Here is a 144,179-nt window from a genome sequence, read left to right on the forward strand (position 1 = left end):
TGGGGTGTGGAGGAACGGAATCCCAACCTCTTGTATTGAAGTAGTAGTCTATATATACACAAATAATATGAGGTTTGGGTTTTATGTTTTCAAAAGTGGTTCTGAAATCGATTTTCCAAGAGGTAGGTATACATTCTTCAATTGCATCGATGAATTTAGCCTTAAAGTCCTTCATATACCGGTATTGTAATTTAAATTTGTTCCATTAAAATTTCGAATGTTTTCTGTTGAGTACATGACTGTAAGTGAGAATTCTTTCCACTATGCAGAAACTAGATAAATGTACAATTAGTAAATCAGTGTAAAAACAAACACCTTATAAATGTAAATTCTTAGCAAATCACATACTACTAAGTTGGTCCTAAGGAAGAGTAATTGACAGTAATTGAAAATGGAGCATGCCAAAACCCCGTAATTGTCTATACGTATATATCTAATATAATAGTGTCAACGCAAAACATTGCGGTCGTATATTGGTAACAGCGTCGTCCGTGTCGTCGTCCATATTCACTTGGTTTTCGTGCGATGACTTTATAGTTATGGTTGATCAATTGTTATGAAATTTTGATATGATTTTACTAACTACTAGAGGAATGCTCCTATTTAACTTTGAGTTTATGGCCCCTTCTATTTTAAAATAAGGGCCATCCATGTAACTGACAGAAACCACAATGTAGGTTTCTGTTAATCTATAAAAAACTGAGAGTCCAGAATTTTACCAAGCTAACCTATATAAAGTTAAATGGTCAATCCTTAACATAACATAACAAGTTCAACACATCCATGCAAGTACACCTTCAAGAAAGAATAAGCATTGTAATATGTACATGTATATGACTTGTTCTATGGTTTTGGCAAGTCATTGTGGAATTAGTTCCCCATTTAGATGTTTAGTGACATCTGTTAATGGATATTTATCAACATGTGCATAATTCAATTATTGATATCAATAAATGGAAGAGTTTTCTAGACAATGCAAACACGTTCAAGACCACGTATGTATGTTCAAATTTGCTCTTCAGGCAATACCAGTCTGCGTCCATACTTGCCCCTCAGGCAATATCAGTCTGTGTCCACACTTGTAGTGTGCAATTAAACCGGTTAATCGGATAGACCGGTGATATAAATAGCGACAGGACTACGTTCAGGTTCATCGAAGGCATTGATCTTTGTTTTTTTGTAGATTGTGTGTTGTTGATATTGCTATTAAATGATTGACATTTGGCGCTGAGGTATTTAGTTTACTTGTATGTTAAGCGGTCATCGCGCTTGACTAATCCTATATATAATGTTAGGGTTGTAGCGAACATGAAAAAAATGGTCGCAATAGGACATAAATAATTTACATATAGTTGAACGAAATAAATTAAAGTTAAAAGAAATAATGAAATGAGTCGAACGTGTATTTGACAACAAGCCTTCAGCGATACATTTAAGTTATTTATAACTTTTTAATGACAGACTAAAATACAATAATGATCTCATTATACCGTCGTGGTATTATATTAATGTGTAGCAGACGACATTTCATCGATTGTATCTGCGTCTACCAAGTCATTAAATTAATGTAACGCCGTTATTAAGTGGTTCACCATAGCAACCAGCCTATACGATCATTAAGATCTATTTAGAGGGACACAAGATAAGGTCATTAAACATTACTTGGGCTACCGATTGTGAACTTTACGTGAAACATGCAGTCGGATGGACAAGGGCAAAATTCATTGAATATGGAGCAAAGTACTAGGTTTAATCAGTTTTCACCTTTCATGTTTACTAAATCAAAAAGAATTCGGAACAAGAATTGGGAACTGTTGGAAATTCAAGTGTTAAAAAAGATGATAGACAATCAATACGAACTACTCAATTCTAGGCATACAAATGCTATGATAAATGCAAGAAAAAATCTCGTATGGAGAAGGATAGCGGACAGTATCAATGCCTTAGGACTACACCGACGAAGTGTTAGAGAGATAAAAATAAAATGGTCAAATATGAGACTCACTGAAAAAAGAAAGTCAGGAAATCAGCCTAGTTCGACAGGTGCAGCCCCAAACATCGATGACGTCGTTGATATGTCCCAATCGTCTGTGGAATCGGAATTAGAGAAGCATGATGAATCGGGTAGGTACTTTCAGTTATCTAACTAATAATCTTAAGATAATCTTGCTTTTTATAATTGTATTTGGTCATTTGGACACAGTCGAACAAAGTGACAGCGTGTAATTAAATGTTCCCTTTCCAACCATTAATTCATAAACTTAAGTCATATATAAGCCAGTGAAATATGGATATGGTAAACATTTAAGGTTTTCATGATATCTGATCATAATACTGAGTATTTTGTTTCCATTCATACTATCTGACGTCTTATAACATTCATTTTCTTATTTTCTAGACCAGCAAACTTTAACTTCGCATGAGAATGAAACTAGACGACAAAACCCCACAAGTGGCGTGTTCTCCAAAGGCACTCCAGATTTACATAATGAAATGCAGCGCGTTCCAACGACATGCTCAATAACAAATGACATTGATGCAAATTCCACGGAAACAGAAGCAATCAGTGCACAAGACTCGGAGAGAAACGAGTTCAGGCATACACTATCTGGCCCTGAAGCGACAAACATGTCATTAGGGATCACCAGTGTGCACCAATATATAAACCGGGCAATACCACCACATATTGAAAATTCTATGCAGTTCCATCCTCGAAGTAGCCATGAACAAGAATATGAAAGAGTTGAACAAAATTCAAGTCAAAATGCCACTAATTTTAATGAAGAAAGAATTTATATGCCCGGTGTAATCATCAAACCAGAACCAACGGAACAATATACAAGACACGAAAGGAGCTCTGAAACTGATTCTTCAGTAAATTGCAATAACACTGGACAAAGATGGAGTAATATTCCATACAGACAATCTGCAACAGTACAAACCGACTGGTCGTTATCGACTGGGCAAGAGTATCAATGTCCCTCAGCGAATGTTACCGAAACTGAAATAATGACAAGGAAATATGAAATACTTAAACTTGAAAAAGAACACTTACGGCTGAAAAATGAAAATATGGAATTACAAAATGCAAAGCTGCGAATAGAACTAACGAGATTACAGAATAATATGTAAGGACAATACAAGTGAATATGACAAAATATGATTGTAAGATCTTTAAAAGAAATGTTAAACGGACTTGCTAATGAAGAATATTCCAATCACATCGTCGTATTGCCATCGTGTACAAGACATTGGGAAAACGTCTGTTTTTTTTTAAATGTTCAATATCCAAAATTATTTTGGTAGATATACATACTTCATTAAATTGTCATATACTGTACAAGTTGTAGAACTTAGCAATTTTTAGACGACTGCATTTTTTGTTGGCGTTATAGTAATTGGTGTGGCGCTGAGCTCGTCCTTACGTAGACCCTTGGTTGGTTTTCGTGTGATTTAAATACCATTCTGTGTAAGAATCAGGCAATGGGTGACACATCATACTTCTCAATTTGGTCTGTTTTGTCACAAATATATTCAATTCATCTAGAAAACAACTGAAAAGCTATTTAAATTTATCCTGGCGTAGATATTTTTTGACTGCTTAAAAAAAGTACGGGAGAATTTTCCCGCCATTTTTCCATAGTGCATTTCAACTAAATTTGACCTATCAATAGCTTAAATAGGCAAATTTTACAAATATTTCGATGGTTATTTCTGGAGGTTATTGAGAATGAATACTTTGTTAATGTATTTTCCTTCATGTACCACACCTTAATCACATTTTGCCTGACTCTTAGACGGAGAAGTACTTAAATATAAGGTACATGTACTGGACCTTGATAATATTTTTACAAGGTTTTATACCAAAAAAAAGAAGGTTGGTTGGTATTTTGTGGATTATTCTCATACTGTCTGGGAATTAGGGACAAAAAGTTTAAAAGCAAGCATCTGAATTTAGCTTTAACCACTGAACTTAGGTATAAGGGCATGGATATCTATAAATTGTGCCACAAGAATCCATACCACTAATGACTTCTTCTATCAGTCTGTGTTGCCTTGTTGTTTGTATATATAGTTATGTCAGTACCAAGAAGCAAAATACCTCTTTAATAAATAAAGGAAAAGATACACGGAGTTAACGGAAGGAATTTCACTTTGATTTATAAACCTTATACATTGTACATCAACCTCAGTCACAGATGCAATTAAATAAATTTCTTACTGAATTTGTTTTCATTTTGACTTTGAATTGGTGATTACAAAGATGACATACATGCCTGTCTACTTAATTTACACAAATAAACAACTGATTTAAACATGACATTGTGTTGTGTGTAGCACATCTTCTGAATGCAGGATAATCCCTGATATTGTGTTGTGAGCAGCACGTTTCCTGAATGCAGGATAATCCCTGGTTTTTGGTGTGAGCAGCACGTCTTCTGATGCAGGATAATCACTTTTGTCACGTGCATTGCAAAATCTTTAAAAATAATCTTTATATGAACAATTATTTTCCAATACAAAAATCTCGAAAAATGATGTCAAGAATATCTTCAGATGTTATCCTACCGGTTATTCGACCTATATCTTTAGTAGCTTTCCGTAAACACTCTGCTGCCAGAACCACATCATTCATGTCAATATAACTCATGTATTCTTGAAGGTGTCCTACACACTCAGATAAATGTTGTCTATGTCTTGTCTGTGTTAGACTAGGATTTCCTACCAGTGGATTTCCACATCTGAAAAGGAACGTTTTTTTGTCGCATTATTCAATCCTGATACATCAATTACAGCTTGGAGACGAAACAGTGTCCTGTTCCTATATAAACATTTGTGCTTGAAAAGACACTTTAAACTTGTATATTCATCCAAGCAAACTAAAATCTTTATAAAACTACAATTTAATTCTACAACATATACAAATGCGTATGAACATAGGGTATCATACAATATACTTACAGGGATTTCAATCTTTCTTTTAACATTTCCAGAAAATTGGAAATTCCGGATTCATCTGTACACGATGTCATGCATATCTGAAGTCCTGAGTCCTCCATCAAATATTTAATGTTTTCTTCCTGTTTCGTTAAATCACATTTATTTATGACCACAAGGACGTCTTTGGTAAAATTATGCTTATCTCTATGTTCTACACTGTCCTTTTTACAAGAACCAGTGGAATGATCTGACATCGACTCAAGCAGTCCCAAACGCTGTAATGTACGGATAAGGTAAGAGCTGATATCAAAGTAACCGTTGTCTATATATTTATCCAGATCTGGTGCTGATAACATTATCACTTTTAGATCCGAGTTCTTGGCTCTGAAATGAGAGGAAATGCAATAATGATACGATGCAAGAAACACAAACAGGAAAATAGACGCAAGTCAAATCGCCCAAAAAAACTTAATAAGTACAAACAGCCCGAAATCCATTAAGACCCGGGGTGAAACCAGATTTCCAGGAAGGTTGATTATTTTCTTATTCTAGCAAGACGATCACTATGCCCCTCGTTGAATACCATGTCCTGTGAAATATGAATACTATCTAGATGGTTTCTTATATTTGAAACAGACAATCCATATTTGTCAATCAGGTCATTGTGACAACCGTAGAATTTTTAAAGTCTATAGACAATATATTATTGTTACAAGTCGCTGTGTCTAGTCTAGAAAATTGACGTAATGATCACAATTCCTAGTTCAATAATACTATTGTATGTATGTTCATATATTCCCCAAGGCACCAATCGTTTTATTAGCGAAGGGGGATTTGGGGGGAAAATAAAATTATTCCAAATTTGAAAAAAAATTATCTGTGTTTAACTACAAACACAACAACGATTACTCATGGGAGCCTTTAAAGAGGTCACAAAGTTCAAACATATATATGGAAAATGTATACTTCACCTTTCAATGGCTCTCCTTACGCCTTCTCTCTCTATAACATCAACTGATTCCCTCAGACCTGCTGTATCACTGAACAGTACTGGATACCCTGATATATTCACTGCTGACTCTACTATGTCACGCGTTGTTCCAGCAACATCCGAAACTATAGCTGCTGGTCGTTGGGCTTCAAAACATAAATATCACAGATATTACTGCCGCTTACCATTTTGAATTTAAGTTTTAGTATAATATTAAGGTCGGTGTAATACTTAACAATTCAATATTTTAAAAAGTATTCCAAATTTATTTTTTTCGATTTTTGATCAAAGTTACAAAATTTCAAAAATTTACCGAACTTTTTTTTTTATTTCATCAAACAATTAATTTTTTTTTAAATTCTAAAACTAGTCATTATTTAAGAGTTTCTTTTTTTATATTTATAACTTTGAAAATACTAAATTGAATATACAGTTTTAATTTCGCTTTTTGAAAGTTTCATAATTTAAACTTTTGATTAAAAATCGAGAAAGATCATAAAAAGTGAAAAACTTTATCACGATTGTGCTTGCTAGATTTTCAGCGGCCTTTTTATGCGACACATCAAATGGCTTCATTGGAAAATCAAGAAGATGCCTTCCGTTTATGGTCCAGCAGCAATAATATACTTGTGCTGGAGTGTCCAGCAAACTAAAGGAGCATTTCAAAATCACTAAAGGTTTCCACTCAGTAGACGTTTAATGTGTAGGAGAGCTGTACATGCAAAAAGAAATGACATGTTTTGAATTACAATAAACAATAACATTTAAGTACTATTATATGTAAGAATCAGGCAGTGGGTAAAGCATGGTAAAAAAACAAGTCTTTCCACGAAATCTTTTAAAATGTTATCTGAACTGTACACGTGTCATTCATTTCTCCTGTAAGTGCCGGTAATTCGAGTAACAAAGTATTTGAAATACATTGCAATATCCTCATCAAAGGGAGATAACCCACTTTACCCCCTATCATTCTATTGCAACTTTGAACTCGCTTGACACTTCTAAGACAAACGAAAAGTCAATTCATCTTTTATGGTCATAAAATATATACATTTTGTTTTTTAAATAATTTTGCCTGATTCTTACAGTTTCCAGTACTTAGTAATTCTACAATCAACAGATTGTAGACCTAAGTCTGTGTAGTGTGCACATATATATATATATATATATATATTTAAAAGGTATGCTTGATCTTGCTCACCGTGCTTAACCCCTAACGAAGCTTTTACGGTTCAAACGCCGGATTCACGGTTTTTCTAACGCCGGTATTTTGTTAATTTACGGCCATTTCCTGAGAAAATAAGTGGGTAGCCTAATTAATTTGCTCTTTTATAATGACAATTTAGTTAATCTATATAGCAATATGAACATTCGGTGCTACAATGATCAAGCTAAAAGCAGGTGCTTGTTTACAATCATTCGTGAACAAGCATCAGCGTTATATCCAATTTCCGTGGTTTTTTTTGCCAAAATGACAGCATTTATGGGAAGTATGAAAACTCTGTAGACTAAATGATGATATAAGAAGTGCCCGGTTTTCCTTTGAAAGCAATGGAATGCCGTTTTGAGGTGAAAAAGTTAAAAATGAGACAACATTTGCTTTGTTTACATTAGCAATTCACGAAAGATAGAGAAAACGGTACACTTTTACCTCTGTTGACAAGCAATTGCTTTTAGCTTGATCATTGTAGCACCGAATGCTCATACTGCTATACAAATCAACTAAATCGTCGTTCATATCAATCAGATCAATAAACTAAGAATTTATTTTCTCAGGAAATGGCCGTAAATTAACGGGCGTTAGAAAAACCGTGAATCTGGAGATTTAACTGTAAAACTGCGTAAGGGTTAGACGCAATGTTGCTTCTGAAAAAAAGACTATGTTTCAATACTCTTACCACTGAGTTCACCTTAACAATGCATAACAATTTTGTAATAAAAATAATTCCTTGGAAATAATGTTCCTTCCATCGTGTATGGCGTTATCACTCAGAGAATACCCACCGAGTATGTTTAGAAGACTACTTTTACCAACGTTTGGTTCACCAAGTATTGTCACACGGACACCAGACCTCAAACGTTCTCCTTTCCTGTTGTCATTTAGATGGTCTGTTATCTCTGTAAGGGTACTGGTTATTCTGGCATTTACTACAATGGAAGATGGGGTGTGCTAAGCAATAAATGATAACTTGTTAGCTTTGAACAAACCATCAATCCTATCGAAAAAAGTATCACGTATCGAGGATATGGACACGGAGAGGAATGTTTGGTAAGATTTTAGTTCCAAATTTCGAAAATTTTAAAATCATTTATAAATTTTGAGATATATCAGTAAAATTCGACAAAGTTAAGGACATCTAGTTATTTTTGCCTAAATTAGAAAAAAAAGGCCTATTAACTGAAAGGCATAAAAGTGTAACGACTTGGTATTTTTAAGTCGCTTATATTGTTACTGACTTCTTGCAGTCGTAATTTCAGTACTTTATATTCGCATATGATTTGCATACTTAAATATTTATACTACATGTAATGTGCAGATCTGTGCCGCGTTTACCGTCATTTCTGACTAGCTTCATACGAGACAAAAATGTAGCTCTTAAATATCATACACGTGTGTTCTACGCGTGTTTCTTGCTTGTATGAGAACAGGAAGTTTATATGAAATGATCGGTTAGCATTGAACATTACCCAGTTTCTGATTCAGGCACAGGTGCTTGTTACAAGACTATATTGATCATATACATTAGCAGGGCCTCGATATCTATGAATATCCATTGCCATTTGTTTAATTTGCTTCCTAATCTGGTTCCCTGGTCAATATATTTGCGACCCAAAGATCGTTACAACGTACCTCTTTAAAAAAATATCATACACGCCTTTGTGTGTTTTGCGTGTACCAGAACGGAAAGTTTACATAAAAAGATGAAATGATCGGTTAGCATTGAATTTATATAATATTACCCAGTTTTCGATTTAAACACAGGGGCTCGTTACAACTGACTATTTTTAGGTCATATATATTATCTGGACTCCAATATCTATATATAGCCATTGCCAGTTGATTAATCTGGTTCCAGGTAATTGAAAACATTCAGGTCATCACGGTTATGAAAGAGTACATAATCATATCAATGGAACCAATACTTCAGCGGAATTCACCCGATTTTAGATCATACCGCATTCATGCCATTTCCGATGTTGAAAGTAAGCCAAATCAGTGACAGAGAATTTTTGACGATTACCGACTTTGAAGGCTTTGACACAGTCTTTGTATTTGTAAAGGAAGGTTGCATTCTAGATGCTAATACAGCCATTGTATTTAAACAGTAATATATTGTTTTCTGATAAGAAACAGTCATAATGAATGACACTGTTAAAATTACCATCTGATATTATGTTTTCTTCTATATTTTCATCTTCACTAAAATCAATAAATGCTTCAACGTCCGCCATCATCTGTTAAAAGAAACCAGATGAAATAACAAATTAATTGTTTTAACTTCTTTTTTTAATAATTCATATTATGAGAAAACATTTACCCATTCAACTTATCATTTAAATCCGTATTTGAACAATGATGACTTATTTGAATTTTCAGTAAAATACCCTTTTTCATACATGTTACGATTACATTCTCAGCTGTATTTGGAAACATCAATGGCTATTCAATGTCTAAATAATGCAATCAATACATTATGAAAGCGAGAAAGGGTTTGATATGTTGAAGCATCATCACGGGAAGCAAGTGATAAGTCACATACAACTGAGCAAAAATGGTCTGTTTACAAAGTATTTCAAATCATGGTGCATATCATGTATCATTTTCAATCTTACAATTCAAACTTTTTAATTATAGTTTTGATGAAAATTTGACCCCAGAAACTATGCAGATTTTATATCGAAGGCGCGACGGGCGAACATATAAATAAAAAATCTAAATTTTCATAAATCTCTTTATGTCTAATTTGATTGAATTTAAACTCACTTTTATAATTTGGGACCTCCACTTGTTATAGAGTTTTCCTAACGTCCCCTCCATTTGCCTTAGCGCTTGGCGCCGTTGCGCTTCAGTCTCTGCGTGAATTAAGTCTCCTAAACCTTCAGTTTCAGTCAGATCAAGTTTATTGTTGAAAAAGGCTCTGTAATAATCACTGTTTTAATGCGCTATTTGAAATAAAAATAAATAGTTTATGTGTAATAATTAAAATGTTTTACATTTTCCCTGATTTTCCTTTTTCATCAATTTTTGTCGTAATCATTGTGCCATATATATATCTTCATTCTCATAAAGCCAATATACATTGGTACAGAGATTACAGCATGCAACATACAATACAATAAGCACGATAGCTATATACAACATTTACAATAAGGTATACAGGAAACTACAGTACGGCGTAAGAAAGCCAGGAGTCCCTATATAGATAAATTATTAAGTCTGACAAATTTACAGTTTTAAAGCAGTACTAGTTTTCTTGTGGACATCAGCGTGTTTTGGTTACAAAGATAATATTTTGGGATAAGTCGTTTATGTTCCTCATACAATAAGGATATCGTAATTAAAACAGTTTCAGTTTAATGCTTCATCAATCTAAAAAAAAAATATTTCACTGCTTTTTTATTGTCGGATATAATAATTAATAGCAGGTAGCAAATATGAAGTTCACCATGATATCCAAAAAAAAATATTTTACCGTTTAGTGAATTCTCCGGCTTCTGCTTGGCGGCATCCGGGAATCCGAGAGAGTGCCGTCGCTACAGCAGCTACTACGGCTGGACCACCATGAACTTGAAATTCTACACAATCTTCCCCAGTAAAACTGAAGGGACCTATTTAAAATACGAGCGTTCAGTTGAGAGACTGATTTTGGTTGCTAATAAGTTTTAATTGTATTTTTTTTTAAAGTAGCTATTCAACTTAACTTGTGCAAGGTATTTTATGGTGATTTAAACGCTTTTTCTGGTATTGAAATTCAAAGATTGTCTGGTATAATCTTTTAATTCTTCCGGTGGCGTGAAAAGGCTCCATGGAAAAACGCTATCTCTTTCCCTTGAAAGAAAGATATGACTGATTTAACCAACCGTAACTTTCAATTATTAGAAAAACGCTGATAGTTTTTTCGAATGAATCCATTCAATGAGTGCTTATTTTGCATGAATGTACTAAGTACACGGACAACTATTTTTGAAGAGACCAAAGTCATATAATCAAAAAAGGCCATATTTATAATATCTAATCCAGAAAATGTTCTAAATATGTCTATTTGATCATATATCAAAAAAAAAAATGAATAACGAAAATCTTTTAATATGTACTTTCAGTTATTGTGATTTTGATGTACAGCCCAATTGATTAGTAAGTTTTTTTTTCCAGCAGAAGTTCATTACCCAATTTTTGCTTGATTTAATTAAGTAATTGCATGTTGATAGGATGATAACTGTTCATAGTAAGAACAGCTTACCTGGAAACCATAAAATCAAACCATGATCGATTGGAATATCTTCATCATTATCGAACAGCGTCCTTAGTGTTGCAACTCTGGGTTTCGGGAGTTTTGTGTATCGACACAGTGTTTTTAGGGCTTCAGAAGCTCTAGTACCGGATACCCTAATCACAGCAACTCCACATTTCCCGTGTCCAGAGGAAAGAGAAAATATTGTCTCTTTCGATGTGTATATAGAATATGTTCTGGAAATATCTTTAGTCAAATCACGTAAGCTGAATCTTGAAAATATCGTTCTCCATGACTGATGTCTGGAATAACTAGCCGAAATACCAAACAGTCTCCAAAACTTCATCTGAAATTATTCAAAGAGATAATGATTTAAAAATTATGTCATTTTCAAATTCCTAACCTAAGCTTTGAAAATTTACTTTTATCGAACGATCTAGCGGTAATTCTTTTCTAAAGCGATATAATGGCAATCATTTCAAGTAAGACATAAATATCTTTAAACATAACCATCAGTATTTGAGCTTAATATAATAGTGTATCAAAAAGCCGTGCATTTAATAACCACAACTGATTTAAAGCCGCTTACGAACTTAACAACATGAATTTAGATAGTCCGATCTGGTTCTAGACAACTACGTCCTATGAAAGGAATATTTATTTATCGTGTTACTAATAATGTCACATATCTACGAAAATAGTTTGCTTATTTTTTTCGCATATAAGATAAATACCAATAAATGATTTTAACCATACCATATGTAACATTAAGAAATTGCACTGTCAAATGATCACGCACCTGAAACCGCAAACCAGTCAATGTATAAGCTAAATTAAGTATCACTTTCCTTACACATACCATAAATATACGTGCCTCCGGAAGGCATGGCGTTTAATATATTCGATTATCTGTAGCCTATACTTTTAATGATTTTTATGCAAAGTATACATATGTTTGGTAAATGTGACACATTTGAAAGTGCTTCAGTGTAACTCTTCTATGTTCAATTAGAAAATGAATGAATAGTTACTGTACTATTATTTATTTTGTCGTTTGTGAGCATAATTATTGACATGATGAACAAAAATGGGTGAAAAACTCTAAAATACCTGAAATTTCTTTGTGTAGATTGGTGTGAACAAGTATACGCTTTTAAATATAAGAGTTATATTAAGATATGACACAACTTAACTTTGACGATTTTGGAAACATTCATATATCTTCAAGATACCCGATGTATTTTTTAAGTAGCAAAAAGGTTATACTTTAGCTAATTTGGTTATGCGACTTGTATAAACGGACTTTCTTTGTAGGGCGAGGATTCCGATAAATAAGCTATAAAGAAGGATATGTTCAGCCTTTGTGTATATCATGCCATCACAATTGTGTTGACGTATGTTCTTTCTATCTCACAAATGAGACCGGTTATCATCAGTTAGATTTCACATCTTACCGAATAGACAACCTATCAAACACTTAACGGATTTTACTCATTTGCAATGTGTGGTGGGTGCCGCTGACAGATCATGAATGATTATGCACCTCTTGAGCAGCTGATGTAACTCACGGTTTTTTTTTTCTTTTTTTTTTTTTTTTCTATACACATCTTGTCTTCTTTATCTTCCGTTTCATTTAATTGTATTTTATTCTGTTGTCTACATATCGTATGTAGTTCGTTTCTGCTTCTGTTTTGGCTATGTTCTTAGATTTTTTTATATTTGTTTCCGTTTTCTTTCTATTTTTCTTCCTTACTACATGTTTAAAGCAATTTAACTGTTTTGTTATGTAATTTCTGGTTGAACATGCATGTACGCGTCAGTTGGAATTTTTGATCGACGACATATTTGTCCAGTGTGGTGCATGCCATTTTCAACACACGGATGGCATCCTAATGGGAACAATTTGTGCTCCACTTTTTGCTTACCTATTCCTTCACTGTTATGAGGCCGACTTTATAGCTGATCCAAAGGAAAGAACATCGTTTAGCTAGATCCTTTAATCTCAGTTTCTGCTATATAGATGATATATTATTGTTAAACAATAGTTTTGGAGATTTGATACATTGCATCTACACCAAAAAACTTGAGATAAAGATACTACAGACACTGTGAAGTGAGCCTCATATCTTGACCTGCACATAGAGATCGACGGTAAAGGAAAACTATTGACCATACTATAATACAAACGCGATGACCTTTCATTCCATGTTGCAACTTTCCTTTCATTTGTGGCAACATCCCTTCAGTACCTGCGTATGAAGTTTTCATAATTATCACAACTTGGACGTCATGCCAGCGCTTGCTGCAACTACGCAGACTTTTTGTATCGCGCTATTTACAATTGTATCTTACAATTAAGCTTCTGTAACAGGGTTATGTTGCTACAAGTTTGAAGTCATCATTATATACAGAATTTTAATGGCCGTCATCATGAACTCGTGGATCGTTACGATGTATCCATCTGCATCATGAACACCGATTTGTTCACCGTGTCATAGTTTTCCTTTCCTCTTTCGTCTACCCATGACTTGAATTTTTATGAGAAACTCGGTTGGGTATTTCTAGAAAAGCAGAGGACGCGTACCCTACCGGTGCATCTAGTCCATGCTCCCAGTTTTTAGTGACGTCAGAGTTGTTCCTTTACTTTTGTTACTTAGTGTGTATTATTCTGTTTATTTTATGTTCTTTGTAGTGTACTTTTTTTTTTTGAGGGGACATGCGTTTTTATCTTTATTGTTGTATTTTTTTCTGGATAGGCGAACTGATAATTTTTTTATTGGTGTGTGAACTTAATTTTCGGTTTCGTAGCGGTTGATATTAAATGTGCAAAACGAAAATTACAGTTTGTAAGTCCATAGACCTATTGGCAATTATTTATTGTAGTCATTACTTATAATTTCTATACAACACGTAACATATTTTTTTCAGCTTAAGAAATATGAGTAAAATATATGTTTCATATTTCCTAACAAGGATGCTTAAATGAAAGATAAAGCCATTGCGGTTAAGACAATTTATTCAACAAATCTCCTGTAATAAAACGTGAGATCGGACAACACAGTATATATGAAAGGCAGAAAAAACTGAAAAAATGTTGAATAAAAACAAATTAAGTGAAAAGTAAATGTACATATATAACGCAAAACACATTAAGTAGATATAATGAAAAAAAAAATGACAATCAAAAATGAAAATAACAAATTATAGGTGGATGTGAGTGTTTTTTTTTTTTAATAAAACAATATGGAATCAAAAAGCGGCAAGAAACCTAGACACCAGATTACAGAATATCGGCGCTATCAATATATACACTATCAAAAAGCAGCAACTATACAGGTAAGTGAGTAATCTAAACTAGAGGCTTCCAGGCGCTCGAAAGCCATAGTTTCATTGGCTAGCTGATTGAACAATGAAAGTTTATTTTCTGAAATGTTCCAGTTTTGTGGTATAAATATTGTGAAACAATATCAAAGACATCCATATGCTTTTATTGAAATTTTATGATAAAATGTGTTATGAAATGACTGCTTTAGATTCCCTTTTAGTCCTTAATTCCAAAACCATTTAGGACATAACCCCCAAAATCAATACAAACCTTCCTTTGTGGTTTGGAAACTTATGAAATTTTACATATATGATTATCAACCAACCAATATTCATGTCATCATACAAAATCCAGACGACAACTCTAAACCATTACAAGAAGCTCTTTTCTTTTTTCTTTTTTTTTTTGTGGTCGTATAAAACTGTTTGATCTATATGGACTATTTAGTAACTAAAGTCATGTTTGTGAATAAATGAAAGTAAAGTGATGGCAATAACTCACTTCGAGGTGGTCGTGTCCTTAATAAAAGGATTCGAAAAAAAAAACAGATGTGAAAACTCAGGAGACAAATCAAAACAACACATTTTTCTTAAAATTCATTTAATTAGAAATCAATGATCTTTTTTACAAATTTTAATATCAATACGAGAATTAAGTGAATGTGGTGTTAAATATGCGTTTGGGTTAGATATGGTTATAAATATAAAGGATGAATTACTTTTTTCAACGTTTAGTGGTTCGACATTGTTCGGCAAAGACTGTCTGATTAATGATGACACAAATATTGACATGCATATTGCATACACTGTAATTTGTATTTTTTTAACTAGAAAAAAAACATTATCTGTATCATGAATTTGTCTCGTATATTTACATTTTATAGCGCGGTGATTTCTCTAGTTTGAATATTGAATATCCTCCCGTGCTACTAATGTTTTGTTGCCGTTTTGGGACACGTCCTAAGATTGTTTTGATGGGAAAACAAAGCTTTCCTCCTGATCCAGATGACTTTATTGTTAAATAAAAGAACAAAAATTCTAGTGAATGTAACTGACAGCGTAATCATGTGCTTGTACCAATCTTATGCAAAATGTTCAATGGTATCTTAGTTTCAGGACTCTTCCCTAAAGACTGGTCCTGGGTCAATCTTGTACCTGTTCACAAAAGGAGTGACCCTAGTGATTGAAATAACTTTCGAGGCATCAGTCTTCTGAGTTGCTTCGCTAAACTTTTTACTAATGTTATTAGTAATAGACTAATCGATTGGTCATGTAATTACGACACTATAACTGATGCGTAGTTTGGGTTTCGAAATGGACAATCAATTGCTGATGCTATTTTTGCCTTACAAAATCCCTTTCTAAGAAAAAAAGACTTTCTTGTTTTGTGGATTATACTAAAGCCTTAGACAAGGTGGACAGAATGAATTTGTGGTTGTTTACATTGTCAAAAATAGGAATCCAAGATAAATTATTAAATGTCATTAAGTCAATGTATGCAGATGTTAAAACAAGTATTTTAGTTAATGGTTTTTATACAGATTTTTTTCGACAATAATGTTGGTTTAATGCAAGGGTTCTGATGAAGTTCTGTTTGGTATATCTGTAAACGACTGTGAATCATATTTTTTTTTGCAAAAATGTGACCATGTTGAAATGAAAGATTTGAAAGAGTAATTAAGGGAACCAAGGTTATAGCGGTAATCAAAAGAATGTAATCCAGGGACAAAGACCAGACATGGAAAACAGGCATACACAACAAAGAACATAAAGTAACTAAAATCATACATACAAAATAACAAAAGCAAATGAGCAACTCGGACTCCACTAAAACTTGGAGCATGGACCAGGTGCACCGGTAGAGTAAGCGTCCTCTGTTTTTTTAGAAACACCCGCCGAGTTGCTCATAAAAAGTTAAGTTGAGTCTGTTTTTACTTATGTATGCTGACGATATGGTCATTTGTTTTTTAATTTAGAAGGTTTGCGAAATATGTTGAATGTTTTGTAAGAGTATACCAAAAAATGGAAACTGTCTGTAAATGTTAGCAAAACGAAAATTGTATTTTTTAGAAATGGTGGTAAAACCAAAGATCATGAAAAATGGTGTTATAACGACGCGGAATTTGAAATTGTCAATCAATTTACTTATTTAGGTGTTATACTTAATTACAATTTAAAGTATTATCTAACACAAAAATACGCCGCTGAGCAAGGTAGGAAAAGTATGTTTGCTCTTTTAAGAAATGTTGATAAATTTCCTTTCAATCATAAAACTTTGTTATCATTGTTTGACACATATGAGAATAGTGTATTGTGCTATGTATCTGAGATATGGGGTTTTCACAAAGCATAGGATGCCGAAAAAAATCATTTGGAGTTGTGTAAAAGAATTTTGAATGTGAGGTCAACGACATCTAATGTCATGGTTTATTATGAACTGGGTAGATATCCATTATCATTGTTTAGAAAACTGCGTATTTTTTAATTAATGGTTGAAGTTATTAAACTTAAACAATTGTATTCTGTCTAATTGCTATAAATATTTTTGTGAACAGGCGCTTGAGTGTCCTAATAATAAGAACAATTGGGTGTGTTCAATACGAAATGAGCTATGCAAACTGGGTCTTAATGATATGTGGTGTTAATTGTATACATATTATAAAGCAAAGATTATAAGATGTTTGTTTACAAGAATTTAAGGCAGACTTAAATACTGCGAGCAAGTGTTCATTGTATAAATATATGGTTTCTACTTTTTGTCTGTAAACCTATACCGTATATGTATAAGAAGCTCTTAACCAAGATGAGATTATCATAGTTTTGCAATTGGCAGATATACTAATGTCAATAAAAGCCTGCGTATTTGTCAATGTTGTTTTAATGATATTGAAGACGAATTCCATTTAATACTTGTATGTCCTTTGTAAATTTCTTTATAGAGCTTTTAAAATTTGGAGTGACTTTCTTTAAAAAGAGTTTACTTGTTACTGTGTACTACTGTTACTAGACTACAATACTTGGTAGTTTATTATATTGCATTTATATGTGCATGATTAACTTACTTTTATGTGTTAAAAATTCATGTCTGCTATATTACTTCTGTCTGGTCAATTGACCTATATGCTGTATAGCATTTGGTAGAATAAAAGAATAGAATGTTTCAATGGTTAGCATCCGATGTAAGTTCTAAAATACTCCAGTTTTTATTAACGATGCCCTCGAACTATTTTGTACACCTTTATGAGAAAGGACAGTATACCATTAGCCGAAATTTCAAACATTTCAACAGAAGAGTTCTATTCTTACCTGCCACATGTATTCAATGTTTATGATGTTACAACCGACAGGGCAAGACTCTGGTACAGGACGAATAATTATCGCCTCCTTACGCCATTGTTCTGTTTTACCTTTATTTAGATGTCGCTTTGTGGAACGTGTAATTACTTTTGGAACAAGTTTAGTAATTGTGGAAGATTTATAACCAACGACTTGTAATTAAAATTAAAATATGCAAAATATACACATGGTCTTCATCGTACTTTTTTAAATGCATTTTCTAGAGTACTGCTACATATACATACAATCTGGCTTAATCGTACATTTTAAGTAATTTTTTGAAAATCAGAGCTGCTTTCCATTAGAATTCCATATACAAGAGAAATATGGATATATAAACCTCTGAAGAAATGTATCACAAAAAGCAGGAGATACTTTTTATTTGAGAGTAGTATCATGAGTACAAAGATCGAGTAAATGTTCTGTAAATAAAAACTACGACTCTTGGAATTTAGTTTGAAAATGTCATAAGAATAACTAATATCGTTTGATTTTTTTTCTCGTTCATTGTACAGTCATACGACAGATAAATTAGAGATGAATGGTTAAACTTCATGCATATTTATGACCATTTCATCCCGATTTTGTAGTTGGTAGGGGACTTTGTATTGCTAAGTACAAAAATCTCAAAATATTTTTTTTTAGTTTCACTGCAGTTTTTATAAATGTCTATTATTACGTTAGATATCAGACTTTTACCCAGGGAATTAAAATAATAGATATAATTTACAACTATATATCTGAGAATTATGTTGTAGTTAGCCTAACATATACCTGAATAAGTTCCATGAAAAAGTCGACATTGCTATCGCTGAGGTTGACACATTCTGCCTTGATTGGTAATGCGTCTCCAGGAACGTATCCTGTCATAGGCAAACTATGCTAAATGATGATTTGTCCTGAGGTACAACAAAGGCAACCTAAAGTTTTCGAATCTTCGGCACTGGCTGGATTCTGTGATCAGAAACGTTCTTTTTAAATTGTTTTGACGGATACTGCACTACCTATCAATAAATTTATTCATATTATTTGTTTTTACTAAAAAGATGTCACGGTTTCCGAGTAAAGCGACTTTAACGTTGACATGCGAAAACATATGCAGTCATGTATTATTGTGTAGACTTTTTTACTAACATTACAATGACGTGCACGGTCTACATTTGCTAACGAGGTTAATTATTTTTATAGCCAAGTTGGCCAAGTGGTCTAGAGTGTTGCCATATATGTCAGTGCAGAGAAGAGGTTCAAATCCTTCCCAGGCAGCGGCCGAATTTGCATCACAAGTCTGCAGCCTCACATCGGTTCCGGAGTCTATCCGAATTTAACCACACTAATGGCTACATTGCTCCATCGAATCATGTTATTTATAATACAAGGGAATTTATAAATTTATGCAGGCATAAAAATTTCCCAACGATGTTAGAACTGCTTGTATTTTGTTGATTTGCTTGATGGGGTTCAAATTCGTACCGTTGTGACACCATCGCCTTCATTTTTGGGCAGCGCTGTAGACCCACGGGTTTTGACCACTCGGCCAGCTAGGTTATATAAACATGTTTTCGTAGGTTCAATCTTTGTTGACGTAGCATACGATGCGAGGTATAATATGATCCGATGGAGCAGTGTAGCTATTAGAGTGCTCAATTATTAGGAGGTAATACCTGGTCGTGAAAAATATATATTTTAAAAGTAATAATCACTTTGAACCTTCTATAAATCTAGAAGTTAGAATTTTATGAATGTTGAAACATAAAACTAGTTTCTCATAGAAAGGTATGGCATTACCATAACCCTTTAAAATTTAATATCATATAATATAAAAGTAAGTTATAAACTATATTTTACCAAGAACTTACGAACGCTGTAGGTATGTCTTTCAAATCTAGTGAATTATGTACATTAAAAAAATGTTTCTCTTCTATGTTCTTATGCGGCCATGTTCTGTGCATTTTAGCTTTGACGAAGTACTGGACTCTACCAATAACTCCGTCGAATGACGGAGGACAAGTTGTAGGAATTTGGAAGTCAAATGGGTATTGATACGTCCTGGCTGGAAGTTTCATGGTTTCGCCGGTAGCTTTAAAGAAAACGAAATTGCTGACATTTTCAAAGATTTTTTAACAAAAATAAAAATCTTTAAAGTATGTTGCAGATGTTGAATATTGTTTTTTTTCCATTATTTTGTCCCTTAAATTGTGTTAAAAATAGTCCTCCTTTGAGCTGTACATTTCTGTTCGTTTACCGTCACCTAATCCTGTAGTCTCTGACCAGGCTGCCAGTGCAAATCCATGAATCTGTATCTCAATTTCTTAGAAAAAGGACGTAGCACGTTGATGTAAATGTGGCCATATATTGAAAGTCCCGTATAAATGATACCCATTCAATTAGTCAAGATCTTTTGTTTCCTTACCTAAGTCTTCATTTAAGTTTTTCTAACTTTTTGTTGTAAATTTGTGATGATATGTGATTGTGATTGATTAATTTTTTTTTTTTCGAGCATTCCTCAATTAAATTTGTCGATTTTTATCCAGGGAATAATCAAGCTGAATGGAGTTTCCTTCATACTCACAGCTATCTTCATCTTACCACGGCACTTGTTACTTGGTGTCAATTCAATGTGGATCATGAAAAATTCGAAAGAACTACTGAAAAACCTCAATGCTAGATTATTATCAGAATACAACAGCATCAAAACCTATGATTGTTCAACAACCCTTAATACTACTATTTCCAATACTTAGTTTAAATTCTGTCTCGAAAACATTATACATCGTTGTTACTCTACAAAAGACGCTACATCTGTTAGAGATTCTTCATAATTTGTAAAAAAAAAACATCTTCCAAATATACTGAACATGTCATCAAATTGATGGAATTTTTTATCGACAACATATTTGTCCGCTGTGATGGACGCGTTTTTCAACAAACGGTTGGCATTCCAGTAGGCACAAATTGTGCTCCGCTACTCGCAGACATAATCAGTCCTTCTTATGAGGCTGACTGTAAAGTAAATCAGTTCCAAAAGATGGGACATCATTTAGCCAGTTCTTTGATCTTAGTTTTCGCTATATAGATGGCATATTATCTTTAAACAATCCTAGTTTCGGGGATTTTATACATCGCATCTACCTAAATAACTTAAGATAATAAAGGACAATATAGATACTATGAAGTAAGCCTAATATCCTGACCTGCACTTAGAGGTCGATAGTGAAGGAAAACTCATGACAAAACTATACTACAAACGCGATGACTTTCCATTCCGTAAATCAACTTTCTTTACATCTGTGGCAACATCCATTAGCACGTGTGTATGGAGTTCTCATATATATATCATACGTTATGCCAGAGCTTGCAGTAACTACGCGGACATTTTGTATCGGATCCGACTTCTTAAAAAGTAGGCTTCTTGAACAGGGTTATGTTGCTACAAGATTAAAGACATCACTACGTTAGTTTTATGGTTGTTATGATGAACTTGTGATTCGTTACGTTTTTCCAACGTGTCAGAGTTTAATTTCCTCATTCGTCTACACCGGACTTGACATTTTATGAAAAATACTCGGCGGGTATTTTTAAAAATGCAGAGGACGCTTCCCATACCGGTGCACATGGTATATGCTCCCAATTTTTCGTTGAATCCGTTCTCTGTACGTTTTATTTTGGTTATTTCATGTTCTTTGTTGTGTTTGTTTGTTTGTTTGTTGGGGTTTAACGTCCGAGCAGCAATATTTCAGCTATATTCAGACAATGAACATGAAATGGATGATAAAATGAACATGAAATGAAAAAAAGGATGGGACAAAAAGGACAACAGGGTCGACAAACTTTGACTGCCACTGGAAAAAGGGGGGATGGGCAAGGTCGGGCAATTTAGCCTCCTGTGGCGGAGCGCAAAGGTTCCTACTCCTATCGAATACCACAGCAGGGTTCTTTAACGTGCGAGGAACGTGGCATCTTTCCCAACACGGTGCACCACTATGGTTTGCGGTCAGGTTTTCCGTATTATAGCCTGACAACCCCAGCATGTAACACGCCAGGGGTACCCCATTCCACCACCTGGGGCACACATCCCAGTTGCTCTGTGGACAGAACGCCTAGCCCCCGGCTAGGTTTCTGAGCACTATTTAGTCGCCTTTTACGACAAGCTTAGCGCTGCTGCAGGCCTATTCTTTTGACACCCGGACCTGCACGGAGCTCTTTGTTGTGTGTGTCTGTTTTTTAAACTGCATGGTCTTTATCCTTGAATTTTATTCTTTTGATTTCTGCTCGAGTCTGTGTTTAATTGATTGCTCTATTCTTTTGATTTAAAAAATTGTGACGAGTGTACAGTAAACAAGTAGGCTTGGCAGACAAAGGGTAGAAGTGCTGTTGTATCCAATAAACAACCGTTAATACAAGGAAAGTGATTTTAACTCAAACTCACGAATCAAACATTTAAGGTTATTTTTGGCACTATAATGAATTCAAAATTGTAGGTTGTAGGCACACATGAAATTAATAGTAATGTTTTAACATATACAGTTTTTGAAATATTCTTAAGTTCTGTTATTTGTATTACACAAACAAAACAATGCCTAAATTTCCTTAAAAAATTAACTTAATTTAAAAAAAAGTAATTTAACTACGCAATTTAATAAGTACAATGACGCTTATTTCATTTGATTTCGTTAAAATATGGCAGAGAAACTCACCCCTGAACGTTACATCATCTGCAAGAAGAAGGTTGACGACCCCAGTCACACGTTGACAACTCCAATCACAAGTTGACAAGATGTAAAGATCCGTTCTTCATTCTCAAATTGTATCGTAAAATATTTCTCCTGTCCCATAATAGTAAATTGATCAGTGAATGTTGTATTTCAAAAGCATCGGTGCATATCGATTTTTTTTTTTTTTTGCAAATTTATTTCATTTTATTATACGCTGATGATATAAATACAACTATGGAAGATAATCGTGATCATGAATCCATTCATGTAGGCTTGTCAACGTAGAAATGTACTAGTCTGCACTTTGTATTTGTGTATTACAATCTGTTCTTTACGTTACTTGGGCATGTAAACGTGTGAGTAAAACTTATTACTTTTAATTTCATTTTTTACTTGCATTTTTTAGAGTGGCAACTGCATCCACGCTGTTTCAATCTGCATCGTTCACATTGTGTTTCATGTCAATTTTCGATATGTCTGACGGAAACTCACGATTATTGGAGTTGACCTACGACAGGACGGTCATTTTCCGATACATTTTTTAAAGGGGCCCCATTATAAGATCAGTTTTACTATTCTATTTTTAAAAAAATATTTCAAATGCTTTAACGTAGTATAAAGGCTTTTGAAAAATAAAGCGAAATCCTTGACAGGACACACTTTTTCACAAGAATTTGGCGATAAGAAGAATAACATGTATATTGACGACCGAATATCGATAAAATGTGTTATGTTCGCCTAATAATGTTCACACATTCTTAAAGCTTGTACTGAAAAGTACATTTTATGCAAGTTAAAGTAGAAAACATTTAGTAGCTAAGCTGAAACCAAATTGTATATAGTGCGATTATCGCAAAAAGGTTATGACAAATCAAAATAAAATTTTCCTTTGATTGTTGGATCTAGTAATTTTTGACTGTGCAATTTTCTCAGGAGTGATGTCAGTCTTAGATATAGTGTTATTGCTATTTGTAATAATTACTCTATTTGGCTGTTTTCGCCGTAAGGTTATATGTATATTTTAAATATATTAAATTTACAATATAATTCAGATCTTATCAAGAAAATGACAACCTGGATGAAACATTCACTGTATAGATAGCAGCCAAAAATTATCACATGTTTTTCATAAAAAAACACACAACCATTACAGAAAGTGAACTTAACCTAATGATAAAAAAGATTAGAATCGAGTTTAGCGGACATTTTATCACAAAACATATCATGGGTAGAAACGTTGAGACAAACAAACATAGAAGTCACGTTCAATTAAAAGTGTCCTACGTTATACATTGGTACATTTTCCACATATATTGGATTTCCAAAACTCTTGTCTGGCACATAGTGTTTGACATTAAAAAAATCGAAGTGACCGTCTCACAGAATTTTTTTTTAAAAATGTAAGGCATATTAACACAATGCACCATGAGGCAAACAGCATTACATCAGTACAAACAACGACAAAAACAAAAAAAAATACCATATTTTATATTTTATATGGTGAATTTGATATATATATATATATTCTGTCCCTAGTCAGTAAGTCCTGGTCTTCGTATGTATTGTTTTGTTTTCACTTTCAGTTTACTTTTATATTGCTGGAGTTCATGGTGGCAACTATCTCGATGTACCTGTATATATGTGTATAATGGTTTTTGGGACCAGCTGCAGCCTTCCCTGTGACGTCGGGGTGGCATTGATCTGACATGTTTTAACCCGGTGAGGTTGTTGTTTCTTTAACATATTCATTGTATCCATTCTCGTTATATGATTGGTTTTTATGCACGGAAATTTTGCAGAAAATCCAGTTAACGCAGTTCTACTCACGAAATAAACAAATTAAAAAATCATCAAATATCCAAAAACACATTAAAAGTCTTATTCAGTAGATGTTTTGGATTCATAAATCTATACATCATTCTTTTGATATATTCAAAAGCCTTTATATAATGTAAAAGCATTTTTATTCTTTCAAAAAATATGAAATCCGTTTAGAAGAGTTAAATTGAAGTTTCAACCAAACACTTTATCTTTATCAATATACTTTCAACAAAAGAAAAATCAAATTAAAATCATTTCATCGCGTAACATAAAAATATTAAACATTTAGAGAGTTGACCTCAAAATGTTCTTGAAAAAAAATACTGACAATAACAATAATGTAATAAATTTGACTGGTATTTACAGTTTACAGAATCTTATTTTTCATGAAGAATTTTACCTCATGTTGGTTCTGAAGTTGGCAGTCAATTTTCAATGTTAATTACACCCAGGCTTTACTCAGGTTTATTGAATTGCGTTAAAAATATAGAATCCTAGTAAAAATTACGTACGAAGTGATAAAATTAAGAGATGCTTTTGAAATATGTGATTTGTAATAATATGTTTGCATGTTGTCTGTACTATTCTCTGACCAAAATACGTGCGAATGACCACGAATTTTTGTCTCTATTTCTGTAAGATAAAATGTGAAAGGAATTAAATGAAAGTTGATAAATATTGCTAAAGTGATACATAAATTTACAGGGGTATTGTATATGGGTCCTCTTTTACTTTCTGTATAATGTTCGTTAATGTGTAAATCTTCTACGCGTTGTCTTTCTGCCGTCGTAATTTGTTTTACCGGTCAGACAACAACATTATAAGAGTATGGTGGCACACAGCTGAAATCGTGTTGTCTAGATGATTATGACAAGTAAATATAATCGGCTCGACATCATAGTCATAAAAAATATGTCAGAAAATAATAGTTCTTCAAAACAAAAATGGTCTTAAATCTCAATGCTCACATTAGTCCTTTACAGCGCCTTACAGACAAAAATACAGTAACTGACGGAAAACCTGACCGCAAACCATAGTGGTGCACCGTGTTGGGAAAGATGCCACGTTTCTCGCACGTTAAAGAACCCTACTGTGGTATTCTCCCGGAGTAGGAACCGTAGCGCACCGTCACAGGAGGCTAAATTGCCCGACCCTACCCACCACTCCCTATTTCCAGTGGCAATCAAAATTTGTCGACCCCATTGTCCTTTTGCCCCATCCCTTTTTCATTTCATCATCATTCATGTTCATTTTGTCATCAGTTTCATGTTCATCGTCTGAATATAGCTGAAATATTGCTGCTCGGACGTTAAACCCCAACAAACAAACAAACAAAAACTTTTTAGACAGATAAAATAAATACAAGAATAGGTATGGTGTATATGTCGTGCAGAGACAACAACCCAACAAGGATTTAAATGTCAGCCAAGGCCACCCATTGGTCTCCGATGAACGACGAGGAAATCCTCATACCACAGGGCAGCCTGTAGCTGGCCCAAAAAACATCATTAAATACATGTACAGCGAAAGAGTTGCCCCTAGGTAACATAATAATAATAAACTAAACATGAAAACAAAATAAGACATACAGAGACCAGAACTTCCTGGCTTGGGACACACGCAGGGGTTAAAGTATAATGACTTTTACAACCTTGTGAAGTTTGTATCTGTTGGTATTTCACTGGCATAATTCACTTCCAAATGCTTTTCTCTGTTAAAATACTTTTTTTTTTAAATTATAAGGGATAATTGTGATAGTGGTCATATCCGTTGATTTACATATGCAGTTGTTTAATATGTTCCCGTTAAAAGTCAAGGTGAATTACGTTTAGAATTTGTTTTGAATAATGTCTTAAATTATGCACACTTTAAGTAAATATTGATTGTGATTAAATATGTCGGGGAAATTTTAATAAAATAAATTTACCTTTAATATTCACATATCCTTCAAGTAGAAGGTTAACATCCCTATCCACTCGCTGACCAGGAATAAACAGTCCCTCCTCGTTGACAAATGATATAGTAAAACTTTCCACTTGCCCCATAGTCAGTAATCAGCCAATGTCATCTTGTAAAACAGGAGTCATTTGCACATGCATATCTCTGTTTCTAGGTTAATTTGCATTTTGCGCAGTTTTATTCTCTATAAGTATATCAAACGCAGAATATGAGACACGACATGCAAACTTCCGAATGTGATAAAACACATTAACAGGTTACTGAAAAGACTTTTTAAATAGGGGACGCTGCACATGCCCCCGATCTATTGATCTTTAACTGTCCATATTTATTATAGCAAATTTAATATTTATTCGACATAACAGTAGAAGGATGTAAGCAGGAGAAAACACCAACGAACAACACCCACTAGCCACATTAATAGGAAATTGATTGCATGTAGTTAAATTACACGTTTACTCTATAAACCCGCACTCGGACTTATCTCCGCCGCAGACCAAAACGTCTACTATGATTAATTATTTACTACAATATTAGATCTGCTATTATGGACGTCAATAACCATTTCTCATTGAATATACACGATGCTCACATATTCTTTGCTTACTTACAGAAAAAAAACTAAGAATGGTACATATGTGAAATGTTTGGTCAGCGAAAATACGGTACCGTGCCAACAGTGAGTCTCATTTTTGATTTTCCCAATTTTTTTATTGAGTTCGACTAGTTATCCTGTTAAATTTTGAACCCAAATATATTTATTTAATAACCTTTGTTTTATATATATATATATATATATATATATATATATATACAACGTCTCAGAATGTGACGACTCTATTCCCTGCACTGCTCCATCGGATCAATTGATACAGTAAAGATAACGTAAACTTATAGAAGGGCCTGAAAAATTCCCAACGATGTTAGAACTTGTATAGAAATTTTACATGTAGATTGTGATATAACAATCTCAAGATGATGAATACTTAAAATCATAATCTAAGTAAATCTCATCACACCAAGGACTTTGAAAATGGTAGGTTCTGCATCTCCACTAAGCATGCAGCTTTGTGAGGTGAAGTGATGACTGATTGAAGTAAAAAATTGTTTCTGAGTGTGGTAACTTGCCTTTCTTTGGGTTATTGCTTCTTTGAGCTAGTCCAGCACAGTTTGTCTAGTAAAAAGCTGAGTCTTGATTTGTACGAATGTTTCCGTACTAAAAATAACTAAAAATCTGACTACTACTTACATGTGAACCTGAAGAAGTAGAAGGTATGTAATCTGTAATACTGTGACAAAAATGTATTATCTATCTAAAGATGTGTGATTTATATTTCAGTGGATGAGGGATTTTTTCAACTTGAAGTAGACCCAAAAAGAACAGATGAACTTGCTATAAATGCTTTTGAGGATCTTGTGAAGTGTCTTACAAATCAAGATGAGAACTATAAAACTTCTAATTTTTTTTTATTACCAAATTTATCTTCAAAAGGTATTTCAGCAATTGTTTGGAGTGATTTTGGTATCACATTTTTGTCATATGACATTAATATAATATTGCATAAAACATTGCGGTAGACATGTTATTGAAAAGCATAAGTGAAGAAAGATATGGGTTAAGAGTATCAATATTTTATAGGATATCTTGGATTCTTGACGCCTTAAATGTGTGAAATGGGTTATGTTTTCATCTGTTCAGTGGCTGTTTATGTTTTAACTCAACACTGAAAAGTAATTTTGATCATTTGTTGCAATTTTTTATTAGAATGTCACTGTCCTGTTCATATACTGCAAAATGATATATGTATGATGAATAAGTAACCGGTTACATGATATTGATAATGATTTATTTCCTTTCTAGACATCAATGATACACACCAGGAATGTAATATTGAAGATGTAGAATGTAAGATATGTGTAATTTTGTGACAACTGTTTATTATCTAGATCTAAAAGGGGTGATGTATGTCATTTATAAACTCTTATACTTTGTTGTTTTATTTGCATTAAGATTTGTTTCAGAAAAATTAACAAATAATCTTCAATGTAAATTTGAACCATTAATTTCACTTATATCCTTCATTTATAGTTATTCTGATTTGTTTTTAGGGGATTTCATAAAAGACTTGAAATGTGATGGACTCCTAAAAACCTCCCCATACATGTTGTACAAAAACAGATCAGTTAGGTATGATGTTGGTGGTGAAACTTTAGAGGGGAAAGATCTGAGCACATTACAAGGCTCCAGTTGGCTTAATGATAAGGTAAATGTATATTCCCTTGCAGAGTAGTGTTACATTCGTAATATATATTCAGCAGAGGAAATCTTTCTGAAAGGAGTGCAGTGATATATAGAAGTAGGACTTAGTCTCTGCAGCTTTGATATAAATCTTTATACTTGTGACTGAAAAGGTTATGTGTTTATGCGGATTCATTTCTTTCTGACGCAGTCGTTATATTTTCAATTTGTACCCTCTGACCTTAAAGACGCTCTTCCATGGAAACGCAAGTTATCTGATCGCAATTCTGTTTCCCCATTGGCCAAATACTGATAACTTAGTGGCTTTCGAAAAAAACTGTAGCGAAATTGTGTGTCATGTGTTATTTTCTGAATGAAATGTAAAAAATTAATAATAAGGAGAAAGATCAAAATTTTACCGCGTCGGCTATCTTTTAAAGATAGTACTTGTTTAATGGTTTTCAATTCTTTTTGGCTGCAGGAAAATTAAACATTTCAAATGTGTGCTTGAATGCATGGTTCCAGGGTGCAAAGTAGATAAAACGAATACTGAATTAAAAATTTAGAAATTGGGTTATGTCCACAAGTAATTTATATAGAAACTTTACGACATATTGGTATGTATTCCTTGGCCAAGTCAAAGCTATATTATTACAAATTTCCTCCAGTAAATGTAGTTTCAGAATTTACGTTACAATAATTCATTTCAGGTGATAAACGCATATATGGGAATCTTAAAAAGTGACAACAATTTAGAACAAGAGGGTCATATTTTCGCTCTGCCATCATATATGGCAGTCTTTTGGGAGCAAAAACGGTTCGATACTTGGTTTTACAGTAAGGTAAGTATTTTATTTGTACAACATGTATTATTTTAAAATTTTAAGATAATGACTACGAGTTATGCAGATATATTAACTGCCAGTTAATAAATGAAACAAAGAAAAATATTTTGTATGTAACAGTTACTGGTTAAGTGCAACGGAAGTCACGGAAGGCAAGACTTAGGTTTTCTATTCCAGCGATGGCAGCGATGACAGCACCTACAAACTTCACATTAAGTTAATTTCGGTCAATGATATTTGGTGTGCAGATGCATTACCATCATTTCATCACAAATTCATGCCAATTTTAGGAATAAACCCCGCAGTCATGATCTGTTGAAAATTCAATGTTAAAGTTTCATGTCGTTTTGCATTTATAACACACATGCTGAAATATATTTGGTTCTTGTAGGTTAAATTCTCAAGATACACTTGGATTTTCATGCCAATCAACAAGTGTCAAAACCACTGGATATTACTGGCAGCAAATATTCCATGTAAATCAATATCAATACTGGATTCCATGAATGGGAACAATGACAAATATGTACAAAATTGGAGGTAATTCAATTAATTATCAGTGAAAATGAATGAAAACCAAACAAATCTTTATTATGCATTTCCTTTAACACAACACCCTCATATAAGTGCATTTTACCAATGTTTTCCATGAATTATGAACCAAAAAAATTAAGGGAAATAATGAATTGTACATTGAAAAAAATGAAAAACATGTGAAAATTTAAATAATCTTTAATGCAACTGATACATGTTCTGAATTAAAACATAATTAATTTTCATTATGTAAAGTGTTTTATTTAGATATAGAAGGTATACTATTATATTTGTTTATTTTATGTTCTACCAACTGTTTGAGGGATACTTACTTTTTAAACAGGCATGCATCTGATACAGGACTGATTATGCTATACTGTTGCCCATTAGGCCCTTGTAAAAAATGACACCAATTTTCTTGAAACTATGGTGAATTGAATATCACATTAAAGATATACAAATTTTCATGAATTTTGGTCTCTATACGTTTTGTAAAAATATGTCCATGTGATCAGGCATATCACATCTACTGTAGCACGGATATGTACCATATGAATGCCAGTCTTAGTTGGTTCTCACTTAACACTTTTGGGTCAACAGCCACATCCCTCCTCCCCCTTCAATGTAGTATCAAGAACACACGAGACTAGTTCTATGCATTGTATAATGTAAGTGCATATGATGTTTGTATGTTGATCACATTAATCATAATAAAGCTGAGAATGTGTATTTGTAATTTAGTACAAAAGTGTATGAATATTGTGTGATTAATTTGTCTCCGTGCTTCAGATAGCAGGCAATGTACAAATGTGGATTTTCAGTATTATTTATTCAAGCTAAATATCTGGAAAAAAATTTAATGATCATCCTACCTTTAGTATACTGATTTTGAAAGCCCTTTTCCCAAGCTTTGCAGTGGTATGCAACTTAACCCTTGTCATGCTACGCCTGGATCTGTTCGGGATTGGACCTGGTTCCGCTTTATCGGTATTGGCAATGAAAATCTTAGTTTAGGAAAGTGCATTTTGTGTCCATCTGCAAGCAGTGTGACTGTGCTTTTAAATGAGGCTATCTGTTATATAGTTTGTTAATAAATAAAGACTTGAAAGCTAAAAGAGGAGGTCACGAGTTTCCACTGTCGAAAAAAAATTAGATTTTGTTGGTGGTAGGGTTCATTTCTTGGACCCTTGTCAGAGCATAATTGATCTGTAGTACTGTATTTTGCCTGGAAACTAAATAAGAGTGATTTTTGTCGCAACCATTTGGATGTCAACCCCTTGTATTGACTACTACCGGGTTTAGGACGGAGGCAAAAAATTGGAAAAATCCAACTCGTGACCGTAACACACTTTATTTGGCTTCAGTAGCCTTCACGATCTACAGGCTGTATGATGAATGTGCTTTGGTTCCTGATTTGTTCCAGTTGAACCACACAAGTTCCAGTTGAACCACACAGGTAGCAAATAATGACCAGAGATGGACAAAAATGACCATTTTCGAGTGACAGACCAATTTTCAGCACGACAAGCGTTAAAGGTGTCATTTGTACTGAGATATTAATTTCATTTTTTTTCATTTTCGTGTACTTGCATTTGTATTATAACTAAAAAGAACATTTTGCAGGAACTACATGAAAATAAGAAGTGAGAAAATAAAAGATGATATTGATGCTAATTGGAAGAGTGGAAATTTAAAATCTAGTCAATAAAAAGATGGCCATAGCTGTGGACTGTTTATACTTATGGTAAATATAACCATGATATGATTTACACATGCAGATAAATTCTTGTTGGGTGCCAGTTTATTAGTTTTTTGTGTAGAGTATGGAACAATGAAACAAAGAATGCCCCAACAAAAATCTGTGTACAATAGGTTTGATATATTGACAGATGTTTAGTCCTGTTAAATTTTAGGTTAAGGACAGAGGACATAATAATGTACATAACTATTAACATTCTTCATCATATTGATTTTTTAATTGTGCCCTTCTCATTAAGAATTGGCTCAGTGTGTTGGTTAGTATTCATTTATTATGTTTATGATCTTGTCCTTAATATGCATCTGATCCGTCACTGAACATTAAGCAACCAATCATCCATCTGACCATCAATCAATTCAGAAGAAGACTGAGTCAAATGTATAAGTATGGAATATAACAAATTAAGCATAGAACAATTAACAATGAACACAGGACTAAACGCAACCACTGACAGCTTCAGACCTGAATTAATCCGAAGAGAATGTCTTGCTATATTAATTGTACAATTTATGTTTCAGAATGCACTAGCTTTAACCAAGGGTATTCAACCAATGCAATTGACCCAAAAGGCTGCTCTGGTAATCAGAGAATATGTCACAAAGAAAATCATAAAAACATCTAGAAAACCAAAGGCACAGACGACAATTTGTGACATGCTTGATTATCAAAAGCCAATTAAAGATGCGTGGGTGCAGTGCGAAGTGTGTGGCCGATGGCTGCACTTCAAATGCATTGGACTGAACAAAGTGCCAAGAAATGATTATGTGTACATTGTTTGTGAATCACAATATAGATAGTTATACCCCATGCATAGAAGTTGCAGGGATCATTAGTTTTGAGCCTGTCCATCCTTAAGTGTGTAATAGTGTGTTGTTGCCTGGAGAGTGCCTTCATTTGTTGAATGTTTTTTCTTCAAACTTTGTTGAATAATTAGTTAACTGTAACAGCTGGATATAATTTACTTTCCATTTATCTTGTCACATTTTGAGAGGGTCAGGCTTGCGTTTTCAAAAAAGTGCAAGTGTTGTGATGTGGGGTATTGAGAGGGAGGTATCTAAGGTTCTGATTGGGTTGTTGCCTTTTAGACACATTCCCCATTCCCATTATTTATGAATTGTACTTATTTAAAGCTGTTATCAAAAACACGCATTTACAGATTTTCAATATGAGTCCATGAGACTATGAGTTTCTACATGAATAGTGATTGTTAACAAACAGGTCAACAGACTGTTTGTGTTAAAAGTATTTCAACATGGATTTGAACTGAAAGTTAATAGCTCCTAAACTATAGAGTTTCGTTTGTCTCTATGCATTAGTAGCAACAATTTTTTAATGTCAGTTTCTTTCACATATAGAATGTATAAAATGTATTTTTTATTTGTCAATTTATAAAAATTTCTATGCTTAATACTTTATTTTGACATAATTTTACTTCTAAATACACTTCAGTGTATATGCATCTTGAAATATGTTTTACTCATTTTCATAATTGTGATTGCTTGGTGTGTTAAATTGACGTTTTGTTGAAAACCATTTTAAATTATTTTTATTGGTGTTATCTTTTTTATTCAACCTTTGTCCTGTATATGAAAGCACTGAAAATTTATCGCACGTTTTGTTATTTTTAATGTTTTCAGCATACTAGCATAATATAAACCAATACATTTTGTTATTTTGATAAAAAAAAAATGGCATATTGATGAGATTTTCGCGCTAATTTGTTTTGAACATTATTTACAATTAGCTATAGTCAAGCTTTATAATTAATAAAAAAGGGTTTCAGTATGAAAGTTATAATAGTTTTTTGGTTGCCCCATGGTTTTAAATTTTATGAAATACTAATTTCACAAATTTACAAATTTAATCCCTGTGTTCATTGATCAAACTTTACTCTTTTAAAGAGATGTTATCATATTTAGTATCTTTCTTCTGTAAGAATCACATTTATGTTTATTGAATTGTATTATTTGGTTCCTTAATGTCATCAGTTATCGTACCATTTGTTAGAATTAGTCTTTTCTACAATTGAACAATGTTAGGAAATTTTAGAAATTGATTGTACAATATTCAAAGATATGCATTCAAAAGATAATAACACAAAGTTTCATTCAGGCCAATTGTTATCTTATTCATATTTTCCTGTTCGTTACTCATTTGTACCAAAATAAAAACCAATGAAGAGTGAATAAAATTAGTATCAGTACACAGTACTTCTGTTCTTTTTATATTCGCATAGTATGAAAATTTGGGATAGACATGAGTTCAACATTATGCTCCTTTGCCTAGCACCATGGACATAAAAACAAAGGTCAATCAAAAAGTTCTTCATAGAAAAGTTAATACTAGAAGGCAATACCAATAAAAACCAAGCGAAACAAGGACTCATAAAATCAAGACATTTACAGCAGTTGAAACTAACACAAAAAGATACAGCACAAATGCCACTAAATAAAAGGAGTGAAATCAGAACGGTAATGGCAATGTTTTTGCTCAGTCAGTAAGGGTGAAAAGTTACTAAAGGCTGAGCAAGGAAGTATATCGGATACAATTTCTGAAATGCTTTAGTCATGATGGCAACATGACATTTCTCGAATGCTGACTTTAATTTGACTGATTCATAGCCCTGTCTAAGCAACTTTTAAGAAGCATAATTTCTCTCTCAACAAAATCAATGTCCTTAAACTTAAACTCTTAAGTAATGCATCAGTTGAGACACATATACTCCATAGGCTGGTTTTGCTGGTATGTTGCTACTCAAAAGTCAAAAGTTAATTATAAAAAATTAAAGACAACATGTGTTTGCCAATATTCTCAGGTATCTGTTAAATGTTGATATTAGTTTCATAAATAAGATTAAATTATTAATAAATATAAATTCTAAAAGATAAAACATGTTTGACAAAAAGTACAGCTTTCGTACATTTTGTACATTTAAAAAAATATATATGCCAGTGTGAATTATGACATGACCTTTTTCTCCAAATCATATCGCATTTTTGTACGTTATTTTCCTAACGAACAAATATTTATTCGAATTTTCTTACGTTGTTTTCCTCTGAAATTATTTTGTGGTATTCAGTTCCTTACTAATTATTTTGTGGTAATTAGTTCCTTCTAAATCAAAATTGAAAGTAAGTTTAGCGCATGCGGGCAATAATGACTTCCGCTTTACAATCGACCTGTTGTAAAAAAAGACGTTCCCGTTTGTTGCTTGGTAAGGGTTTAGGATTTTTTACTATTGAAAATCTTAAAATCTAACTTGCAGCTTTAGATTATCTCATTTTATTAGTATTGGCATTCGATTCTTGTTTGTTTTTCTTATGAGGATTAGAAATGGCGGTGGCATATGTGACCTATGAATGTTATGTATGGTATTTATGAATAAATAATTATGCTCTTCTTTACATCCGTTGTAGTTGGGCGCAAAAGAAAATACCATAGTCTGAATATTACTCAGAAGCAAATATCAATAACTTGTCATAAATTAAATATATCAGTGCAAATGTATTTTAAATTTTAATTACTCTTGCATCTTCTATCGACTGAATACGGCTTCAGTGACTTGTTTCGTTTTTAAAGACAGTTTGGTCTTACATGTACTTACAACGACTTTCTAAAATGTCGTGCAACAACCATTTCTCTTAATTTATGCATGCGTATCCTCGACATTACATTTAAAAAACAAGAACACTCAAAAACTGCACCATTATTTATATTTGGCATCTAGGAAGACTACGTATGTAATAAATATCATGAAGTAGAATTGTGCATTGAAAGTTTAATACCACTAACTCAAAGAATAATGCATTTCGATACCCCAAAACAATTGAGAGACCTGCTCTGTTCAATACGCGGCTGGGGTGGGTTGGAACGATGAGTCAAATTTATTCCAGTTATAGTATGGATATTGTGGTGCAAAACTGTCACTGGAATAGTCTGCTTGATCGGCTGGCTGAACAACATTTGGTGCCCCTTGCTGTCCGTTTGGTGCTGGAGGATACATAGCAGTTGAAAATGAAGTAAAAGACGGTTGGGCTAAAATGAAAAAAACATGACACGATATAAAAACAGTGCTAAAAATTATGTTCGATTCCCGTCTTCCATCCGGGACGTTATAAATAATCAAAAACAAAACATGGGTAACAATTGAGAAAATAACGGTTGCTGATCAGTCAAGTTGCTTGTTTGACTGAAATGTGGATGGGAGTCCGTACAAGACACGGGATGACAGCTCTTAAAATTGGGCACACATGAACAATAGAAAACGTAAAGAAGTCAGAAATGTTATTATTTATACTTGGAGGAGAAAGTAACTTACAAAGACATTACTATCGTGTGTATGTTTAAAGATATCAAAATGATAAAACCAAAGAAGCATGTTACGAAGGCATACGGAATTGACAGAAAATCACAATAAAGCAACATTTCGCGGGCTTTTTCTACATTGGACGTCTTGTAAATACAACTATATAAGAAAGATCCTTATTAGCTTGCCATCAAAATACCAATAATCTCGTTATGAAAAATGAATGAAGTTTTATTTTAAATATTATATATAAAGCTATTACTTGTCATATATATCAATTACACAATAAAACATGTCAAAACTTTAAAAGTAATGTGTTTGGCTTACCACTAGAATGGATAAAGTAATCAAGTGGGATCTAATTTATTTAATGGAAATCTTGCAATTTTAGTTTAAGGCGTTTAAAATCTGATGTCTCTGTTAATTGTGTCATAGCTTATAGTTTTATGCATTTAAAATAAGACCTTGAGTGTATGCGTGAGTCTGTGCTGTATTGTAGAGGCGTTTTCATATTTCCAACACGTCTTGTTTTATAATATATTCTTTTGCCTTGGTGCCACTATATAGATAGGTCACTGCAGATAACTTTTTGACAATTTGTGGAAATAAATCGATATTGAGACACTTAAAAAAGCAAATCCAAACATTTTTTTCCCGTAAAAATGTATATATTTGTTCACAATCTTACATTATTGAGATCCATAAAAAGATAGAAATTCTTTTCTATTTTGTCATGAACACAAATAAAAAAAGTATCTTGTTTCTGCTCATTTGTTCATGATTTTAATTCTTACAGTTCGTACGAAATCTTGCATTTTTGAAAGAGTAATCAAGGGAACCAAGATTATAGCGGTAATCAAAAGAATGTAATCCAGGGACAAAGACTAGACATGGAAAACAGACATACACAACAAAGAACATATAGTAACTAAAATCATACATACGAAGTAACAACAGCAAATGAGAAACTCGGACTCCACTAAAAACTGGGAGCATGGACCAAGTGCACCGGTAGGGTAAGCGTCCTCTGCTTTTCTAGAAACACCCGCCGAGTTGCTCATAAAAAGTCAAGTCCGAGGTAGACAAACGAGGAAAGGAAAACTATGACCCGTTGAATAAATCAGTTTTCATGGTGCAGATGGATACACCATAACGATCCACGAGTTCATGATGACGACCATAAAACTTCTGTAGTGATGACTTCAATCTTGTAGCAACATAACCCTGTTCCAGAAGCCTATTTGTTAGAGTTCTAGCGCGATACAAAAAGTCTACGTAGTTTCGGCAAGCTCTGGCATAACGTATGAGTTGTGATATGAACACTCCATACGCAGGAGCCGAAGGGATGTTGCCACAGATGAAAGGAAAGTTGACAATTCTGAATGAAAAGTCATCACGTTTGTCGTAAAGTTTGGTCAATAGTTTTCCTTTACCATCGATTTCTAAGTGTAGGTCAAGATATGATGCTGACTTCACAGTGTCTGTAGTATCTTTTATCTCAAGTTCTTTTGGGTAGATGCAATGTATCAAATCACCGAAATTAGGATTGTTTAAAGATAACACGTCATCTATATAGCGGAAACTGAGATTGAAGGATCTAGCCAAACAATATTCTTTCTTTCTGATCAGATCAGCTATAAAGTCAGCCTCATAAGAGTGAAGGAATAGGTCAGCTAGTAAAGGAGCACAATTTGTTCCCATTGGAATGCCGACCGTTTGTTGAAAAACACGTCCACCGCACTGGACAAATATGCTGTCGATTAAAAATTCCAGCATTTTGTAAACATCTTCCTCTGTATATTTGGAAGATGATTTGGAATTATTTCTTACAAAGTATGAGGAATCTCTACCAAGAACTATATATTTGTATCTAGGTGTACCATCTTTTTTGGAAAAAACAACGATGTATAATGTTTTTAAGTCGGGATTTTAACTGAGTATGGGGAATAGAAGTATACAGTGTTGAAAAATCATAGCTTTTAATGCTATTATATTCAGATAATAATCTTGAACTGATTGTCTCCAAAAGATCTTTTGAATTTTTCAGGATCCACATTGAATTAATACCACTACGGGAGTAACAAGTGTTGTGGTAGGACTGTAGACCCTCTTTGACAGTTGTGAGTATAGAAGTTCAGTTTTGAAAGAGGTTTGGTGGTACATTTTGCAGATCCAGCTATGAAATATTGTTTGTATGGATTCTTGTGAAGTTTAGGAATCCAGTACATAAACGGTAAATCACAATCATCGTCCTTGGTAGAGAGACCAAAAGAGGATAGCACAGATTTATGGTTTTCCACAATCTCTTCTTTGGAGAGAGTGGTAGCAGTGTAGGTCTTATCACTGCTATTATTTTCTACGTCTACCTCTGATAATAAACATTGGATATGAAACGTTTTGCAGACAAAAACAATGTTGTTTTGGGCTTTGTCTGCTGGTACGACAACATATTTGTCATGTATAGTAGACAATGTTTTTGCTACATCGGGGTCTTTGAAAACTGATGTAGCCTTGGCACTCATTGACCTACTTAAAACTTTCATTCGTTTCAAAATTAAAGACCTCACGGCCTTCAACCACTCTGACAGAGAATCAATGTCTTCTTGTTCTCGTTTTATCCATGTTTTTGCATAGTCCTCGACGGCATCCATAAGAACTTTAAAGTTATAATTCCAATTTATGGAGCGTGATTCACGGTACTTGGAACCTTTAGAAAGGATATTACGCAGAGATTCGTTTTCGATAATGGTTGAATCTCCCGTAACGACGTGACCAGAAGGACCATATTTGAATGGAGAGGTTTTGCAAGAACAGTCAGGTGGTTTAGCCTTGAAGTCCTCAATCTCGAGGTTCTGCAATAGCCTTTTATAATTGAAAATTTTGGATGCGATGGGTGAAGTATAGGAATATGAAATAATTGGTATGGATTTGTCTTTGAAATATGGGGGAATTTGTTGGTAACGTTTTTGTAATGGAGGATGTTAGCCAAATTAATTGCATCTATACCTTTGTTGACAAACGGTAGTGGAAGAAATGATCGTTTTTCTTCATCTTGACTTTTCACACAAACTGGTTTAAAGAGTCTGTGGAAACCAATATCCAAAATGATGGCAACAAGTCTGTATAAAAACAGTCAGTTGGTGAAGGGAAGAGAACCCAATCCGGTGAGGACCTGCATCTTTTCGGGTAGCTTAAAGCATGCGTTTTACACCTCTTTACCTTCACAAGTATTGCATCTATTTAGGTACATATGCTCTACTACCCACAATAAATATTTCCAACAAGTTTTATCTTTTATTTTTAAGTTTTACAAAATTAGACCAGGTCAGTTCTGTGTACAAAACAGTGCACCTCAATCCCATTTGTAAGTGCAACATTTACTGTACCGTATCGTACCGTACCGTCCCGTAACATTGAAAAAAGGAAGATTTCATTTCCATCTATGCACATTTAATTGCGTGTACTAGCTTTTGTTTAATATTTTAATTTGGCAATTCTATTTTCTAAGCGATTTATTTTGGTCGAAATTATAGTACTTAGAGTGTAATACATTGAGAGTTGATGTTTTTTTTTATGAAATTAAACCGATTTGATTTTTTTTAAATTTATATGACATTGAATCAGATTCAATTATTCTGCATCTACAGTTCTTGTAGAGGATGGCCTATTGTGAAATACTTACGAACATTAGCAGGAAGTGACAGACCAGATAGCATAGTCCCACCTCCTGAACTCGGTGCACCGTATTGTTGAGCAGACGATACAAGAGGAATACCTCCTATCATTACCGGAATGGCGACTCGAAGATTTATAGCTGGTCCCGAAGGATCCATTACAAACTGAAAAGTTACAGAACGTTAAAAAAGACTTGTCGGAAATGCATCCATAAAACGGCACAAGACATTTATTTTGTCTTTGCAATTTAATTCTCATATTGGTATATGAATATCCCTAAAAACTCGATTTGTACTTGTGATAAAATATATCATGTATATAACAATCTGCATGAATTGAATTAAGACAAAAATAAAAGGAACAAAAAAAGTTTATTATTAAGAACATAAGACACCTCCATATTCCAAAAATAAAGACGGGTCATAAATGCAATACAAACTATGTATAACCAAAGTGTTCATGTTTCTTATTGTCCAAAGCAATGTTTTATTATTTTAATAGAAATCAACGTCCAAAACATAAGGAATGACTGACATAACTAGCGAAAATAGTCTAAACACGAAGATCACTCTAAATTAAATCTCGTCAATCGGGGAAATAAATGTATCATTCCTCATTTTATGAAACTATAATATAATTCGTACTATTATGAAAATAGAAATATTCCATTGTGTTATGAAAAGAAAGTTTTTTTTCAATTTGATAGCAGCGGTAAAACTGGCAATTTTTATTTCACATGGCAAGATTAACTAGCTCATGAATCTTACCTGCCAAAAATACTGGATGTCAATTATATTACAACCAGCCAACCCAGAACCCGGTAAAGGAGGGACAGTAATCTGTTCTCCGTCCCAGTAATCCGAGTCTCCTTTACCTATCTTCCGTTTCGTTGTCTGTGCTACTATTGTGGAAACTGTTCTGGTTTTTCTAGCAGTTATGTATCGGACTGTCTGAAGAAACAAACATATTTAACATTCAGCCTTCTACTTAATAATTTTTATGATAATAAATAACTTCTTCAATGAAGAATTAGTATATAATAATATAATATTAACACAGACACTAGTTTTGCAGAAGCACATGGATAAATAAAAGTTAAGTATTTTGTTTATCGAATATATTAGAATTGAAATAGATGAAGATTTTTTTTTCAGATAAAAAAACTTGCAAACTCGTTACCTGGACAAGTTCCATGAAAATTTCGCCGTTTCTGTTGCTATGGTTAATACATTCTGCTTTGATCGGTAATGCTTCCCCAGGGACGTATCCTGTCTTAGGCAAGCTGTGTTTACCGACAATAGGTCCAGAGGCACAACACAGGCAACATAATGTCTTGGAATCTTCGGCATTCGCTGGATTCTATGGGAAATTTTAAGTTTTTCTATTCTTCAATGAGTAAGTATTCAGTTTCTTACATAATAACGCTGTAATTTTATTGTGCATATGCCTTGTGTCTAACTTCTGCATATCTTGTTATTAGTTTTGACTCATAGCTTCAATGTCCAATTTAACTAAGAACGTGTGATGTTTATATTCGTTAATACTTCTGTGCGATTCAAAATATTGGCATATCGAATTGCACTGAGTATTCCTATAATTTTCAATTATAACACTTACATTTACATTAGGTTGTTGGTTTAAATCTAACAAATTGATAACTGTAAAAAAACGTTTATCAGTTTCGTCAAATGCCCATGGTCTGTCCATCTCCGCTGAGACATAATACCGAACTCTTCCACAGTGTCCTTCGAAAGAAGACGGACTAAAAGGAGGGATTTGGAAGTTAAAAGGATATCGGTATGCCCCTGGTTGAAGCATCATGGAGTCACCACCAGCTGTAACAATGTAGATGAATAAAATTTAAAAGAAAATAACAATGAAAATAATCATTCCGAACTTGAATTATCTATTTCATATGATTACCTCAATAATTTTTGTATACGACTTTATTGTCATGGCAAAAGTTTTTTCTCTCAAATTTACTCCCAACAGCTTTTACCATAAGTTACGTCACGAATGTGATTATTAAATCAAAGACTGAAAAACAGCGTAAACACTGGTGTATACAATTACCTATTATATATTTAGGTTAAAATATAACTTTTTGTATATTCATTATAAGTGAATGTTTAAACTTTATATCGTCTATACCCTATGTCACACCTCTTGACCTATGTCGCATACGCTATGCCACATCCTTTGACCTACATTGCATATCTTGTATCGTATTCTTTCAGAGGTAAAACTTAATGATAAGATGAACATGACATGTATAAATCTGTATCACATGCTGTATCAACCAAAGACTCCTATATCAATCCAAGGGCCACGGGGTTCAAAACCTTAGAAGCCGTAATTCGCCATCTTTGGTGAGCATCAGCTAAATCCCTTGATTTTTATATTACTATCAAAAATGATTTTGAGATTGAAAATTATTTATTAAAGTTATCTCCATTTGAGAGAAAATTTATTACAAATCTAAGATGCTGTTATATCAAGTTTCCTATTGAAACTGACAGTTGGAGAAATTTGCCAAAGGAAGAAAGACTCTGTCATCTTTGTAATAACGGCTTAGATACAGAGTACCACTATTTACTTGATTGTAACTTTCCAGAAATTGTTTCTTTGAGAAGTAAATTCATTCCTGTATATTATACTAGACATCCGAATGTTGTTGAAATGAAAGGATTATCATATTTTTGTAATGAATATGTACTTAAAAAGCTATCTTTATTCATATGTAACGTGCTAAAATTACTTTAGATTTGTACCATATACCCTGATTTGCCGATTATGACAATAGCATGTAATGCTTTTTAATCACCACTGGTATTGTCACGCCGCAATGGAAGAGGGAGGTTTGGCGCTGTAAAACCTAGATTTAACCCATCATTTTGTCTAAAGTGACTACCAAGTCATGACCATTACGGTACCAGCTGCTCCGGTGGTGTAATATCTATTTTGCCAGATTTATTTTGGGCTTAACTTGTTTATGAATCAGATTAGTGTTCGGTAATTTTGTTGTTACCCTTATTTATATGTCAACCGTATTCACCATTACTTTGTCGATATTTTCCTTTTGTTACACATGTGTATCTGAGTAAATACGGACCTTGAACTTGATTTAGGCTAGAAACCACTAATTCCACTTCCCATAGGCTTCCATGCTAATTTCACAATATTCAATGGCTTCTCTGGACTTTACCTTAACTTTAACCTGCAGAGGACTATATATCAGCACGATTCTACATATGTCAGCTCACAATCCTCAGAATGGCATGTGGGGTTAGCAGACTTGCAGTGCAGTACTGGTCACCGGAAGTGAAGGGTCTATAAATAGCATGGGAAATCCCAGTGTTTTCACAAGATAGGGGTATATTTAGAAACCATGATGGAGATTAGGCTTCACATCACAAGAAGCAAAATGCACCTATAAAATGTACAGAAATGTTTTTCCTTTTAGAAACTGTTTCAATTTTTTAAACAAGATGAGAACTTTTTTCACAGCATTATAAAGAACAGGGGTAATTTCTGCGTAGGACTATTTTTGCGTACCTTCCAAATGTTCATTGGTTGAATTGGTGGTCTGTAACCTATTTACGTTTAATTAAGTAATAGCACTAGGTTGCCAATTTCAAGAACAAATCAAAGTGTTCATGAGCTGAATCAATTTATATCGATCGTTTGAATTTTGAGACCTCAAATAATCGTCAAATTGCAAAAATATGGGATAAAAGGAAATTACGGAGAACGATTTCAAATTTACTTTACCACAAGCATATTGTTATAAATATGGTTAAAATTGAACTCTTTGGGTTTTTTAATTATTATTATTATTATTATTTTTAATTCAACATTCTGAATACGAGGGACATTTTAAGAAAGCACACATATCAAAATTCATGATGCATTGTATCAGTGCGCCAGTTCGCGTAATATTCAGGTTCGGTATCGGTTTACATATAAAAAAACACCCAGATGAATGTTCACAAAACTATCCAATAAAGTGCATCGTTGAAATACAAACTACTAGTTTGTCATTCCCAGTTTTTAAATTTTCTGGTCGAATTTCATTTTATCACCTGTTAAATCATTCAGCTACAATCATTAAAATAAATCATATCAGTGCCGTACCTGCAATTTTGAAAGGCGGTGCACTTGTATACAGTTTCTTCTTTCAAAGGGGTGCACATCCAATTTTAGCTAAAAGAGGGTGCATTTGCACCAATGGCACCCCCTCTAGCTACGGCCATGCATATTCTCAGATACATGTTCCTCTCAACTAGGTTCAGTTGATAAGCTTCACAGCTCAAGTGCTACATGTTATTCCATAGAAACTAATGTGTCATGTAAAAGAGCTTAGTTTCTGGGCACCTAGTTCCTGAGACACGTACATTGACATAAACGACAGTCTTAGAAAATAATTTTTAGGCCTTGAAGCACTTTCAGCTCTATTATAATAACAATAACATTGCGAAAATAGCCAAAGAGAATGATTATTGCATCAAGCAATAACGCCAGACCAAAAATCCTATGCAAAGCGAAATGTCATCTCCGGGCTTCGAATGTCAGTAGGGGGTAACCGTTATAAAAATACACGATACAACGGGTGGTTTCGGGGTCATGCTACCCTTCTGTAAAACAAAAAAAATGCCAAAAGATGAACGGTAATAATTGCCTGAACCCCTTTGTTTCTACAAGTTTCTTGATCGGAACCACCGCTCCTTTTACCGCCAAGGCCCGATGAAATATCTGAAGGCAGATCCTCCAATTGGTACTCAACTTTCCGTTTTATATTTCAATTCTATGATTGATGACTATAATCTCGCTATGTTTTTGATTTCTATCTAAGCATCAAATGGTTTATTATGCGACTAAAAATAAATAGGCAACTTGAATATATCGCCACTGAATGACTGGTTTATTCGCGTAAATGCATAGTGATAAGAAGTTAGAGATTTCAACTTTTTTAATTGGATATCAAATTAATCAGCATATTTAGTTCGCAGTAAAAGTTGTTTATTGAATTTGTCTATTGGCGTAAATAACATAGAATAGGGTCATGCCGAAAGGATTGTTTTTCCGCGGTAGGGATAATTGCAAATGCTATCTAGTCAAGCTTTACAAATCTAAAATCCCTGGCGACTGCCATATCAATTCTGATCTTTGATCTAACTTGATAAAAAAAACCTCTCGCTTCGTAACAGTTCGTAAAGTTCAATAGGAACAGAATTGTATTTGCCTATTTTCTTCGCGAAAAAAAAATAAACTGCCGATAACTTTTATTCTCGTAACGGGTCTTGGAAATGTCAATATCGATTGTACTTACTATTATTGAATGTAAATTACAGAATCGTCTACGGAGTTAATTACACAACTATGACAGTTAGGAGGACTTACAAAGTATTCAAATATTCGGTGATGTATAACTTACGCGCAGATAATACTGTAATATTTTGTAGGAAGTACTCCTCGTGTGATCTGTAATGTACGGTGCGTCTGTTCTTCCCACTACCATGGCTTTCAGACCAATGAACATCACCAAAACCACAGAATTGTAATCTTATAGCTAAAAATTATGGAGACATGTGTATGCTCGGTAAAGCGAAATGAAAAAAAAACTTATATATTGTATTGAAGTAGAAACACGTTGAAAGTAAATTATAAATGTACAATATAAGAAAACACGACTCAGTGTCTTTAAATGGTTTAAAATGTCATGTTGTTCCTATTGAGTTGAAAACCTGTTCCTTTTTTGGATGGATGAGTTATACGTATATAGATTTAATGTAACCCAGTTTAAAGTCATGATGTTTTCCGACTTTATATAAATGCTGTAGTTATCCAACATACCTCTGATCTTGACCTCTTGTTGAACTTGAAGGTTTACCTCTCCAGTGACCTGCTGGCCAGGGTTATAAATTCCTGCCTGGTTGGCAAAAGTAATCGTGAAATATTTAACTTTTCCCATCTGTCCTGTAGGATTGTTGTGGTTATTTCGACATACTGCAAAGATTTTGCAATTCCTCACAAATTCTTTTGTATACAAAATCTAAACTGTAATTCAAACACACAAAAGTCCATTTAAATGGGTCCCATAAGGTCTATAGCAACAACGCAACATATACCAACTTGTTCATTTATCTACATATATATATTTATATATTATTTAAAGGTTGGGATTTGGGAGAATAAATATCGATTTTACATATATGATTAACGTATTTAAATTGTCATTCACAACTATGTACATGTAACTCAAGTTTTACTCGCTTCATTTGCCACTATGCGGCACTTATTAAGTCGCCAAAACGAAGTTTTGCGACTTATAGTTTTTGCTCCGTTTCTTATTATTATGTCGCCCCAGACGAATGTCTGGGCGGCATGTTGTTATTGTACTGTTTCTTCTTCTTATTATTATTTTTCTTCCAATGATTTTTGTCCGGGGTTTTTAGAGAGCATCACTGAAGGGAATTAATTGAAACTTGGTATGGAGGAGATGGTATTGAGAAGGGGTGCACCAGAACTTTTGGCGAAAAAAATGGCTATCATTTCCATGGAAACGTGAAGAGTTTATAATCTAGGACATTGCAATATCTCGGAAACCTAGGTAGCTAGAAACTTGAAATTTGGTATGGTGGTGGAACTCAATGTGCCTAATAAAATTAAGCAAAAAAATGAATCGATATGTTGCCTGTTGCCATGGCAACGAAAAAATGAAAAATTCATGGATTCCAAAATCCACTTTTTGCACACGGCCATTAGTTTTTCATTCATTGAATATATTTAATGAAACTTAGTAATATAATGCGTATCGGTCAGACCTCGGAATTTATCCAAAAATTCGCCATTTTCAAAATGGCTGCCTTAGGTCACAATCTGGGACATTGCATTATCTCAACAACATAAAAAGGTACATTTGTACTAATTTGAAAATAGGTCTGCCAAAGGACTTGAATAGGCATAACAATACAATTATAAAATTGGGAATTTAAACGGTTGCTGGGGGGTGACATTCGCTATTGCTCGCAATGGCAATTCTAGTTATTATTATTATTATTATACTTCTTCTTCTGCATGTAAAGACGATTACTTCGAGACCGTTCATTCGATTCATACCAAACTTGACTCACAAATCAAGCATGCTCAGGGTTTGTGCATGCTACTCTCAGAATTCAAAATGCTGCCGATTTCAAAATGGCCGCCAAAACAAAACTCAGAAAAATGGAATAGAAGAATTCTATAAAATTAGTGGAACTCATTAGATGTATGAAAATAACTCAAAATGCTGTTTCTGACTTGTCGACATCATAGGCGGAAATAAAATTCAGAAAGCCGCCATTTTCTTTTTCAAAATGGCTGCCAAAATCGGCGAAATTTCAACATTGTTGGATTTCAACGAAATTCGATTTCTAGGGTAAACATTACATCCTGAATTCAATGGTGGCTTCAGAATTTGTCAAAAACCGCCATTTTTTCAAAATGCCGCCAAATTAGGCGAAATATCAACATAATGGGATTTCAATGAAATTTGACTTTTAGAGTAAACATTGCATCCTGAATTCAATGGCGGCTTCAGAATTTAAATAAATTCGAATATTTGCCGGTTTTGGCGACTTTTGTGTTTTGCTTGCAAACACAGTATCACTTGTTACAAATACATTTAATAAACATTTTCTTTCGGAAATGGATGATATGAAGAGTGAAGCCGTTAATCACGGGTATAATTCAAACGGCGCTACAGCAACACCTCTTTATTGAAAATAAATCATAATTTCATTTTAACAAACTATTATTATTTAGCAACACAAGTAACTAGCGGCTCCAGAGAGCCTGAATCGCTCACCTGGTCAAAAATATTCTTTATAGCTTTCTAAAGCTGGACTCTTGACCTTACCATACTATTGTCAAAAGATTCATTTATTCAATACAGAGCATCTTATATATCCATCCGGTTTTCACATTATAAAATAAATCTCTAATTTTTTCTCTTCAAGGACAATAACTCCAACAGATCCTTATGAAAATTTCAACATAGGTCTGTTTCACCATGCTGATCAATCCCCTCTGGAAAATTTGGCTAAACCCTTTGGTTTGTAAGTTATCTCAACAAATTTTCAATTTCTATTTATGGTGGCCATATTTTCGAAAGATAAAAGGATATCCTAACAATCATTCATGTAATGTTTGGTTACATTCCATCCTACAAGTTGTCTAAGAGGAGATTTTAAAAATAATCCATATCAGGTCCCATAACTCATTCATTTGTCAACGGATCTTCCTGAAAGTTTCATCATTCACTCACATGTAATCCCATTATGGTGAACACTTTTAATCCCTGACAGATTTTAGCTAAACCCAACTGTTTTTGAGTTATTTGCATAATTCTACAATTTGACCCCTACGGTCTATTTTTACTAACGGCGGCCATGTTTTTAGCCAGATAAAAAATCTCCACACAAGGATTGTTAAAAATAAGGAACATTCATGCAAAGTTTGGTTGCAATCTATCGAGCAGTTTCAAAGGAGAAGAATTTGGAAAAAAGTTTATGGACGACGACGACGACGGACACATAATGATGGCAATAGCTCACCTGGCCTTTCGGCCAGGTGAGCTTTAAAGAGAGAAGCCTTCGTGCACGTTTTGTAATAAAATTTTAACGAACTATTATTATTTAGAGTATCAGACAATAGGATCAGTATTTCCGATATTAGGCACATCGCTAGTACTGGAGAGGGAAACGTAATAGACTTCACACATAGTCCTGACCAATGCAAAAACAAGACAGATGCTTGTTTAAATAGCTAAAACAATTACTTCCACCTCCTCCAGTTTCAACAGCTAAAACCAGCACAAATATCGGCAAAACATACCAAAGCATCAAACCAGAAGAACAGTTTTGGGGACGTCAGAACACAAAAGACATGACCATAACGTGGAAAATATATGTATATACAACTGTATAGAATCAATACTACAGAAACTTAAAAATGCATGACTATAGTGTTTCCTCCATCATGTTTTATCCCTTGCTTGTACTTTTGAGCAAATAAATATGTTAAAGCTAAACTATGTACAAAGAAACTAAGTTCTTAACAAACCTGAATATAGACATAATATAGATATTACACAATTCAGTGCACTACTAGGATGCCGGAAGCATTATTTTAAAATATATTCAATTTACAATATAATTTAGATCCTACAAAGAAAGATGACACCCGGGATGAAACATGCACTGGTATAGAGAGCAGCCCAAAATCACCAAGTTTTTTTTTTAAAGAAAAACGCACAAGCATTACAGAAAGTGAACTCAACCTACTGATAAAAAGATCAGATTCGGGTTTAACTCAGACAAATATAGCACACATTTTATCACAGAACATATACGTAGAAACGTTGAGACAATCCGACATAACAGCCATATTCGATCAAAAGTGTCCCATTCCATACATCGGAACTATTTCCAAAGATATCGGGTTTACAAGACACTTTTCTGACACAAGTGTTTGACATTAAAAAAAAGGAAGTGGTCATCTGGCATAAAAATAGAAAAAAGTGTCAGGCATACTAACACAATGCACCATACAGGCTAAAACGGCATTTGGTAACATCAGCGATTTTTGTGATTGCTTTTATTTCAAAGTCAGTAAGGAATCAAAATTACAACAGTTGCAAGGGAAACAAATGATTGTTAACAATGAAAAATAAAGATAATCACAAGAAAGAAGGGAAGGAATGTTGTAAAACAATTTAACAAACATTTTACTTTTTTTCCTTCCCTAATTAATCAATGTGTCGCCTATTTTTAAATTCCCCTTTAATCGACGAAAAACATTTGTTTTCATAATTTTCATAAATGTATGAAACAGGAAAGTCTTCATAACACTACTTAGATTCCTTTGATCCATTTGTTGTTGGCACATTTCCCCGTATAATGAATACCTGTTCTTTGTTCTAATCACGGCCTCCCGTGTAATGAATATCCTGTTCTTTGTTCTAATCACGGCATCCCGTATAATGAATACCCTGTTCCTTGTTCTAATCACGGCCTCATAGTTTTTTCTTTAATATGCAGTGTTCCATATAATGTAGTGCTTTTCATCTGTACTATGTTAATTTATTATCAAGACCAAAATTAAGGAATATATCAAAACATAGATCCAAAAACATTATTTTAAAAGTGCTTTATGCATTTTTTTTTCAGTGTTTTTGTAAAGTATGAAATAAATGCAGAATACATATTTCTCAAATACCCTTTGCATTCCAGTTAAAAAATACAGGATATTGAAACCTAAAATTAGAAAAATATAAATGTAACTTATTTTCGTGAAAGAAGCTTTTAATTTTAGCACATTGTGACATGTCAACTTTCTGTAATCAGAAGAACGAAGCAGTTGCAATTATGGATTTTTAAAACACCACTTTGCTATAACTTCAACCATAAAATCTGATGCTGTATAATATTTTAAAAGTGTTTCTTCAGAAAATTGTTTCACTGGAAAGTCAACTAAAAATGCAGTTTATCTAAAATAAATGGGGAAAAAACACCGTTATATCATTCCAAATTAATACAAGGTTTTTTTTTCATTCCAATAAACAGGATGGTGTTAGTTGGCAAACAAAAAATCAAGAAATCAAAATGAGATAAACAAGATGAAAAAGGAGTTCACAAATAATCTTGTGTGAAATCAACATAGATATTACATACATTTTTTTGTTGTTCACCGACGCATAACATGTGTATACTTCCACAAAAAAATTGTTTTTGTTGTTCACCCACGCAAGTCATTGAAACATGCATAATGAAGTCAAAATATTTTTATTCTCCCTAATTGGCAAATGTTACTCGATTTAATCACATTTTCAATGGAGGGGATATTGGCCACATGGATCGACATTTTAAAAATCCAACTATGAAAGCGTATTATGTCAAGAAAACTTGAGACTAAATATTTAGTTTGACGAACTATGTGTCTAATATGTCCGCACCAAAATAAAGCCACCGTCAATCTTCCAAATTTATCAAGAAATTAACTTATTTTCCATAGAAATGACTTAGTGACGTCATTTTGTACATTGTAATAGCTCGTAATCTTTTTTGTTCGGGTTAGGTAATTTTTTACACAAAAATATGGCAACAAATGTTTTCAGTTAGATTGCTCGAATTTTCACTGAATGACAGGGCCGGTAAAAACGAATATACCCTTTTGTCTGCAGCGGAACAAACGAACAAAAAAATTACAGATATATATGATCATTACACTTCAGAACTGTTCTGCTTCATTGTTTACTGTGTTATATTGCTCACTTTGAACACTTCTTATGACATTTTGAACTGGAATACGAAGCCTTGTTCCTAGACGAGACCGGTCAATGACAAACTAAAAATTAGAATTGGTTAACACATACTGAAATTGTATAAATTATAACTCTGAACAATAACTGTTTCTCCCAATAAACAATAGGCTCCCATGAGCCTGGATCGCTCACCTTGTTAAATTTTGTCTGTCAATGGGAATAATTTTAACAAGGAGTTGTCTTATTTTGACTCAAGTAGACTTTGGTAAGACTTATCATAAGGATCATTTCAGGCAGGGATGGGCACGATTACTGTCAAATGTAATCGATTAATAATCGATTACATGAAGGATTTTAGTGTAATCGATTAATAATCGATTACTCTGATTTTTGTTTATAATCGATTACAATCAATTATTTTATAGAATGTATAGATTTTGTAGATATATGTGAAAAACTACTGTCTGACCCCCAAGGTTGGCTTCAATTGGTCAAGTAGTGTCAGATGAGATGATTTTTGGAAGATGTAACATTAAAAATAGCAAACAAAAAACGACGGACGACGACGACGAGGGACGAGAGACGCCAAGTGATGGCAAAAGCTCACTTGGCCATTGGCCAGGTGAACTAGAAATATTAGTAGTTAAATTAGGAAAAAGTAAAGCATTGATTTTTCCTTTGTTTAAAAAGCTATATTTGCATTGTTATTTTTTTCTATATCATTATTGATGCGACATACAACAGTCGGAAAGTTTTGAATTTTAAACATCGAATTTGACTTTGTTCTTACCTGCCAAAAGTATTCGATAGGTTCAGGCAAAACAGGAATAACCATCAGACCACAGACTGACACAATTCCCGAGAAATGCATTATTGAAATTCCTCTATGTTCCCAATATTCCGATTTACCTTTATTTTCCGCTTTGCGGTCTGTCCAATTATTTGCAAATCTTCCCTTGTTTTTGTATTAGTTAGGTAATAAACACCAGACGAAACAGAAATACATCGTATGATATACATAAAAGTAGTGCACAGTACATTTCTGTTTGTATTATCTCAAAATGCAGAAAGCCGTACAAAATGAATGAAAATTTTGCCATATTATAGTATGAAGACTTTTGTTCCCTTACTACAATATATTCGACTGACCGAACCTATCCCAATGTTTATTTTAGGTTTCATGCATGGAATGTATCCTGTTTTAGGCAAGCTGTGCTTACCAATGATTCGGCTTGAGGCACAGCAAAGGCAACACAAGGTAATGGAATCTTCATCAATCTTCTGATTCTGTGAAATATGTGTTTAAAGACAAAAATCCAGTACTGAGTCTGGAAAGACTTTCTGCATTCAAATGTTTTATTTCTTCGAGGTACTATACATGAAATTACCTTTCTTAAAGAACAAATTAGTACGTATTTGAAATAGAGAACAAAACAAAAGCCTAAGGAAACGGTGTTTCCATTTGCAGTTTCAAGTATTGTTTTGTTGGTGCAAAAAAGTAAATATGGTAATAAAACATTTGGATCTTCCTATTGCATTGTCAGATATTATATACAGTTTTGATATTGTATAACTTCATCTTGGTATAAAACTGCTGACTGAAACCACGGGGCAACTGGGTAAGAGAGCAGAACATCTTAATTTTAAAAGTAAAAACGCATAGTAAAATAACAACACAATATTTGCACAGTTGACATTAATCTCAAATTATCCCTTGAGCTTCCACCAAAGAACGGGTAAAACATTTCAATCTAAAGGAAAAGTTACAATTGTAACATAATGCTCCTTTACTTTGTCGGTTTCTCTGAATACGATACTAAACCGAATAACATAATACTATATTAGTTAGGTTTTTCTTTAAAGTGACTATGTAGATGTACCGCTTTCAACTTGGTCGACAGTAAAAGTAAATATAACGAGATTAGGTATGGTGTATATGTCATGCAAAGAGACAACAATCTCACCGGGAGATGAAAATATGTCAGCAAGGCCACCCATTGATCTTCGACAATTAAATCCTCATACCACAGGGCAGGCTGCAGCTGGCCTCAAAACATCATTATACACAGGTACAGCGAAGTTGCCCCAATATTCTCAAGTAACATAAAAAATAAACTGAAGGTGAAAACAAAACAAGACATACAGAGGTAAAAAAATTCCTGATTAGGGACAGGCGCAAAAAATGCGGCGGAGTTAATCTACTTAAGCGTGATCACAACTCTCCCTCTTTAAAATCTGGCCACTGTGGAAAAAAATATTACACAATTAAACACGCCTAAAAATCGGTTCAAGAAGATCTGAGACCCTTGTTACAACGGAAATCAAGGAACTGAATATAGATCAATTATTCCCATGCGGGGTTGAGAATCACGGTACATCATAAGTCATACAATAAGGATAAAACCCATGTCATGTCAAAAACTGCTTTTAAATACAGTGTTTTAATTTGTATGTAAAGACCCTATGAGCGAATCAATTTTAATACCAAAAATGCTACCCGCAACGATTTTGCAAGAATATCATAACTATTTCCCTTATGAATGAGCCTATTCAAATTATCGAGCTTTCCGTGCTTTGTGTAGAATATTACCGTAAAACAAAGGATGAGAGATACCCCACACACGTATTAATCCTTTACTATTACATCTGTATTTGAGAGTGAGTTCCTTGTACCGGTTGAAACTTTTGTGAATGGTTTTATGAGCTTGTCATATCGAAAACCTTGATGAAGTAATTTCTCGGTTATATTAAAATTCCTTTCGATAAATTCCGAAACATAGTTACAATTTAAATACGAGCAAATTTAACCCATTGTGATATGTAAATATCATATGACGGTAACAAGGGGACGCCACCATATAAAAACGAATAGTTGACAATAGGGAATCAAAATAGTAAATTTTAGTATTATGTTAAGCATATGAATACCAAGATCAAGAAACGGACATTCTTTATTGTCAATATGTGATTTGTTCTAAGACAGTTCTACAGGATTTATATCTTCAGTATAAATATTAAAGTCATTATAATTTAGAGCCAAAATATCGTCCAAATTTAAAAAGGTGTTATTACCAAATAACCAAATATTTCTACCAAATATTGTTTGGAAGGGTCTTTATTTATTCTAGCCATAAAATGTGACTCGTAACAGTACAGAAATAGGTCCGAAATAAGTGGTGCACAATTGGTCCCCAATTACAATAACTTGACGATAAACGGTTTCACCAAAGCGTACGAAAATGTTGTCTAACAGGAATTCCAGTGCTGTAAGCATACCAAAAGAAGTCCAATTAACGTAGTTTTTATGTTTTCGTTACTAAAAAATGATCGAAACGAATTCGAAAAAATATATTCACACCTCTATTTATTAAATGAACATTTGACAAGATATGCGAATTTTTTGTTTTATGAGATTATGTGGAAGTGTAGTGAATAAAAGAGAAAAATCAAAACTTTGAATAGATTCGAAAGATCACACATGGGCATGTAATTCATTAAAACACTTCAAGTGAGTTTTTAAAACTCCTAAAAGAGTTAATTCCACTATTTTCATAAGCTTTATTACAAAAATTCATAATTAGATTTTTTATGGTATTGAGCGCAGTAGTAAGTAAAACAGAAAGTTGAGTTGTAGAGCAAGTGGCTGAATTGTGGATATTATATGGAACAAGATATACTTGATTTCGCAAAGGCGTTCGACAAAGTATCCCACAGCCTATTATTTCACAAACTATCATGCTTTGTATGTGTGATTTTAGTAGCTTTATGTTCTTTGTTGTATATGTCTGTTTTCCATGTCTGGTCTTTGTCCCTGGATTACATTCTTTTGATTACCGCTATAACCTTGGTTCCCTTGATTACTCTTTCTATATCACTAATGAATCCGAGGGAAGACAAACCAATTGATATAAGCAGAACACGGAAGTTTCTGTAGGAGAAACATCAGACCAAGTTGAATCAGGTGTGCCATAAAGACCGACTTATTCCTTCAACTGCGAGACTTTCCGTCCATATTATTGTTTATTTACCATCTTATCCGAAAGTGCTTCCTACCAGTTCCAGATTTAGACAATCTTACATTATTGGAAGGAAGATGGACAATGAAGTTACATTCAGATAAATGAACAGTACTATCCATGAGTAAAAAGAAAAAAAAACAATAGAAAGGAAGTACAAACTACATGGACTCATACTCAAATATGAAGCGTCTACCAAATACCTAGGATGCATAATCACTAGTGACTTTGACTGGGGAGAGCACATCTCAAACGTCATAGATAAAATAAAGCAAGCAGAAGCTTAGAGTTTGTCAACCGTAACCTACATGTAAAATAAAAAACCACCGAATAACAGGCATACATTTGTTTAGTAAGACCATAACTCGGTCCTAGTACTGATCGCCACAACAGAATGGGAACCGTACCATCAGACCCAAACAGACAAAGTAAGTAGAGAAGATACAAAAAAGGGTAGCGAGATTTGAAACCAATCGCCGCAGACAGAGAACTAGTGTAGCTGACATGATAAAAGATTTAGGGTTGAAAAGCCTAGAACATGGAAGAAAAGCAGCCAGTCTAATCACTTTCTACAAGATCGTAAACAACATAGTAGCCATAGAAAAAGATACTGTTGCGAAGGTTAAGGCATTCAGAAGACCATGCATATACTCAGCAATCAACAACCAAAGACTGACGGAAGTGTGAAAATTTTGTTCTTTTTCCAAGTTTCTACATTTCTTTCAACGCTATTTCAAATTTTCGACACAGTTTTTTCGAACGCCGCTAAGTTAGCAGTATTTGGCCGATCGGGAAACATAATTGCGATCAGGTGATATACGTTTCCATAGAAGAGCGTCCTTAAGGTCAAAAGGTAAAAAGCGAAACTATACTGATTGCGTCGGAAAAACAAGAACACTCAACAACTGCACCGCAATTTATATTTGGCATCTAGGAAGACTACGTATGTAATAAATATCATGAAGTAGAATTGTGCATTGAAAGTTAAATATCACTATCTCAAAGAATAATGCATTTCGATAATCCAAAACGATTGAGAAACCTGCTCTGTTCAATTCGCGGCAGGAGTGGGTTGGAACGATGAGTCAAATTTATTCCAGTTATAGTATGGATATTGTGGTGCAAAACTGTCACTGGAATAGTCTGCTTGATCGGCTGGCTGAACAACATTTGGTGCCCCTTGCTGTCCGTTTGGTGCTGGAGGATACATAGCAGTTGAAAATGAAGTAAAAGACGGTTGGGCTAAAATGAAAAAAACATGACACGATATAAAAACAGTGCTAAAAATTATGTTCGATTCCCGTCTTACATCCGGGACGTTATAAATAATCAAAAACAAAACATGGGTAACAATTGAGAAAATAACGGTTGCTGATCAGTCAAGTTGCTTGTTTGACTGAAATGTGGATGGGAGTCCGTACAAGACACGGGATGACAGCTCTTAAAATTGGGCACACATGAACAATAGAAAACGTAAAGAAGTCAGAAATGTCATTATTTATACTTTGGTGCTGGAGGATACATAGCAGTTGAAAATGAAGTAAAAGATGGTTGGGCTAAAATAAAAACAAAACAAGATATGAATACACTGCTGACGGTATGAATAATCAAAAACTAAACATAGGTAACAGCTGAGAAAATAACGGTTGCTAATTGGTCAAATCGCTTGTTGTGCTAAAATTTGGATGGGAGTCCGTTCGAGACACGGGATGGCGACTCTTAAATTAGGCACACATAAACAACAGGAAAAGAAAAGAAGTCAAAAATATTATTATTTATGCTTAGAGGAGAAGGTAAATTAAAAAGACATAATTATCTTGTGTATATTTTCGATATTTTCGATGATAAAACCTAAAACAAATGTTACGGAGACATACGGAGTCGATCGAATATCACAAGGAAACAATATTTCGCGGGTTTGTTTCTACATTGGACGCCTGTAAATACAAATAAATAAGAAAGATCCTACTACGTTAGCCTTCATAATACCAATAGTTTCGTTATGAAAAAATGAATAGTTTTATTCTCGATATTCTAGATAAAGCTTAGAGACCGATAAATTTTTAGGAAAGCTACTACTTGTCTCCTATATCAATAGCAAAATAAAACGTCGTCAAAACTTTAAAAGTAGTGTGTACAGAAGATGTTTGCATTTATGCCTTTGTCGGTTTTCCTTGTGCGTTAAAATGATTTTGGCTTACCACTAGAATGGATAAGGTAATCAATCGGGATTTAATTTGTTTAGTGGATCCGAAGTCGTCCTTTTTGTTTAAGGCATTTAAAGTCTTGCAGTGTCTCAGTTAATTATGTAATAGCCATTAGTTTTTACTCGTGTAAAATAAAATTTTGAGGGTAAACGTGAGACTGTACTTTATTGTAGGGGCGTTGTCATATTTCCAACGCGTCTTGTTTTATAATATAATCCTCTTTTTTGTATCTTGCTAGAATTCTAACAAATAGGCTTCTGGAACAGGGTTATGTTGCTACAAGATTGAATGATTAATTCAATGTGTCATAGTTTTCCTTTCCTCGTTTGTCAACCCCGGACTTGACTTTTATGAGCAACTCGGCGGGTATTTCTAGAAAAGCAGAGGACGCTTACCCTACCGGTGCACCTGATCTATGCTCCCAGTTTTTAGTGGAGTCCGAGTTGCTCATTCATGCTTTTGTTACTTTGTATGTATGATTATAGTTACTTTATATTCTTTGTTTTGTATGTCTGTTTTCCATGTCTGGTCTTTGTTCCTCGATTACATTCTTTTGATTACCGCTATAACCTTGGTTCCCTTGATTATTCTTTGTTTTACCGTACCGTTATATATAAAAACGAAATGATTTCTTTACCATCTACGCACAGTGAATTGTGTGTATTTGCTCTTGTTTAACATTTTAATCTGGCAATTCTATGTTCTAAGCGATTTTTTTGTCGAGATTGTAGTATTTACAGGGCAATACATTGAGAGTTGATGTTTTTTTTATAAAATTAAACTGATTTGATTTTTTCATGCAAATTTACAAGACACAGATTTAATTATACTGCATCTACAATTCATGTTACATGATGGCGCATTGTAAAATACTTACGAACATTAGCAGGAAGTGACAGACCAGACAACATAGTCCCACCTCCTGAACTCGGTGCACCGTATTGTTGAGCAGACGATACAAGAGGAATACCTCCTATCATTACCGGAATGGCGACTCGAAGATTTATAGCTGGTCCCGAAGGATCCATTACAAACTGAAAAGTTACAGAATGTTAAAAAGACTTGTCGGAAATGCATCCATAAAACGACACAAGACATTTATTTTGTCTTTGCAATTTAATTCTCATATTGGTATATGAATATCCCTAAAAACTCGATTTGTACTTGTGATAAAATTTATCATATATATAACAATCTGCATGAATTGAATTAAGACAAAAATAAAAGGAACTAAAAAAGTTTATTATTAAGAACATAACACACCTCCATATTCCAAAATTTCGAAATAAAGACGGGCCATAAATGCAATACAAACTATGTATAACCAAAGTGTTCATGTTTCTTATTGTCCAAAGCAATGTTTTATTATTTAAATAGAAATCAACGCCCGAAACATAAGCAATGACTGACATAACTAGCGAAAATAGTCTAAACACGAAAATGACTCTAAATTAAATCTCGTCAATCGGGGAAATAAATGTATCATTCACATTTTATAAAACTATAATATAATTCCTGATATTATGAAAATAAAAATGTTCCATTGTGTTGTAAAAAGAAAGTTTTTTTTTTAAATTGATAGCAGCGATAAAATTGGTAATTCTTATTTTACATTGCAAGATTAACTCTCTCATGAATCTTACCTGCCAAAAATACTGGATGTCTATTATATTACAACCAACCAACCCAGAACCCGGTAAAGGAGGGACAATAATCTGTTCTCCGTCCCAGTAATCCGAGTCTCCTTTACCTATCTTCCGTTTCGTTGTCTGTGCTACTATAGTGGAAACTGTTCTGGTTTTTCTAGAAGTTATGTATCGGACTCTCTGAAGAAAAAAACATATTTAACTTTCAAGATTCTTCTTAAATAATCTTTATGACAATAAACAACGACTTCATTTTTTTATCGTTGTATTATGTATTTACATGACCCTACTTAGTATAAAGTAACATTAACACAGACATTTGTTTTGCAGAAGCATATGTGCATGAAAAAGTTGAGCATTTTGCTTATCAAATACATTAGAAGAGAAATAAATGAAGAATTCATTTTGATGTTTATATGGAAAAAAAACTTGCAAACTCGTTACCTGGACAAGTTCCATGAAAATTTCGCCGTTTCTGTTGCTATGGTTAATACATTCTGCTTTGATCGGTAATGCTTCCCCAGGGACGTATCCTGTCTTAGGCAAGCTGTGTTTACCGACAATAGGTCCAGAGGCACAACACAGGCAACATAATGTCTTAGAATCTTCGGCACTCGCTGGATTCTATGAGAATTTATAGATTTCTTTATTATTATTCAGTGAGTAAGTATTCAGTTTCTTACATAATAAGATAATCTTAATGTGATTTCAATATGCATTCTGCATGCCTTATTATTAGTTTTGAGCCATAGCTGCAATATAAGTAGGAATGCGTGAGGTTTATATTCATTGAAACTTCTACGCGATTCAAAATATTTGCATATCGAAGTGCACTGAGTATTCCTATAATTTTCAATTATAACACTTACATTTACATTAGGTTGTTGGTTTAAATCTAACAAATTGATAACTGTAAAAAACCGTTTATCAGTTTCGTCAAATGCCCATGGTCTGTCCATCTCCGCTGAGACATAATACCGAACTCTTCCACAGTGTCCTTCGAAAGAAGACGGACTAAAAGGGGGGGATTTGGAAGTTAAAAGGGTATCGGTATGCCCCTGGTTGAAGCATCATGGAGTCGCCGCCAGCTGTAACAATGTAGAGGAGCAATTTAAAAAATGAAATAAAAATGATAATAATAATTCCGAATTTGAATTATTTACTTCATTTTTACCTCATTTGCCTCTTTAGGAACACAATTTCATTTGCCAATTTTCTTCGCGACAAAAAAAAACTGCCAATAACTTTTATTCTTGTAACCAGTCTTGGATATTTCAAAATATTCGGTGATGTGTTACTTACGTGCAGTTAATACTGTAACATTTTGTTGGAAGTACTCCTCGTGCGATCTGTAATGGACCGTGTGTCTGTTATTTCCACTCCCATGGCTTTCAGACCAATGAACATCACCAAAACCACAAAATTGTAATCTTATAGCTAAAAATTATGGAGACATGTGTATGCTCGGTAAAGCAAAATATAAAGATACCTTAAAGATAGCAATGAAATAAAAACACATTTCAAACGTATTCATACTAAAAGTACATTATAAAGATATAGAAAAACACGACTCAGTGTCTTTAAATGGTTTAAAATGTTATGTTGTTCCTATTGAGTTGAAAACATGTTCCTTTTTTGGATGGATGAGTTATACGTATATAGATTTAATGTAACCCAGTTTAAAGTCAAGATGTTTTCTGAGTTTATAAATGCTGTAGTTATCCAACATACCTCTGATCTTGACCTCTTGTTGAACTTGAAGGTTTACCTCTCCAGTGACCTGCTGGCCAGGGTTATAAATCCCCGCCTGGTTGGCAAAAGTAATCGTGAAATATTTAACTTTTCCCATCTGTCCTGTAGGATTGTTGTGGTTATTTCGGCATACTGCAAAGATTTTTCAATTCCTCAAAAAATCTTTTACACACAAAAATTTAAATTGTAATTCAAACTGTCAAAATCCCATTTAAATGGGTCTCTCTCACAAAGCCTATAGCAACAATGGAACATATATTGGTACGTATATATAATTACATATTGGGATTTGGGAGAATAAATATCGATTACACACTTATGATTAACGTATTGAAATCGCCATTCACAACCATGAACACGTAACTCGTTATACTCGTTTCATTTGCCACTATGTGGTACTTATAACAAATACAGTTGACAAGCATTTTTCCGATTCTAAAATTATAGTTTGACTGGTTGAAATTTTACCATTACTTTTTCCTAGCTCCTCGCTTCGCGCCAAAATTCTTGACTTAGTCATTTTTGTTTATATATTGTGATATCAAAGCAAATTTTCTAGCGCCACCTGATGAATAGACCTCCTCTGAGACGTTCCGGCATTTTTTTTCATGAAGAATTTTCCTTTCTGCATCCGAGGAATCGGGTGACTTCGTAACTGTTGTGACCCGAATACGACTGGCAACTTCTGAATCGGAGATTAGGCGTTTCTTAGCTATATTACAGAAAATTTAATGCTTACTGATCATTTCATCTTTTTTTTTTTTTGTAAATTCAAGTAAAAAACAAGTAAGGGGTACATTTTGATATTATATGAAGCTAGAACTACGAAGCTATGACGGTAAACAGAGCACCGATCAGTAAACAAAAGGTGGTGTGGTATATAATTATACAAATCAAATACCATTGTACAGTCCGGATTTGAGTTTAGGGGGGGGGGGTGTTAATTGAATTAAATGCCGTGCAAGGCAAGGCAAAAAATATTATAGGGAGAAACTTATGAAAATTTTTCTTACCGATTTAGGAGGGGCGTACGCCCGGTACGCCAGTCCTTGGATCAGCGCTTGACAGTAATTGAAATTACGAGTGCAAGAAGTCCGTAACAATATTAGCGACTTTACTTTTTAATTGAACACTGGCTAAATGATAACAATATCAGCTTTCTGCAAGATATTGCAAATGATTTTCATATTTTACGGTGTAAGTACATGTAATGAGTGTGACAATAGTGTTAAAGGTTCTGGGGGACCGCATTGTTTGTTAAAAAATTCTGTAGATTCAAAGTAAAGTAATTGTGTATTCAGAGCGATAGATTTCTGTGTGTGTGATATTACCCCCTGAAAATTGTTATGATATCTGTGTTTTATGTATTATTACCTTCTACAAATCACTTACAAGATGAATTTCTGAATAATTTAGATTTTTTGTCACGTTTATGTGATATTATGAGTAGTGACTATGTTATAATAGTAGAGAGTGATTTTAATGTTGACATTCCAAACGGATACCTTAAATGGAAAACGCAAGACTTTCGAACACTTTCTTTACGAAAGATACCTATAGGTAGCTCCTTCGTTAAAAAATAGGAAAGGTCAAATGTAAATTTTAAGAAACAAAGATATAACTCCAACTTCTACCATGGATTATATTGTAATTTCTGAATGCATGCTTAATAGTGTTTCAGATTTACTTGCAATCTAATTAAAACTAGATCTTGTAATATGTCCACTATGTTTCTTTGAATGCGGGAACGTAGTGGACAAATTACAAGATCTAGTTATAATTAGATTGATTTACTTGGTGACGGAAATTGTCAATATGAATATTCTGATCATTTTCCTATTTGTGTGTCTCTTTTACTGGTCTGCCATGCGTTACATCTTGCGGTCCTAAATCATATAGAAGTGCTATAAAATAGAAGCTGATGAATTTGAGTTCAAAGTGTATGAAACTGAGGCTGATAAACTAATGAAATTTGAAATATCAAATCATAATAGAGACTACGTCGAACATTATAACAGTATCATTACAAATATCCGTCAAATGTCAGCCAATGTCGGAAAATATCTACCTTACCTTTAATCATATTGGAATAGAAATAAGATAGGGACTTATCATTTTGAACAGTACAAAGCAAGGAGAGCATGGCAAGAAAATGACAAACCGAGAGACAAATCAAACAGACTTTACCAAGAATATAAAAACAAGAAAAGGGAATTCTGAGGTAGAAAACGACAAGCCGAAATAATGTAGAATGAAGAAAAGTACGAAGCATATAGGAATGCTGCCGAAATTGACATTGATAAATTTTACAAGAACGTTCGGAAATCAAACACTAGAGGTTCTCCAACGTGTAAGCTGGTATGTTAAGGAACTGCAAGTGTTTATCCGGTGAAAAATGGGGTAAATATATTTTGAGGAATAGCATTATGACAAAAGCCCTGATGACTACGATGAAGACTTCTATGTTAAAGTCGTCAAAAATGGACAAACATTATTTGACAACTATAAGTACATTGGAACATGAAATTGCATCTGAAGAATTTAGCTGTCAAATAAAAACCTATAAAGAGGGAAAATCAGGTCAAGATAGAATTTTAGACGAACATCTTAAGTATGGCGGAAAAACTCTATTGAAAGTTTCTTCAACTTGATACTAGAACATGAATACCTACCAATGGCCTTCAGACATGCAATTGTTATTCCTCTTTGTAAAAGGCCACAAAAAAGACGTCAGATCCTAATTGTACATGGTCTGAGATAAACGCCCCCCACCCCCATGCACCCTCCGCCCCAACTCATCAACCAAAATATGATTTTCAGGTACCCTTATACGTTCTATTTACGATTTTTTTGTCGCCAAAAATGAAACTGAAGCATTTTTTTTTAATTTCTGACTACCGTTGAGGCAAAATCCGTTTTTTACTTTTTTAATTCTCCGAACTTCTTCTTTTTACAAAACGAAGTAAACTATATATATATATATAGCCCAATGTCTTAGCCAGCCTTACAATGGTACCAAGAAAGTTGCAGTAACACTTAGGGTTTTGGGGTAAAATGAAAAAATGTACCCCGACCATCCGAAAAATCGCTTAAATTGACATATTTTTGCATGTCAAAACCCCTATAGTATTTATGCTTCAGTAAAAATATAGGGGTTTGATTATTTGATATTTTCTGTTTAGTATTATCACAATTAATATTTCTGGGGTTCTTTTGATGAATTTGGCGATTTTCATAGTCAGAATTTATCAAAAAAGCGAAAATGGGATTTTCGATTTTTGCGTAAAAGTCACATAAATTCGACTCTACAATTTATTGCTCGACTAAAACGTCTCAAATTTGATACCACTCGATAGATAATTACATTTTTACATACATAAACCACGAAAAACTAAATTTCAAGAAATAATTTTAAAAAAAATGTAAAAAATACTACCCCTACCCCTAGAAAACCAGTCTCTGTATTGAATAGAATTCTCATTCACAGCATACCGATACCGTAAACTGAAAAATACGCGTCTGAAATGAGAAGATATGTTAGATACATCGATAATTAAAACAATAGTACCCAATATGTATATTGTACACCGTTTATATGCCAAAAAGTAACATTTTAGTTCATGTGGAGGTGTTTTTTTAATGGGCAGGGGTGGCAATTTTTCACCTAACTTGAAAAAAGTCCAAAAATCTATTACTTGGGCTCATTTGGAAGCGAAGACACCATATTAATGTACCGTACTACACAAATGCTTGTTTAAACTACGGTATTATGAAAAAATGACAATAACGGGTGATACAAAAGAAATTCTGAAAATTCCCATTTTTTTTCGATTTTATATTAATTGTCACCCCCAAAAAAATCTAAGCGCCTGAATTGATAAGATATGTTAGGTACATCATAATCTTAATTGTGAAAGCTTAAAATATAAGTTCTACAGTGGTGGTGTAGGGGGACAATTTTTTATTCATTTTACCCTCAAACCCTATGCGTTACCGCAACTTTCTTGGTACCATTGTAAAGCTGAGACATCGGGCTACATAATGATACCTAAATTGTGTAGTTTGTACACACATGCTTTCCCAGGAAGGCTTAAGCACTTAAACAATTGAGTCACAAAAATCTTGGCTTTTTGACCCAGTGGGGTACAAATATAGGCTTTATACTGAAAAAGAATCCAAGAATATTCTTTGTCGACAAATATTGATTCGGTAATGGGAGGTATAAAGGAACCTAAATATCACCATGAAGTTGATGAGTGAGGGATACACGGTGGAGCCTCCCAGCCCACATACTATAACAGTTTCCGAGCTGCGACATTTACATTATCAATAGGGAAATTATTTGAAAAGGTTATCCTATGTCGTATTCAAAACTATCTAGAAATATCTAAGCTAATCATACCTCACCCACTATAATATGGACCTGTATAGGAACACGGAGCGATCCCAGCTTTATTCATATTTGTTCGTATTCATATCAATTTGACTGAACACAGGCTTCTAAGACTTGCTTCACTATTTATTAACTCGAAACTAAGAACTGTTATATAATTAGGTTCGACCCCAATCAGACATGGCATGTGATTTTTAGACATTATATAATTAGTTTCGAACAACTTTTAGATGTTCGATCGAAGATGTTTCATAAGATCGTTGACATGCTTCCTGTCCACGCATCCGTAATAGTTTTATAAGGATGATGATGACCTGATCGTTTCAATGTTGGGTGGAGTTACGACTGCCATGAACTCATTATCGTCCGATAAATGGGGTCGCCTCATGTTGCATTTAGCATAAAATGTCACAAAAATGTATTAAACTTTTTCGTATGATCTTTTTCACCACTTACTTATTACGACTTTATAGCAAATCAACCGCATAGTTGATAAATAAGTGTGGTGATTTTCGTGTGTTTGGTTTAAAATTAAGGTTCAGATTGTTCAAATTTTGATTTCTTTATGGAAAACGTTTTGACCAATTATGTCAACTGTTTGTCCAGTAGAAATTTTGTTTTGATGGTCAGTTGTACACAGATTATTATGTTTTGTGTAAAATTTATCATTTTTTTTCAAATTTATCTGTGAACCAGTTGCTTATTTAGATGGAATACTTTGGTTCGCTGGGCACTATTTAGTCATAATTTTGTGTCAATACTTTCTTTCTAGGTCCCTTTACGACATTTTCCAAGATATAGCCAGAATACTTTATGAACTGAAATTTGATGACCGAATGCATTCAAGATAGTCATTTTTAATCAACATATAAGCACGAAAATAAGTGATCGATTCGAAAATCAGTGCATGCAATCTCACAACAGTCCAGCTTACAAACTCGAAATAATTATTAAAACGCTATATCGAATATGATTTTATTGGGTTATTGGGTTATTATACCCATTTAATGTTACATTCATACCTACTCTCGTGATACTTTGTCTTTAGTGTCGTGTGGAGACGGTAAAATGTTTATACTTAAGATGTATGCTCTTATATTATTTCAGTTATTGGGTTCATTGAAGACCGGTGGTTGGCCTTGGGCTGATATTTTCATCCTGTTTGTGTTTTATTGTCTCTTTGACATATATACCATACAATGTACCTATTCTTGTTATATTCCAAACAACAGCTGGTTTGGGGGAATATCTTTTTTTTTACTTTTGTTTTCTAATTTACAATTGCTTTCGGTTCATGTAGGGGAAATTCGCCGATATAGTTTACATTGAATTATCTCGCTTGCAACAATAAATCTAGTGTCTGAATAAACTTTTGACACCGTCAGTTTCAGACTTAACTCCCTTATAACCTTACAGCATATATTTTATCGTGGCTGTCGGTTCATCACAGACAGAACATTTTTATAATGGAACACTTCGATGTAGTGATGGTGCTTTAACATCAGTGCACCTCATCTTTTAATATAGAAAACAATTTTACCTGGTCTGTCTGTACCATGAAAGAAAAAACGAAATTCAAATAAAGTATAAGATGATTTCAAATTTGAAAAAAAAAAATTCTTTTGTCTTACACTTGTGTATTTTTTTTTTTTTTTTTTTTTTTTTTTTTGTTTTTTGTTTTTTTTTGTTTTTTTTTGTGTGTGTGTGTTTTTTTCGCAAGCATCTTATTTCCAACTTATCAATACAAGCAAAAATTTTGGCAATCATTTTTTTAGATTCTATATGAATTGCATAAACTTCTCTATACTACTTTGTTTGACCCCATTTGAATATTTGAATTCTGTTATTTAGCGTGTTCTTGCAAATTATCTACGCTTGGTCTGTACCTGTTTTATGTCGGTATTTACAAAAGGGCGTAGGTTGAGTCCAGTTATTGTTTGTTGACTCTCTATATGCATTACAAGTTTTATCACCACTCTTTTTTGCTTTATGTGTTCACTTTCTGATACACGTTTGGTTTTGTCTAACTGTAAAACACAGATTTGATTTTGCATTCATTTTGGATATTTGTTTGAAAGAGTAATCAAGGTAATAAGATTCTAGCGGAAATCAAAAGAATGTATTCCAGGGATAAATACTAGACATGGAAAACTGAAATACACAACAAAGAATATAGAATAATCAAAATAATACATACAAAGTAACACAAGTAAATGAGCAACTTGGGCTCCACTAAAAACTGGGAGCATGGACCAGGTACGCCGGTAGGGTAAGTATTGTGTCAACTGTAAACACAAATTAAATTCTGTCATGTCTTGTTTGTGATTGTGGTACTCTGTGTTCACTGTAAAACAGTGATTTGATTTTGACACCCTGTGTTAACTGTAAAACAGGGATTTAATTGTGGTACTCTGTGTTCACTGTAAAACAGGGATTTGATTTCGACACTCTGTGTTCACTGTAAAACAGGGATTTGATTTCGACACTGTGTTCACTGTAAAACAGGGATTTGATTTTGACACTCTGTGTTCACTGTAAAACACGGAGATTTGATTTTGACACTCTATTTCGACACTCTCTTTACCAGAGAGAAGATGTTGGGTATTACTCTAGTTTTGGACCTTTTTGGTTATGCAATGTGTTTACGACGAAATAAGATAAAAGTTGGATTTGTCTGTGGTTTTTGTTCTCTACAAATGTTAGGTCTTGTTATTATGTCCCTGAGTTTACAATGTGATATATAAGAGATTCTCTTTGGCTTGGTCTCCTATGTGTTAATAGTGTAGTTCAAGTGTAGGGTTTTAACCCTCCATGCTTACCTTAGAACATAAATCAGGTTTGATATCATCTGTAGAAATCACATTAGATCTTAAGTAGATCCGTCCACTGTAGAACTAAAGTTTTGTCGTGTATGTAGCCCAATTGAACAACAGATAACTTAAATCCAATAAGTATTCCGAATCCTAACAAAACCCTGGAACCATGGTCCAAGTGTGCCTAAATGGTTAGCACCATCTGATGTTCTAAGGACTCCCATTTCGTTGTTTATTTCATGTCCTGTAAGAAGAATGGTGAAAGAGTAATCAAGGGGACCAAGGTTATAGCGGTAATCAAAAGAATGTAATCCAGGGACAAAGACCAGACATGGAAAACAGACATACACAACAAAGAACATATAGTAACTAAAATCATACATACGAAGTAACAACAGCAAATGAGAAACTCGGACTCCACTGAAAACTGGGAGCATGGACCAGGTACACCGGTAGGGTAAGCGTCCTCTGCTTTTCTAGAAACACCCGCCGAGTTGCTCATAAAAAGTGAAGTCCGGGGTAGACAAACGAGGAAAGGAAAACTATGACTCGTTGAATAAATCAGTTTTCATGGTGCAGATGGATACACCATAACGATCCACGAGTTCATGATGATGACCATAAAACTTCTGTAGTGATGACATCAATCTTGTAGCAACATAACCCTGTTCCAGAAGCCTATTTGTTAGAATTCTAGCGCGATACAAAAAGTCTGCGTAGTTTCGGCAAGCTCTGGCATAACGTATGAGTTGTGATATGAACACTCCATACGCAGGTGCTGAAGGGATGTTGCCACAGAGGAAAGGAAAGTTGACAATTCTGAATGAAAAGTCATCACGTTTGTCGTAAAGTTTGGTGAATAGTTTTCCTTTACCATCGATTTCTAAGTGAAGGTCAAGATATGAGGCTGACTTCACGGTATCTGTAGTATCCTTTATCTCAAGTTCTTTGGGGTAGATGCGATGTATCAAATCCCCGAAATTAGGATTGTTTAAAGATAATACGATCATCTATATAGCGGAAACTGAGACTAAAGGATCTAGCTGAACGATATTCTTTCTTTCGGATCAGATCAGCTATAAAGTCAGCCTCAAACTACGAATAATAGAATACATTTTCTAATATTGGAGATTTCCACAACATTACTGTTGATAAAGTTATATGATGGCGACTTTTGGACTGATTACTTTAAAATCTTGAAGTTACATAAACCAGCTCCAAGAGTTTTTGTAACATGTTTAGCAAAATAACAAAAAATAAAGGATCAAAACCAAGGCAAAACTTGTGTTTGACACAAACCAAAACAAGACAAAATTGTGCATGAAAAACCGCGGCAAGACTGAATTTGTATTCTACGGAAAACACGGACGACAAAAAGCAAGACAATGACAAACGTACAAAGATAATAAATAGCAAATATGTGTCCTATAGATATTAAAGAGGGTTTATAGCAAGGTGAATTCCAACCTGTGCCCTAAAGAAATCACACGGGGCTAAAAATGCACGACTAAACATGTGTCCTACAGAAAACGAAGATAAAACAAGTATACCACAAAAACTATACAGAGTTATGAAATTGGGAATATAAAAAGAACTAAACAGAATCAAGGCAAAACTCGTGTTCCACGGAAATTACACTGGAATAAAATAGAGGCAAGACAAAACATATGTCCTACATGAATTACAGAGGGTTTAAACCATGCATGGTTTATATACACCCGAGGCGAGATCTACCTCGTTTTTTACATTTGCTCAGAGTACTTAAAACTACTTGTGTCTTGCTTTCTGAGTTTTGTCCATGTCTATATCATTGTCCATAATATGCATTTGGTTAAGTCATTACTTGTTTTGTATGAATTATGAGACGTTTCGTTCGGCCATGTGTTAATGCTCCATGATTGTCTCTTGTAAGCCGGAATAAATTAGTGTGCACATATATTTAATCATCAACAATACTATATTTAAACTCAAACCTGTCTGACGAGAAATCATTCATTAAGGAATCAATTGTTCAGCGTTTTTAAAAGAACAGTTTTATAAATAATCTAAATGAAATATCAGCTCCTGTCGGATCCTCAATCGTATAAACCAAGGTTTCATCAATTTTTGACACTTAACGCATTTCAAAAAGCAAAACTGACAGGCTAAAATGATTAATTATGTAAGCCTATCCATTTGTGTTTACTTTAACCATTACACATGCTGCTTCGGCTCCTCAGCATACCTGTAATATCTGTTTGGCTGACTTTACATAGCAGAGCATTGTCATCGAGACGAAATATGTACGGGTGTTTTCCCTAGATAAATATTTACAAACTTCATTTTGCGTTCTGTGATCTTTTTGATAATATATTTTTTCCTCGAAATGTCACTGTTTTAATGATTTTCTGTCCTTTGAACGTTTGCGGATTGCTATTTGGTTTCTCTAAACACTCGTGGTATTGTTTTATAATACATTGTGTCTGCTGTGTTCATATTGATAAGTAATTGAAGAACGACAAATGTTCGTTGTTTCTATCTATTTTAGATGCCAACAATTTTCTCTTCGATCAGAATCTTTTCCATTGGTGGTTGTCAATAGCTCAAATAGTTAAAAACTGATTCGACGAAACGGAAAAGCTATAAAACTAACCTTTTCTATAACTTTAGTTTTTCATACATATATATATATATGGCTATTTGACATTCATAAAATATCCATTGTTTTCTTTTTCGTTTGATACTGAAACCGTTACAGCAAATTCCTCGGTATAGCGTAGTGGTAGAAGAAATATGGACATTTCTAATGGCATCTTATACAATTTTAAGGATGTTTAACTATATATCCCAGGCACTGATCTCTACTTTTTACTTTCTGCACTCCTTTATAAACCTATTCAGTTGGAACCGACTGCCTTACATTGTGTTTCGGGACTGTTTTAGATCTGTTTCCATGCTGTTTATAGATTTGGAAGATATATGGTTCACAAAGTTGGTCATAAAAAAGGATGTTTTAATTTTGTATCAGGGTATGAAAATAATGTATGTGCTCTGCTGTTAGTATTTCCTGATAATTTTCACTGAGAGTAATTTTAGTTTTACTGTACATATACACACTCTAGAAACCATCGAGCGAAAATAATGTGCAACCCTTAGCAGGGAACTAACTCTCATTTGAATATTTTTTGTCCCAAATTATTGTAAAGAGGATTTATTTCTTTTTAATGAATCTTGTTTCTTCTATCGCATTAAACAACAATAAAAGTGGCGTAAATTCAAGAATATATTTCGAAAGAAATTAAAATTGAAATGTGTTTCCGCATATTTGGCAGCCAAATTTCTTGTCGGTTTGAAATCTGTATATTAAAATGCAATGTCACGAGATGAGGTTTCTTATTGCATTTTTTTTCCACTTGCTGTGAGAAACGTAAAAGGACATTTCATACCGTACAGATTGGTAGTTTTAATATCAATTCTGTCAAACCACAAGTTTATGAATCAAGACTTTGTTGGAAACCTTTAATTTTTAATCTTATTCAAATTCACATCCTTCGCATTATATAATTTTATACGATTCTCAAAGGTATGTTACTAAATACATGTATCGAATTTCATGCCCAGTGGGTCTTCACTTAGATTATTTGTCATTGAAACGTTAATTCTAGATACAACTAGGACATTATAAATAGGGATATAACACTATGTCCGTACATTACAGACTACCCATATATCATTGCCCCTAACACATCAAAACTATGTCTGACTTGTATAGGATTAACATACATGTATATATTTTAGCTTTTTTTGATACATGTATATATTTTAGCTTTTTTTAACTTCTGGATAAGTACAGTTCTACTTAAATTTATTTCCAAAATACCATTCTCTGAAGTCACTGCAACTCTGATGACAACATTGTACATAAACAAAGATTGCTTTTGCATTGTGTTAAGACATTTAAGTTTCTTTCTGTGTAAGTTGCAAAGAACATAAAATTTTGTTTCAAATCAGCAAATCTGTATTTTTTTTTTCAGTAAATTAAAACAATTCAACATGTACATGTGTCAATTAACGGTGTTTGCGTCTTCCTGGTATGTGTTTTTAGGTCATTTGATGATAAACTACATGTTTGTACATCTTCGTCTTGTAACGTGCGAGTATGTGATGGAAGAGCTGATTATACCGATTCGAGCGATTTTTCATCGAATACGAACAGACAAACGACAAAACCAACACATGTCTCTCACCATTCTCTTAGTTGAGTGGAATAGGGCCAGTTCTATTGTATTTTATATGTGGTATTCCTTTCTTGTTTCCCAAGCTTTAAATACGTTATAACTACTGTGATTATTGTCTGGATTTCACTCCCGTATGTTAAATGATATTTTAATAAGAGTCTATCATTGCTGCAAAATGTCAGTTGAATACGGAATGTAGGTAATGAATCCATGTTTGATAGGCTTAGTGTTCATTTAGGTATACATTTTTTTTAAGTAGGACAAAATAAGAAATAAAGCTAGATGATTCTTTGTTGTAGTTGTGTCGCCTCACGTCCCTGTACCCTATTTGTAATTATTGTCAGTGTTTGTTTGAAAAAAAAACTGATTTTCCGCTAACTTCCAATAAAACGTAAGAACCACAATGGACAAACACTGAATTCTGACCATTTTGTTGTATTGACTGAAATGCTAGAATGCCGATATTGTCTGTTATTACATCTCGTGATCAATGTCATTATTGAATTTCTGAATTAAACAGATGTGGTTCTTTGTTTTATGGTACTTTATTTTCAGATTGTTACAGTTAGTAGAAAGTGTATAGTGGATAGAAAAATGCAAAGAAGTCTCTAAAAAGTGTCTCATTGACAATCCACTATTGATTTACTGTCATATGTATAATAGTGTTAAAAATAAATTTCACGAGTATTAATTTTTGCGGTTTTCTAACCACCGTGAAAATAGCGAAAATTAATACCTTTAAAGTATATTTACGAACAAGAAGAAATCGCGGAAAATGAATCGGCGCGAATATGGAAAAGACAGAACGTAAGTCGTGATTTAGCAGCGAAATTCAAATAAAGTCCCGAGGGTAGATTAATAATATAACTGGAGGTTTCAACATGATCTCTATTTTGTCGCTGTGTCATGTAAATGCGTTGCTTAATTAGGACTTTAACTATTGTTATCTATCGAGAATAAAAAAAAAGTGAGCCATTAGCTCGAATCTTATCTTCCTCAGAGATCCCGACTTAGATCACGCATTTGAACGAAACCAGGTGAACTTGATCAAAAAGGAAGAATCTCTTTCATCAGGTGCAATTAATTAGTTATTATCAAAATCGGTTTCAAAACTGATATGTATTACATAATGACTTACAGACTGGGAGGAATTCTTGGTAGATATCACCCTTCAGATGCAGTTCTTGAGATAAACTTTTCACAAACCAAAGCCCAGAGGATACAGCTACTTAACACCAGTAAATCTCTCATTTTATATTTTGGTTACAGTAATGTAGTACAGTTTGCAGCTTGTTCATGGCAACAAAAAAAAACATACGCCTTTACACTGATCAATAATCAATTGTTATTATCATGTTTTCTAGTCATGTTTGTAAGAACTCCAACTTAGTTTTCATATTTGTTTTATATTTGGATGAAAAGAAAAAAACATACCAAACAGACATACTCAGCATAAAGATTCATTTCTACCCGACACTATTACCACTAAAACAAAATTACATATACATAGCACACAAAATAACCAAGGTTGGCGATCAAAGCTTTTTTTGACATTCCACTCAAAAACAAAATTAGTAATACCCTCGTTGATAATATGTTTTTGAGTGGAATGAAGAGAACATTTTTTGATGAAATCAAGTATTTAGGAGTATTTGCATAACCGAGAAAGACTGTTCTTCATTTGTATACACAAACTTGTTTTTGAACAGATACACATAGCAGTGACAATTGTCTGTCCTCTAAAATTAAAAAAATAAATATCAAAATCCGTGCATCGCTGATCTTTTGCCTTTATTCGTAACATAAACTACACAGTTATCCATACAAGCAACAATATATGACTAAATTGTCCATGTGAACACCATTTTTTTTCGAATCTTTCCATCAATGCTTAGCACTGTCAAAACTGGCGTTTAGAGGAAAAACAAACTAGAGGTCATGAAATGAAAATGGAACGAAAAATGCAACAATTATTTGGTGTTACTGTCTCCATTTCTATGCAGCAACAAATTATTTGGTATTCTAAGCAGAACACATTATTTGGTGTTCTAAACAGCAACACATTATTCGGTGCTCGAAGCAGCAACAGATTATTTGGTGTTCAAACAGCAACACATTATTTGATGTTCTAAGCAGCAACAATTTATTCGGTGTTCTAAGCAGCAACAATTTATTTTTTGTTCTATGCAGCAACACATTATTTGGTGTTCAAACAGCAACACATTATTTGGTGTTCTAAACAGCAACACATTATTCGGTGCTCGAAGCAGCAACAGATTATTCGGTGTTCTGAGCAGCAACAATTTATTTGGTGCTCTATGCAGCTACACATTATTTGGTGTTCAAACAGCAACAAATTATTCGGTGTTCTAAACAGCAACAATTTATTCGGTGATCTAAGCAGCAAACAATGATTTGGTGTTGTCGCCATTTATTACTTATTATTTAAAGTTTCTGTCTTAATTCTCTGTGTTTTACTGTCTCCATTTTCTGTCGGTTGTTTGTTCTTACTGTCTCCATTTATATTTGTTATGTAATGTTTCTGTCGCTATTCTCCTTGTGTTATTTGGTTTTACTCTCGGACTGTACATTTTCTGCGTTTTATACCTTCATCTTCTGAATGTTTTTTAGTGTTAATATCTCCATTTTTGTGTGTTGTTTAATGTTATTGTCTCTATTATTTGGTGTTGCAGTCTACATTTTCTATGTTTTTTATGGTTTTAAAATCTCCATTTTATATGTATTATTTGGTGTTAATATTTCTCCATTTTCTATGTACTGTTTTCTGTAAAAATATATCCATTTTCTATGTGTTATTTAGTGTTACTGTCTACATTTTCTATGAGTTGTTTGGTGGTAATATCTCTCTATTTTTTGTGCGTTATTTGATGTTAATATCTCCTTTTCTGTGTGTTGTTCGGTGTTAATTTCTCACTATTTTCTATGCGTTGTTTGGTAGTAATATCTCTCCATCTTCTGTGTGTTATTTGGTGTTACCGTCTACATTTTATATTTGTTGTTTGTTGTTAATATCCCCATTTTCTTACTTCTATATTTCTCTATACTCTGAATGTAGTTTTATATGTACTTTTTAAAATATATATTTTTTTCAAACAAAAAGATCGTTGCCAATCAACTATAATTATCTTAAGTATGTAGATTTATCATGCAATTCAATAAAAAATTTCAATTTTGTCAAAGACTTTCATCTCTGTAAACCTTAATTGTTGTTGTTTTTTTTTTTGTTTTTTTTTTCATTTGCCTTTTTCGACTAATATAAAGATAATGTCGTCATTTGAAAAAAAAATGCACTTAAAACAATTTAATGCAATCAAGATGTCTGTACATACATATGATAAATTGGAATAATTTGTCATTTACAAAATTCACACTCTGATCAATCCAGATCTTTATTCTGAAAGTCAGATATAATTAGTTACTTCATTGTAAAGCTAATATTACCAAACGAGTTTAATTGAATTTCCTCACAAATAAGGAAAGTGCATTGGAATTGGAGAAAACTTTTTCAAATGTAATTGAGAAGAAGTTCCTTAAGATATTCCCAAATCAAAGTATGAAATAATAATTACAAATCAACTACGTGATGATTTATGTCCCGCTGTCAGCTGCCGTGAATCATTCTATCGATTCCTTTCATAATCACCCGGTAGTTGCTTCTCCAGAATTTGCTGTTTATGCAAGTCGCTTTAACAGATGGAAATATGCTTCAAAAGATACCATCACGTCCTTTTACTCTGTTTGATATGTCTGTAAATCTCGTTAAACTCTCGCATCAGAGGGAAGTAGACGTCTGAACGTGAGTGCAAATCTCGTATGCATCGAGAAATAGTGCTGTCTTGTTGTTTTCTCTTGTTTTGCCATTAACAATATTCTTAAAATCGACAAAAGCAGATTAAGTTTTTACTTCACGGAAAATTAACCGTCTGCACAAACCTGCAAATTTCCTATGCATGGTTAAGTAACGCTGTCTTGTTTTAAGCAATCATGCCATTTACAAAGTCCTTAAAATCGACAAAATGCACATTTTATTTGCTTTTTGTCTTTCACTTCAATTAATTCTAGTTTAAGTTAGTTTATGCAAGTCGTTTGGCTGCATCAATCTAAGGAAATATTATACTTCCCACAAACGGAGTCAACCATCTGAACAAACATTTTATTTAGCAGGATAAATGAAAAGTGGTAAAGAAAATAAACGGACGGTAGACATGCCGCCTGCTTTCTTTATAAAGAAAGTTGTTATAAGTTTGATTCATTGCCGAGTCTTTATGTTAGACTCACTCCTTTATTTTTGTCATTTGTGTTTTAATTTTAAGAAACCGCCGATCACTTTTTAAACCACTTAGAAACTTCAAAATTCAACGCTTTAAGTGTAAGTGCTTCCAACATGCTGTCTCCGTGTGTTTGTCTGGCTATAATGGTAATTTACGCCACAAGCCTCAACATTTGCGGAGTCTGTCGAGAAACCGTCATTGGTTTATGCTAGTTTTGTAGCCGTTGATGCCTTGTTCGAGTAGTTTACTTGTAAAACAACGTATATTTTAGACTGCTTGGGAACATAAAACCTTTACATGAACCTCTCATTAAAATATTCCTGGACAGGGTAAATTAATGACTGCAAGTAAGTTACATAATTATCAAGACGAAGATAAGCCTAACATAGCATTCCGTATGCAAATAAATTTGTTTCTTGGTTTGCTAGTGTGTGTGTGTGGTTGTGTGTTTGTGTGTGTGTGTCTAATAATCTCGAAGTGATAATTATTGTGGATACAAATCAAGCCGTAGATACCAAGAATTAAAGTGATATTAAAAGTCGTCGTTCTTTTTTATCTTTGTTTTATATGTTATATGAAAGCTGAACTGGTGCATATGATTTAATTTTAATGTTTCAAATAGTATTTGAGAAACTTGGGTAAGGGTATTTCAGTTTAGCTGCAAATGCATATATGCTAATTCACATTACCCATACTATCAGTTTATATTAAATTAAAACCCACCTGAACCCCTGGGTATTTTCGTGCCTTATCATGTTTGAACATCGCTGTAGGAGATGAACCCGGCTATTGAAATCTCGACACTTTATGAATTATTATGTGTAATAAATGATAATACTGTTTCAATATAAGATTTTATTGTTTTAAACATGCCCTGCTATCACAACCCAAAAGAACGGTTGAAGTTTCTCGCCATGGTCCTCTTTGCCATTACTAGGCGAGTAAGATTGTAATACCGCGTGACTCCGAAACACTGGTGCAAGCAATATTTCTGTTGCCCTTTTCTTGTGCAACACTTGAATCTTAGACACCTAGTTACAAGTATGATAGCAAGCGTGTATGCAGAGAGTATTACTTATATATGACAATATAACGAGACGTCGTCAGCTCAGCTCTAATACATCTAGGAAATTAACTATGCCTGATGTGGTGTGATAAGTACATACTCAAAAGTATCATTTTCCTGAAGTCAATATTGAGGTGTTCGTACGGTCGCGTGTAAAAAATGTCAGATTTATCTAAGTTTTTTCTCAACATTTGTCAGCCATTTGCACGTTTCTTCTTCTTCTTCTTCTTCTTCTTCTTCTTCTTAAAGTACTTATTTGACTGTCACAGTGTATGAAACTTCGAAGTCTGCAATCTGTAGTTGTCATTTCAGATTTTCGATGTAGTTTTGAGGAGGCTTTTCCTGGGTCCAAAAGACATAGATTTGTTTAGACTGCAGTATAACTGATGAGTCCATAAATAAGTTAAGAAAGAATAAATGTGTTATTTATACAATGTAAGCAGCCATGCACTGTTTGGTACCAGTGCAGTGTGAAATGACTTAACATTTTACTGTGCAGATAAAAAAAGATTTACACAACTGTGAATTTCCTTTGAGGTTGGAAATCAGTTTAGATCTTGTGGAATGCCAAAGCATACAGATCACGCTAGCTGTCATATTCAACCCTATATATTAGAAAAAGATCGCAGTATTGGTTTTATGTAAACAAATTGTGGAGGTAATTCACAGAGATAAATAAAGCCTTAGTTGCCAATTTCCACACCTGTTTCACACCTGTGTTGAATTAATTACCAGATTTTTTTGTTTATTACTGGAAGAACGTGCCAAATCTGCAGTCAGGAGATTACCTTACACAAAATGAAACATTTATGTATTGTGAACTAAGAATTTTAAATTCAGAATGAATGCTCGTATAGGTTAGTTGGTAAGGATGCATTTATCATCAAATCTGACAGAAAAAAATACATCAATCAATGATGTGTACAAGTACCTTAAACAGATTCTTAACATCCTATTTTCATATATTTTATTTTTCGCGGCCAATTCCATTCACATTGTGAAATAGGCTTTTATAGACATTTATAAGCCGATGACGTGTAAAATCGTCATCAAATTTATAACTATAGGTACACGTTGTCTGTTCTTTCTTCTTCCGGCTTGACGTGTAGATACCAAATATGGTTTTATAGAAGTACCCCTGAAGTGATTTACCATAAAGCGCATGTTTTCATTTTGGACTAAATTAGCCCGTGTCAAGTTGTGTCAGATACATAGGCGTCTTGGTTATACTTCTCTGTTTTGAATAGTCAATATTTGAGCTTAGTTGAAGAGGCTGTTGAAATAAAATACAACTTTTATTTTCTTTATGGCTTGTTTACATTGCACACATCATAAATAGAACTGTCTGTTCCGTCTTTTATCTCTATTTCATATGCGTTAAATGGAACTTATTTTCCAGGGCTATGTCAATAGAAAGCCGAGAAAAATCGAAAATATCGACTCGATACTGATAATAACAGTTCACACTTGTTATAATAAGTCTTTGTGTTAGAATTGGCACTTATTTGTTCACGTTCAATAGCAGTATATAGAGTTATTAACCGTATATTATCTCCACTTAAACACCTGTATAAATATTATCCACCGTTTCACTAAACTACTTGAGAATAAGGTGTGATACCATTTAATTGGGGGATACAAACAGGTCACGTCTGGACATATTCTTCAGACTGCAAACGGTAATTAAATTCGTTATTATTCAATTAGCATTGTGAGCATATTCGATTTTTCTATGGCATTACACAAGCCATATAGTCAACTATTTATTCAGAGAACTTTTTGAAAGCAATTAGTTCTCAAGACCTTGTCAAAGAGTTCACAACACGAAAAGCATTAAAAATGACAAGAATGCTGCCAAAAATTGGGTAACTTAGTATCTTAAAGTTGACACTTAGTGGGACTTAGCATCACGTGGCCAGCACAGGCCGTTTGACGAACTGAATCGAAGGGAAACATGAATATATTTGATACCCTCGAGTGACTCCTTTGATAATACCAGAAATTAACCAAATCCATGTCCGAGGTCCATATTGAGTGTACACTAAAATCCATGTCCGAGGCTATAGTGTATACTAGAAGCAAACCTTTTTCTACCGATAAAAGGGACTCGCTCTCAAATACATATGTAAAGAATTAATACGTGCGGGTATCTCTCATCCTTTGTTTTACGGTAATGTTCTACACATGGTATGACATGGGTTGTGTCCTTATTGTATGACTTATGATGCACCGTGATTATCAACACCGCATGGGAAGAATTGGTCTTGATTTTACATACGATGGGGACATAACTTTTTTGTAGGTTTAAACTGGCCTGGAGCTGGCTGGCATGTCAAATAACTGCTAGTAGTCCTTAGTCTGTACATCTGTGTAATTGATATTCACTTTTTTATTTCCGTTGCAACAAGGGACTCGGATCTTTTTGAACTGATTTTAGGTGGGGTTAATTGTGTAATATTTTATCTACAGTGGCCAGATTTTAAAAGGGAGGTTATATGATAACGCCGAAGTTATTTTACCCTGCCGCATTTTTTAGCCTTCCCAAGTCGGTAATTTCTGGCCTCTGTATGTCTTGTTTCGTTTTCACCTTAAGTTTATTTGTTGTTACTTGCGTTTACAGGGGCAACTCTTTCGCTGTACCAGTCTGTAATGCTGTTTGGGGCCAACTGCAGCCTGTCCTGTGGTATGAGGGTTTCCTCGTCTTTCATTGAAGACCACTGGGCTGACATCCCGGAAGGGTTGTTGTCTCTTTGACATATACAAAATACCTATTTTCGTTATATTAATGTATAGATACATCGAAATGGGCGTCATGGTTTTGTGCCAATTTCTTTTTTAAATATTTACTATTTTATATGCGCCAAAGACTAATTATTTTATTTGCGCCGTTGGGTAAAGATATATAAATAAAGTTAAATGTAGATAGTTTTAACGATTTGTACTCAAACAAAACTGTAAGCCTCCAATGTAGAACCAGGGACTACACATTACTAGTAAAATCAAGTCCTTGTCAGAACAGACCTGTAAAGTGATTGCTGGATTATACTACACAAACATGTGTATAGTTTTGTGATAATTTTATGGTTACTAAACATACCCAGTCTGTTTTATGCAATTTTAGTATTTTAACCAATTTAACTTCAGATGATTTATCCTGCTCAAAATTTAACCTGCACCTCCCCGTGGTGAGCAAGAAAAAAAAAGAGTTACATGTAAAATAATGATATATAAAGCATTACTTTGTTATAATATATTCACCTGCAATTGGCGCATATGATATAATTTATTTTAGCGCAAATGAAATACTAATTGACACAAAAGCAATGCGTCGATCGAAATATCTTTACCCAAAGGATTCGGTAATCTTTATAAATGGCTAAAAAGGTGATATCCAAAACTCTATTACATTTACTTTTCATCAACTGTCCAGGGAGAACTTCATGGGTCATGTTTCATAGTCAAAGTAATTCAGATTTTACATAAGAGGGGTTCCGGTACGAACACATTTTGTTTTGCGTGGTTCAACTTTTTTCTTACTGATTTATGTTTCTTTCATTGGCTACAAATCCGATTTAAGGATTTTATAAAATTTTAAATCGTCCTTTTGTTTCGGATTTACTAGGGGAATTAGAAAGGTGTTGAAGTATGCCAATTACAATCTGTAGAAAAAATATGAATAATCTTTTAAAATTGCTTTTTAACACATGTTTCCTTTTAATCAACACCCATTGAAATGTAACTATAAAGTAAAACACCACATTAATTCTGGTTACAAAAGGTTTTAGATCTATAATGTACTTAGAAACAGATGTTTTAACGCCAATAGCCCACCTGCATACGGGTGGAACTAGGTATATCATGTTCCCTTTTATGTTGATCACAATAAACGTGGTATTTGAAGCACGCAATCCTAGGAATATTTCTATACACTGGCATGACAAACCATTAAATTACATTCTTATGTACATATTTGCCTACAATAAAAATGTACACAGAATCTTAAATCGACGAAATGCAGTTATATCTTAGCTGTGATCATTGATAAGGTATTAGTTGATACTTTCTTCAAGAAAGCGAAGGACACTGTTGAAACCATTTGAAGTGTGACAAAGTTAACCAGAGGGTTAACAAAAATCGGACGATAGAAATTTGATTCTGGTAGAAAGTTTTTATCAACTTTTAAGAGATAAGTGACTTTTTCAGTTAAAGTTATTGTTTTTATTGGGGTCAGTGTTGTTTGTTTTTTTTCTGTTCTTTTGGGTTGTACGATTGTTCCCTGTAGTTCGGTGTCCCTGGAGTTAAGTCCATGGAATTCCAATCTATAGTGCTCTCGGGTTTACTATTCTACGGAGACCCGGAGCAAAAAAAAAGCAAAGTCTGTGCGTAGAAGAACTTATATTACGCACACAAAAAACTGTAATTTCCGTGCAAAAAATAATGATGTGCGCATAATATAATATGATAGAGTCGAAAGATATTATGATGTGCGCACTTAATACAATATAATTGTTTTCCACACACATTTTTGCCTGACCTAATCAGACCGCCGTTCTTTTCTGCACTTATCTAGAAATCACACTATTGCCGGTTTATTGGACACTTACAATATAATGATTAAGAGATATATTTCACTTGTTTCTGCAAGAAAAAGTAGGACCCCAACTTTTCTGTCATGCCAATGTCTAGCGGGTATATACATTTAGACTAGGACAAACTATCCGTCAAGTCCATATAGTGTGAAAATTCTATATATGTTGACATTTAATGATCCGGTGTTTTATTTATTACCTAATATTGCCGAGTTTTGGATAATTAATAACTCGTAAATTACCTTTTTTGTTGTGGTGTCTGATTTCGATGGTATACAAATGATTGCACTTTTAAAGAGTTGATTTTTACACCGAGATGTTAAAATCTATACATTATACCTGATTGTACAATTTCCATATTTCATAACATAATGTTAAAAGTCACACAATTATTACATTACCATATCAATACATTTACAAATAAGATTTTGTTCATTTCTCAGACTTTAAAACACTATCTTTAGTTGTTTATTCGACATTTGAAGTCACCCAGTGTATAAATAAAGGTCTAACCACTCATTTATATTGATGCTTGAGAGTGCTCGAATATAAATATGGATGCACGAAGCAACAAAAAAGTACTCGTGTGAATAAACAAAATTAATTTATGTTATTAGTATTCTATTTTAATTTTTACATTACATCTAAGTGGTCCTTATACGCAATTTAGAATTATTGGCAATCATGTCGCCATGGCATCTTGGATTAAACGTATTGTCCAAAAGAAAGTTAACTTCCAGTTTTCATTCTGGTTTTAGCTATGACCGCTAATGTGAGAAAATACCAGTCATCAAGAGTCTAATATCTGGAACATAGTTCCGGGAACCAGTCATCAAGAGTCAAACTATGGAATCAGAACATAGACTGGAAAAAAAGGTGTACCAAAAAACTTCAATTCTGAATGTGTTGCAAAATTAAAACATGACGAACAAAATGATCAACCTAAAACAAAAATAATAAATTCATTTTATTAATGATCATATCATGTAAAAGATATTTGAATACAGTTATACATTGATACCAAACAAAGTAATAAATCCCAACTGATAATTGATTTTTAAACATAACATGACACATGTTATTGGGAAACAATTCCAATGTGATAAAACAAATATAGCCCTTGGGGGAGCTTAATGTCCATTTGCCTTACAAAAACTCCTTTGAAATAATTGAACAAAACACAAAATTAATCATACCAAATACATTTACTAGTGAGGTAATCCTGTCATAACTATCCATAATACATTACTCTGGTTATGCAACATAATAACAAATTTAATACTTCATTCCTCTGTATTGTAAAGCGGTGAATAATAGGCGCAATCATCGTTTTTATACAAAGAAATCGGTATAAATGTAATTTTCGTTTATATGAAATAAAATCAGAAAGTAATTACATAACGATTGAGATTCTTGTAACATTTGTCAGCGCAGATGGTCAGAACTACTGAATGTCTACTATTATGACTACTGATTATGCTTTAAAGCAGTTTTCTTCAGATTTCTTTACTCTCTTATTTTGTAAATTTCTTTGAGTTCTGAATTTTCATTTAAGGATTCTAAAATTGATTATTACTAAACATATTAATTCTAATTTTGTGAAAGTGAAGAGAGTTTATAAGATTGATTACCATTCCGTTTGTCTTTGGTCCTGTTTTGTTTTGTTGGGATAGGGTGTCACAGATTTTCCTGAGAATAGGGTGTCAGATTTTCCTGAGGATAGTATGTCGCAGATTTTCCATTCATTACCTGGAATTGTTTAAGGATATCTCCACGCTTGTGATATCATGCTACCCTTTATGCTCACCGCTAGAAACAAAGTAATTTTGGATAATTAAAATTTCTAACATTTTTAATGAATCAATGAATTCAATTTTAATTTCACACATTTTCCTCTTGGTTCGCAACAAATAGTTGGCTCAGAGCAGTTCATGTTTGATCACTTTAATTGGTCAACACACTTCTAACTGTCATCCTTCCGATTCTGATTTACCAATATTTATAGAATGGACTACCAGTCAATCTGTAAAACAAACACACTAAAATCGAGAGCAAGTAAACCTGAATGGGGAAACATTCGTAGATTGAACAACAAACCCTGTAGCATCAAAGGGACTTCAGCCGAGGTAAAAAGGGTTGAAAAGGAATTGACATAATGCAGAGCTACTAAGCCGTTTGTACAAATAAAATTTTCAGTGCCCAAACCATAAATTAGAAGCACGACCCTTTCAACGCCTTCCTTTGTTACAATTACGCGAGATTTCTCTTCAAATAGACTATATTGGTTTTCCATTTACTTGTGTTTGAAGACGAGAAATGAATATAAACATAGAGATGGTACATGATATAATTAGATCCGGATTTCTTTTCATACAATCACGAAATTGTCCAGTGCAACGACAGGAACTATAGAAAAGTTCATTCGGGGAGTAGAACCGATTTAAATTGATGAAATACTTCAATAAAATTCACAGCTGGAATAAGCAAAAACCTTGTACATTTTCTCAACGACACCCTTTCTTTAAACGAAAGGAAATTACTTGTCATACAAGATTTTATAATCCGAGTAAAAGAAACTCACCAAAGGATAATTAAACACAGACTATTTCACTCTTAGTAGAGAGTTACGTTGGAACAAAGATGAGAATTTGGTTCAACAAACAGAGAATAACAGAATTTTCTCAGACGGCATAGAGGTTTTTTTTTTTATAAAACTTCGACTTTCATTCCTGACTATTTCATTCCTGACTATTTACAAATAAAATCAATAAAATAACACATTTAATATGCACTATATTTTCACTTAGTCCATATTCGGCTACTGTTTCATACAGCCACTGCTTTCTGCTAATAAAGAAAAAAACTAAGTTCACAGATCTGCCAACCTTATCACAACATGAATGAACAATTATTTGTTCAGGAAATAAAAGGATTTTGCAGTTGATAAACTAAAAAAAAATATTTTTATTTCATATAAATGGTAGATTTCATTGTTCAACAACACCAACTACTAGCCGACAATAGATTATATGTATACTCTTGCTAGACATACACATTGGAAGACAAAGTAAAATAGCTATGGAAAAGTTAGATATCTTACCTTTCGGGAACCACAGAAAATTTTAACAGAAAAATAAATGAATGAAGATGGCAAAATCGTGTAAAAACAGTACTTGATACCAGAGGTTGAAGGTAAAACTTTAAAAGACAAATGGTCATGGCTCTAAGCAAAGAAATGGTTTAAAGGTGAGGCGAGTTTTCTGGTTTTAAGAACATGGTTTAATCTACAAGTTTAGCCTAATCCAGCGATAACTTGTTGTACTGAGATCACTCGAATTACACACGTCTCCCTGATCTGTACCATAGAGGGTCTTATATTAGTTCGTAACTATAGAAATAAGCCGTATCTTCGTAACGTCTCGTGTGGGGGCAATTGTGGAAAACCGTCAATAACAATAGATTCATAGCATACCACATGTACACCTGATGGAGTGAGGAGAAACAGTTGCAATGGTTACGTAATAATTCCCCATAAGAACCTCAATAATGAACACGTCTCTAAACATACGAAAAAATCAATTTTGACGCGTTAGGCTTTAGTTTTACACCCTTGTTAACCATCCAGACTCAACTTAGTAAACAAAACTTATACTTTGTACGGCGACTAACTAATCTAAACTGTCATTCGCTATTTGATAAATTGGATTATATTTACAAAAATATGTAAAATTAAGCTGTTAAACCTGTATTATGCGTTATATTCTTTCATTAAAGATATCCGTTTATGTGACAACTGAGGAATTCTGAAGAGTAATTCATCCTGATAGATCTACCCTATAGCCTATTTGTGGTTGTGTCAGATTGATTCTCAATTGTCTCAGATAAAAGTTCATGTCAACCTTTTCTTGGTTGTTTAGTTACTTGGTACAGTCATCTTTTAATTTCTGTTTCCGTCTACGTTGAATGTATTTGATTCGTTTGTTTCTTTAAATTGTCACATAATTCTCGTTATGTTATCAGATATGGTGTCGTGAAAGTAATAATGTTTGAAATTGTTACACTGTACTGGTATAATCCTACTCGTTGGTATACCTTTTTTATATAACTTCCTTGTGTTTTGTCCGTAGTTAAAGAATGTTTCTCCTGATATGTTGTGGTGCTCCCATGTGCTAACACTTTCTTCGATCAGTGCCATTTTGTGTCTGGCGTTGTTTGTAATGTTGTTTATTACAATTCAATGCTGGTTTACACTGTATAGGTCAATAAATTCCTGATTTTTATTCTTCTTTCTGTGTTGCCAATGAATATCTTCTGTTTAAGCCTAAGAATGAAAACAATTGCTTCATAGGATTCATGTCAGAATTTAGACAACAAAGTTTTTCACAAGTGCTTTTTTACTCCTTAGACTTCTTAAAACCCTGAAACCAAGGTAATTTCACAGACAACAATATTTTATAATCGGGGTTTTCTGAAATGATTGTGTTAATTTATATACATAACGAGAACCCTTCTGTGAAAAAAAAAATCATTAGTACCAATGCATGTATACATGTGACATGATACCTCACAAAACCCTATATTTCTTAATCAAACATATACATTTTGTATCTCGGAATCAATCAAATCATGGTCTATTACTGTTTAGGAATTCCAATGACTTTTCATTCACTTTCCTTTCATCGGTGGCAATATCCCTTCAGCACCTGCGTATGGAGTGTTCATATCACAATTCATACGTTATGCCAGAGCTTGCCGAGACTACGCAGACTTTTTGTATTGCGCTAGAATTCTAACAAAAAGGCTTCTGAAGCAGGGTTATGTTGCTACAAGATCGAGGTCATCACTACAGAAGTTTTATGGCCGTCATCATGAACTCGTGGATCGTTACGGTGTATCCATCTGCGCCATGAAAACTGATTTGTTCAACGTGTCATAGTTTTCCTTTCCTCTTTCGTCTACCCCGGACTTCACTTTTTATGAGCAACTCGGCGGGTGTTTCTAGAAAAGCAGAGGACGCTTACCCTACCGGTGCACCTGGTCCATACTCCCAGTTTTTAGTGGAATCCGAGTTTCTCATTTGCTTTTGTTATTTTGTATATATGATTTTGGTTACTCTATGTTCTTTGTTGTGTATGTTTGTTTTCCATCTCCGGTCTTTGTCCCTGGATTACATTCTTTTGATTACCGCTATAACCTTGGTTCCCTTGATTACTCTTCCAAGCAAGTTTAATGGGTCTACGTCTACTCGGACTTTGATGAAGTTTTGATTGCCTAGAAATGACAGCAGTGCATGCATTTTGAATTCAGTAAACTCATTCAATGCAGTGTTTCTTAGTTTATTCGGGCTACAATTTCAGCAATCTGGTATAATTGGCGCCGGTCTTTCATTCAGGTTTCGTCCTATTAAAAGAGACCCAGTTCAGCAGCAAATGTGCAACTGAAAGCATTCTTTAGACCGATGCCAATTACGAAATAAGCAATTGCTCCATATTTAGGTAAATCTACATTATTTGAACAGTAAATATCTCTGCAAGCATAAAAACTATCTGTGTGTTTATTAACTGTGACAATTTAATACATAGGTCACTGGGCATGGTTGACTGCGAACATTTGTCTTCAGGTAACACACCAGGTGCTTAATTAGTTTAAGTTCCTTTGAAGAAGGTATTTGTACAAATATGTTATGGTATTATAATTGTCGAATAAAGCGGTGTTGCGCTGGATTATCACGAAATCTGAGAGATGATCCCGACTTAATAAGATTCACGACAGTGGCCACTGCAGCGTATATATACACCGTTGAGCTAAAAAATTTCGTTGAAACTAAAGTATGGATGCTTCCAGTACGATCATCTTTGGGCGCGTATTGTCATGACCGTCTGAATTTAGTGTCTCTTGCCAGATTGTTTGTAACTATGTATAAACTAATTTTCTACGAAAAATAACTGTTTTTTCCGTTCGCCATTTCTCTCTTTTTTTTAACATTAATTACTTTGCAATAACACACAATATCGTGCACCTGTGTGTGACACGCTAAAGAAATAGACTTGAACAGCTGAACAGAATTAATGTGATGGATCAATTTCGTATATTTCTTCCAAAAAAAACCCAAAAAAACACATGACTGTCAGAGTCTTGGCTTTGGGATAACAAGTATGAAAGCCGAAAGATCACACATTTCAAAGGCAAAACCATATGTCTTCACTCGTATAATATAAAACAATATGAAACCATAAAGCCTGATTAGTTCTTGGTGATTCTGAAATGTATACTGTTATGAAATACATGACAGATGTTCAAGTTAAGCAAATATGCGTCGGTAAAGACTCAGGAAACGTATGTAAACGGTTTAGTACTTCACGAATCGCTGGAAGAACCATAAAACTTTCTGATGAGTTACTTGATAATATAAGCGTCATGATAGATTGGAAGGAACTATAACTTTGATCAAGTTTGGCAGATGCGTGTTCTATATTGAAACATTTAATTTGAAAGAGACCATTTAATTGTTGTGATTTCTGATATAATGTCGTTAATCAACGAATCGTACGCTTTGATATAGCTAAGTTCTCAGTGCCAACCTTGTACATAATTATTTCATAGTCTTTCAACCCCCCAAAACTTTTAACTTGCCTATTAATTGCATTTTCATTTTACCATCGGTTCGATCAGGTGTGAATCGGTTTCCAGACATGCCAAAACTCTCTGGTTTTGCCATGACAGTCGAGTCATCTAGTGCCTCTTGTATGTTACGTTAACTAGACTACGATGTAGAGTTTGGATTCGTACCAGGTTTCGTCTTTAAAAAGGGATACTCCATGCATGTACACGTACCGTACAGATAATTCTTTACAGAATACTGCAACTTCATCTTGAAAGATATTTATAAGAACATTAGTCAGTTTGTCCTATAGAGAACATTCATGAGCGCAATGCTTCTTCGCGACAGGTTACTGTCACCGCCTGCATTTTTGCAAAAACATCTTGCCATCTAAATATATAAAGCATAATATTTTTTTTATATTTAGGTATTTCAACTTTCTTCTCAGCCATTTTAGTAGTTTATAGCAGAGATAGCTGTCAGTTAATTTCAAAATTAATCAGTTTAATAGATTGTATCAATATTAAAAACTTAATAGTGCTCCTAAGATGCATTTTTAATGCTTTTTATTTTCGGATGCCTCCTTATCTGACACATCGACACTTCACCCTTTTCTTGACAAAAACATTATATAACTCATGTACAACGTCGATATTGTTTACATGTACAATGTTACATTTGAGAACAAGTCAAATTGTTTTCTTTTCTTGCCCTATTGTAAAGTAAATAATTTTAAAATATTGACAAATACTTCAAAATATATATATTTATTTTTGGTCGTTCCCTCCGTGGGACTCGTACTGCTGTGACATCTATGGCAACACCTTTAATTTATAAAAATTTTTGAATTATTATTTTGGTTAAGTTTTAAGTCTTAAACAATGTCTAGATGCACCGATTAAGAAATAACATTGTAAGCTTCTATAGTATAGATCTGCAGTACAAGATGACAGACGAATGACGGATGGCCCAGACAAAACTAGGTGTAAATCATATGTTTATCATTAACCATGCAGTGATTGATCGGTGAAAGTAACTTGTTCCGCATTAAAAGTACATGCACCCAGCCTGGAATTATTTCCAGAAAACCATTGGCATTGAATTTGGTCTACAGTTCTTTTATATTTACCCCTTCTCCGTGAAAATGGACAAAAAAACGGAATGTAACATGTACCATAAGCGGCAGCATACACATTGGCATGATTCGAAATTAGTGTATCCGAAAACGTAAAAAAAAACAGTGACACTTTTTTTCTACAACTAGGCGCTTAATTCTAAGAGTCAGGTATGCTTATTATTCTTTTTGTTTTTTGTTTTTTGGTATTGTGATATGCTTCGATCACTATAAACTACACTTGTTATGTGCCTTACCAGAGTGCTACGTTTACACTGGTTCTATTGTTAGGAAGTTGTGCTTACAATTAAGGGTATAGTCAACTCAAATATCCTAAACACAACCTATAAATAAAGTATTTGATAAAAATCGCCGCATTGATTTTTAATGATAAGTTGTATTTTTGTTAGAAACTGGCTAATGTTTAATATCATGGCGTGGTTCACATTGCAGAGAACAATGGCTCAACTTTAAAATGCACCCTGTCCACTGGTTCGTGTGCTATTCTATCTAGCCTGTGTTTATTCGTGCTGAAAACTATAAGCTTTTATGTTTCAACTTCGTGGGTCGTTGGTTTACGACCCAAGAACCTAAAAGTCATCCATGTAAATGGCTATTGTCAAACCCAAGATGTGAATATGTTCTTAAAAGCCCATAGAACGGTATTGTTCGAAACCATGCTCAATGTTAACATTTTAAAGTATGTTTTGGCACACAAGGTAAAGACCAACTAAAGGGTGTCAAGCTTGAGAACATCGTGAAATGTTATATTTTAATTGTTTTTACATACACTTTAATTTAAATGGAACAGTTTTAAAATGTACAATAGTCCTATGTGCAAATAATGCATTATATAAGGAACATGAGAAGGTTGCACTATGTTGCGAAAATGATTATTTTAGATTCTGTGGGTCTTGTTTACAAATAAATGGTATTTCGGCAAACAGTGTTAGGTGTATAGAAAGCTGTATGTCGTGAAACTTTATAATGTTAAAAACCTTTTAAAATTCTATTTTGAATCATATAATTGTCGAATTGAATATCGAATTCACATAGTAAATATATCAGGGCAGTCAGATGTTGTTTAAAGCGCCATAATGTCGACAGAAAGGATAGAACTTAGGAGCAAGTAGGAGAAAAACAAATATGATCCGTCATATGAAATAACTGTTTTAAAAGCCCTGCCAGTTACACTCGGTCGGGGAGCCACGCATGCAGCGTCGCTATTATGCATGTCCAACTTGTGAAGTGTCACACCTTACGAACTCCACGTTCCGGAATTTGGCACACCAAGTTAAAAAGCTATGATTTATATAGAAAAAATACCGTTCGGACAGTTAAAACATACTGCACCAAGTTGAAGCGTCTCTGAAGTTTACCATGTCTTAATACCATCTGTTCGATAAAAAAGTCACAACAAATACATGCTGTCTATATATACAGTTCAGTTGTATTTTTCCAATTTACCAAAACCATTACACATTATAGACGTGCAGGAGTGTATTCTTATGAACTGCTTTTAGAAATCAATGATCTATGACTATCGTGTCTTTTGAAAAAAAATGTTGGAGAGTAAACTTGCATCAAAGCTAAGTACATATGTATACCTTTGTACGACTTGATGGTTGTCTGTGGAACAAAGGATAGCATATATTCGAAATTACCCATTTCTAACACAAGCATAGTGGTTCGGCGAAACAGTAACAAAGTACATTATATTTCAATCATTTATTTCAATAATAATTCTAGTGGATTATCAGAACCGTTCACACAAATCTCTGCCAGTTAAAGCCATAAAATAAATGCTATCATACAATACTGACGAGTTGAGGTAGATACGGTACTGACTGCTGAGGGTTTCACTCCTACACGTTTTTACTATCCTTGTCATGACCCCCCTGATGACGGAAATAACAAGGAATTCAAATACGTTGGATGCAACAGTTATACTGCACCAAAAACAATGAATATAATTGTTAGCCTTGACTTGGATAGTTATTACTCAATAACAAGAAAGTGCAGCAAGTAATCTGCGAAGATGAACTGCATCATCTGTGTATAAGGGTATAGTGTATTCAACGTGAAACACTACATCCCATTCTTTCTTTAACTGCCAGCTTTTGTTTTTAAATAAACAATTATCCATCAAAATCTTCCAACATGACAATCTTCTGTCAAAGATAATACACAATTTAAATTTCTTTCAGTATGGATCAAGTTGGTTTTAAATTTATGTTACTGGAGGCCTCAAATCTCAAGCTTTAGTTGATATCTAACATTCAATATGATAACAGACCTGACCTTTCTCCACGTTTTGTTTATTGCCAAGATTTTATGTGGGGATCCTTTTGGGAACACGTCTACACGCATGGCTTACCATGTTCTGTATGCCTAATTGGTACACATTTTTAATTCCATTCATACAAAACTAAAATAAAATCGCATGTTTTTGTCAAATACTTGCATGCCTTTAAAAAGTTGTGAAAAACACAATGTGAAACTTTGCCAAATCAAACAAAAATATCTTTAAATACAACAAAATAATGCCATATTTAAATTTACACTGCTTGTTTTTGTCATAAATCTCAGTAGAGACTCACATGCATAACTTTTAACACTTGATTGTTTGAAATGGATTTTAAGTTTTCTCTTGATGAAAAATAGTTTATGATATATCAAAAGAATTTCTCTTCCTACCATGTGCTGCATTAAACATAAAATTTTCAAAGCAAGAAAAAAAACTTTTGAAAATGATAAAAAGTTAACTGAGTGCCTATGAAAGTGATAACATAAGAAATTGTATTGCATGTTCTTTGTGAGAAGAATTCCCAGATGTTTTTATGTTATCCCATTAAACCCAGAAAGGAATATGGCTTCTTTATGATTCATGGTTCGCTTAGGACTCACTCAACCTCACCTTATTGTAGTCAACTGACAAACAAAAAACTTGAACTACCAAAATATTCTCTTCTTTCATTTCAAGTTCCATCTCATTAAATTTTACAGTCAATATTATTTAAAATGTAAATTACTTTTAGTATTTTTACATATTTTTGTTACCCTTTAAAGCAATTTGATAAAATATTTCAAAGCATAAAAACAAACTATCGCCTGCCATGAAATGGAAGGCTATGAGTTGCTCTTTAAAAGTCATTATAATCTGTGAAACATTATATTTGAGCTTCCAACCTAACCATAACTGAAAGAAAAAATACTTTCTAACATTATTTATGACATATTTCATTTTAAGCAGAAGCACATGCATAATCATTTAATGGCCATACTGTTGTATATGAAAAATTGATTTATAGTTATAATGTTGTGTGTGTGTATATATTAACACGAAAAGGGGGTAATATTTCAAGCCAAGTATTTGAGGTTCTAATTGGGGTGAAATTGCCCCACACAAAAAACGTTGTAGTATCAAAATATCTAAAACTCAATAAAATTTCAATGTTCTGATAACAAATCATGATAAATTTGACAATTGTATTTAAGAGAAGCTACAGTTTGACAAGTGCAATATTTTTCCTGGGGACTGTAACAATGCACCCATACTTAAGGCCAGCAGCAATGTATAGATTATTGTTTACACAGTATAACTGGGTTTTATATTGAATATTAAACAGGGTAGAGTCAATATTTGCCAAATCACATCAACATGGCCATAAACATAATACTCTAACAAGGTGTATGTCAACAAAGTACTCATTCCAATTGGCATGTCCAATTACAATTCCATGCCAATCTTTATCATACAAAAGTTAGTTCAACTAATTCAATTATAATCATGAGAAAGACTTTGATTTCTCCCATTGTGAGCCCCATCTATGAATGCCTGTATGCAGGTGTGCACATAAGAAAGATTATAGTGAGATAAGACCAGAAACACATTCTGAGAGGCCCAATAACTTATCTTTCAGAATTAAATGTAAACCTACTTAACTGTTTTACCAAGACAAAACAGCCTTTCCTTCATGATAAAGATTTTGGAAAAGATTTTAAGTAAAATCAAGGTGCTGAGACACACATCTGTACAAAGCATCTATTCTTTGTTTACAACACCTGTAACAAAATTGACAATTTACTCATTATGTATGGAATCATTTAACAACACATTCAGATAAATATTTTCAAAAACAAATTAACTTTAATCTCCTCTTCACAACAATGAATATAGAGATTAAGTTTTTATTTTTTATCAGTGACCTAACTTAATTTTAACAAAATTGTACTTAGAGGACTTTTAACACATTCAAAACCTCCACTTTCAACCTAACATAAGATGAATAGAGGATTAAGGAGTAAGCAGGGCCTATCTATTCAACTAACTTTCAGATTTCAAATTAAACATTCAAGAAAGACGCTTTGAACTTTTAAAAGCGGTCAACTTAAGAAAAGGTGAATTCAAAGGCAATACTTGAGAAAAATTTAATTAAGAAATAAGTGAAACTAACACATTTTTGAAGGCTATGTCAACAATAAGCCTGTCCACTTGGTCAATGTAACCACATTATTTCCAATGGAGTGGACACAGTAATTGTGCCGGGAAACACTGGAAAATTCATACAAAACATGGTATTCACAGGTCATCGTCTCAACCTGACAATAAAGCTGTATTCATTTGAATGAAGGATCAGAATATTTCTGTGTGTTAATTGTGATAGAAAATCAACCCCTTTCCCCTTGTATTGTATAAACAAGACAAAAGCCTACTTTTCTTACCAACCATATTCATTGCCTTTGAGCAGCTAACAGTCTGCCATTATGGATTTGAGTTTCAATTTATGATCACTTAGGTCAAGAATTTTAAACTTGAATGACAAAAGATTTGGGAACGGTTCTTTATCCAATTTTACACTTGTAATTTTATTACAAGTTAAGTATCAGTCCACATAAAATTCAGACACTGCCAATGGTACAGTGATTCATGATGAAGAAAAACCAACCACACAAAAGATGCTTTTTCAGTCTATAAGCGCTATACTTTCACAGAACGATAATCATTTCAGCATTCAGATCTGCACTTTTTAGAAAATCATACATTCTTCTCCAACTGAAATCAACCAAATGAAATCAAATCAAGAGTGATAACTCTTGCAAAGTGCCAATTTCATGTACAATCTATATAACTCTTATCTCAAAAGCGCAACAACCAAATGAAAAACTAAGACTGGTCATGTGATCAGTAGCTGTTTCTGAACAAGAAATAAAACTGAGTTTGATGGGTTTTTGACATGCATGAATCATCTGTCTGATTTTTAAAAAGACTGATACTTAAATGTTCATTAGGTGTCATTATGTGAAGCAAGGGACCTGAAAAATACACTAGCCTAGGTTTAATGGCTTTATTTTTGTTTTTGTGTATTTTGCACTTCAATACACCTCTATAAAAATCTCCCCTTCTAAACTGACTTACTAATTTAGCTCACATTAGTATAAATCTTTACCTTTAGATGTTTAGAGTAAACATCACACTCTGATTTGCCTAAAAAAGATTCAAAAATGTTGCCCCTCAGTTCACATAACAACAAAGCTCAAACTAAGATTTTTAACATCAACATAGGTCTTTCTGCATTCAAATCTCTCAAACAGTAGACATCCATTTACATATGCTCTCACTCTCATATAAAACCTTACCAAGACACCCTTATATAAACCTACTGACACTTGATTCATCCATTACACAAGCATACATGTAAATTTGCACATTATTTCATGAAAATAACAGCTTGTATATCACTGCAACAACCATACATTAATAAGGTTCAAAACAATACAACAAATATCACTTCTCACTTCTATATACATGTACAATTTCTATAATCAGAGGAGAACATTTCATTCAACTCTGAATTTGTTTTAGCTCCAGTTATAAAAATTGGAAATTTGAAAATTGCTTTCGAAACATTGAAGACAGATGTATATTACAGCACTGTATACTTAAACTAATAAAAGTTAAGTAAATTTTCCCATGAGGTATAGATTGCTAAAAATGAGAGAGAAGCCAATATCACTGTATCATTTCAACCTATGCACCTTAAATATATAGATCTCTATACTGTAACAACAAAACAGAATAATTCCCAAAGTTTATCATGATGGTATGGATAATAAAACACATAATAGCACTGAAATAAGTAGTATCCTTGATGTATACCAAGGGTTAGTCCAAACTGACAATGCACTACTTCTAATTGGTAAATCGGTTCGATTGCCCTGAGTTTTGCTTAGTTCTGGGTTTAATTCTATTAGGTCCTGCCATGCTTGATAAGCCGCCGCTGTGAAATTCTCATCACCCGTTGTTAAGAGATCAAAAACACAAGAATCGAAGTAAAAATCCATAACACTAGCATCACGGCATATTTTAATCGCTCTGTTTAATCCCATTTTTCCTAGATGTCCTTTGTTTTGCACCTCACTGAAAAACTTTGTGTAATCAATTCTCTCATTATTTGGACATCCTTGAACACACAATTCAAGATTGTCTTTTATTTTACTGGAATTCAAAACTTCTTCTGGCATTTTTATGGCAAATGTAAAATATCGTCCTATTTGTTGCACTTTGATAGTTGTGTCTATATATCGCAGATAAATTTCCACTTTTTTACCAGGTTCTTTCTCAATAATTTCCACACTTTTTTCGGGACCATAGTGTGTCTGTCCTGATGAGAAGGAACCTGGCAGATTGTCTGTTTGAGCTGTATACGTAATAAACTTTTCTGATGCACAGTCTTCATTTTTCTTAATGATCACTGTAAGCTGAAAAAGAAATGGAGAGAAAATGAAATATCAACATCACAAAAGCAGCTAAATGTATTACGATGATAAAAAATAGGGATAATTGCTTTCTATGTACAAATGGCTAAAAGCTAATTTTGTCAAATACCCTAAGGAATAGAAATTCACCAAAACAAACCATAAAATCCCCCTCCACTACTAAGAATTTCAGTTTCTTTCATTTTTGTCATTTTTTTTACTTATTTAACTTGGAAACTGGATTTAAAGGTTTCAGCAGTGACTAGATTTTTGACTGCCCTTCAAAGAGCATGTAGCAAGCATGTCTACATGTAAATGATATATAACCTACATGATACATGTACATATATTTGGGTATGTCAAAAGAGAGAAGAAATTTAGACAAGACAGTCAACAACTACCTATGTTTTCCTGTTTAGTTATTACAGTCTTTTTGACCTTTAGTCTATTTTTAAGTTCAAACAAACAATGATTTGGGAATTTGTTAAGATTTATCTTATCATTTCCACATACCTTGGTAAGGTTTAATACATGTACATGTATTTGTAAACTCCAAAATATTTGTCTTTTATCAGACTGCCAAAAATGAAAATTGCATCAACATATAGATAAATGACCTGATGGCCATAAAGACTAGCAGGGATACACCTACTCCACGACTCATCTATAAACTTTTTATAAAAAAGTGAGAACTGCTACTTCTTAAGGATATTCCACTTTTACAGTGATGGATCAAGGGGGCTTGGGGGGCAGGGGGTGGTGGGGGAAGGGAATTGGAGGCCCCTGTTTGTTGGAAAAATATGTTAATTTCAAGGGAACTTTTGGCAAAGCAAGTAATAGCCTGGAACCCCTCCTTTCCATCTCTAGATCCATTACTGTATTACATGTACTTGTACATTACTATCTGTATCAAATATTCCCAGTGCTTTAACTTTTGCCAGCCATTCAATACATTCTTTAACTTAAACACTTTACTTCAGAAATGTACATTTAACTAATCATTTTTCTCTGTTTCTAAAGCATATACATACATGCACTTACTTTAGTTTTTCTATGTTTATCAAATATTTGGCAAAGTTTATTAACTGTTTTAGTAAGTCAAGACCTAAACTAGTTTACAAGACACTGTACATGTGTAGTTCAACTGACTTCAGTGAAATTACAGATTTTCCAAAATTCGGAGATTTCACTATCAGTATCTAGGCAAGAAATACATGTAAATGTATGTGCATATTTACTACATACCTCTCTAGAGAGACCATCTAATACCTTTAGAAATAGTACAGTGTAATCCCCATTTTCAGGTTAAGAGGTTACTTTCCCCCTTGCCCTACATGTACATGTACTTAACTTGTTTTGACATAACAATGGTTAAGTGAGTATAATCCCCCTAAATATCTTGAACCATGTCTAATGTATATGCACTGGACAGATGACTGTTGTAAATACTTGTTTAAATCATTTATGGTAATTAATTCTACTCCTTCGGTGTCAGTGTTGTCATGTACACACCTTTACATTAATACACATGTGTACACACAAAATAAACTACATTGTAAATATTCTACAAGTTTCTCACATTTTATAGACAATACTGAAAACTAGTACAAGTAGGGAATTTCAAAATATGAAAGTCTAGATCAGTTATACATCTTTAAACTACATGATACTAAATATATGTTCACTGGTACTATACTGTATATACTAAATAAAATATGTTCTATCTTACATGTAGGACCTCTTATAAAATGTTTCAATTTTAGAGTAAGAAATACATGTACAATGTACATGCACTGTCAATTTGTTATACTTAAGCATGTATCTGCAGTCTGGTAGAAAAGGGTAGATGGTCAAATTTGTCAACTTGGGAAAATCATATTTACATATGTATGTACAGCAAAACTTGTACATATATATGACTTGGTTGTAAAATAAATGCTTTAAATGGTATAATAATGATTTATGTCATGGAAAAAAACACACAACATGGATTTCATTTTGAGAACACTCTTCACTGTAGTAACATCATTTTTACCAAGATCAATACCCACAGATAAACTTTTGGTACAGCATATTTTACTGAACACAAACCAATACCCCAAAACATTGTCAAAAAAAAAAAAACTTTTATAAAATATTTTAATAACATACATAAAACCTTCATTAAGTAGCTACATTTATATTATATCCCCTTCTCATAAAGCACATCAGTCTTTCTATGCAATTCATAAACCTTATAATAATTTCCAAAATAAATCTAGCTACAATGAAAGTGCAGTTTTTGTCTTTTAAAGATGTTTATCCTCCACTCATTTTCTTCAGTACAATGTATGTTATAAATTGTAATGTCAATGTACACATGAAGACTGAATACTGGAAAAAATGAATTGTCTTATGAATTTCAAAAGTAGACAAAGAGTGGGTGTATACATCCATGTACATGTATCAATATATAATATCATTTATTGCTAAAAAAATCTAAATGTCATTGCTTTTTAAGATATTTCACAACTTATCAATTTAAAACATTCAGATTCAAAAACTTACATGCATGTGTTCAAAATGCTCAAATCAATCTCAGCCCATGGTATATGAAGTTCCATGGGTAAGAATTGTTGGAACTTACGAATTTTATTCTTACATTGTAGATCCCTGTTAACTTTTAAAAAATACATGTACATGTATGCACTAAGACACACATGAAATAAAAAATAAGATTATGTTACATGTAAGGTAGTGTATCTAGGACCGTCAAGTAATATAAAAAAAAATCATAACATCTTAACCCAGGATGTTAAAAAACTAAAAATCAAAGCAAAAACAAAACATTGATACTACACAAAAGGTTAACACCTTCATCTAGTGTGTAGTAAGTGTATAATATGTGTGTGTTAAAATCTCTGGCAAGGCTGTGTAGTTTAATTTTACAGATTGCTAGATTTATGTTCATTAAACATTTTATACCCATTAATGTATTTTAAACTTTGGAGAGTAGTGTACTAAGTTAATCCTAATATAACTGAATTTTACAATGTGTAGAGGTAAACAAAGACATGAAAATCCATTCATCTTGTGTTTGACCTAGAAAATGGATGTTTATCATATCAACACTAACTTATCCAGAGATTTTGTTTGAATAAGAAATATAACAGTGATCTAAAACTTAATATAAGAATATTGATGTGAGTTCATGTGTGTACATATGGTCATTGAAAAAGTATTTTATTAAAATTGGTTTTAAACCAATTATGGAAATCAGTCACTCCTAGTGAATATTTCATGTACTATCTACAAACTTCACTGTACATACAATGTTGCTTTAGATGTTGGGTAGAATTGTGTTATTTGGAAAATAAAAAACTAAAAAGACATAAGATGTACATGTTCATTAAATGTACACGAGTAATGGTACAGTACCTGTACTTTCCCATCTATTACATGTATATTGTACATTTGTACATCAAGTACACATACTTCATTGTACATGTACATTTGTACATGCAAAAATATACAAAAAAGCATCTTAAGTCTTTTTTTTTTTTATATTTTTAGTTTTTGTAATAAACATATTCAGGATGAAACAAATATGGCATGAACAAACGTAATGGTTGACATCTCGTATTTTCAAAATCTTTAATTGTTGTTTAAACTTTGTTTTCTGAGTTGATACATGTACAATGTACATGTACATATTTTTACATGACTACAAATGTTTACATATACAAAGTCATTAAGAGAAATGGTAAAATTAGTCTAACCAGAAATTACTACATATATTCTTGTAAGGTTGAGAATCTCACTGAGAACACTAAGTTTAAGCTGCATGGTTCTAATAAGACAACAAAACTTTTTTCATGTCTTGCGATATTCTGGATATACTAATCATCTGCTTTGGGCACTGAGTTCAATATTATGAGCTGGATATAATGTGTGGCTTTGATTTTTAAAAATAATACACTGGTATAGTGCATGTAAAATGTTGAATATAATACATACATGGCATACAATATACATATAAATGTTACACATGGTTCAAAACTTTGTTGTAAAATGTGTGCAACATGTTGAGCAACAATCGCTTTAAACCACCATCAAATTCTAAACATGCTTCATTTCATAAGAAATTATTGTTTTCTAGTATGCTCTTTGTGGTAACTTAGCTCTTTTGCATTTTTTTTATGAAGGTGTAACAGCTTTCACTTTCAGATAATTGTTTTCATTTGAAATGGAATAAATTCATAAGAAACTGTATAAAGAACCTAATTATACATGTATATGTCATGTAATATACATTTTGTATGTACAGACTGTAGTATAAATCTGAAACATCTAATCAAATACTTCTTACATGGAGGCTAAAAAAAAATATGTGTGTTTCCTGTTACCCTACATACCCTAGTTTTCTGTGCCTACCCTGAACGTTTTATGGCCATTTTGGCTATAGTACTGTTAGTCTTGACTGTTTCCCCATTAACTCAATGTAAAGTGTTTTTAAAAAATAAAATAATTACCGGTGCACCTGGTCCATGCTCCCAGTTTTTAGTGGAGTCTGAGTTGCTCATTTACTTTTGTTACTTTGTATGTATGATTTTAGTTACTTTATGTTCTTTGTTGTGTATGTCTGTTTTCCATGTCTGGTCTTTGTACCTGGATTACATTCTTTTGATTACCGCTATAACCTTGGTTCCCTTGATAACTCCTTACTACCTACCCTATTTCGTTCATGTAGGTATCAGGAAACAAAACTACTAATTTGTTTTTTGCCATAACAAAAATAACAAGATATGATTACCTTGCTTGTAGCAGTAGCTGCCTCACTTTTTATCACCCGATCATTTGTAACTTGAACTGTCAAATGTTTATTGTCTACAAGAGCCCAAGCACCCTCTACTTTACAAGTCTGAAAGTCCTCATGAAACGTCCTCAAATGAGGATCACCAAATAATCCACACTGTTTATATTTCTGCTGTCCGCTAAATGAACACATCCTATCATCTCTTGGTGGAAGAGGACCTACAACCTTCATTGTATCCTGATTAAACACTTTGGCTGCTGGGTCAGCTGAACAACGATGTCGACGCATGTTCTCTTTCAATCCAGCAATAATTCCATTATAAGTCAGATCAGATATGCAGTATCTTCTCTGCTTTGTTAAACAGTCTATATAAGTCCTGAGAGAAATACAATGTGGTTTTTCAGCTTGTTGTGCAGCTATAAGTGTCACTTTTACAGTCCCTTCCGCATCTTTTGCTGTACTAAATAAAGCTTGACAATGAGCAATATCACATGCTGAACCTGAAACAAAGGATAATAATAAAATAATTGAACTGATAGACAAAATCTAGGCAATCGTCAAAAGAAATTGTAAAAAGAAGGAAAGTCCAAATAACAAATGGCAATATCAAGGAAGAAATCAGATATTTGGAAACTACCACAATGGTCATGACTTCCAACAAAAATCTTCAATTTCTATATAAAATCCACAACCCTTAGTTCAACAAAGGAGTTAAGTAAAAAGTTAATAACAAGAGAAAAAAATGTACACATAAACATTGTACCTGTTTACAAGTACATGTAGTTAATCACTTTACTTTACAAGGTTCCAAAACTTTCCATTTGTCTAACGCTATTTTAAGCCTTTTGAGAATTAATTCACTTCTAAGTGATATAAATGTTCTTAGCCATTTTGCATACAGTCATACTTTTCCTACATGTTCTGTATAAAAAGTGTTTTTTTTAAATCATTTGTTCAATCTACCTTAAATATAATAAGTACATACATGTACATGTACTACAAAAACACAAACCGTTTTGTGCATTTATTACATACATGTACATTTCGGTTTTGGTATATGTATATTAAGAGTTAACTGGAATTTAAATTATATTTTCCTTATTGTGAACAATTAAAATTCTGAGCTGTAATTCCAAAATTTTGGATGCATGTATAGCCATTGTAAATGTACATGTACATGTAAATGCACAATTCAAATGCAGTCACATCATTCATAATACTTTTTTAAATGTACTATTTAATTTAATAAAGTATTATGCACACATGTTCATGTACATTTATTTACTTATACATTTTTGTACATGGGAAAAAAAATATATACATGTATATATAAGTCACACTTGATTAAATGCAGTAATATATGTATAATAATATCTGTATACAGTTGACCTTTGTTTTACAGAGTCATCATTTATCATATTACCATAAATGTATAAGGCCCATTTACTTGGGGTGATGCTGACAGTACTCAATTCAAAATGCACATCCATTATAATTTCTTTAGGGTTTTCAAGAAAAAAAATAAATAAATACAAAGAAAAGATTTTTTTGGATTTTTCTGTTTTGTATAGATAGATAATGTTACCATATGTTCTTTCTCTAGTATTTAATGGTTGTCAAAGTACAAAAACACCCCCAACCCCAAAAGAACTAAAATAAATTTTCAACTGTCATACATGTACAGTAACAAATATAGTATACAAAGTCAGCAGAGACTTACTTTACATAAACATGATTTTTAAGCATTCTATCAAAATGAATAAATTTAAAGCTTCCAAATACAAACGCATAAGTAAAATTGGGTATTTTACTTTAAATATCAGATACTTTTAAGATTAAGAATGACTGAGTTGATCTGGAAAATATCTAAAAGTAAATTTAGAAGATAACACTACTATGTCCGTAGTTTTCCCTGTAAAACGAACCAAGACGAATTTGAAAGCATATTGACATTTGCACAAATTTTTAATTTGAGCTTAGTTGTTGTAGTAACAAGTTCGGTGTGTGCACAGTTAGCCCCCTTGAATACCAAATGTTTTGTGTATTGTGTGAAAATGGAGTCAAGATATTTTAACTTACCGAATGAAATGCACATTACAAATATTGCTGTAATAAATAACCTGTTGATCGGGGGCTTGGGTGGGTAACAGAATCGATTGATACCCATGCCCTTCCATTCGTGAGCAACAGGGTGCAAAATTCTCCAAACCTTCCGAACACCCGAACCGCTCGTCAAAACACTGTAAAGAAGCAAAAGAATGTCACTCAATAATCCACGATTCCAAAGCACAATTCACATGTAAATATATTATTGTATCCGTAACTACATGGTGTGTTTACCAATCAATTGTCTAATTAAGTGAATTCCATGAAATTAATTGACTAATTAGCACATTCACTATCTGTCCAACCAGCACATAATCCACAACTGATCTACCGATAGTTGTTCTACAACAAAATAGGTCAGGAGGCGGGGTTTACATGTCATTCTAACACTATCTTACGAATCGCGCCTTTTCATTGGTCAAAGCCTGCTAAATTTATTACCAAGATGTTTTAGCTGTCATATTTTTTTATTGCTGTAAAAATGCTTCGATGATATGAGAAAGTGTTGAACCTTACTCCAAAATTTTTACCATTCTTAGTGTGAACATAAATAAATTCTTTATTTTAACAATTAAATTCAACAATTGTATTGGAAAGAGTAACGGACCATATATATATATATCCCAAAGCACGAACTTTTAAGAAACAAATGAAAAAAAACTTGGTATTCTAGTTGTAACAACAAACAAATTAAACAAATAAAAAGGAAGCAAACTACCGTTTACACATTTTCCTGGGAATTTTTGCGAAAACAGTATTTTTGCGCTTGAATATATGTTTACATTACATGTACATGTATTATACAGATATGCAATTATTCATATCATAATGACAAGTTTGCCACATTTGATTTAATTTAGTAAATGGTCGCGTGTCACTCAATTCGGATGTCATCCACAGATCTATACAGTTCATAATTTTGACACTGCTTGGACATTCCAAATCAAATAAATCAGATTAATAATAAAATTGAAAATTGTGTTAAATACAGACTTTTTTCTTCCCACAACTTCATGTGTGTTTGTTTTGGAGCGCTAAAAGAACGACAAATGTAACTTTACCGGAATGTTAGGTGAATAAAATAATTTTTGAGTTTGACGTTCTCGGTAAGTATATGAAATACTGAATTACAAAAAATAGCTGTATTATTTTGGTCAAAGAAAAATTGCTACAACATACGAAAAGAGCAGTTCCAAATATGGCAGTATTTTATGTTTTAAAGAGATAGCACAGAGAAACATCATCACTTAATGAACGTTTTTTGCCACGAAAAACGGAATAACCCTTTAAGTTAATTTTTTCGGTCCACGCACTCACCTTTTAACTTGGATATGTAAAGCCATCTTTGGACAAGTTTTATTATTTGCTACACTTTTTTGAAGAAGCCTAAGTGCAAAATTATTCATTAAAATTTTGGGTCTGAATCTGTATTACCACTTTATATATGAAAGGAAGCCATACATGTATTTGACCAATTACTTGAGCCGTTTTAATAAGCCTTTCTGTTTTTCGACAAACCTACTTTCGGCTTGGCACGAGCTCCCAAATTTACAGACTGCACCCAAGCCCGTTCTTTGATTTCCAAGAACAAAGAATAATAATTACAATACATAAAAGAAAAAGTTCATAAAATTATGCAAATATGACATACTTTAAAGTACGACAACAAAAAAAACAACCCAAAAACAACGCTCAGGCACCATTGACACAAAATGAAACAGTCAGAACTTCCTTTATCCTGCAAGTCTCGATCCTCGTTTCATTATTGTTGGATATTTATATGTAGGCTTGGGGGACGTAGCACTATCCAAATAAAAAAGGAGAGGGTTGCAGGGTCAGTAGAAACTCGGACTAGAGATGATGCAGCCGTGTTTCTGTACGTCGCTATGTTTCAATACAACGGAGTTGATCACGGTGAACGAACTTGTGAATGAAAAGAAACACTGCTTACACACCAAAAAGCATGGAGACAATGTTGACAGTCATCCAAAAAGCCTGAGTCATGAGTCTGTCAACTGACTATGATTGAGACAGTGCTAGATTTCCCCGTTTTACAATAATTAAAGAAGTCGTTTCTTTGTATTTCTTTCTCATTCCATTTATTTTCTTGGAAATATCGCCGATAAAGTAATCCTGAATTGAATGTATAATTTTCCAAGCGTTGATATGAAATAGCTATTAGGTTGTTTTACGGCCTGGATAACTGCAATTGAACAAGCTTCTAAGAATGTGTGCTCCCTAAAGACACATTCAAATTACTGAGTCTTCGTTATGCAATTTGTTTATCACGATATTCCTGAATAAAGCAGTTGCTTTATTTGAATGCATGATATATGGAATTGGTTCTTAAAAAGGAAAGAAATGGTGCGGAAAATAAGCTTTCAGCGGAAATAATGAATTTGATATTTTCCTGTTGCCAATTGATGGATGTCCCCGGTATGCATGGAACCAAAAAAAAAAAGTCAGGAAAGTACAAATGTAGGAAGTATATGTATAAATACACAATATACAGATAATTTGGCTGCGTAGATTTTGACTATATTGCACACTACATCACAAGGAAGTGTTCTGTTATTCAGCTGAGTTAACCTTTATGAAAATAAAATAAAACCACACACACACAAAATACAAAAAAATACACATGAACAACTAAAACAAACAAACAAACAAACAAAACGGCAAACATAGAAGTAAGTTCTTTAATGTATATCTCCTAGAGTGAGTGTAAAGATCGCAAAAATACAAGGTTACAAAATAAAATTATGGAAGTTTACCCATTATGAGCACATCATAAACTTTTCTGATTAAATTGAAAATTCTGTACCTTCAGTGCTGATTTGACTTGACAAAGATAGAACTGAATGTCATCACTAATATATTCTGATTAGTAGATATTTTAGCATTTGACACCAATGTTCTATCATCTAAAGATTAAGATTTAGACCAATGAATTGATTCAACAGACCCGTTATAAAGGTTAAAGAAACTTCTGTTGAAGTAGAGCCTGTCTGAAAAGTTGAAATAAAGGGACACCAAAGTTTTGATAGGACCGGACCAAAAAGGGGGAATCAGGAAATCGTACCAGGCATTTACAGTAACAGGAGGAATTGAGGGAAACCAAGGATTATAACATGTATAACCTGACAGAAAAGTGGGAAAAAGGGAAACCAAGGTTTCGACGGAAACAGATACTCTCGGAAAAGGGGTAATCAGGAAATACTATCAGCCAGTAAAAAGTGATATCGAAGGAAACCAAGATTTTGATATAAGGAGGTCTAACGGTAGCCCACATTTCATACAAATACACCCTACAGAAAAGGAGAGAATCAAGCGAAACTATTGTTTTAATAGAACTTAACAAAAATTGGTGAAAACAAGGGATAACATGTTTTTTTATTGAAAATGATAGAACTGACAGAAAAGAAGAGAATCGAGAAAAAAAACTCTTGTTATGATAGATTCAGGCAGAAAAGGGTGGTAATCATGGGAAACGACCTGACAGAACTGGGGAAGGGTTAAAGAAAGACCACAGTTTTAATGGAACCCAACAGAGAAGGAGGAAAATAAAGCAAAACCATAATTCGAATAAAACATGGCAGAAAAGGGGTCAATGGAATCCACAGATAGAGTAGAACCAGACAGAAAAGAAGAGAATCAACAGGAAGGTTCAGTGTTAATAAACATGACAAAAATGGGGAAACACGGCTATAATAGAACCTGACCAAAAAAATGTAGAAACAAACAAGAGAAAATATCTGTTACATAAAATCTGACAGGAAAGGAAAAGGGGGGGGGGTCAAGAGAAACCACACTTTCTATTGGAACCTGACACAAAAGGAAAGAATCAAGGAGAACCAAGATTTCATTAAAACCTGACAGAAAATTGGGAAGTCAAGTGAAATAGTGGTTTTGATAGAAAAAAAATTATGATAGAATTTACCAACAATCCTTTAACTACCTTGTCCCCGTGAACTTACATAGATACTAACACATGCATGCATATATTCAGTTAAAAACTCGAACAGATTCACTGACTTTAGTCGTTAAAAATAGGAGTGGAAATAGCTTTTGGATTTTTTTATGAAGATGATAACTATAAAAACAATAAATTTGATAATGTACACGTATAATGACCGACGAGTCGAAGGGCCTTGCATGTTTGTACTTTTGTTAAATATTTTTTAACTAGTAAAATTCAAGCTCACGTCTCCTGTGGTGAAATAAAAACAATGTCTTTTCTTGTAACGAGTAATACATAAACTCAACTTTAAAAGGAAAATAGGCAATGGAATTTATTTATTTCCTAATTGAGTTTATATGATATATATCTGCAGGTGTGCTGTACACCTGGGCACACCTGAGGCTTAAAACGACATGGATTTATACTTTGACACTTTCTTGTTTAAAATAAATATTTTTATAAACAACAATGTTTACATGAATTAGCGAGATTTTTATTTTATTAATTATTCTTAAATTACCAGACAGTTTTTATTCCTTCTGGAAGAATTGTACAAAACTGGCGTAACAGATTACTTTGCTAACATAAATCTCCTTATTGGCAGATTCAAAGGGGGTGTCCGCCGCACCGCCCCCCTCGTCTGAATGCTCAAAAATGTTTGTTGGTAAAACTGGCATTCTAAGGCCAATCAGCGGACTCCTAGTTTAGGAATTTCTGGATCCGCTGCTGGCAATTAAACTATTCATCGTATATGCATAAATGAGTTAAAACAGACCCAATGGATCTCTCTTTGTTCGAAAATTTTGGTTGATTGTGTATAAATCACTGGAATGAGCTCCATTTTTCGTAATCTCTCCTTCACATGCATTTTCTCCAATATACAAATATGGAGTGAATTAACCATTCCTGCTGACTTCAGTTACCTATGTCCCTTTATCTATGTTCCGTCATCCCACAAGACATGCTAGGAGAAGGCCTCCAAGATCTCAATTTTAATCCACCAAATTTCTGCTCTAGCTTTTTGTATTGAACTCGTCAACATTTGTTGTAGTACTGAAGAGCCATCACTGGCTCACATCTTTGTACAGTACCTCACCATCACTGGCTCACATCTTTGTAACATATGATGCAATCTAAATGATTGCTGAGAATAGATCATTTATATTAACATATAGTGCGAAGCCATTTAAGGGCAAAAATTTCGTCATTTTGAAATCCGCTCTGTTCATTCTTATCAAACACACACGTAATGTTTTCTCATATGTTACAAAAAATCTTTGATGTAACGATACATGAAGCGATGGAAAATATATCTACTGGGTAAAAAAGAGCCATAAGACACGTGGTTAGCTCATTAGCAAAGTTTCTTCCGTCATTAGGGACAAATTTGTTCCATATGAGTGAAAGAATGCTGGAATGATCGGTCTTTGGTGGGTATCAGATTTAGACACAAATGCAGATTTCAGGTAGCATCTGCAAGTTCCAGGCTCCTTAACCTCAATCAATCTTATTTCTGTTTGTTTGTTTTGTAAGAATTGGTGTGTTTTTATCATAAGTTTATCATACGTTTTTTATTCAGATGTTTCATCTCAAGGTGGGTGAAGAAAAGAATGAGCTATTTTACCCAGATTTTCCGATGAAGTGCTCATTACGTCTAGACAAATAGGTTGCGAAATTCAGTATAGAAAATTAAACTGTCCAGAAATTCAGTTTAGTTGGGTGGAAACATTATTTTCATACTTAAAAAAATGTACCGTCACCTTGTCGTGCAAATTAAAGCTTCCACTTTTTCTTCATTAAAGATGAGTGGTACTTCAGGGGAAAGTTAAAGTCTCTTAGATCATGTAAGATATATTCAAGAACTTGCAAAAGGTCTAATTTTCAGAATCAAAAAGACCCGAGAACTAAAGTTGAAATACGAGTTTCCCATACCAATATCTTCATGGGAATTTTTAACGAAGGTCGAATTCGTACTAATTGCGTCTGTGTAAGCAATACTTATTTACTGAAGATAAATAGAATTCGCTTCAATTTTCTTTCTCAGATCAGGAGTGCTACTATTAACATCGCCAATGGTGAAAATGTAAATACCCCTTAGATCTCATTTACAACTTGAAAATTGTTTACTTTTTGAGTCACAAGGTTTCATATTTGTTACGATGTTGACAATTCATTTGAGGATATTAAATTTCATTGTTATAATTTCAATGCAAGAAGAAACTGAAGAAAAATTCAAAGCAAGTATACGACAATACGAGACGATAAATTTAATTAAATATAACTTTTGTCCCATAAGAATTCGATTTCAATAAAACCCTTTCTCAAAACGAACACTGAGCAAATTCTCCTTATTGGGTTTTGAGTGCTTTTTAATGAGACGGCATCAATTGGAAGGCCCGTTTCACACATTGTGATGCTTAGCGTCATCATTCCCAAACTAAGATCTAATTGAAAAGCAACAAACACTAAAGCACATCGTTAAAATATTTGAACTTTCGATATCTCATTCAAGACTAATAATGATATTCAGGAAACTGCTTTAGAACGAGACATGCATTTTTAAGTGATCTTATTTGAGAAAACGAATGTATAACGATGGTTCGAGTAAAGTTTACAAATTAAAAGGTTTGTATGTCATTAAATTAAAAAAGTTTACCGAACTCTTTGTAGATCTCTATGTATATAATAATGACCTCCTCAAGGTATGAGCACTTTTGTTGTGTACAACATGCTAAAATCATATATAGCAACAAGGCAACAAGCCAAGGGAGACAATTTGTTGAAAAACTACTATGACATGCCTTCAATATTATTGCAATAGCTCACCACATTTATTGCTGCATTGTTAAGTTTGATGTAGAGTACATGTGTCCATGAAGTTCCATAATGACCACTCTTTATATAGTCCCTGTATTATTGCTTTGATTTGTATTTTAAAGTTTTTTTTAGCTATTTCTGTACAATAATCTTTTATATAGCCATTAACATTAAGAGAACTTGCCTTAAGATTTGACAATATAGAAACACTCTAACTTAAGCAGCTACAATGTACGTTTATCTACAATAAACTATTGACCAATGTCTTGTGATCTTATATTAAGTGACTCCGAAGTAACCATAACTTTACTGTTCCGACAGCTTATTGCTTGGGGTTTTTCATTGGTCAAAATTTAAAAAAAATTGAAACAAAAAGGTAACAGACAAAACATCAGAGGAATGTAGTAAACTGTGCATCAGTACGTTTTTCTAGTAGTTAGTCATGTCGTCTTTGAACTTTTGTTCGACACTTTTCTTGTTGATAACACAAAAGAACAAAAGTGGACTTTGGTTAAATGCTCTTAAAAGTTACTTCGTACAGCTGTAAGAAGTTTACTACACCGGTTGGCCCTTGAGCATGTATTTCCATACAAAGATCGAAAGGTTTCAAATTTGACAAGGCTTATCAGGAATTCCCTTTCATAAATTTTATTTACACTCAATATAAAATATGGTAAATTCTCCAATATTGCTAATAAGAAATGTGAAATAAATCTAAGAAGGTTAATTCTGACGGGCAAACATCTAAGTCGATTGTTACTTTAAGAGGTCCAATGTTTACTTTGTCTAGCCCTTCTCTATACACTTAAACATAGAATAGCGTTGATGGCTGTATTCATCAAGTCCTTCAGATATTAAAAGGGTAAATCACGCCCATAAACCGATAAAATCTCATCAACGGCATGATCGTGGTATAGATTAATTTCTTATAATTTTTGTTTTAGTCAGGACTATCTTTAAAGGACCACTTTCATTCTGACCTTAACATATTGGGATCTAAAGACCAAATACAAAAATGTAAATCAAAATAATTATCATCCGGTAACTGAAAATGATTTTTCATAAGAAATTTTCTCAGATATTTTGTAAGTAATCATTTAATTTTTCAAACTTTGGACAACCAAAGAGGTGATAAGAAAAACCTTTATAGTTCTTAACTTAGTCAAGCACCCAAACCCATTAATGAAATGCTGTAAAATGTAGGATAAGTTGACTTTTCAAACAAAATACTCGCGTGATGAATTTTATCTGATTAATATTTTGTATTATTTTTCATTGATATAAATGTATCCGTTAATATCTATAGAAAATCTAAAAGTACATGTAATTCTTTACCTTTTAAGGAGAGCATATACACATTCCATCACATTACTTCATGCTATCGAGATATCAAGAGGAAGAAATTTTGAATTCTGGAAACTTGCTAAGTAAAATAAAAGATTTGAAATGTGGTTTTTATTTCTACTATCAACCGGATGGCACAGGTGTTCACTATACCTGCCCCTTCTAAATGTGTTTCTTACATAGACTAGGAAATTCTCATTTTCATCTGTAGGTACACTTAATCTGTTATTATGCAAAATAATTGAAATAAAATATGTAGCTTGTTCTGAATATACGGCAACTACACGCAAACCAGAAACCGATACTTCAGAAATGCCTTGGCTATATATTTCTTTTAATGCTATAAAATAACCATCAAGATGGATCATTTCACAATATTAAAGCCATGAACCTATTATTTAGCAATTTTAGATTTGACATGGCAATATGCATAAGGGGAAGTAACTCAGAAATTTAATCAGCCAAAGCGTACTAGTAGTAAAAGTGTAATTTACTATCGCATTTTGCAACAACTTAAACCATATTTTCTCAAGATCAAAGAAATTAGATGTGAGAACAAGGGAAGTAATTCATCATTCGATTGTTATCATTTTATCAACATTTTAGGAAGTGCCTTGAGGGTTGAAAAAAAAATGTTACTTTACATTGTTACTGAGCTAGATTTTATAAAATTTCTATTATCTTATCTACTAAGATGATTAATTGATTAAAATTTATTGAATGTTCTTCTGTCAAACATTAAAATTCTATCAAAAGAATATGTCATTTGAAATGTAATAATTAAATTGATTACGAAATAAATAGTCGTTTTTGATGTTACTAGTTTGAATTTACTTCCTAAATTTTTTATTTAGTAGGTGGCACTTGATGTACTAGTAAGTGAAGTTTATGGTGAAGGAAGAAGGAAATTTAAAATCCTTCATCTTGATTTGTCGAAGGAACTAAAATTATTGTAGAAAACAATAATTGAAAAAAGTTTCATTTAACTATGTACCTTGGTTTTGATCTTTTAAAAGAAACAAAACACGTTCGTTCAAATTTAAAGACACAATGAACATCTGGCAGGGAAAAAAGATCTATAAAAAAAAAAAAAAAAAAAAAACCAACAAAAAAAAAAACCAATTACTTATTTTAAGAGGACACTGAAATTGCATAGTTCATAAAAACAAAAGTATCATCCCAATTTCTGGGGGAAAAAACAAACAAAACAAATGCTTCTTTTATGAAACCCATTCTGACTATAAAAGAGTTTATAGATTATAATGAATATCTCTCTTATTCAATTCATGACTTATAAATTCATTTTTTGTCTACATTTTATCCATGTAAGAGAACACATGAAGGGATTACAATTATAATTTCCACAAGGGCAATTCCAAATTCTTATTTTTGTGTAGCATACACATGGAAACATAAAAAATATCAATAATTGACCAACTCACCCCTTACTACATAAAAAAATCCACAAAAATATTATATTGTATAAAGGCCATTCAAATTGTAGTTTGATATCATTGTAGGATCACCAGGATCTGTATAATTGATTTGCTTACTGATCATGATGCATTATTTCAGCCTGTTTTATTTGTAGAAATTTGTGATTTCCCACTTTTTCTTTCCAGAAAAGGAATTTCAAATTGGATATTTTGCATTTAAAATCCATAGATATTACAGAACATTTGTAACAGTAAGCATCCTGGAATTAAGAATAAATCAGTGAGCGACATAACTCACAACCATGAAAAAAACACTGTTAAAACAAGATATTCTAGTGTCCCTGTTTTTGGCATTTAAAGTCCTTATACTCCAATACAATAAACCAGGTATCAATGAAGGAGCATCCTTCCACAATAAAAGACATTGTATAAAAAATGATTAAATCCTTCAAAGAGTAATTAAGGGAACAAAGATTCCATCTGTAATCAAAAGAATATTATCCAAAGACTAGACAGGGAAAATAGACACACTGAACAAAAAACACCAAATAACCAAAATAACAGGTACTAAGAAACAAAAGTAAATGAACAATCTGGATTCCACTAAAACTGGTAGCACAGATCAGGTGCACTGGTAGGGTAAGTGCCCTGTGCATTTATAGAAACATTTGATTTTAACCAATATAAATCCTAGTTCCAATTTCCACTAGGGCAATTCAGAAATCCTATTTTTGTGTGGTAACATATATATTTTTGAGTTATTTTTGAGTATTTTTTTAGTTACCTTACACTGTATTTATGGATGGATGAACAGACAGACCTATTAACATTGAAATAACATAAAAAGAAGGCATATATAAAAATATTATAATTTCATCTGAAAAATGTTTTACCAGATTTTTCAGCAGAAATCTTTCAATCCTTCACTACTGAACACAAAAAGAAAACACTAGACTTGAGATGACATAATAAATGTGTTTGTATAGTTTTATTTGGCATATATTACAGTGTATAAGCTTGACTGATGAAATATTTTATCACACATTCATTCATCATCATATAATCATTCAAGAGGCTGTCCATGTAGAAATCAGGCAGTTCCTATGATATGAGTCGCACTTGTTTAATTTTATGCCACTGTTTATACTGTATGTATATCAAATAGTATAAAGATTGTTTTTTTTAAATCCACCATGGGTGGCTCAGAAAATGATTTTAAAGTTCTCTAACAAAGCAACTAAATTTTGCACACAATAAACAATTATCTCCACTTTTCAATGAACTTCAATGCATGTAATTTATTTCTCTTTAACAATTGCAATAAATCAAAAACCAATATTCATTAAGAAAGGATGCATTTGTGATATGAAGTGGATAACATTTTTTTTTAAAACAAAATTTTTCATGTGCCATCCACTGCCTGATTTTTAAATGGACAGCCTCTTAACATTCAAACAGCTTTTACTGGAATGATAATTTTTACATTGGTTTTTAAGGTTATACTACAAACAATTTTGAAAAAGCACACAGATACATATGTGATAACTCTTAAATCCATCTGAGTCAACAGTAAAGGCCATGTTATGCCACTGGAAACTTCAAATTCATCGTGTATTGCTGATGCACTATGGCTTTATACAATGATCATTCTCTGAAAGTTTCATAAAATCATAAGGTGGTTTAGGAGGAGTTACAAATACGAAAGGGGTATCCCTACCAAGCATTGGAGTAAGATAAAGTCCATGATATATATGCTTATGGAAACCCCTAATTCTTTTTAATCAAAAGGTTCCACAATGGCATCACCTAATAATCACTCTTGAAAGATTCATTACAATCCATCAATGGTTTGGAGATGACAAGACATCCTATTACACTATATATTGCCCCACTTTGAAACAAAGGAATGGTGTTGATAGAACTGAAAGTCTTGAGTTAAGAGTTTTTTGGAAATTAGCATTTAAAATTAAAACAAAATTGAAGATGACATATAAAAAAACTATGCAGCTTCATGCAGCGACAGACGTTCTTCCCCTCCCTTACTAACCACTGCAGACAGACCTTAAGACATTCTCCGGCACTATTCAATCAATCGTCATTTGACAGTTGAACGAGGCTGTGTAAAATCCTTCACTTTTTCCTGACTTAACACTTAACATAATTTTTTTTCTAACAGTAACATTTGATGTACTTGGTGAGATGTCATCTTTCTTGTTATACAACAGTATACCAGTAATAAATGGTGGAACATGATGATTAGTAGAAACTTACATCAATCAAGTCTGAAGTAAATTTACATCAAATGGCATGTTAAAAAAGCTAACCATTGAAGTATAAAAAAATAAAGGACAGAATTCTTTACTGCCAGATGACTGTTAGGAACTTGTCTCTACTACAATGTAAGAAAAAACAAGAAATCTAACAAATTAATGTAGAGGTAACAAAATGTATTAAAAACTAAGAGATAACAGTACTGATGTGAAGAGGTTTCAGTTGAGATGCATCAGTGGAACCAGTCAAATACAATGCAGTTATCTCCCATCTAAAGCAACTGTAGAATTTATCTAGGAGAACAGCAATTTGTCTGGGTATGCATAAAAAAAGAGTTAATGTCAGTTTTGGAATATGTACCTTGAAAGTTATCCAATGTATTCTAAAGTTAGCAAGAATGTTGTATTGGAATGGCAGATATAAAAAATTATGCTCATCAGTTCACTTTTCATATATAAATATCTGTTTCGGCCAAAAAAAAAATGAAGTATAAAGTATAACAAAATCTTTGATCTCTACAGCAATGTCAACTACAAGGCACACTGTTAGCTTATAAACCAAAAAATATCTATACCTTAAATATGCATTTCATATCATATTAAAAAGTCTACAGCACTTCTGTTTTTGGCTTGAGATTGGGAAAACATGTATAATTCAAGTCTTTTCATGAAAATGATCTATCATTTCAAACAATACTTAGATGAAAGTAAGTTCAGTCATTTTTGTTCAGTTTTGAAGATGGTATGTTATTTCATATTCATTTTTTTCCCACTACTTAAAGCACTATGGACAACCCTGGCGACTTTCTGGAAGTATTGAGGTCATTTAGAATTTTCTAATTGTCACCTTTTTCTTTATTTGTATGATTCTAAGGTAAAACTGTACTAAATTAGTGAGAATATGAGGACCAGGCCCGGTCATAAGTGAGAATTTGATGTCCGACCCAGTTATTTCTAGGAATGGTCCTTTTGAGATTCAAAATAATGAGATGTCCAATATTTCAACATTTATAATGATCTAATACCAGAATATCCCAGATGGTTCTTAGCTATAAGTTTGCACCGGTCTTAGGCATTTACTTCTGGAAAGCTGACTCCAATCTCTGTAGCCGTATTATCAATTTTCTGGCATGCCAAATGTCAACAATGAAATGAACCCAGTATAATATGATATGAATAGACAGTACAAACTCTGTACAACAAGCATCACATTCTTTATCATTGATCATAACCTGACTCCATTTTAGTGTCATGCGAATCATTCATTTGATCGTAATTTGGATTACCCAGTGACATAGTTGTTGATTTCAAGTCTTTACTTTTATCACCATTTTGTAGCGAAGACTTAGGTTTAGAGAAATGGGCACGTAATTTTGAAAACGTCACACTAACCCCTCCCTCTGCTTGAGCTGTCGGTGGATTGGGGTCATTCATGTCATTATCAACTAGCACTTTTTTATCAACAGATGAAGATGTTCTCTGTCTCCAGAAGAATAAAGTCAATCCCAAGACAACAACAATTAAGATAAGAATTATTGGTATAGTAGCCGCCAGGACAACATCCTGTCCTGAAGTAAACTCAGAAAGTATATCACTCTTTGATTGATTACCTGCAAAATAACGAACATACTGATCAATAAATAAAATGTCATTTGGCTAAAAATACATTTAATAAGAAAGAAGGGAATGAACTTTGTATATGAACTGATATATGTAAACAAATATTAATGTAACACATATGTACTCATTTAAAGTAAACTAAAAAGCAACCAACTTCCTCTAAATAGAACTACTGGTACTCTCAACATGAACAATGTCAATTTTGAAGATTGAGACAGAAATGATCAGAAGTGATATAGCAAGATCTGACAATCCAAAACAAAAGCACATAACTCATGTATAATACGTATAATATAATTAACGTCTAGGAAGTAATTGAATTTAAAATGATGTACTAACCACTACAAATGACCCCAGCATCCTCCATGTGATTACAGTTCTGGATATTGAACCCATTGTGTGTACAATCCTCAATGCCTTTTTCATTTCCTTTACAGTTCACATTATCTAACCATATTGGCCCTGTACCTAGACCAAATTGTCCAGATTTTTTGGCTACACCACTCATAAATCCAAGCTGTCGACAAACCACAGTAGCATCTCTGTCATCCCAGTAGTCATCACACACAGTTCCCCACTCATTAGGCCCAGACAGGTAAACCTCTACACGTCCATAGTTAAGTCCTATTGTTCCTCCTGAAGCTAATCTTACACCATTTATTGCTGAAATATTTTAATACAATGTGCAAAAAAAATAAATAAAGTAAATATGAGCAATGGAATTTTTTAAGATATTAACATGTATTTACCTTCCTACTTTTTTTTAGTTATAAACATATATCTATCTTCCTACTTTTTAAAACAGAATAAATTAAGGTTACCAAAAAAAAAAAAAAAAACACTTTTGTATTCAATATACTGCATAGCGAGAGTTTTTCCCAAGGTTTGAAGAATTTCAAAAATAAAAGCTCTCCAAATTTAAGTCCAAATACTTTACATATACATTTTATTCCATTACCCCTAAAGACGGGAAAAATAAAGAGAACAAAATTTTATACTCCTATTCATAGAACAGATCAGGAAATTTGGCATCCATGTAAATAACCTGCTATACGCTAGATGATAAAAAAAAGTAACATGAAAGGGTAAATCTAACAACAAACAGACATTGACAAGCTTTACAGGAAGGGAAAATAAGACTGAACTAATTCAAATGAATGTAAACTGCCAGAATTCTTGTCTTACCAATTTTTTGCTTGAAACATCTGGCAGCAGCATCATTAGGTCTTTTTTTACATAACTTCTCATAGGTTGTCTCAAATCCTCTGGATCTGTTAAACCCTGAATGGCTACAGGTCAAAAGGTCATTCTCAGTGCCATCACATGACATACGAGAAAACCAGAATGAGGCTGGATTTTGACCAAACTGTGCTCCAGCTATTTCTATACCTCCTTTGTAACCTAAACTTTTACAGAAGACCTGTGCATCTCTAGAATCCCAAAGGAAGTTACAAACACCACCTTCTTGTCCATCATACAATATCTTTACTCTACCAGTTGCTTCATCAGGTCCACCAATTAATGAATAATGGATACCTAGAAGTGTAAAGTAAAAACTGATACAATGCTAAAAGTTTATTTCACTTAGCCATATGCACTTCTTTGGGTCAATTTAAACCACTAGTCAGAGATGGTTTCAAGTAGATAGGGTGTGGAACTACATTTCAGATTTCAGCAAAATTTAGTCATCAGACTTAGAGGAATTTGACCCATAAAGTACCTGTAAAGACAGACAGGGAGAGCCCACCACTCAGTCCTTCCATTACCAGTAGACAAAAATCATAGACATCCAAACAATGAGAAAAAAGGGCTCATATTTGTTTTTTTTAATTGAGAGTTCAAAATTGAGGGTTATGGTTAGGGTAAGGATACAAAGGGCACATGTCTCAACATGGATTATCAAACTCTTAACAAATGGCAACACATATAAGGCTGACAAAATAGAACTATTTAAATAATACTTTGTGCATTGCTAAAAGCCAATAAAGTGAAACAAAAATCTTACCAGATGATTTATAACAGAGTACACCAGCCCTAGTGTCTGTATACTGGCAAGAACTAGAATGACCATTTGATGTAAATGCACATTTATCCAAATCTGATTCTGAACCAGTGCACTTGATGTTGCTCATTAGAATTGGTGGTTTGACTTTACTTGAACCTGGTACCAGGTAAGGAGCGCCTCCAGCAAACCCATTCCTCCTACAGACCAGGTCTGCCTCAACGTTACCCCAATCTTTACCACATATAGATCCCCAAACTCCCCCTATCTTCACTTCAACTGTTCCATGTGTATCTATTTTATCATCAGGGACAATCCTACTATCAAAGGCTATGAAAACATAATTTTAAGAAATAATGAAAGAATTAAGATTGAAAAGAAAAAAAAATCATTCAAATATACTACCAATTACAAGTATTGGTGAAAACATCTTTAGCTTTTACAAATATGAAATCATTTTAATGACATTATAATGCAATATATGAATATGTAAAATCATTCTTCCTTATTACATCTGCCTTAAGGTTTGGTAATATTTAAAGCCTGTAATAATTTCATAGCAAAGAAAGTACATAAAGGTGTTTTTTTCATTAAGAAAGAAGACTTCAATCATCTAAAATTACAAACCTGTTGCGACTATATCAGTGTTACTACAATAAACAGAAGCATAGTGGTTGGTCCGACATGCAGCAGTATTCCACTCTGACCGACATTTAAACAAGTCACTCTCATCTCCACCACAATGAACACCAACCAATCCAATAGGCCCAGTCTTATTACCAAACACAGAACCTGGGATATCTTTACCATGGCGGTATCCCATAGACCTACAGACTACTTCAGCAGCAAGTTTATTGAAGCCAACATCACATACTGTCATCCACTGGTCATTATGGAAAACTTCTACTGCTCCCATGGTAGCATTCAGTCCTAGACTTAGTCTCACTGTAAAGTAAAAAAGTGAATATATCCAATATTGTGTAATTATTCTTTTTGTCTACCCAGATTTCCATAATCAGCTCCCATCCATATGAATTTTTGATGTGTAAGTCCAGCTTATGTTCCATGAAATAAGACAAAATACGAATGAACTTTGATGATATTAAAGAGTCCTTGAAATAAATAGCAAAGAGAAATCATAAATACATTACATTTTGGGAAAAAAAATTATTTTAATTAATCAATTAAGTTTGAACTTTTATTTTTACATCGATACTTTAATAAAGTTAACGTATATATAAGTTTGTTTTACATAATATCTTCCCCTTTAACAACCAAGGTATAAGCTTTATCTAGTTACCTTTATCAACACAGGCAACAGAAGCATCATTTGCATGATTGGAACATTTCTTCCAGCTCTTGGTAGTCACTGCATCATTAAAACCTCTGTGTGGACAAGCATGGATGTATTTCTCTGTTCCTTTACATTTCAGGTAGCCTAACCATACAGCTCCAGTTCCCCTGCCATAGTGGGCTCCCCTGATAGCATAACCATCACTAAAGTTAAGGGATCGACAGAGAACTTTGGCCTCCCGGTCATCCCAGTTTGTATCACATACAGTGCCCCATTGTCCATTGACCTGGAGTTCAACTCTCCCGGTCTTGTTTCTATTTAATTGATCTTTGACCCCTCCAACAATTCTATAATTCACTCCTGTAAAATAAAATATTTGGTAATAGGTATTGCATTGCATTTTATTATTTTTTTCTATACCTGTATGGTTAAGAAATACTGTGGCAATAAGTTATTAAAATCTTTAATTTATTTTTAGGATATAAAGACTTTATATTTCAATTCTTACTTTCTTCAGAGGATTTGGCATTAAAATGTCATTCATAATTTTAAATCCTCAAAATAAATAAGAATTTTATCAAACACAAACAAATCAAAGGAATAAATATAATTGGTTATTGTGGTGTGTGTAAAAATTTTGAGCCCTTACAATTTAACAAATATACATGTAGACGTCTACAAAACACCCACCTGACTGGCTATAGCATACAACACCAGCTCTGTTACTGAATGTATTGTTACCTAGGTTAAACCTAGAATTAAAGGAACAGTTTAATAATGATGGTTCTGTCCCAGTACAGTTAAAATCTCCGACTGTGATTGGTGGATCTTTATGGAATGAGTCAGGTGACTGTTGGTACATAAAACCATACTTGAAACCCTGTGATTTACAGAATACAGAAGCATCAGTATCGTCCCAGAAATTACTCGAGATGTGTCCCTTTACTCCATATTGCTCTACAGACAGGGTACCAGCTGATATGTTCTTTCCTACTTTCTTCTCAAAGTCAAACTTGTATCCTGAACAAAAAAGGTAATACAAAGTCTTAAGGGTCAAAATCCCTGTTCAATGTCAGAACTTTATATTAAAATCTCATTTTCTCAAAACAGCTAGACAAGAAATTCAGTGAGCAAGCTCGCCAAAAACAAAGAGTATTACAATCCTTTTAATAGACGTAAAGCATGTAAAACTATTAAATTTGAGTAAAGAGATCCATAAATTACAACACTCATTCAAACACATCTAAATATAACACAATAACTTTCTATAAAATCTAACCAATATACAGTGAACAGTTTCTGAGGAGTCGAAAATTGATATTGAAGAAGTTAAATTAATTTCCTTAATTGTCTTCCTTCATGCACACCTACATATGATGCCTATCATTTTTATGAATTGCAAAATTTCATCAAAATCCAGCATAACAAGCATTTGCTGACTTAACATTGATAGTACCTGGTCCACGCAAGTTGTCAGACATTTTAAAACACATTACAGAGGCATAGTTATTGTAAGGTCCGCAATCTGAATTCTGTAAACATTCTAATGCATCCTTCTCTTGACCTTGACAAATCAGAGATTTATTTTTCAGAACAAGGTCATAAGTCTTCCCATAGGCAGACCCTACGACAGCTTTGCCATCATCAAAGCCCAGCTCTTTACAAACAACCTTGGCCGACATGTCTGTGAAGCCCTTGTCACAAACAACATTCCATGAGTTATTGAAAAACAGCATAACAGGTCCATCGCTTGCCTCAGGACCAACACCTGAGTCTAGCTTAACTGTAAAATATGAAGATATATTGTTAAACATAGAAGTGTTGAAGCTTTAAGTTTTATTTCATCAAAGGGCAGCTTTCAAAATTAATTAAATCATAATTTCTATAACATTATTAAAAATATTGGTACAATAAATTAAGTATATTGTGGAAGTATTGTTGTTTGTAGAACACCAATTTTCGTAGTTTTCATGGGCTTGGCAAGCCACAAAATTTGGTTCCCAACAAAATGGAACTTTCCCATTTAATTGTATGATAGAGTTGTCAAATCAATGGATTCAAGACACTACAAACTGGCTTTTTTCTCCCTAAACAAAAGATGGTTTCAACGAAGAAAGGGCACTTTCACAGTATATTAATTTCAATATTCAACAAGAATGCTACACGTAGCCATATGTCCCCGCCACTGTAGAAAGAGTTGAATTACAAAAGTTTGACACTTGTATAGATAGCAGATTCAAAACTTATGTGCTTTCATAAGTTCATGTGGCGATTCAAGGTTAATGTATCTTAATTAATCAAATTAAGTTAGGTTAAGAATTCTTCATACAACAAAAAAAAAAAAAAAATCTGCAAAAAAAGAACATGAAAAATGAACAGTCCCATAACTCCAATAAAAATTGACGAATAAAAAGGGCAGTTAAGTATAATGAACTACATATGGTGACAAACAATCCTACAAAATTTGGTCAAATTCCGTTCAGCGGTTTCAGAGGATTTGTGTCCACAAGGTGTTCCTATTGCGAATAATGTGAAAAATGAACAAAGTCCCATAACTCCCATAAATATTGTCGAATCGAAATAGCGGTTAAGTATGGTGAAGTACATATGGTGACAAACAGTCCTACAAAATTTTGTCAAGTTCCATTCAACTGTTTCTGAGGAGTTGCATGCACAAGCTTCGGACACATGGACACCAACATTTCTATGCCCCTGCTCCGCATTGCGGCGGGGGGACAACAATGTAAGTCAATTACAAACCTGAATTATAGCAATGAACAGTAGCATCTTTATCATGAGAACTACATGGTCCAATATTTGATGAAATCTTCCATCCTTCATGAGCACATTCATAGAGAGACTTTTCATCTCCATTACAATGGAGGTTAGGTTCATAAATCCTGCCAGAATTGATCCTGATGCTGTCTTTGTAGTAAGGGAATCCAGTGGCATAACCAATAGATTTACAGAACACTGAGGCATCCATCTTGTCCCAGTACCGATTACAGATAGTTCCCCATTCACCATCTACAGACATTTCTACGCGCCCATACTTGTCAGAACCTCCAGCCAGACGGAAGTATACACCTATACCACATTTTAAAAAAAATTCTATGAATTAAGAAATTAATGATGACGTTGACGATAAAAAAATGTTTTATAATTATTTCAATCTAAATAAGTCTGAAAATTCATTAACTTTATTTATCATATATACACTGTATAATAATTGAAAATACCAATGCAGTGGAAAAATACCCAAAATATATACATTGTATAAAATTGTAATAGCCTAATAATTTAGAATCAAGTAAGGCTAGCATCGCTAAACAATAGTAATTTTACTTTTCATAAAACTTGACTAACCTAGATTAGAATAACAGACAACACCAGCATCTCTCCTAGATGTACACATTTGAACAGTTCCTGGATTAAACCCTGGACAATCTGACAGTTTGTATTCATTCCCTGTACAGCTTACATTACTGACCCAGATTGGTTTACCTTCACCAAATAATACTTTATGTTGGTATGCTGCACCTGTAGACCAAATCATACTTAATATGATAACACCACTGCACAATAAATATGGTCATAAACCAACAGCAAGGACTATTATAGAAACTATCCTATCCTGATATATCTACACCAAAGTCAATGACAAGTTAGCATTTTATCAGTATCATCAGTTTATATTGCCATTTAATGCATCTTTAAATATCTTAATGTTTAGGCATATTTTAGAGCACAACTGTCTACATCACCAAAAAATATAGGTGTTGAAATTAGTCATAAGTTACAATACTATTTTCCACTATGATGTCATAACTTATGAGTAATTTAACAATTAAGATTTTAAAAAATTGACTGCAATTTTGACATTAATTTGTTATATAACTGCTATCTGCTGTAGCTGAACCATTGTCACAGTGTTTGGACTATTTTAATACTTTATTTAACTAACCTCTGCTGTAGCCTAACTCTCTACAAGCAACAGTAGCATCATTATTGTTCCAACCATCAGCACAAATCCTACCAGTGATGTTCAGGTATTTTATATCTAGTGAACCAGAGATATTACTCCTACCTTCTATTACTAATGAATAATCTGGAAAAGGTGTGTTAAGTTAGTTCACAAGTTTATCATTAGAAAAGAACATCATTTCAATGTAACACATCTTATATATACCAACTGTAAACAAAGACTTTTTGAGACCATATAACTTACATAATTCTTTCAACTAGGAATTTACAAATTCTACAGACAATGAAGGATGTAAGGCTAGTTGTCAAATGACTCATTATTAATGATTCAATACTATAATTAGAAGTGCATGATGTTTTAAGCAAGCACAACCTACTGTTTTTAGCTGGCAATGTGCCATTAAAACAAGCCACAGCAGCATAATCTCTAGAACATGAACTATAAGGTGCTATACTGGGACACTTCAACAGATTTCTCTCATTGCCGACACATGTGACATTATCCAACACTCCCTTGGTATACATGTAACCATAGGCACCACAGCATACTGATACACCACTCTGTAATCCTAATTGTTGACATGTTACGTCTAAAATAAATGAATTATCATTTCACAAACACAATGACAATTTTATTTTTATCACACCTTACAGAATGGAGCCATTTTCATAATTTTAAATCCAAATATCCAAATTAGAAATAAACATCTTTACCAGGTTGTTTTACATCGACACACAGGTGTATATCTTGCTGCAACGCTTTAAACAAAACATTGACAAAACAGATTAAGTAACTTCAAGCTATTGCACAAGTTATTTTTTTAAGCATGTTAAATATAGTTAATATACTTTATTATCAGATTATTCAGTACCCAACTAATCAAGTTGATAAAATTTATAAGATTTTCTATCTTCATTAATCTACTTCGTTGTCATTATGTATTAGATATTTCATACCAATTTCTTCTTGTCCCCACTTATGGTTACAGACAGTTCCCCAGTTCTGGTTGATATGGACCTGGACCACTCCATGGGTCTTGTGATCTCCTTTGTCAAGTCGTACTGAAGTTATAAGAATACATGATATAAAATCCTCAATTTTTCTGTTTGACCACTTAGTCCAGTATTGCCAATTTATATTGAAGGCTTAAAAATCTACATATACTGAGAAACCTACCTAATATAAATAGGGTATTTGAAAAAGTTGGAACCAAATGTTTCCTTACTTGCTATAATCAAGCTGTCAAGTTTTGGTTTTTAGATGTGTACTATGATTTAGATCCAAGGGCTGAAATAAAATATCCATAAAAGAGATATCCTACCAGCCTCCATACAAATAACAGTAGCATCATCACAAGGTGAGTAATCAGCATCCCAGTTGAGTCTACACTTCAGCAAGGATTCTTCCGTGCCATCACAGTCCACATTATCTATCCACACGTAACCAGAACTACGAGATGAGGCGACAGTTCCTGCCTCTCCATCAATAAATCCCATCTGTTTACAGAACACCTTAGCATCCTTATTATCCCATCTTCTGTTACAAACTCTGCCCCATTCTCCATTAAACTTGACCATTACCTTACCTGTTGTTCTACTGCCTGATATAGCAAACTTTATTCCCTCTGTAATACAAGGTGTAATTAACTTATACAATAAGGTACAAACAACTTGATTTTAGAGGAAGTTTTGACATAGAGAAAAGAATGAAAATGTTCACTCATAGAAAGAGGAAATCAATTAAAGCCTCATAGCAGCTCCTCAGTTTCTTTTTTATTTAAAACAAGACTAAGACATTTTGTTCTGAAAATTATTGTAAAATGAGACAAACTTAATTCATAGTCAACAAAAAAACTTTGCCCAGTGTGGCATGATACGACCACAGCCAGCTGAACCCTGTTCACTTGAGGCAAGTGGGGAAACAATATCAGTTTTTGATACACTTAAACAGGGATTTCCTGATCATTATGGACAAAACAACTGGATAGGATACCTTATTGCACAATATTTTGAAATTCAATATAAGTAAAAAGGTCTGGTCACAGGGTGATTTCATGAATCACTTCGTACCCCATTATCTCAAAAACAATTAATAAGTAAATTGTTAAGACCTTGTAAAGAGGAACAATTTCAAAAAAAAAAAAAAATCAATGAAATCAGATGAAAAAAATTTAATATACAGTCTTTCAAACAAAATGATGTTTTTTGGCCAATTGTTACTCAAAAATGGTGAGAAATTTTTCAATACTGATTGAAAAATACTGGAAGGGATTTCCATGAGGAACCCATTAATAAAATTATTTTCAAAATTGCACCAGAAATTGAAAAGATGATTTTTAAGGTATGGCCTCTGGCTACCCATAGACTGAATATGCTAATTGCTATTTAAAATATGTTAAATATTCTAAAAACATAATTTTATCATAAACTAATAAAAAATGTCAAAATTGATTGAGAAATGAACTTTCTACATCAATTTTAAATACACACACTTTTGGCCCATTTTTGCAGAATGATAGGGGCCAGTGACTCCATTTTAAATAGCACACTTTCTTTAGCAGTAAGTTACAATACATTAAAATTTCACGAAATTCGGTTCACTACAGTTTAAGTTATTGCACAGAAACAAAAAAATTAACAACGACTGCAATTTTTTTTGTGTATAAAAATGTAATCTAAAGCAATGAAACACTAGAACATCTACAGCAGTCTGTTGACCATAAACAGGTCTTCATGAATATAATAATCTACAACTGAATTAGTTTGATTAAATGCAAATGGAGGTCATTTGAAACTTACCTATATGATCAAAGCACAGTACACCAGCAGTAGGCCAAGAGTATTTATCTGTAATCTTTGCAGCACATCCTAAATCCTTGTTCATCTTCTGGTAAGGACATTGTCCAAGTCGAGATTCTATGCCTGTACAATTGAACCTGCCAACTGATACAGGGTTTGGAAGGTTTGTAATGCCATTGAAAGCAACACCTCCAAGATAATTCAACTGGTGACAAGTGGCGTTAGCATCTTGATCATCCCAGTCTACATCACAGACAGGGCCCCAGAAACCAAACACATCAACTTCTAATGAACCGTAGTATTTCATCTCATGAATCCTGATGTTTAACTCTGCAAAATTCAATAAATATTGTCATCCACAGTCAATAACGAACACCAGTATGTATTTTTTATGACATATGAGCAAGTGCACACAGTAAAGTTTTGAGGTAAAGAAATCATCATATATGGACATCAAAAAATTTCAACACAGTTTGAAATGCATGCTGTATATAATAATTCTTACATTAAAGTAACAAGAAACAAAATTTAACTTAGGAGCTATATTCAATGCCCACATTTGGCCTGTCTTTCAAGGATAGGTAAGTGATAAAATTTAGTAACAGTCAATAATTTGTATAACTATCTTTGTAAAATTGGGAAAAAAAGGTCAGCCAGTTTCTAACTCCAACAGGTAAATTGCCTACCTTTCTTAGGAGCAAGAACATCATAAGAGCAATAGACAGATACGTAATTCCCAGACTGACAGAAACCAAACTGATAGGCACAACTATCTAAACTCTCCTCTCCTCCCTGACAATTGACATTGATGATACTGATGTTAGCATTAGGGACATGTCCTAAGGCAGAGCAACATTGGTATAAACCATCTCTATAGCCAAGTCTACGACATACAACCTTGGCAGCCAAGTCAGTGAAGCCTGTATCACATATACTGTAGAATTTGTTATCTGTCTTGTTAAACAACTCCACTCTGCCATATGATACATCCTTAGAATCTACCAAACGCACTGTTAATAAAAAATGATGAAGATGAATTATAAAATTTAGCTCTACCATATGCACATGAAAGTATATATTGGTGACAATACCAGTATTTATATTAAACATACTCAGCAATTCCATGAATGTAGTACCTTGTGTACTTATACAGTTGAACCTCGTTAAGCTGAAGTTGAAGGGACCATGCAAAAATGTTGGCATTATCTGAGGTTTGAGTAATCCAAGGTCGAGGATAAACCAGAAATACTGGTGGTTTTGTCAATGATTGTTTCTGCATTTACATCATTTGTTGTGCTTGTACATGTACATGTACTTCACTTCACACAGTACTTCATAATGTCTTGTGTTTCATATCGGAAAATATTTTTTTCTATGTTGTATACAATGTATCATGTTTGAAATACTGAACGGCACCAAGTGCTTTTGTGAAATTTCCTTTTTATTTTTTCTACATCGAAAACGTCATAGTTCATAACACACTGCTTTGACTCACAATCAGGAGTATCGTCAAACCATGTGCTCTACATTATTACGTTAAAATTTCAAATTCACTCGCGAAACAAATGTAGTCGTTGAAATACAATTACATGTGTACTATCATCTGTTTGATGTTTAAATAAATAGTCAGATATCATTACAATTGATCTGTATTTTAAAAAAAATTATCAAAATATCCGATATCAATGTTAGTGTCAATTCCGATTAGTAATTAATCAAATTAATTTCTTTTCACTACGCATGCAATTTTAAATTAATCAAATACACAAATCAAGCCGTAAAGAGGTTCTTCAACAAATTTATTTTAAAGGCCTCTCTAATCGCTGTTAAAATACACTCCGATCATGGTTTATAATAAACCAATCAGTTTTACGACTAATTAGTTGACTTCGGGACATCAGGGTTAGTTAACCTCCAAGTCCTATCGAGGGGACTGGTTGATTACCTCGAGTTATCCGAGTTTGAGTCATCCGGGGTTAAATTGTATCGGAGTAAGGGGAGCTTTGCTGGGAATTTGTAATTAGTTCAAGTTATCCAAGATTTCAACTATTCCGAGTTCGATACATCGAGGTTTGACTGTACATGTATTTGAATTTTAGCTGTGCCAAAAAGCAAATAAAAACTGAAACCATAAAAATCCTTTCAACACAGTGAAACATCTATTTTTTTCTAAATGATAAAATCTGTGAAAATTAGTGATACAAAATTTGATGTGCTAAAGTTCTGACAGCAAAAAGTACAAAACATTTGATCAGACTGCTTTGCTACATGTACTTCAGAATCTTTGGAAGTTAGGAATGTATAAAACCCTTGTACCTAAATCCAAAATCCAGAGTCAAAAGAAAACAAAAGTATATCCTACCAGAGTCATAACACTGAACAGCAGCATCATGATTGTGTGAATAACAAATACCACTCATGCCTCTAAATCTCCTCCGCCTAACAGTACCTCCTGTGTCTGGCTGACTGTTAAAGACAATTGGACACTTAAATATAGAGGTTTCATGTCCTTTACATCTGGCATAGTCAATCCATATAGGTCCTCTTCCTGCACCAAACTTCCCATACCGCAAGGCTCTGCCCCAAGAATGGCCATTCATTCTACACACTACAGTAGCATCTTCGTCATTCCATGATGAAGTACCACACACAGTACCCCACTGCCCACCTATCGAGATCTCTACACGACCATGTAAAGGACTGGTACCATTCACAAACCTAACTTGAATATCTAAAAAAACAATATTTACATATTTCAACATTTGAAACCATGTTAAATATTTCTTCTGAAAAATTATAGTTAACTGTTTTAATCAGTTTTTCTTTGCACTCATGCTTATGTAGAAAACAAGAATACGACCTACATCACAGAGACGTTTGATTACTTGTTTTTAATTACAAAACATCATACAAAGATTAAGAATAATAAAATAAATGATATAAAATTTGAACACTACTGTAGCACCATAATCTGTACACACCTGGATTATCATGACAGTATACAGCAGCTGTTGTATCGCTGGAACAATCACGAACATCACCCCAGCGTATGTTTCCACACCTGGCTAGGTAACCCTCTGATCCTGTACAGTTCAGGTAAGATAACCAAGGTAAGTTCTGTCTGTTACCAGAGTCAAACTGATGTCTGTAGTAGGCAAACCCACCCTGGAAACCTTTCTCTCGGCAGATAACTCTAGCATCGTCGTCATCAAAACCATTAGTACAGATAGATCCCCAAACATCCAAATGTCTTACTGATACTTTTCCTTGGTTTTCTGTTTCTAACTGAAGCTCATATGCTATGAAAACAAACAGAAGAAAACTTGTTTTATTTAAACTAAAGATTATAATGAATATAATGTTGAATTTTCTGAAGTAGACTGAAATACATAGAGTGTCAATTAAATTTGTTTCATTAAAAGTTACACAGATCAATGTGCTATTTCCTTGACAATTAGTTTTATTTCACTTTTTTTACCTTTAGTGAAATCAATTCAAGGAAAAAATCTTCCTCATACCTTATAAGATACATCGTGGTTCACATCATCTCAATTCCTAATATTTCAATGATTGTTTGTTTAATGGGGATTTAAAACAAATTAGTATTTAATTTGTAGTTTATCTACAGATGTTTGTTTCAAGTAACAGCTATACATAAACTTCCTCTTTCTATTATAAACCTACCTCCACTAGAAGCAGAATTAGAACAGGCCACAGCAGCATACTTTTTACTAGGACAACCCTCCCTTAATGAATTATAATGGCACTGTAAGAGGGAATCCTCCAGTCCTGTACACTGTACATCGTTAATGGCGATGGGATGAGTCATAGAACCAAAAACAGAGCAACAGATACTGACACCATTCTGTTTACCCAGCCCACGACACACCACCTGGGCATCGACATCATCAAACCCATCAGCACACACCAGTTTATAGCCACCATCTTGCCACACTTGTACTGCACCATAAGTAATATTTGGCTCAAGTCGAACTGTAAAAGTATAGCCTTAAAATTACATTGTGTACAAACAGCATGTGCATTAAAATAGAACCATCTTCACAACACAACAGGTAGACTGTTTTAAACAGAAAGGATTAAAATTCAACACAGCCATACAGATAAGTATAAATTTGACAAATTTCATCAATTTACTAAATTAAAGTTTTATTAAATAACCATTTTATCAGGAAAAAGTTTATAGTATCCTGGGCTTATGGTGTAACATTATTGAAGGTTTAATATAAAAAAAGAAAAACCAGTTTCCAGTTCAAAACTGTACAAGTATACCTTCTTCAGTACAATAAACAACTGCATCATTTTCATGAGAACGGCATGAAGAGTGGGTTACATTCCAACCACTGTTAGTACACTCCCAGATATTCTTCTCATCTCCATCACATCTGACATAATAGAGCCATGACCTGCCAGTTCCTGGTCCATACTTCCCTTTGGGTTGGGCCACTCCATCAACAAACCCTAACTGCCTACAGACAACCCTGGCATCAGCATCAGACCAGTAAGAATCACAGATTGTACCCCATTCTCCATTAAAGGCTATTTCTACTCTGCCTGACTTAGCACTGTCAGATCCTGCTAACCTTAGCTGGAAACCTAATACACAGTAATAAAAAAAACGTTTATTATTCACTCATATTATTTGATTTGATTTTCATTTTGTACAGCAACATACTCTCATGGAGAATTATATAAATCTAAAAAAAAAACAAGAAACTATATATTTTGTATCATAACATCTATTGAAAAAAATAAATATTCAATGGAAACAAATGAGTTGTCAGTTTTACATTTTTCTCCTTTGTCTCTTAATATGTAATTAAGCTTCCTAACACAGGTATTATTTTTCTTTGCTTAACAAAATTATAAATACTGAGGACCATTTCCCCTTTTTGACTTACCATCTCCCCTATAACAGAATACTCTAGCAGCATGTCGACTAGATCTGCAACTTCTACTGATATCTAACTCTCCACGAGGTTTACAAAACTTTATATCCCTCTCTGTTCCCATACAGGACACATTGGACATCCAGATTGGTGTACGTGAGCTGTAATACCTTGGACCAAATGGAACACCACCAGCATATGCCATCTGTTTACAGACAACAGTAGCATCATTGCTATCCCATCCTTCTGCACAAATAGTACCATTGATACCATACTTCTGTATAAGTACTGGGGCAGGAAAACTTCTCTCAGCAAGATCCAATACTCTTATATCTACAAACAATGTGTATTATAACAATAAATGAATCCAGAATATACTGTATTATTATCTTGGAGGTACAGTCATGTGGAGGTATTACAATTAATAATTTTTTTTTATAATAAAAGTGGTAAAAAAAAGCATATGTATACCTATTCATGCATTAATAAAGGATCTCCTGAAGCTTTCACTATGAAGATTTATTTACCAAATGGCAATGATAAAATGTCCTATATTAATTATAAAAGGTCCTTTGTAAAATTAAAAAAAAATTAGGGGAATTGATGGAGGACACATGGTGTCTTTACAAAAGTTACAAAAGTATCTAAATTCCAGGAGTAATCTCCAAAGAAGTGTGTTTTTAAAAATGGAAAGAAAAGGAGTAGATCGAAATCATGTACACTGGTCTTCATACTAAGGGAGATAACTTATAATTGATGCAGTACATTACCTTCTTGATTTATGCTATTTTTAGTACACAGAACACTAGCATAGTTGTAAGCTTTATTAGGACAGTCTCCCTCTTCATATTGACAATCTTTTATAGTGATTTCTCTTCCAGTGCAGTTTAATCGTATTATAGATGATGTATAGTACTTGGAACCAAACGCTCCGTTAACAAGTCGTCTTGCATTGGGGTATCCTAGTTCTCGACACACAACTTGAGCAGCATTGTTATCAAACCTATCACCACAGACGATAGTCCAGGAAGATTTCTGGTACATCTCCACCATACCAAGTGTGGTATTGTCTCCATTCTCACCTCCACTTATTCGTACTGATAAAAAAATGAGTCCTTTAATGTGACATCATATATGTTTTTCTAATACATGTATAAAAAAAAAAAAGATAAATTAGCTTTGACATGACCAAAGTACATATTCCTTATCAGATCAGCGTAAATGAAGGATCACAGAACAAATAAAAAAATTGAATGGAAACATCCCACAAAAGTGAACCACATGAACATCAATCAATAAAAAACAATAATAAAGGTGTATCACATCAGAACTATAATACCATTATTATAACAGAAGACTCCAGCATTCCTGTTGGGTTGGTTACAAGATTCTGAAATGTCTTTCTTCCATCCAGGGTTTCTACACATAAATATACTGGGTTCACCACCAAAACAACCCATCTTGGATAATACCTTAGCTCTATCTGGACCAGGAAACCCTCTGAAAATAAAACAATAAACTATATCAATATGTTTCAATACATCTAGTAATGATCCTTTTATGATTTTTAACTAATGAGAATAAATAAATCATTTGCAATTATCAAATATGCTAAGAAAGCCTATAAATAACCTCAAACTAAAATATATATGTGAATGAAATAAAAAAAAAAACCAAATGCTATTGCAGGAATTGACGAGTCATTATGCTAGATATACCCTCACTTTTACAGGAAGTTCATATTGGACAGCACCTTAAATTGCTTATGACATATGCCCCATCTACTGTGAAAGTACTTTTTCGTGGATTAGGGAAGAAACTCAAAGTTCATGGATTCTTGAATATGTGGTTTTGAAGTTATCAGTATACACACCAACTGGAATCAACTATTCATCAGGAACCACAACTTAACCACGAAAACCACAAAAATTGGTACCCCACAAACAATAGTACTTTCATAGTATATACAGCAAGATGGTAAATTTTAGATCAATCTACCCATTGAGAGCTAAGATTTTTGTGAGGAAAATTTTCTCTATCATTCCATTTATTGAAAAATGGCAAAGTGCCTAAAAACAAGAAGTTGATATCTGACAGAAAATCACATATGCCCCATCTTTATATAGCCACAAACCAAATCTGTAATCAATTGGGAGCAGCGATAATTACGAAGAAATTTTGCTGGTAGGACAAGGAGATTCCAATGTACAACCCACTTGCTGAGTGGGGCTATAATGTTGATTCTTCACAGATCCTTATTCTTACCTTCTATACTCTCCATCAGTGAATCCTAACTGTTTACAGGCGACAGTGGCATCATATCTAGACCATCCCTCATCACATATAGATCCTACTTCATTATCCATTACAACCTCCAATCTACCTTGGTTATGAGTACCACCGACCAACTGTAGCCTTGGCTCTATAATAGATATAACAGCAATAACATTATCAATCATACTGTAAAACTAATTTCCTAAACATAGCAGTATTACAGTCATTATTATAATGTTTCAGCCATGCTACAATTGGTGAAGGTATAACCAGTAAATTGTATATTAAACTCTGTAATTGCATTGAATATGTTATTTGAAAACTTTCTGACATATTTATTCATATTTGTTCATTTCTTATTCTTAATTTTTGAGGTAAAACCTTATTATAATAGTAATCATGGCAATTTAGCTTAATTCAAACATATTTAAACTAAATTTTCAAACTGTATCTTTTATACTCACTTATTTGGTTATAACACAGGACGCCAGCATTGCCTGAAGTGAACTGCGAATCACATTCATCGCCACCAATTGGACATTCAAACAACGTAGACTCATTACCACGACAATTGACCTCTCCTAAGAAGTATGGTCCACTTCCTACTGCTGTCTGTTGAAAGGCTACTCCACCTAAAACATAATTTGCATTAATTTCTGTTTTCTGTTCAATCTTTGCAGTCATCATGTGTTTCAAACACCAAACATTTTCATACATGCTTCACTTCATTCACTGGTGGTTTTTAGTAAATAAGTACATGTGAAGTTACATTTTACAGAATTAATTTGAAAGTGTAATTTTCATAGTAATCCAGATCTGTTTATGCTAATTTATGATAATTTGTAATTTTGTTGTATCCAAAAAATTGTGAACTTGTTGATTTTTAATATAGGTTCTATGAAGAGACTTACAAATTTATTGAGTGTAATTTGCAGTCAAAATTTGTAAACTACCGAGAATCCATAAAGGTTAACACATCTGGTTATCATAAATGTATTTCAATTAACACAGAAAAAACTCTTTTTTTTTTACCTCTGTGACCAAGTTGTCTACAGACAATATCAGCATCTACATCATCCCAGGCACTAGGACAGATCCTCCCCCAGATACCATACTGATTAACTGAGACACGGCCTGTCTGATTAATGTATCCATATGATCCATCCTCTAACTTTAACTGGGTTCCTGAACATTTCAAATACCAGAATTATAGAAAAAAATTGTTGAAAGTGGTCAACTTGACACAAATCAAAATGAAAGGTTGTTTTTGATTAAATTACTTATCCTTATTATCAAGGGCAGATAGTGAATATTGAGGTAAGAATCTAACACTACTGAGAATGCAAGAAAGAGAAATCTTACCTGAGGGTGTCTGAAATTTCCTAGTTATGTATTTTCTAGTGGTGTTTGACTTTTTTTCTCTCTTTTAAAATCAATTTTGTGATTAGTATGCCAATTTAGAATGCCCTGCATGCTGAAATTCCATTGTATTTACAAGACACCATAAAATTTTTATTGTGATGTCACAATCTAGCATGCTTTATCTCACCCGTGTATAAGAAAAGGATATCTCACATAACTAAAACTAGGAATATGCTTGTCTCTTTAGTGAGAGATTGTATGGTTAAATTGGGTCAATGCATACTAGTACATTGTTAAGGAATACATGTCTATTAAAAAAAATCACCCTATTTTTTGTTGTTTGGTTGAAATCATGTGTTCAACAAACAGTAGAATGTACGTTACTTCAGTTGTCATTTCAGAATTAATGTGTTTGTTTAAATCATGAAAAAAGTGACTAAAAAAAGTAACTCTTAATAAACAAAATTTAAGTCTACCAATGAACATAATGACGTACAAAATAAGAATAAAAGTTTGTCTTTGTAACAAATTTTTTAACAGCCATTCATTTTGAAAACTCGGACTTCACAATTGTCAACCAGTTGACTGTACACAAACCTCTAGACATAGTTCCATTATAGCAAGATACTGAGGCATACGCCAGATAATTATCTCGCTGACATCCTCTAAACCTGTCGTAATTACAATCCAGTATACTCTTTTCCCGCCCTGTACAGTTGATATTAGGTCTAGCATATCTTCCATAAAATGTCCCAAATGATCCCATAGGTAATACATGACCATTTTCAAAGCCCAGTTGTCTACAGACTACTCTGGCTTCAGTATTGTTGAAGCCCTCACCACAAAGGACAGACCAATATTGATCCATGATCTGAACCACTCCATGGGAATGATACCCTCGAGATAACCTCACTGAAATATAGGTCAAGTGATTACATGAAATGAAAGAACATTCAAAAGAAAAAAATGTCAAATTTCAGAAACAATTGCTTTTCTACACCTAAAAAAGTGTAAATAAATAATAATAAAAAACTAAAACTTATTTAATATGATCAATAATGAAAGACAAAAATACAATAACGTGTTCTGTGCACCAAAGTAAACTGATATATATGATTAAATATGTAAAGAAGACAAGTTAATGAAACAAGTTAAATATAACAATACCATCTTTATGACAGATAACGGCAGCATCTTTAGAGTGATCATGACATTTGCTGTCAGGAGTTGTCTCCCATCCTTTGTTCCTACACTCCAGGAGGGAATCCTCATAACCATAACAACCAAGTCCATCCATCATGATAGATCCTGTGCCATTACCATAGTGAGACTTAGAGATAGGATCCCCATCAGCAAACCCTAACTGTTTACAAACTACCCTTGCATCACTAGAGGACCAGGAATTATCGCATACAGTCCCTGTCTTTCCATCATAAGTGATCTGTACTCTGCCATAATATTCACCACCATCAACTAATTGTAGAGTTACCCCTATGAAAATAGATAAACATCTTTTTCAGAACTTGATAGATAATAATCACGCAAAAACATCTGGATCCAGAAAACATGATCACAAACAAGCCAATAAGTTTCCTATCTGAGTTGTAAAGAAAACAGGCATGTTTTTTTACCTGCTTATAAAACAAAATAAAAATAGAAAAACTATGAGTAGAGCTCACTAGAGGATACCCCAGCTCCCTAAACCAATAACCATCTGGTCATAACTGTAGAGTTGTTAAACATGAAGTTGGTGTGGTTTCATACCACAATATACCTATCTACAGTTTCTACCCAAATGTCAAGTGGTTGTGAAAAGTAGTTGTAGACACAATGCTCAATGCATACCCTCCACAGCACAGGGTATAATGAATATTTTTTCTTGATAAGGAATTAACCATTTCCCTTTCAACCATGTATATAAGAAATTATCATATAGTGGCACATTATATGTCTAGTAAAAAGAAGTTATTACATGCCATATGTTACTTTCATCTCAACAATTTTGTAAGAAACAATATACTTACCTTGTCTGTAACACAGTGCATAAGCAGGTCTACATGAATACACAGCATCACCCCATGTGTTCTCATCATGTACACAGTCCTTCAGACTCAGTTCACTACCACTACAGTTCAGTTTAGTTATCCAAATAGGTCGGAGGGTTTCATTGACTGTACCATAAGCCTTGCCTCCAGTGAATCCTTGTCCCAGTTCCTTACATACCACAGTGGCAGCTTTGTCATTCCATTCAGTACCAGAGGCACACACTTGTCCCCATATACCATATTTCTGTACACTGACTTCACCCCAAACTGATGTTCCTTTCTCTAATCTTACATTGAAATCTGCAAAATAAAAAGTGAATGTGAGTGTATTAACCTATTTCTCTAATACAGAGTGTACTGCATTTTACAGTCCAGTCAGGGAGGTCACCATCATCATTTCACACAACTATCATTGTGACATTAAGTTTCCTTATCTCAATGCCCTGTGACATTGTCATTGCTTCTGTAAACATGCTCTATGATGTTTGCTCTCAAAAGAAATATGAACTACAACAATGGATGAAGAGATCTCATAGGTACCATAGAAGATCAGCTCAAATCAATCTTTATAAATATAAATTTGTCATTTCCAGAGGAACATAGAAATTAATTAATTGTCTATAACAAAACCTAAAACCTATATATTGGTTAAATATATATTCTGAAGTCCCTTGATATCATCTCCTTAAAATTTAGACCTAAGGCTTCTTTAGGGTTTGGGGTTAAAAAGATTTCATGACTACTTAATATATAAAACAGGTAAAACACTGTTTTAGGGGTAGTAATTGTTCACACCTGGCCAATTAGGGTCTCTGTCATTTGTCAGTAGAAATAGATACATCTTCCAAGATATCAAAGGAAACAATGACAGCTATCTCTACATAACAGATAGAAATAGTTGATTTCCATATAAGATTGTTACATAATTTTGGTTAAGGTTAAGCTATCAGACAAACCGAAGTAAAACCTAGGTGTGAACATTATGTAGACTTTAAGACAACAAATTTCTACAACACAATTTTTGTGGTCTCTTTAAACAGAAAACAATAGATTATGAAAAGTTTGATATCAAATTTAATGCAAAATGTCTTGTAATTGCACAACAATTTGGGGAAGGGGGGATAATTTGTAAAAAAAATCTAGATCTCCTGTGAAAAAAGCGACTATTGCATTTCTTTAGCAGTATACAATTATTAGCAGATTGCACACATGTTCATTTAGCAAATATTTCTATGATTAACTTTGCAAAAGTCCATAAGTATACTACACGTACCTACATGTAATATCGAGGTCAAATGACTCCTCAGTTTGTTATAAAAATAATAAGGTTACAAATTATAAGTACAGTTACATCAGTGTATAATTAGAAAATTAATGTTGAATAGCATAAATTAGTCATACATTGTATTACATATAAGGTTAAGTATGTGTGTGATTAGTAATAGAAGAGATACATAATAAATCTCAGGAAACATTCATTATAACAAGGGATGATGTGGCCTGAAAACCTTTCACCCTGTCATTATAATGAACTCATCCAATGCAGTGCTTTTGATTTCCTTATAACCTATTTAAAGGGATGTCTTATAATACTTGTACTGTACAAGGTATGATGTAGCTTCATGTGTATAGGCTGGATTCATTAGAAGATTTTTTTCTGTTTCCAAAATGTACCTTTGAAGAATCAAGACATTGAATTTCAAATGAACTTTCATTAATTAACCATAAACCAATTATCAATTCAACAAACCCATCCAAAAACACAATATAAATTTTACAATAGTGAATAATACTTCATGGTAATTTAATATAGAAACTTTTGAAAGTCATTGTTCTAAAAAATGCTGGTATATTAATGTGACATGAAGTACATTTAACTTATAACATATAGATTTTGTCTGTTCACAACTTATTGTAGAATGGAACATATACATGTACATGTACTATTACTTACTTTACAGTTCATGTATGTGTTCATAATAGTTGTACATAGTTCAGAATTTTAGAAGTTAAGGGAAGAAGTATGATAACTGATCCTTTTGCCCGATTGTTAGCAAGATCTGTACATTCTTAATGTTAAATGTGTAAAACTTGACCTAAAATATAACTATAGTAGACATGTATGAAGACATGATCAAATTATTACATGGAGTAATATATTGTTTATAAGAGACATAGTTGTATAATGTCAATAAAATAAAATTTTAAATAGTATTTAAAAAAAGGACATTTATGTCTTTTAATGTGTTTTTGTGTGTGCGTCAAACAAGTAATGATATATTAGTCCAAAGACCAATCAGAAGCCCTTTTCTGTACTAGTCTTACTAGACATTTGGCATGTTGTTACTACCTTGTATGTTTTTCAACATGTCAATATGTATTTTCTTTGAATACAGTGAGAAAGTGATCTTAATCCTTACCTTGCATTTGTTGTGGTGTTGGTATTGTGTCATAACATATGGCAGACGCTCTGTGTTTGGTATCACACTTTGACGTCAGAACTGTGTGGTTACAATTAATCAGATGTGTTTCAGATCCACGACAGGCAAAGTGTGTGAAGGCTTTTGTTGAGATGGATGAAGATGAGACTTTGCCTAGCTGAGATCTAAGAAGAGCTTTGCCAGTGGCAAAATTCATTTCTTTACACAAGACTGAGGCATCTTGATCATCCCATCCTGCATCGCAGACCTGTACCCAGGATCCTTCAGTGTGGATTTCTACTGTCCCTACATCGGTACGACCTCTAGAGTTCAAACGAACTGAAAAACATAAACAGTTTCCATTTATGGAAATTTCTGTGTAGGGAGTCTCTGTGGTACTCCCAACAGGAGTTCCATACATAAGAATATTTTTTTCTCTTTGATATAATGGTCCAAGGAGAATACTGACTTAAAAAAAACAACTGTGAAAGTACTATTGTTTGTGGGGTACCAATTTTTATGGTTTTTGTGGGAAGGCCAAACCATGAAATTTGGTTCCCAACAAAAAGTATATTTCCTTTGATGTGTATACTGAAAATATCAAAACCACAAATTCAAGAATCCACAAACTGGTGTTTCTTCCCAAATCCACCAATATTGGTATCCATGAATTAACATGCTTTTAAAGTATCACTATCCTTATATGTAAATAGGGGTTTAATTATTTTTTAATTTTTAGATATTAACTATAAATGCAAATTAGCTGCTAGGTTTAAGCAACTCTTAATAGATCAGATAGAAGGTTCATCATAACTGATTTGAATGCCATACATCTGAAATCTAATTGATTTTTAAATCGACACTTTGGTTTGTTTAATAGAATGAATACAAACAGTGATAAATTATCAGATGTATACATGTATTGATTTTCATAATCAATATCTACAAATAAAATTTCTTAATATCTAAGAGAGACATAAAATTACTCAAAAACAAGTGCACTTATATCACAGACACTTATGAAAATACATCTGTCAACAACAAGGCAAACCCAGTACATTGTCATTCATATCATTAATTCTATATTGTATCAAAGTTCTTATAATGTAAACATATGTACAGTTCAAGGACCTAGTCCTAAAATGTCTTCCTATTAAATCAATGTTTATGTCAAACATGGTTCTGGACTTCCCCTTTGTATAAATAAAACAATAAGTTATACCTGAAAAATCTGCTTTAAAATTTAATTACTTTTAATACCAAGTTAAACTCAGAAAAAAAGAGTATTCAAAACAAAAACCTAAAAAAAATATGTGCATTGCCTAATAAGTGTAATAAAGGAAACATGTGTAATGGACATATCTCCTAAAATAAATAAAGGAAACTTGTGTAATGGACATATCTCCTAAAATAAATAAAGGAAACTTGTGTAATGGACATATCTCCTAAAATAAATACTGTGCATTTAAGTAATTCAGTAAATCATATAAAAAACCCACTCCTAATGGGCACTGCCAACATTCTCAGTCATGTGGTTAAAGCAATGAACAGTTCTGACAGAAATATGTCCGAGCTTCAAACAAGTTGTCAAAATATACATAACATCAAAGTAATTCAAAACATCAAATTGTGTTCTTACTATAATGTACATCAATGAAAAAAGTTAAGATTTACTACTACTATGTGTGTTTCCCCATACTGACCACCTATCAATATTTTTAAAATCTCAAGGCACCCGAGGGTAACACTTCAAGTCCTCTTCATCATATAAAGTTGCATTAAAATCCATTGAACAGTTAAGGGGGAGTAGTGACAAGACAGACAAAACTCAGTTTATAAAAGGTAAAATCAGACACGTGGAAGTTCAGTAGGAACTTGATATACTATAAGTAAGCTCACAAAAAATACTTTAGTTTCCAGTAGACTCAAATCATGTTAAACCCTGAAGTTGATTAATCTCCCTTTGTACTGACCTGACATTTCACACAACTGAATAATGCCTAACCTTCCTATAAAACTTTATCAAACTCTAATTAGTGGTTAAGAGGAGTCACTCTTTCATGGTTTTAGGGTCTCACTAACCACTTCTAATGTTTCCATTACTGTACATGTTAAAAAAGTAATTTTCAAAGTTTCACTGTGAATGCCCAGGACAAATGACATCTTAAAGTTGCATACTGGTGCAAAGCTTGGAAAATAAGGCTTCCAAAATCATTATGCTAATGGTACGATGATTGTAGAAATTCTTCACAAAATGTACTTGAATAAATAATACTGAAAATCCACATTTTTACCTTTTCTACTAACTGACAGCATGGAGGCAAATTACTCACACATGTAAACAGTATTCATACAATTTTGTAGTTAATTACATAAGTGATTTTCAAGTACACATTCTCACCTTTATTTTGACTACTTTTAATCATAATACACACAAATAATGGTCTTACAATGCATATGTCTAGGTTCATTGTGTTTTTTGGTACTACATAGTGGGGTGGCCATTTGACCCGGAAGTGGTTAGTGAGACCTAACATGTGCATCACCTTAGTTTAATTATCTCCCTTTGCAGGCATCAGGCTATATAAATATTATGTACAACATGCCCATGAAAATTCTTATAAATCCATTTAGCAGTTTAGGAGTTGTGCATATGTGGACAGACAGACGACAGACATGATAATTCCTATATACTCCCCAAACTTAGTGTGTTGGGGAATGGTTTCATAAATATCTAAGACACTCACTGACTCAGTAGTCCTATGTAACTCCATGCATTAAGACATAAAGATCTGTGTTCAGTGTTGCCTTAGACCATCATATCTAATGTGAATATTTCTTTGTCATAATCAACCACAATCACAACAGACAAAGAATTTAATATTACATGTTAATTAACTAAAATTATATAAAAGAAAACATCAGTACTTAGACTAAGATACATTTTGAATCTGTTATCAAAAACATATGGTTAAGTTGTTTACAAGATTGAACATTTACATAAATAACAAATATGATGACCATCAACACATAAAGATCAAATGACTGGTCATTAAGGTCTAGAATGACTGTCAGTGTTTGTTACATTACAAAGTAACATAAATGATGACAACAATTTACATGATCATTTGGGCTTGAATTTTATTAACCAGAGTATTTTATCACATTAAGGTGTACAAGTACATTCTCATTATGTAAAGAACAATAAAGATTGTAGAGAAGATGTATTCATTTATCAAACTGTGCATTGAAATCAGACTTTTAAATTGAAATTTTCAAGAAGGAAATTACCAGTACATTTAGCAAGATTTAGGAAAGCTGCCCTAAGTACTTTTGTATAACCAGTACTGTGGCTGTCAATAGAAACCTTACAAGGGAAAAATATATTGTCTAAAAAGTCAAGCATTTTAATAAAGGAGTACTAGTTTCTATTTATGGTATTAATAAACACAAATCATTACCCCTAAACGTTTTTTCATCCCTATGTGATGTATGGTTTATTCTGGAATTGTGAAAATAATATTACCAAAAAATGAGTCGTCCATTCTAACATTAAAAATGTGGAATTTTCCACCCATGAAACCACTTATACAGCAATCTAGTACTATTATGATATAGTTATGGCTGCTACCTAATGAAGTACCTGAGTTATTATAACAGGAGACACCAGCATCCTCATAATGTCTACAGTTATGTACACCCCATCCATTGCTCTGACAGTCTAATAAAGTTCTCTCAGAACCAGTACACTGTACATTGTCTAGGTAGATTGGTCCTAACCCTTCTCCAAAGGGCGAATTTGTATGAGCCTGAAATGTACAAAGAAAAATTTCTAAAATTGAAAAAGCTTACATTAACTAAGTTACGGATATAGATACAAAGATGAAATTAAACATCAAGCATCATAGCTACATATGTAGCTCAGCATTATAGTACAGGAGTGCAGCACTTATCTACATGATCTCTAATCTCATCATGAAACCACTAGGACTTCAGAAGTGGACATTTATAATTCATAATTAATGGAACATAATTCATAAATTAAAACCAATGTATTTTTCATCAGATAAAGATCATTAAT

At 33.3% G+C, this 144,179-nt stretch overlaps 7 protein-coding genes, 2 long non-coding RNA genes and 1 pseudogene across 16 annotated transcripts in view; 3 read left to right on the forward strand and 7 right to left on the reverse strand.

The window, feature by feature from the left end:
- The first annotated feature begins 802 nt into the window (after nt 1-802).
- LOC148622061 (uncharacterized) lies at nt 803-3,343 on the forward strand. Its single transcript, XM_088571575.1, has 2 exons — nt 803-2,124; nt 2,399-3,343. Exons 1-2 carry the CDS (start codon nt 1,695-1,697, stop codon nt 3,130-3,132), a joined length of 1,164 nt encoding a protein of 387 aa, XP_088427701.1. The 5' UTR covers nt 803-1,694; the 3' UTR covers nt 3,133-3,343.
- Nucleotides 3,344-4,214: 871 nt separating this feature from the next.
- Nucleotides 4,215-12,213, reverse strand: LOC148622062 (5-taurinomethyluridine-[tRNA] synthase subunit GTPB3, mitochondrial-like). The gene is made up of 9 exons (XM_088571574.1): nt 12,142-12,213; nt 11,395-11,731; nt 10,627-10,762; nt 9,918-10,071; nt 9,316-9,388; nt 7,937-8,080; nt 5,913-6,078; nt 4,963-5,325; nt 4,215-4,742 (listed from the first exon to the last, which is right to left on the reverse strand). The coding sequence occupies exons 1-9, from the start codon at nt 12,151-12,153 to the stop codon at nt 4,508-4,510; spliced, it is 1,620 nt and encodes a 539-aa protein (XP_088427700.1). The 5' UTR covers nt 12,154-12,213; the 3' UTR covers nt 4,215-4,507.
- A 4,083-nt stretch (nt 12,214-16,296) lies between these two features.
- LOC148622063 (arrestin domain-containing protein 3-like) lies at nt 16,297-26,906 on the reverse strand. 5 transcript variants are annotated; one of them, XR_015920558.1, is made up of 4 exons: nt 26,506-26,906; nt 19,902-20,122; nt 18,820-19,049; nt 16,297-17,832 (listed from the first exon to the last, which is right to left on the reverse strand). XR_015920558.1 is itself a non-coding variant. In XM_088571580.1 (3 exons), exons 1-3 carry the CDS (start codon nt 26,621-26,623, stop codon nt 18,928-18,930), a joined length of 411 nt encoding a protein of 136 aa, XP_088427706.1. In that variant the 5' UTR covers nt 26,624-26,906; the 3' UTR covers nt 16,297-18,927. The 5 variants fall into 5 exon arrangements, 3 of the variants coding, with proteins under 3 accessions (XP_088427706.1, XP_088427705.1, XP_088427707.1); XR_015920559.1 differs by adding an exon at nt 22,740-22,868 and having other exon boundaries at nt 16,297-19,049; XM_088571580.1 differs by having other exon boundaries at nt 16,297-18,999.
- LOC148622064 (sentrin-specific protease 5-like) lies at nt 22,951-34,111 on the forward strand. Its single transcript, XM_088571577.1, is given in 10 exon segments — nt 22,951-23,113; nt 24,341-24,481; nt 27,151-27,216; nt 27,877-28,029; nt 28,399-28,443; nt 28,647-28,801; nt 29,487-29,618; nt 30,013-30,161; nt 31,779-31,899; nt 32,433-34,111. Coding segments are annotated over 8 exon segments (1,035 nt in total). The 5' UTR covers nt 22,951-23,113; nt 24,341-24,481; nt 27,151-27,215; the 3' UTR covers nt 32,712-34,111.
- A 968-nt stretch (nt 34,112-35,079) lies between these two features.
- Nucleotides 35,080-52,646, forward strand: LOC148622065 (uncharacterized). Its single transcript, XR_015920560.1, has 3 exons — nt 35,080-35,128; nt 41,050-41,290; nt 52,373-52,646. It is a non-coding gene; the product is annotated as an uncharacterized LOC148622065 (long non-coding RNA).
- LOC148622066 (arrestin domain-containing protein 3-like) lies at nt 35,611-46,042 on the reverse strand. The gene is made up of 7 exons (XM_088571576.1): nt 45,749-46,042; nt 45,330-45,464; nt 41,513-41,730; nt 41,075-41,254; nt 40,663-40,845; nt 39,903-40,059; nt 35,611-35,949 (listed from the first exon to the last, which is right to left on the reverse strand). The coding sequence occupies exons 1-7, from the start codon at nt 45,864-45,866 to the stop codon at nt 35,759-35,761; spliced, it is 1,182 nt and encodes a 393-aa protein (XP_088427702.1). The 5' UTR covers nt 45,867-46,042; the 3' UTR covers nt 35,611-35,758.
- A 3,473-nt stretch (nt 52,647-56,119) lies between the features above and the next one.
- Nucleotides 56,120-61,074, reverse strand: LOC148622067 (arrestin domain-containing protein 3-like; annotated as a pseudogene). The gene is made up of 7 exons (XR_015920561.1): nt 60,798-61,074; nt 60,369-60,503; nt 59,936-60,154; nt 59,511-59,690; nt 59,064-59,246; nt 58,298-58,454; nt 56,120-56,455 (listed from the first exon to the last, which is right to left on the reverse strand). The product of XR_015920561.1 is annotated as an arrestin domain-containing protein 3-like (transcript).
- Nucleotides 61,075-82,792: 21,718 nt separating this feature from the next.
- LOC148622068 (uncharacterized) lies at nt 82,793-86,680 on the reverse strand. Its single transcript, XR_015920562.1, has 3 exons — nt 85,289-86,680; nt 83,820-84,211; nt 82,793-83,130 (listed from the first exon to the last, which is right to left on the reverse strand). It is a non-coding gene; the product is annotated as an uncharacterized LOC148622068 (long non-coding RNA).
- A 4,936-nt stretch (nt 86,681-91,616) lies between these two features.
- On the reverse strand, nt 91,617-111,826 carry LOC148622069 (repulsive guidance molecule A-like). Its single transcript, XM_088571582.1, has 4 exons — nt 111,677-111,826; nt 103,537-103,697; nt 101,455-101,957; nt 91,617-96,665 (listed from the first exon to the last, which is right to left on the reverse strand). The coding sequence occupies exons 1-4, from the start codon at nt 111,703-111,705 to the stop codon at nt 96,000-96,002; spliced, it is 1,359 nt and encodes a 452-aa protein (XP_088427708.1). The 5' UTR covers nt 111,706-111,826; the 3' UTR covers nt 91,617-95,999.
- A 2,250-nt stretch (nt 111,827-114,076) lies between these two features.
- LOC148622070 (scavenger receptor cysteine-rich domain-containing protein DMBT1-like) overlaps nt 114,077-144,179 on the reverse strand; it is a 42,868-nt gene continuing 12,765 nt past the window's right edge. For all 3 annotated transcript variants that reach the window (XM_088571583.1, XM_088571584.1, XM_088571585.1), the window contains exons 3-33: nt 143,742-143,907; nt 140,099-140,437; nt 137,658-137,978; nt 136,801-137,124; nt 136,231-136,545; nt 135,304-135,456; nt 134,736-134,903; nt 134,263-134,419; nt 133,337-133,497; nt 132,768-133,094; nt 132,010-132,330; nt 131,381-131,704; nt 130,775-131,083; nt 130,072-130,389; nt 129,453-129,821; nt 127,777-128,100; nt 127,091-127,420; nt 125,614-125,916; nt 125,249-125,353; nt 124,669-124,881; nt 124,272-124,415; nt 123,674-123,847; nt 123,068-123,394; nt 121,764-122,090; nt 120,998-121,327; nt 120,314-120,667; nt 119,641-119,958; nt 119,017-119,343; nt 118,197-118,547; nt 117,351-117,674; nt 114,077-117,001 (exon numbers count right to left, since the gene is read on the reverse strand). In XM_088571583.1, the coding sequence (XP_088427709.1) occupies nt 116,610-117,001; nt 117,351-117,674; nt 118,197-118,547; nt 119,017-119,343; nt 119,641-119,958; nt 120,314-120,667; nt 120,998-121,327; nt 121,764-122,090; nt 123,068-123,394; nt 123,674-123,847; nt 124,272-124,415; nt 124,669-124,881; nt 125,249-125,353; nt 125,614-125,916; nt 127,091-127,420; nt 127,777-128,100; nt 129,453-129,821; nt 130,072-130,389; nt 130,775-131,083; nt 131,381-131,704; nt 132,010-132,330; nt 132,768-133,094; nt 133,337-133,497; nt 134,263-134,419; nt 134,736-134,903; nt 135,304-135,456; nt 136,231-136,545; nt 136,801-137,124; nt 137,658-137,978; nt 140,099-140,437; nt 143,742-143,907 (8,715 nt within the window). In that variant the 3' untranslated portion in view covers nt 114,077-116,609. The remainder of the gene's footprint in view (nt 117,002-117,350; nt 117,675-118,196; nt 118,548-119,016; nt 119,344-119,640; nt 119,959-120,313; nt 120,668-120,997; nt 121,328-121,763; nt 122,091-123,067; nt 123,395-123,673; nt 123,848-124,271; nt 124,416-124,668; nt 124,882-125,248; nt 125,354-125,613; nt 125,917-127,090; nt 127,421-127,776; nt 128,101-129,452; nt 129,822-130,071; nt 130,390-130,774; nt 131,084-131,380; nt 131,705-132,009; nt 132,331-132,767; nt 133,095-133,336; nt 133,498-134,262; nt 134,420-134,735; nt 134,904-135,303; nt 135,457-136,230; nt 136,546-136,800; nt 137,125-137,657; nt 137,979-140,098; nt 140,438-143,741; nt 143,908-144,179) is intronic.

Source organism: Perna viridis, chromosome 3 (assembly GCF_037379345.1).
Source record: "Perna viridis isolate PV_CMFRI_1.1 ecotype Kerala chromosome 3, ASM3737934v1, whole genome shotgun sequence".
In the NCBI taxonomy this organism is placed as follows: domain Eukaryota; kingdom Metazoa; phylum Mollusca; class Bivalvia; order Mytilida; family Mytilidae; genus Perna; species Perna viridis.

Excerpts from the sequence above, each read along its gene's own strand:
- LOC148622061 (XM_088571575.1), top strand. The coding sequence starts at position 1,695 with ATGCAGTCGGATGGACAAGGGCAAAATTCATTGAATATGGAGCAAAGT. Across the intron at positions 2,125-2,398 it reads AGAGAAGCATGATGAATCGG|ACCAGCAAACTTTAACTTCG; the intron begins GTAGGTACTTTC and ends CTTATTTTCTAG.
- LOC148622062 (XM_088571574.1), bottom strand. Across the intron at positions 10,072-10,626 it reads GCCGGAGAATTCACTAAACG|AGCCTTTTTCAACAATAAAC; the intron begins GTAAAATATTTT and ends TGATTATTACAG. Across the intron at positions 8,081-9,315 it reads AGAAAACATAATATCAGATG|TAAATGCCAGAATAACCAGT; the intron begins GTAATTTTAACA and ends CTTCCATTGTAG.
- LOC148622063 (XM_088571579.1), bottom strand. The coding sequence starts at position 26,623 with ATGGGGCAAGTGGAAAGTTTTACTATATCATTTGTCAACGAGGAGGGA. Across the intron at positions 20,123-26,505 it reads AGGATATGTGAATATTAAAG|CTACCGGCGAAACCATGAAA; the intron begins GTAAATTTATTT and ends TTTTCTTTAAAG. Across the intron at positions 19,050-19,901 it reads AAGACATACCTACAGCGTTC|GTAGTGCAGTATCCGTCAAA; the intron begins GTAAGTTCTTGG and ends ATTTATTGATAG.
- LOC148622066 (XM_088571576.1), bottom strand. The coding sequence starts at position 45,866 with ATGGGAAAAGTTAAATATTTCACGATTACTTTTGCCAACCAGGCAGGA. Across the intron at positions 40,060-40,662 it reads ACATCCAGTATTTTTGGCAG|TTTGTAATGGATCCTTCGGG; the intron begins GTAAGATTCATG and ends GTAACTTTTCAG. Across the intron at positions 35,950-39,902 it reads GTCACTTCCTGCTAATGTTC|CCCAACCGTCTTTTACTTCA; the intron begins GTAAGTATTTCA and ends TTTTCATTTTAG.
- LOC148622069 (XM_088571582.1), bottom strand. The coding sequence starts at position 111,705 with ATGGAATGTGTATATGCTCTCCTTAAAAG. Across the intron at positions 101,958-103,536 it reads TGTAATGTGCATTTCATTCG|GTTCAGCATGTGATATTGCT; the intron begins GTAAGTTAAAAT and ends CCTTTGTTTCAG. Across the intron at positions 96,666-101,454 it reads CAGCTACTGCTACAAGCAAG|CTTACAGTGATCATTAAGAA; the intron begins GTAATCATATCT and ends TTTCTTTTTCAG.